The sequence below is a fragment of the Aphelocoma coerulescens genome, chromosome 10 (genome assembly GCF_041296385.1).
Source record: "Aphelocoma coerulescens isolate FSJ_1873_10779 chromosome 10, UR_Acoe_1.0, whole genome shotgun sequence".
In the NCBI taxonomy this organism is placed as follows: Eukaryota; Metazoa; Chordata; class Aves; order Passeriformes; family Corvidae; genus Aphelocoma; species Aphelocoma coerulescens.
Window position 1 is genome coordinate 845,231 of NC_091024.1, and position 121,896 is coordinate 967,126.

Genomic DNA, 121,896 nt, shown 5'->3' on the forward strand with positions numbered 1-121,896 from the left:
CATTGACTTGGTGGAGCTGCATCAGTTTACATCAGATAACTCTGGTCTTAAAAGCCTTACCAGAATATCTGGAAAGGACTTGGATGATATTTACACGATGTAGTTTCACAGGGTGGTGCAGCCAGATATGCAGTGAGCAGAGCAGGCCCCTGGCACCTGACAGAGAGGGTGACATTGAGCATCAGCCAGTGAGCAGCACTCCCCACAGGCAAACACCTGCCCCCACTCAGCCCCCTGCAGCCCTGTCCACTGGCACCCAGGTGTGCAGGAATATCAGTGATCCTGTCTGGCGAGAGCCCTGGGAGGCATAGAGGAAGCTCTGAGGCCCCACAGGCAGGGGCTGCATGCACAGGGAGGATCCTGGTCCTCTGGAAACAGCTCTCCCAGCTGCTTTGGGAGCACTGCCACCAGCACATCCCACTGCCACCAGAGCCCAGCTACGAGCTGCATCCCTCGGTGCAGAGTGAGTAAGATCAGGGATGTGGCAATGGAGGGCTGGGGAGGACTGTGCAGAGAGAAATGAGTAAATATTTTCTGTCATCCCTCCATAACTTTATCCCTGTTAACAATATTGATTGTGGAAAGTGAAGGTGAAGTATATGGTTTTAAATACAGATGTTACAAGTCATAATTCAAATAAGGACATTTCAAACATGTCTGAAGCATGGCAGTAGCAATCAGCAGCACAGGGCCACTTGAAAATACGGTCACCAACAGTCCTCTGAAAAGCACGAGGCAAATTGCCAGCTAAATAAGAACTAGAGGAGCACCACAGCCCGCTGTGTTTTCCAGAGTGGTCAGTTATGAGTTAGTTCATTGCGTCCTTTGGGGAAGGAAAAGCATTTCCCACTGGCAGGTTTCTCCCATGCCCCTGCTCCGCAGGCTCGGCTGCTCTGCCACTGCCTGCCAGGGCTGCGGGGACGGGGACGCGGTGCCGGCAGCGCTGCCTGCCCCGGAGGTGCCCTGCCCTGCGCCTCTAATGACACTGCTCTGCTCCTGGGCAGCAGCAGCAGCTGATGCTGCTATTGTTTCTTTGACAATAATACAGATTTTAGACTTACTAGTCACGGAGACATTTTTCTTCCTCTCTTCCTAGTGCAGCATAAGCTACTTTGACACCCCAGGGACAGGCTTAGGCACAGCTCTGCAGTGGGTTTGGTGCCGCAGCGGTGAACCTGTGACCCCCAGCACTGCTGTGGGCATGCAAGTGAATTCAGAGGGACCAGAGGTAACTCTGGGGCTCTGCATCTTCTGCTCATCAGCTCTGCCTCAGCATCACAGCTACACCTTGCGCCTTTAGGCTTAGCTCAGTTTCCACTTGCCAGGAGGGGAATTAATTAAAACGTTAAGATCTGCAAATGTAACCAGACCTTAAGGTGTAGCTTCCCCCACCAGACTGAAGAGTGGGCTGCTCTGGGATTGCTCACAGCAATTATAAAATGAACTATGCAAAAAACTGTGAAGCAATCCATCAGCTCTCAGTCGGCTTTGGAAATGCTAGAAATTGTCCTCAGGTGTTTCAGAGGGGCCTCCAGTCAGCCCCAAAGTTAGGGCTCATTGCCATAAGGGACATATGTTTGGCTTTTAGGTAAACCACTGGCTCTTATCAGATTTTAAGGTACTGGGAACATCAGACTGTCACCTTTAAGCATAATAATGTTTTCTCTTTAAAGTTCAAACATGGTTTTTGTAACCATCAAAGTCAATGGGAGCTTCGTCAATGAGACCCTGCTTATGTAAAAACACTACTGAAGAGGCAATCATTTCAAGGTTTTGTATTTTAAAAGTGTAAAACAAAGAGACCTTCCTTTCTACAAAGCAATAACATGTCAGAGAAGTGCAGACTTATAACCCAAGGATCTATACCAAAAACCTGTAAAGGGAAAAGCTAACAAGAGGTTGTAAGAAAAGGTCGATGAAGCTATACAAAAGGGTAAATATTCTGATGGTCTCCTCTCAAATACATTGATATTAGGTTCAGAAAGAATTCTCCAGGTATGTCTGGTGCTCAGTTTCCCAAGTAAATACTGCTTACTTCTGCTTTTAATCCAATGTAAGACCATTGGTAAAGGTCTGAACAGTTTGTGAAAATTCACCTGAAATTTTCAATCTTTTCAGTGTGCATTCTTGCAGGTTGCAGAGCTGGAACAATTGCTATTTCATTATATAAAATGCTAACATTAAACTTGACAGCAATTCCAGGGCATAAAATTTCAGCAGAGCTGTGGAAGTGGTAGAGCAGCTATCTTCGACCTTTGGACCATCATAAATGGGGAAAGAGATGTTTGTCTGAAAGGGAGAAAGTATTACACTTTTGGAGGCTGTTGCTGCTGTTATTAAGGCAGCAGCCTCCTGTCAGCTGTGCTCCTCCAGCACTGGCTTGTGGGGCTCACACACCTGACAGGGAAGTACACCAAGTGATGTAAGGGTGCAGGGGAAAATGTGAGGCAGAAACACCAAAAGATGACTACACCAAACCCTATTGAAGGAGACAGTTGAGAAAAGCACCCCGATTAGACCTTTTGGGTGTATAAGCTGTACTGAGTTACCACCAAGAGGTGCCAAAAAACAGCCACCAAAATGGCTGAGGAGTGATTTGGGCTGAGTGAACATCAGTACAGAGCCAAAGGGCTGAGTAAGTACTACCTCTGAGTCCTGCTTCAAAGAGAGGTCTTCTAAGAGCCTTGATGAGCTGGGCACAGAAAATATTAAGGAAACACAAAGTACCAGAGACTTCTGATTTAGCTTAGGGTTGAAGGAGGTCCAAGTCTGAGGGTATCAATAACAAAGGAAGATATAAATCTGTAATATCCTCTGTAATCTTATTTTTATCTCATAGCTGAAGAAGCTACTGATAATGTTTTACGTGTGCTGAACCAAACCTCATCATATCCATCCCAGTCCTCTCCTCTTTTGCTCTCTAAGAGGCACTCATTTTCCTGTCTGACTGCTGAGCATCTAAGCAGTTTTTCCCACTAACTCTGTGCTCAGGAGAGTGATGAAGCTGTGTTTTCATTCACAGCTTCAGAGCATCCCCCTGGTAGGAATACCCTTGTCTTGGGTGCTGCATGTGTGTCCCCTCGGTGCGCTCACTGCGATCTCCTCTTGCTGTCAGTGGTGCTGCTATCACACCAGCGGCTGTGCTGGTGGCTCCTGCTCTTCCTCCGCTAAGCCTGCAAAGCAAAGATAATCCCCTTTCCCACTTACACAGTGTTTGACCTGCCCAGTGCCCCGAGGGAATGAAGTGAAGGATGCGGGGTGGGGCAGGGCAGGGGAGGATGGCTTTGTCACCTGAAGGGAAAAAGCAAAGGAAACTAGTTAAAGTGGGTGTAAGGCTGAATTTTGCCACCAGACCTGCTTCAGAGAAGCCCTGGCCTGGTAGCTTGTATTCCTGTAAATTCTGTGAGTTTTGAAACTGGTGAATTTGAGACTTTCCTAATAATACAGAAAATATTTCCTGCAGTTCTAATGACAGATGTAATATCACAGTTAAAATAAATAATTGGCACTTTTAAAAGCACTATGGTATTTCAACTGCGTTCTTATGATTCAGGTATTTCTATGTCTATTCTATGGAATAGACATATTTTCTTTTGACACCTTTACAAGTTGGGTTCAAAATGTATCATTACAACATATGGTCAGATGCATTAAAATTATAATTAGAAAAATTACTTTTTACCCTGACATGAAAAATTTAAAGCTGATACCATGAAACAAAGTACTTTAACCTATTGGGTAAAAGGAAAGCAATGTTTTATTTTAAAAGTGAATTATTTTTCAAGAGTTTATTTTATAATGGTATAATGACATTTGTGGACCCCTTAACCAGAAATATTAGTCCTCACAGTAAATTAGCTCTTAGAGGGAATTTTGCATGCCCATATTATGAATTATAATTGCTTGTTTCTGGGTTCACAGTGAGGACATCAGAGAGGAAGCAGTACCCTCCAAAACCTGTGTGAAGGCCTCCAACTGCCTTAGCAGCAGCACTGGGGGGGTGGGGGCCCTCCCCACTCTGCTGCTCCCCAGGGCCACCGAGCCACCGCCAGCTGTGGCAGCCCCTGCCCCTCACAGAGCATCCCTCCCTCCCTTTCATGGGTAACCCTCTCCATAGTAGTACGGTCAGAACTACACAAAATGTGCTAAGTCAGGGTTTTTCCATCATCACCAACTGGAAAACAAAAAGAAAAGAGATTCTGTTTAAAGAGGTTGCACAAAAAGGTTAATTGTGAAGGGACTCAGTGTGGGAAGCACGTGTTTGAGGAGTCATTCTCCTAGAAAGCCACGAGGTTATAGAAACTGGGAGAGGATTGGGATGGATGCAACTTCAAAACCGTGACCAGGAAACCCAAGTGAGCCAAAAGGTCTCAAAGGGAAGAGACAGCCACAGCCCAGGGAATGCAGAAAGCCAGAAGAGGGTGCTACAATATCTAATTAACCAGAGAACTCATTTAAATTAGTTTAAATATTTCTCTGACCCAGCTGTGAAACCCTCCATCTGTCATGCACACGACCCAGTGGGTCCTGACAGGGCACCACTCTAAATCCAGTTACCTCCAGGGTTGGTGTGGGACAGGTTACTGGGCTGCTGCAGTTTGTGTTGGAGCCTGCACCCAAGGGGAAGAAAATGCAGGATAAAGTTACCACACTGAGAGCTGAAGTCTGAGTGGGGAACACGTCTTTGGGCCTCATCGCTTCCCTGGCCACCACTGCCACCAGTTGTAGCCTTTACTGCACCAGTGGTTTCAGCATGTGGAGGTGAGGTTTAAGGGGAGGCAGGGGACTGTTGCTCAGTTGCTGTATTTTTTGCTTGTTGTGTGGTGTTATCTCCAGGTAGTTATTGCTCATACAGGCAGTGCAGTTGCAGGAAGGCTGTGGTGTATTGTACTGTACCTAGTCCAGGTAATGTCACAGATGGCTGTTTTGCATCTCATGACCCATTTTAACTCACCTGGTTTAAGCCTTTACCTGACCAAGAGTGCCACAAAACGTACTCATAAGACTTATATCGTTCATTACTTCAGAAAGTGCCAAATACAGGAGGTGAGACAAGTCCCTTTGCACACAGGGAATCATATTTCCCTGCTACCAACCAGGAAGGTGCAGGAAAGGACAAAGAGCCCTGGTCCCAGTGATGACATGACACAAAAGCTGAAGTCAGGTGCATTTATAAATAGTTTCTGTAGGTACAGGTTTAAGGTTTCTCTTCTCTGGGACATTGCAGGGAGAGTTGTTGTCTGCTGAGCACCTTGTACTGGGCATCTGGACTCCACAGTCGATTAACAGGAAATCTGGCAACTGAAATAAAAATTGAATCAGTCCAATTGCCACTGCTGTTAGTAAGTATCTGTAAGCTGCTGAGAGCACAACCAGTGCTTTGAGAACGTGAGGAGAAGCGATGATTTCCTGTCCTCGGGAGCTTTGCCACAGAGATAAAACAAGTCAGGCACAAGATGTAGCCTAATATTGTTTGCATGCCAGAAGCCTCTGTGCAGTAATTACAGGGATGCCTCGATGTCATAATTATTAAGAGCTGTCAGCATTTCCATTACAATCCCCCTGTGCATGGAGCAAGCCCCAGATGCCCCAAGGCTTGTGCAGGTTGAGGCTGCATCTCTCAGCTGCATCAGTTTGGCCAGTCTGGGTCCTTCCTGGCCACCACATGATCCTGAGGCACCCAGGGAGTGGGAGCCACTCTACACCAAGGAGAGAAAGAAAGGATGTTCCAAATCGTGTTTTAATGATGCACTCAGTTCTTGCAGACCTTGGAACAAATCCTAACAAGGGGACATTTCCAGGGGACAGGAGTATGATGTTCAGGGTGTCAAATTACACCCGAGGTGCTCGGTCTGAGATCTCAAGCTGCTTCCATCACACAAGCCAAGTGGACTCCACAGCAGTTTCCAAATGGAGCAGGTCAAAAAGTAGCAGTGGAAGTTGGTGGGAAATATTTTTAAAGCTTATACTTTTTCCCCTATCTTTTTACAAAGTTACAGAGTTTAGAGTTTTTACGAGCAAATGTAGTCTTCTATCACCATTTTTGGAAATAATTCTAGCAGTGCAAAGGGTTGTTGGAACATGAGACACTATGCAATGTTTTTATGCCAGTTATTATACAAGCAGGAGGTTTGGAGACACAGGGTGAAAATAGAGTGTTTTTTCTTGTAGGGCATCATGTTTCTATTCCCATTCTGTAATAGCTCACACTTGAATAAGTATGATTTAATGCATGCTGCCTTACAAAGGCAGAATTTTAAACTATATGTTAAAATGGACTTATAAAAAAAAGAATCTGGGGAGGGCAACAAGGTTGGTGAGGGGCTTGGAATACAAGCCCTATGAGGAACAATTGAGGGAACTAGGGTTGTTTAGCCTAGAAAAAAGGAGACTTAGAGGTGACCTTATTGCTCTCTACAACTCCCTGAAAGGAGGCTGTAGCCAGGTGGGGGTTGGTCTCTTCCACCAGGCAGCAACTGGCAGAACGAGAGGACACTGTCTCAAGCTGCGTCAAGCAAGGTATAGGTTGGATATTAGTAAAAAAGTTTTTCACAGAAAGAATAATAAAGTACTGGAATGGTCTGCCCAGGGAGGTGGTAGAATCACCATCTCTGGATGTGTTTAAAAAAAGACTGGACATGGCACTTGGTGCCATAGTCTAGTTGAGGTATTGGGGCATGGGTTGGACTCGATGATCTTGGAAGTCTCTTCCAACCTTGTTATTCTGTGATTTATTGTTCTTTGTCTGTTTGTTCCTCCTGTAAGCCTAAATACAGCTTTCTATCCATGGTAATTTACACTGATAGCAAAGCCAGTCAGTAGAACAAAATGTTACACATACTAGGGCAATATGTGATGAAAAAAAGATGCTATTGAAGCTAGAAAATATGTTAAATACCATGGAGACATAAACAGAAACTGCAGACCCACATGTCCCAGGCTGAAACACTGGCCACTGGATCTGAGAGCTGTTGGGTGATGCAAGCAGATGTGAGGACTATCAGCACTTTTCGAGTGCCTGCTCTCTGCAGGCACCACGCAGGGAATTGAGAGGCAAAGACATCCTGCAAGTGTCCATTTCAGCTCAACCTAATTGGCTGTGGCCTTTCAATCAGGCACTTCATGAAGACACTCAGGAGTGCGCCTGCTGCTCTTCTGCATGGGCAAACTGGAGATGATTTGAGCCACAAGTTAAGAAGGGATGGGCCACCCCACTGCCATAATCAGTCCTCATCAATCACCATGTTCAGCGTGGATGCAGAAAGGCTGAAGTGCAGCTAACAAGACTTTGTCAGTTAAAAGCTGGAGCTGAGGGTATCACAAGTGTTAAAACACTCTATTTACTGTACGTGAAGGTAAAGCAATCTATATCCCAATCGCTGGAGTCATTTGAGGCTCACAGTTTGCTGACAAATGTGGATGGACAGATATGTAAAGATGATGCGTCATGAGCTCTGCTGATGAGTTTACGGCAGCCCCTGAATTCACATCAAATGTGTCAAAGGGTGACAGAACTACATCACACAAACCCTGGCAGTTTAATTTGGTGTCAGCTATTAGTGTTGACTTTCAGCACTATTGCCGCTCAGTGTTTCTGCCAGCAAGGTGACACAGCCTCCAGATTGCTAAATTTCTTTGTTGTAAGAAATAGGCTTTGCTCACTGCACAGTAGTCCTCTAATAGAGGAAATCCAGAAGGTCAGAAAACTATTTTTCCAGGCTGCAGCACTCCATTTTGTGACCTAGACTTTTCATTACATTATTTTTGGTTAAGTATTCAATTGTGTCACTACACAAGGAAAATATCTGTGTCTTCGGTTTTTAAATTATTCTCTGTTGTTTGGAAAGGTCTTATTCATGTTATGGGCTCTGCTCAGGGATGCTGGAATTTACCAGGTGTACTGAAGGACTGTGGAAGTGTGGAAGGCTTTGAGAACTGAGTTTTCCAATCAAAACGTTTTTCAAGGCAAAATGTTGTTTTAATGTGTTTTGTTCATCAAACAGTTCCTTGGAAGATGGTTTGGGAGTCTGTCAGTAGACCCAGAATGGAAACACCACTGCTTCCCCTTCTTCTATCTCTTCTTAGCTATTGTTGCTAACCTTGCAAAGAATTAAAAAAAAAAAAAAAGAAAAGGAATAAAGTGGAATAAAAGGCAGACAAGTAGGAAAACAAAAGCTACACTACTTGAGAACAGGAAAGGTTTTATGGGAAATGCACCCAAACCCAAAACATTTCAAAATGTGTCATGTAGAACAGTTTCCTTTATCAACAGAATTGGTGGGCAAAAGAACAGTTGTGTCTTCCAGAAAGACTTGAAATGGTTGGTATCTGACTGCACTCCCATGCAGATGTGCAGTGGGAGTACAGCCCTACCCAGACGCTGCTCCAGGAGCGCCCGCTGGGCTCCCGGCGGGGATCGGCTTTGGTGCTCCCAAAGATGGAGATGAGAAAATACAGCTCCCATTGCAGGGAGAGTGTTTAATACACACTCGCTATCATTCACCAGCACAAGTTTAAGCAGCACATAAGCCACTTTGACACAGCAATATATCATTCAAAAACAAAACCTGTGCACTCTGCACCAGGCAGGGGTGGATAGATAGCTCATCAGAGGGAGAGAGAGTCTTTCATCAGCTGCCTTTCACCGGGTGATGACAATAATCATTTCAACACAGAGTACACAACCTAGAGTGATGAAGGCAGCAGAACACATCTGGCCTGATCTCTTTAATACCGAATATTTTAAAAACCTGAGAACATTTGTCGGCATGGTTCAACACAATGCCTGAGCCATAGGAGAAGAAGTTACATTTATTAAAAGAAGAGCCAAGAAAAAGGAAGACAAACTGTTTGTGACAAAAAAGCACAGTTTGTGCTGCATCCAGTTTTAACCGTGCTAGGAACTTCACACTGGGGATGTTATAAGGTCAAAAAAATTTTACGGCTTTGAGCATCTGATCCAAAACTGACCAAAGTCAGTTCATTGCAGTCCCATGTACATCGATAAGCTCTGGCTTGGGACCAGTAGTTACACCAGCCATGTGCTGTTCTACATTCAAAATTCAGTCCTGAGATTGTGCTTGTCCTCAGGGTACAGCCAAATGCTGGATAAAAGTGGCCGGCATCGCCCCCATAGGTTCCCCAAGTGGGAAATGGATGCAGAGCAGTGAACTGGGTTAACTGAGGCCACCCAGCAGGTTCAGGGCCAAGCCACATCTGGAAACAGGAAAACTCCAAGCCCTTAGGTAGCATTCAAGTACATTTGGGTTGGTTTCAGCCCCAAAGCAAGCTGCCAGGTCTGGGGGGGCTTTGCCAAGTGTTGTGTTATTTGCTGGCAGCTCACAAGTCACATACATGTACAATCCCATGTGAGAACTTCACACGAATACCTCCCAGACACAGTGCTGAGGGACATTTTTGGTCTAGAGCTCAAGGACAGTTTCCTGCTTGTCCACTCTGTTCAAACAGCACATGATAAAGGAAATAAAGACGTCATCCATCTTCTGTGCTAGCCCACAAAGGACTAGGAGTATGGGAGAATTGGCTGTGTGATGGGACATAGGGGTGTTTGCTTTCTCTGCCATTCAGGGCCGCTGATATTCAGGAGAAAACAGCCTGTCAAGGCCAGGAGATCATTTCTTAGCATCTGAAGGAACCTGAGTGGTTGCCACACACAGCTACCATGACATATTTTTTCTTTCAAGTGAAGTACAAACAATGTCCCAAAAAAAACCTGTTTGCATTCAAGTTAAACATAATGGGTGTCATTCAGATTCTTGATGATCTGTTCAGCAAGTCTAGAGATAAAGCCTTAAAATAGAGCAAAATTATGTCTTTGAGTTTTTCCAAGGTTTTTTTACAGTATTGTCTATATACAAACCTGTTCTCTGCTCAGCAGCAGGAGTTTTTCATTTTCTGTATTTGACACAGAGACTTTATTAAAACTCCTCTCCACAGTTAAAGATGGATTAAACATGGATTAAAAATGAATTTGTATATTAACATGTTGGTCAGAAAAAAAAAGCCCAGATGGAGAAGGGCGTAATAAACAAGACAATATGAAGAAAAAAAGCTAATTGCCAGCCTGGGAGGGCCATGCAGCACATTTCTAGTAAGCTGTCTGTCTTAAACCCTCTGGATCAAAAAGTGATTAATCCTACAGACAAATGTAGCCTTGATGGTAGAGATACTCAAAATCCCCTAAACAGAGCGATGCAGTGTTATACTTACCATTCTGAAGGCCTCAATTAAAGGGTCTTTAACTTCAGCCTTTCCCATTATGTTCCCTGATGTACCAGGAAACCCCCTCCTCGTGGCAGCCTACTCTGAGCCTCCAAAAATGCCTGATGCCAAGGTTTCCTGGAAAATAGCTTTTTTAAAAAATAAAAGCTGCTTCCCAGTTCAAAAAAATACAGATTGTTTTTGGACTGTCTCTGCTGGATTATTTTATTCAGCACATCTCCTGTCTGGCTTATTACACCTTGTGTTAAGTGAGTCCTTTTAGGCTCATCACTGTATCACTGGTGCAATGCACTAAAAGGCTTTAGAAAACACATCACACTAAAAGTATGGGTGCTAGAAAGTGCTCTTGGTGCTATTTGGCAAATCACGGGAGGGAAAGTCTTTATCAAAGCCAGGCAGCAGTTAAACAGTTTGCTGCCTTGCCAAATCCCAGTCTCCTGGCTCCGGCCCTGCCCTTCAGCACCGGGCACGGCGCGCCCGGGCAAACTGCAGCCAGGCTGTGTGTGAGGGGAGGGCGACCTGCCAGCACTGGTGCTTCTCCCCACTGCAGTCCTGCGCTGGCAGCTGCCAAGGAAGGGGTTTGCTGGTGACCCCAGGCTCCCTTGGATGCCTCTCAGTTATTCTCAGTGTTAAAGAAATGCTCAAAAGAAACTTGCTGATACAGCGAGTGAAAACAGAAATTTGAGGGAAGACTAAGCAAGGACCTTTATTGATTGAAAATTTAGGGTGTGAATTACGCCGCCGTGCTGGGGCCACTCAGAAATATGAGCCTCATATGTCCAAGTTCAGGGGACTTGAGTAAACAGCCACAAAAATGGGGAGACTCAACCCCATGTGTTTGATGCCAGAGTGAGAGGTAATCAGTGTGAAACAAATGTATCGTTCAAACGTTTTGCTCCATTTGCCAACCCAAGCCAGAATTCTGATGCTTACAGATAAGATCCTTGCTATGCACAGTGCAAGACCTGAACTTCCCTGCAGCACTGTGCTATTTCACGTCCCAAACACTGCTCATCTATTGAACCAACCGGAAAAGACAGTGGTTCCCAGGGGAGGAGGGCAGGGAGTGAATACCTTCCTGACCCCTACAGTTGCTCATTTTATGCCGTGAAACATGAAATTTGATTACTCTTATCATTAGCTTGGCTCACATAGCTACAAATGTTATTAGTAGCCATAAAATTATTGAGGCCCTTTTAAAATCCATTTTTAAAGAGTGTGTGACATGTATTAGCAGATCTGAAACCCTGATTTCAAATACCCTCACTCGAACATCAGAAACAAAATGTCGAGCTAAGCAACAGTGACAGGGCTTGAGATGTGCTAATGAAGAGTGGTGCCATTGCCTAAGAGAAACATTACACATTATTAACACATTAGCCCACTAAGGCACTGTGCCAGCTGTAATAAGCAACCAATTTGGCATGCTAACTTAGATACACAGGACCATTCAGAAAATCTTCATTCTTTTTTTCCTCCCCAGTGACAAACACCTGGTGCAACTCGTTCCCACCTCACTAATGCCCCAAAAATCTCTGCTTAGCTGGGCCCGGATTCCTGTGCATGGTTGGTCACTACACTATTAATACTTTGACACCGATCTTTCTGATGTGAGGTCCAGTTCACAAATTGGCTACATATATTATCTGTGCGTGGGAGTGTGGGAGGGATAAATCATATTCATTATTCACATTCATGAAATTCCAAACACATGGGAAGTACTGATGGTGTCCTTGGGGAACAAGAAACAGCTTGTCAGAGATATCCAAGTAAAAGGGGTGCAAAATCAATTATGAAAGGAGGTGTTTCCTGCTCTAACAAGCTAATTACTGTACATCAAGTCACAAAGGGAAAACTGATGCTTTTTATTTTTTTAATGGAGGTGCTGTCAGATTAAATCAGCTTGGAAGGACGACTGGGTTTAATGTATTCCCTCAGCTGATGCTCTCTTTAACACATTTACATATGCAAACATGTTAATATTCTGTCAGAATCCATGAAGTAGGGCTGGCAGGGCAGAACCTAACAAAACAGTTACGTGACCCTGCTCCTGCAGCTTATTTGCGTCATTTACATACGCTGGCAACTCCAGCTCATGCTGAGAGTGATTGGCTTGGCAGTCACCACTGTGAAAGCAGGAGCATCTCAACAGGGAAGTGGCACATCCCTGCTGCTGGAAAGATCCATTTTAGGAGACAAACCAAACGTATAAATTGCTAATGAACTATCCCTTCCTGTCCGGCACAGCTAGCAGAACTGCAGATGGTTGATTCCTCCTGGGATAATAGGTGAAACTGGGGCATTTGTTAGATGGCTTCCAGGTTATCTGCCAGGAGCAAACAGCCATGTCATGCTTCCTTTTCCACAGCAGGAATGAGAGCAAGGGGTATTTGCTGCCCACCTCTCCCAGCCCGCACCCATCAGGGCTCACTGGCTTTTCTTGGGGCTCCTGCCCCAGTGCTTGTCCAGGAGAATGCAATGCTTCTCTGCATCCCTATATCCATTTCTCCATCTGTGTCTGCCTTTTCTTACAGACCCACAAGCATGCAAAAGCTTGCAGTCAGCAAAAGCTCCCTGTGCACACAAACCTCCACACTGGGCAGTGATGCTCACCTGTGTTAGGGGTCGAGGCACTAATGTTTCCATTCACTGCTCTCGAAAAGATTAATTGTTTTCATGCACCCATCTGCACTGGAGGCCAGGGGTTACACCCTGCCCACAATGATACCGTGTACGAGCAAATACCCAGAGAGCAGTGTACAGATGAAGGCTTGCACTGCTCGGCAGCCAGCATGACGCTTCCTGCAGCACCAGGGCCGGGTGGCAGGGATGGTTTGCGCTGCCTGAAGCGCCCAAGAGCCCTTGCCCCAGCCAGCTCCCTGCCTCTACCAGCAAGCACTGGCCTCAGCGCAGTGCCAGGGCTGCAGGGGCTGCTGGCTCAAGAAAAGGTTATGTCACTCCACGCACCTCCTGGACAGAGAACCAAACCCAGCCTCAGGTCTCAGTATCTCATCAGAATGGGTTTGGCAGAAAGCAGCTTTGGTGCTTTGGCCAGCCCAAAGCTGGCAGCCAAGCCCTGGCAGACAAAGAGCTTCCAAGGGAAGGATGCAGGCTGTGCTCTGTCCGGCTGCAGCTCTGCCGGCCTTGGCAGGCTCCAGCAGGATGGCTGCACCCATCTGTGTCAATCTGTTCCCACCTCTGAGCTGACTGGAGCTGAAAGACAGATGACCTGTTATATATTCTCTTACTTTTAACTATTCCCACATGATCGGAGTTTTTCTGGGATATAGATAATAGGTGCACTCTTGAAGTCTTTATCAGGGCCAGGTTGTCACTGGTCCCTGCAACACCAGGCATACAGAGGAAGGTTAGAAGGAGCAATCAGATTTCCATTTGTGCAAAGCAAAGGCAGGAAAAATTTCTATACTTAGACATGGTAACAAGCTGCTTTCCATCATAGTCAATGGGCAAAGCCTTGTCTTAGAAGAGCTGGAGCATCTCCCACTGCACACCACCCACCGGCAGAGCCAGCCAGGAGAGAAGGTTGTATTTTCCAGGAGGAGTTTCAGTTTGGGCACTGTCACACTGCTCCTTCAAAAGAGGAGCGTAATCAAACTCCTTACTCAAGCAAAACTGCCAGCATGGCTCCACCTAAATGCAAAGAGAGTAAGGATTCGAAGCCTGCTTCAAGACAGGCCAAACACCTGTTTGTTTGGCTGTTGTCTTCACTCCTACTGAGTAAGCATAGGCAATGCTAGGGAAACCATGTCATTCATAAAGTGTATTGATATCCTTGAAGCCATTCAGCTCCTTCTTGAGGAAAATGCACAACCTGTGTCTTACACTCAGATGGATTCACTCACTTGTGGAATGTATCCCTTGATACCATTGTCTGACACAGGCTTTCCTTCACACACACATCTGCAGACAGCAATTTCCTATTACAGATGCTGCCCATCACCTCCATGTTCCTTTCTTCCACCCACAAGGAATTCAGATGTAGGCACTTCAGAGCAAACAGGGACAGCCAAGGGAAGTCCGGCCCAAGTTGCCTGTGATTTAGCACAGACCCAGAAGCACCTCGTGGAGAGGGCAGAGTCCAGCCAGCAGACCTGGCCAGCACACTGTGCCCGAGGCCAAAGGCATGCTGTACAGGGGAGCCCTTTTCTCCAGACTCCATTTTCCTGTGCTCCCAGGCAGTGCTCTCTGCACAAACAGGAATGGTGATGCTGGTAATTATGAGGGGCGTTCCCCACGGGGAGGTGGGGTGGCTGAAACCTCAAAAAATTCACCCCAGAGCAGCATGCATGCTTGCAGGCAGATGGGAGCTGCTGCTCTCAGATGCACTATGCAAGGACAAGGGGAAAGTGAAGAATGAAGAAGTGTGAGCTGCAGGGTGTGTCAAGCCCTGCCTTGCCACACAAGGTCCCCCTGCTCTTTCACTGCTGGAGTAGATGACTTGGGCCTCTGGGAGCTCTCTGAAGAGCCTGCATTGGCCCCACTTGCTAAGATGCATTCTCCAGTGAAGTCGTGTCTCCTCAATAAAGGAGAAAATTGAGAAGATGGAGACATCTGCGGGGAAGCTGTCAGGTTTATTAGATACATGCGGGTTTGGGGACGGAGCACCTAGAGGATCTCAAGGAATCTGAGCTCAAAGAAATAAAGGCAACTTCAAAAGGCACGACCAGACCAGCAGAATCACTTAACAACAGTAATTTTTTGCTGGAAATACAATTGAAAACACCTGAGAATAAAATCAGGATTCAGCCTATCCCCGGGCCTGGAATTGCAGCTGCTATTGATTCTGGGCACTAGATCTTAGGAAAGCTCCTCTGTAAACTCCTGACACTGGCCATTACAAGCGATCCCAGATGTGGAAGGATTTATGGGATCCCCACACCTTAAAATATGCCCAGGTTAAAGACTGTGCCAGTTCTAAAGCTAGAGGGAGATAGTGCTCGCTCCCCCTCCTCCTCAGTGCTGGGTGTCACAGAGGTGCCACTGGCTGGCAGGGGCAGAGTGGGCTTAGTCTGGGGACCATGGAGCCACGGCAGCTCATGGAGATGGAACAACACATCTGTAAACACTCTATAGCAATCCATGTGAGATGACTTACTGTCTCTACCAGGAAATCTGGTACGAATCACAAGTCAGTGATTTGCCGTTAATAATCCTTACCCAGGAGAGCCTGAACTGCCTTGCCAGGGTGCAGAGGAGGGATGGGCCCACCTTTCCCACCAGCTGGAGGAGAACAGGTTCTGACAGGGTGCTGCAACCCGCTGAAGCTCCTACATGCCCCACACCAGCATTGCAACTTTTCCTTTTAATTTCATCTCATGACTCTCATCCAGGGATCCCAAGGCAGAAACGGGGAGGCTGAAGGATGGAAACAGTACTTGTAGACTTTGCAAAGAATAAAGCAACCTGATCCACCTTCCACCCATTCCACTGCCCCTAATACAAGGGAAAAAAATTGTATTGACTCAAGTCAGGAAGAGATCAGCGCCTTTGTGCTGCCAGAATGGATGAGGCTGTTCACAGTGGTAAATATCAGGTCAGCTGCATCCAGAGAAGGCAGTTTTTCTTCTGTGGCAAAAGACAGGAGTGTGTCCTCACTGTGTATACCTGTCAGTAGCACGGCAAACAGCAGCATCACCAGAAGGCAGGTTGGTGCTCTATAATTTTCTTGTTATTTGTCTTTAACAAAACGGTAGTCTTTAAAGTAAAGAAATTAAAATCTTCCTGATTGGAAAGCTGAGTGTGTGGCAGTTGGTGGGGTTTGATTTTGGACAGTGAATAGAGCAAAGCAAGCTGCCAGCTTGTGTTCACACACATCTCTGTGTCTGTCAAAACTAATGATCGATACGTTGTCTGTTGTGGTAAACAGACATTTTTAAAAGATTCTTGCTTCGTAGTCCACAGAAGAATTTGATTTCCATGCCTATTAAATAATAAGAGATTTTATGACAGCAAATGTAAGATCTGTCATGTGACTAGGATCAACTTTTGCCGATAATCCAATATCTGACCCTACAGCAAAGTAAGTAGTGTTTCACATCTCCAGTGCAGCACCCACCCTGCTTTTACACCCTGATGGGCTGCACTCTCCCTTCTCCCAGGACCTTACCAGTCTGCCGCCAGCTTGTCCCAGGCAAGGGAGGACAAGAGAGCAAAAAAATACACCAACATTCCCTGCATTTCTAAATAATTGAGGGATGAGGGTGTGAGGGAAGCCACAGAGATTTGCAGGATCATTGCAGGCAGGATATCATCTCCTGTTCCTGTGTGTATTTTGATGTAGGGGTTGATGTCATGTTCCTGTGCGTACTAAAGTAATGACAGCCATGGTTGTTCTCACATTTTCTTCACACACCTAGCACAGTGTGAGCCTTCGTCTCATCATGCCATGCTCTGTGCTTGGTCAGGGGCTGCCTGGAGGGATGTGAGCTCACAGTGTGCAGTGGTGCACGGTGTCTGCCCCAGGGATGTACCAAAGCACCAGGACACTCTCCTTTAGGGGAGAACTTCACTTTTTGCTAGCAGGTGAGAGACCAAGCCAGCATAAGTAACAGATATCCCAAGATTCTCATTAACAGATTAACAGAGCTCAGAAACAGAAAGGCAACTTCCCAAGACCTGCTGCTTCATGTGAGTGGCATTGCTGCCAGACAAATGCTTTAAAAATGCCAGACCAAGCCCCAGCTGAGCTGTTTGGAGCCCCACAAACCTCTGCACTACTCTGAGTGACATTTTCTTTTGCTTCTACAGCCTCTAAGGTGAATAACTTGCAAGACTGTTACAGGCAAGAGTTTCAAAGAGCTGGTCAAGCCCTTCAGAAAAACAAAGCTCTGCAATCATTAAAAAATACTTGTGATGTGTTAGCATGTTGAAAGAGAGAATTACTGCCTTCAGCAGCAGACAGTAAGTATATCAAACATGAAAATCTACCAATTATACCAAATGCTGATGTAATGAGGGGTATGTAATCTGTCCTCAAAATGAAAGACATGGGGAGTTCACTTGCTAGGTATAATCCCACTGAAATTATAAATATTGTGGGTTTTCATGAGACAGAGGAATATTTTTCCATTCTTCATTGCCTTGATCCAAAGTCAGGAATGTCTCCATCTCTGAATACATGTGAAATCTGCTCCAGGCAGAGCAGCCCAATGTCGGGTGATGTGGCCAGAGACCTCTGATTTGGGGCACTGTGTCAGAATCCTCCTAGGCAGAAGCCACAGCTCAATCTCTGCCTCAGCTTATCTTCTAACACACCCAAAGCAAGGAAGAAGGCTATCAGAGAGACTCTGTGAAATTAGTCAAACGTGACAAGACTCCCTTTTGGACCCACAGGGCTCCCCTGAGGGAGGAAGGGGCAGGGGATGAGATGCTCGGATTGCCCTAGCCACTTCTGGGGCAAACATTTACTTTAGATTAAGTGGCGTGTAAAGAAGAGAGGAGCCCTCTCTGGCTGGCTGCTAGGGCTGATAGTTAAATATTTATAATGTCCAAATTAGCATAGTGGAAACTCAATTCATCAATTTGTTCTGGTCTGTTTGTGAGAAGGAGAGGGGGTGTCAGGCACCCTGCGGGAGATGCAGCCGTGGGTGGGCAGGGCGCGTGTGCAGCCTCCAGCACGGGTCCGCAGCGTGGCTCCCCGCTGGCGCTGACTTGTTGCCCTGCCTTACCCTTTTCACGGGGTCAGGGAAGAGGCCGGCTGTGGGCAGGGCTGCAAGGATCCCTCCTCTCCCCCAAACCCACCTGCCCGGGGGGCAGCTCCAGACTATCGGGAAGCTGCGGGGAGCAGCCCGATCAGGCAGCACCAGCCTGGGGCTACCCGAGTAGGGGCTGGAGAGGGGTGGGGGCTGCCCTGGAAAGGTTAAGGCTTTTCAGGCCAAAATCCCCCAACAGAAGGCAGGGTCAGCCTCGGAGCTGAAATCTAAGTGCTAATGACTGATGCCCTTCACCCCTCCGCTGCCTCCAAAGGCGAGTGCCCTGGATGAGCCGGGGCCGGAGAGCATTTAACATTTGAACTTCTTCTCGTCTGCGAGGCAGCAGGCCGTTGTGCGCGGGGTCGCTGACCCCCAGCCCCACTCCCCCCAGCCCCTCAGCTGCCTCCCAGCCCTAATTGAATGACAGATGGTCAGCGGCAGGGAGAGGGCAGGAGCGCCGGGGGCATGGGGCCCTGTTCCTGCCCACGCACCCCCCTCGCCGGCCGCCCTGGAGGCTGCCTGGCACCCCGACCCCACAGCCACACCCCTGGGGCACACGGGGCAGTGCGCAGGGCTGGCCTTGGATGCTGAGCTGGGGACACCCCGGGGCCGGGGGCAGCTCACGCCAGCCTGATTCCATCCTGCACCTCACCAGTCCTTCTCATCCCTCTGCCACACGACAAAACATCCCTAAATCCATGGAGACCCGACCTGTACAGAGTGCCCAAAGCCTCCCGCTGCTCGTGGCAGTGCCAGAACCGAGGAAGACAAGGAGCTGGAGTGAGCTGCCGAGGCTCCGTGGGGACATGGGGCAGCCACAGCAAGCCTGGGCAGGGGAGGCACACCTGTGGGCGGCCGCTTCCCCTGCCTGTGGCCCCGAGGGCTGCTCTCCCTCCCCTCCGTGCCTCTGGCCGGGGGTTCTGGACATGTCTTGCCCTGGGAGAAGGATGCCACAGGTGACGGGAAGGGCCTTACTGCAACCGCCAAGGGGTCTGAGGAAATGGTGCTTGGCGGGGCCAGTCTGCCCCAGCCTCCTGCCCGCAGCCCTGCCAGCTGCCTTCCGGGCAAAGCCGGGGAGTCCAGGGTGGGCCCTCGGGGAGCAGAGGCTGTGCAAGCGCAGCCCCCACGCCCCCCGCTGCAGCCCGCTGTCCCTTTAACGGAGAGCCGTGATTCCCACAATTACTGGGATTACAAGGAAAGGGTTATCGATTTGCAGCCTGCACTGTGTGATCAGCGCCCAGGCGGCCCCCCCACCCCCAGCCCACCTCTCCTACTGTAAGCACGAAACCATTTATAAATGTTTTATTTCACTGATCGCCTCACCCTTGCTGCATAATAATAACCCCGGCAGCACGGCGATATATTCTCTCCGCTCCCCCTCTCCCTGTGCCCGCAGCCTGCAAAAGGCACCAACGTGATATGCAGCAGCCCCTGATTTGTGTGTATGTTTTAATTACCGCCGGAGAAACCTGTACACAAGCATAAAAAAGGGTGAGGGAAAGGGAGAGCAGGCCCAGACGGCGGAGGCAATGGCAGCCTAATGCACCGCTGGCTGACAGCGACTTCCGCTCAGGCACCTTCTCCAGATCGAACCCTTCGATTGTAACTGAAACAATTTGCATACTGATTCCTCTCATAGCCTCCCGATCCATAACCAGCCAGGCAGCTATTCAAATGCAAGTAGCATCCCTAAATGCAAGGCTAGACTGACCAAAATGCGCTGTCCTACAAGCAGGAGGAGAAGAAAAAACCCTTGATTATTATTTCTATTTTTGTTCCTTTTAACCTTTAAAAGATTTAGCTGGAAGCTGTTGGTTTATGGCTGGGGATGTAAGGGAAAGAATTGATCCTGAACTGGACTTAAAGATGGAGCAAAATGGGGCGCTGAAGAGATTTTTCGTTGTGGTTTTTTTTTTTTCTTCTTCCTATTTTTATTTTTACCTGAGCCACAAACTGAGGCTCTTTGGGGGGGAAAGAGGGTCTATCCTCTCTCCCATCCCCTTTCTCCACCAAAACCGTATCAGCTCCTGCAGACCCAGGGAATACACAAATTGCTGCCTCTGCCTCTGGTGCCTGTTGGGCTGATGAAGATCGTGTAATTCTGGCTGTAAATTCTTGCGTTTAAGTTGGTCCAATAAAAGATCTCTCCTACACCTTGTGAGGGTTTGGTGCTTTATTTTTTAACGGGACTGGCGTGGCAGCCGCGGCGGTTGCCTTTTTTTTTTCTTCTTCTTCTTTTTCTTCCACTCGTTCTCATTTGAAATTATGCAGATAGATTTTTTTTTTTTACTTTGAGTGTTCTCCTCCTAGGGACAAATCTAGGAGGCGAGCCCGCAGCGGATGGCCGTCCCAGCGGCGTGCGGCGGACGGCGGGGTAAGCGTGCCCAGCGGGGCACGGCGCGGGCGGAGGGCCGGCGGGCGGGGCGGGGCGGGGCGCGCCGGGGCGGCCGCGGCCGCGCAGCGACAGAGGCGCGGAGCGGGGGCCGCGCGGCGCCCTCGGCCTCCTCCGCGCCCGCGGAGCGGGGTGCGAGCAGGCGGGGGAGGGAGCCTCGTCCGGCGCCTCCGCGCCCGCGGAGCGGCGGCCGGTCCCGCGCGGGGGCCGCGGGTAGGGACCTGCCAGCCCCGCGCCCGCTCCGCCGCCGCGCAGCCCAGCGCAGTCTGCGGCCGCTGCCCGCCGGCGCGTCCGAAAGCGGGAGCGGTCCCGGAGCTCTGGCAGCCTCCATGTTTGGGGCCGTTCCTTGCTAAATTCACCGTGAATGTCCCCGAAATCGATCCCGATCATTTTCTGCTAATAAGGGCCCCGCTTTCATTTCAGTTGGGCTAAGCAGCGGTACGACGGCCATTGCGGGTCGGGGGATCGATTGCGAGCAGGTTCTTCCGCAGGTTCTTGCGCTGCAGAGCCCAGTTGCACGGATTCCCGAGCGTGTGCCTGCCGGGTCGCTGTACGCGGGAATATACGATAGAGATGCGTAGATGTTTTATTATTTAGCGGCAGCCGAGGGAAAGCTCTTAGGATGCCGTGGAGCTGGCTGGCTCCTCGTCCCTCTAAAATTCCCATTTGCCTCGGGCTACGACCTGTTATTTGACCTTTAGACACCCCGGAAGATAGCTGAGTTTTTCTTTCGAAATAGAAATAAACCTACGTGGTGGGATGAGTTCGCCGAGGGGAGCCGGGCCCGGCCCTCGCGGGGGTGCGCGAACAGGGAGAGCTTTCGGGCGGGGGCCGGGGGTGAGCCCAGGGTGACACGCGTTCATTTTGATTTCATTTGAAGACATTTGATGGTTGTAGATCTTTCTCTGGTTTGTTGCATCACCACAGCTCACTCCTTAAAACAGTAATTCAAGATGTAAGTAAAAGTGTTTTCATTTTTATTGATCCTGCTAACATCTTTCATTACCCAACACGTAACCACAACAAATGATTGCTCATTTGATACGCAGAATTTTATCGACGCTCTCCCAGGCCGGGGCGCGGATCCTAAATCCCGGTGGCGTTGGGCGCGGTGCTGCGCGGCCGCGTAGCGGCCAGGACGGGAGGGCGGGCACTGCCCGAGCCCCCGGGCCCTGCCCGGCCCTGCGCCCGCCGGCGGGGCCCGGAGCGCTCCCCCCGCACTGGCCCTGCCGAGGACAGTGCAGTAAGCCTCGGGGGGAAGGCAGCGCACCCCCAGCTTGCGCAGGGCCCGGCGGAGCGCCCCGGGGCTGCGGGGGCTGCCCGCGGGTCGGGGGCTGCCCGCCGCCTTCGTTCCCTCGCAGCGGAACCCAACAAGTAGCGGGAGGAGAAGCGGCCGCGCCGCCGGCCCCGCACCGCCTCGGCCGCCACACGCCCGGCAGCGCAGGCAGCCAGGCGGCCCTTCGCTCTCCTCTCTCGCTCCCATATTTTAGAAATACACTAAATAAATATTTTTAAGGGGATTTTTTTTTGTTTTAAAAATACAAAAAGAAATCACCAATTCTTTGGGGCTAATAGACAACGCCGAATGAATTGAAACCTCAGATCCTGTTTTATTTACACGATCCCTTTCAGCTAACGGCGTGAAAGGTTTTTCAGCCACCAAACAAATGCTACTATTTTAACTCTCTTTGCGAATATTATTTTTGCCCTTAATACTAGAATAGAAGGCAGGTTTATGAGGGAGAGGCTCGAAGAATTGGTTTCGATGCAAGAGACCTACAGTGAAATTAAACTAGGTGGATTCTTTATTAAATGATTTTCGGTCGTCTGTGGTTTTATGAAAATAAAAGGGAACACTTTGTCATTTTTAACAATGTAAGTAGCCAATAAATCTAATTTTCACATTGATTTCTGTAGGAATTAAGTGATATCTACACTATCTGCCGTGAATTGTTTTTGGAAACAAGTGCGCCTTTCTCCTGGTGGAAGCTATTTTTTTAAATAATAATTACCAAAATGTTTTTTAAGTACTTCTTAAACCATCAGGTTTTTAAAGTAGGGAAAAAAATTCATCTATGAGATCGATCATGTATATCTGAGGTGGCATCTAGACAAAGAGTTTTATAAAATGCCCCAAGACGGGCACAGGAAGAGCATTGAACGGAAAAATGTCTAATACAAATAATTACAGAGGCGAAGAGTTTACAGAACCCTCGGTCTGGCACTCGGAAAAGGGGAAAAAAGGATTAGAAAAAAAAAAAAATAGCGAGCGACTATATTCGCTCATACATGTAACTAATAAAGATCTCAGTTGAGGAACCCTGGCGCTGCGAGTATCGCTGCCAGATTAAAACGTGTCCCTGACTTAATTGCTAACTCGGGGCCACGTGCTGCCTGCGCGGGCAGGTGCCCTTCCCGGGGCCCTGGCAGAGCATCACCTCTGTGCACCCGCCGGGGATTTAATGGCACCTTTCCCTAAATAATAACCCAGATGAATAGTGCTCACCAAAGCGCTATTGATCCCCATTGTGTTACCGGCCGTGGGTTTGGACAGCCCGAGCCGCTGTGACCTCGAGGATTACTTCTGTTTCGGGGTACCGAGGCGCGTCCGTGCGGGCGAGGGGCGGCGGAGAGGGCAGGAGCCCCCGTGCCCCTCCCGGCCCGATGAGGGGAGGGAGTGCCAGGGCAGCAGCGGCCCGGCGTGGGATGGGCCGCGGCCCCCGACGGTGGGTCCTGCCCGCAAACACCCGCTCCGCGAGCGGGAAGGCTCGGCCCGGCCCCGCGTGTCCGGGGCACGTCGTGGGCGGCGGCTCCCAGGGAGGAGGAGCGCGGCTCCTTCCCTTTCCCCTCCCTCCAGTTACCCCCGGGTCTGCCCGGCGGAGGAGCGGGGCCAGCGTGTCGCGGGAAGGTTTCCGCGGGCCATCGGCCGGGCAGAGCGGGCGGCGGTGTCCCCAGGAGCCCGTCCTTTGCGCGCCGGGAGTGTTTTCCTGCGCGTTTCCCAGGGCATCCTCGCAGGACCTAAAGCCCGGGGTTGCAGACCGCCGCGCCGTCACCGCGTGTATCACGCGTGGGTTGTGCGTGGACCACACATCCTCCTGAGGTCGGGGGGCCGCCCCGGCCAGGGACAGCACCCGGCCGGTCCCAGCCTGCCTCCGAGAAGGCGGCAGTGTGGAGTTCAAACGCATCTAACTATCAGAAGTCATTTATCTGGTTTCATAAATAATGTTCTTATTATCTCCAGCCCCCTTAATTCATGCTCCTGTCCGCTTGATTGCGGGGTTTCAGCAGATAAAAAGTTTATAAGTTGGTCGGGTTCTTGTTTTCCTTTTTCCATCATTAACATCATTAATACAAGCTATCAATAATCCTGTCGTTTGGAGCATAGCTTCACAGTATTGATCTGCGCAGCTATTCATCTCTGCCATAGAAGACACGGAATAATTTTCGCATTACAGTAGCTTGGATTTGCTTTTAATTCATATTTAAAGCTGCAACTGGCTCTGTGGAGCTCTCTGCGAAAGACTAGAGGCGCCTAATTAATAATAAGTTAGAAACGAAGGAAGGCACCAGCGGATAAATAATTAATACAGACATCTCTGTCTCTTTGAATATTGCTACTTTAAAAATTTAGACTTACCAGGGCCATACTGTAAGTCTGCAAGTTATATTGAGGAGATGATTTAAGAAAGCTATTTTTTTTCCTGAAATACAATACTAAATTATTTACGGTGTTTTGCAATCTTCCATAAGTTCCTTCATTAACAAGCGCTGCGGTTTGCTCCGGGGGGTGCGGGAGAGCGCGGCTGCAGAGGGACCGCGGCGGCTCGGCCGGGCAGCGCCCGGCAACCCTCGGGGCTCGCTCGGTGCCCTCTCCCAGCTCCGCGTCCTTCAGACCCCCAGCCTGGGGGCTCCAGAGGGGAGAAGGGAAGAGCACATTGCCCTTAGGTGGGTGGCAGCGACCGGCTTGGAGTAAGTTCAGTCACCGCGCTGCCCACCCTGGGTTCCACGAGGCTCCCCTCGGGCAGAAGTCCGGGGTGAGGGTCCGGCGGTGAGGGCTGCGGGAGGGGGAAAGCCAGGACCCCCCCCGGGCGGGCACCCGCAGCGAGCCCCCGCCGCGCCGCAGCTTCCCCTGAAAGCCAGGCCCTCCCCCACCTGCCCCGGCCGGCGCAGCCCTCTGTTCTCTCTCTGCCCCCGACAGATGTATATGTTTTTGTCGCCAAGCAAGTTTCCAAGAAGCTCGACAGGGGAAAGTCTGGAAAAGTTAATCCCCCCCGGCAGCTGTTGGCTTTGGGAGCCTTCGAGCGTCACCTTTGACACGCTCCCCGTGCGAGGGGACCCGGTGCCGCAAGCTGTCACCGCACAGGAGGCGCGGGAGGGCGCGGGCGGCGGCAGCCCCCTCACACGCCATTGAAAGGAAAGCAAAACGGAAAAATGTAATACAAATAAAAATATTTGTTTAAAAAAAAGAAAACAAAGGAAAAGGGAAAGAAAAGAAAGCCAGCACTGTCCGGTCGGCTGCAGGACACTGTGATCGGTGCCCCCGGCCGGGCCGCCCCGTCGGGCGGGCCGCGGTGCCCGCGCGGTGTTTGCTGGCGTCAGGCGGGAGATTACGGCCGTTTCATGGTGTCATTAGCTCGGATTTAAAAAGCACACACACGCCACGCAATTCAAACAAGCAAAGTTGCGTTTTAAGTCCGCTCCGAGTATCTGCTGATCAAATAAAGACTTAAGGGCGGTAACGATTATTCTGTTAAATATATGGTACTTGACTGCACAAGCAGTAATTGATTAGCGCTCCGAAATGAGCGCTCTCCGGCGCTCGCCCTTCGCCAGTGGGGCGGGAGGCTCCGCGGGGGACCCGTGCCGGGCTCCGCGACGAGGGGAGCCCACGGAAGGGCACCGCCGACGGTGGAGAACGGAGGCTGCGGGGAGGTGTGCCGGCCTCGTCTTCCCTGTCCCCGGCTCCTGCGAGCCCATCCCGGGGTCCCGGGGCACCCTGCAGCTGAGACGGGGCCGGGCGTCGTCGGGCCCGCGGTCCTGCGCTGTTCTCCGCGCCGGCGGCTTTTGCGCACCAGAGGCGCTTGGTCGCTGGGTCACCCCCAGAGTAACGGAAAAAATAAAAGATGCGTGTAGGGCTGGCGGGAGCTGGGTGCGCTTATACAGCCTCTCTTTCCTAAGGACAGAGACTGAACCTCGACGGAGGCCGGCGTGTCACAGCACACTCCAAATGGTTTGGGGTCGGGTTTACACCCCTTTCTTGAAGAAAAACTTGATGTTGCAATTTCCTTCAAACTCGCGGGAGTGACACATTCGCTATGACGTTTGCTTTGATAACTAATCGCTAAATACACGGAGATTAAATATTTTTAATTAAACTGTAAATTGTGTACAGATATTGATAATGGAGAAGCTGACAATGTTTTGATTAGATCTGTGACATCACCTTGCGTTGGCTTGGGAAACAATCACAGCTGTTCACTTCGGTCTTGAAATGTTCTCGATTGTTTTATTATTGTATTTTATTTTTGTATTTTACTGTATTTTATTTTATCCTATACATTTTCTGAGGTCATTGATTAAGTTTCAGGTTTGTTTTTTTCTTCTTTCGCAGATACACCTTTCCTTATCTATTCCTCGCTATCAGAAACGGAGACATTATTAGCCTGAACGTTACAAAAATTTAGAGAGCTGTGGAAGCGTTTAGGATTGGGGGCGGCTGGGGCGGTAGGAACAATGCGGGATCTGTATGTGGGAATTTTTTAGCACGAAATAAAATACGGGGAAGCTCCTTGAGCCCAGGGAAAATGAACTGCAGTGAGCAATTGATTTCTTTCGGAGACGGGGGTTCAGTAGCTCTGAATTCTTAAAAGTGTGTGTGTGTGTGTGTGTGTGTGTGTGTGTGTGTGTGTGTGTGTGTGTGTGTGTGTGTGTGTGTGTGTGTGTGTGTGTGTGTTTTAATTGCGGAAAATACATAAAAACGCTGTGGAAATTCTGAATTTATAGAGGAGAGAAAGTACACTCGCTTCCAGGGCCGTACACGCAACACACACGCAGCCGATAGCTGTGATTCTAAAAGTTCCCTGCGAGCCTCCCGGCGCCTGGTGATTTTTGAGCTCTCCCACCGCAGGCACTCGCAGATTGTGCACACGCAGCCGCGCGCGTGGCCGGTGCCGGACAGCAGCCCCCACGCCGGGCTCCCGGGGCATGGTCCGGGAGTATCCCGGGGGTATCCCAGGAGTGCGGCCGTGCCTCGGGGAGAGGCAGCGGGAGCTCCCGCTCAGCTCCGAGTCTCGCTGCGGGGCGGGGGTGCGGGAGGACGGGCCAGACGTTTCTCTGCGAGGCACGGTCCCCACGCGCGCACCCCGCAGCGGGGCCACACCTTGTGCGGGGATGGCATCGTGGACGGGCAGCAGGGCAGGAGCGGGGCCAGGCCTGGCTCCGGCCGTGGGGCTCCTCGCCGAGGCCCCGCCGCTGCCGTGCTTCGGGCTCAAAGCGCGGGGAGAGGGGTCTCGCTGCCTCGATGAACCGAAGAGCAGGGAGACCCCACGGGCTCCCGAGCCGTGCCCTTCCCCTCGCACCGAGGCGAATCTCCGCAGGCCTTGCCCGTAAAGTTAGGGCAATAGCTCCGAGAAAAGTAACCCCAGGGGTTGGTTTCCGCTCGCTCCCAGCGGGACTCTACCCTAGGACCGGTCTGCTGCCTCTGTCCCTGAGGCCTGCGTTCCCCGGGGGGCCGCTGGCAGGGACTCCTGCCTCTTACCAGGGAAGGGGCCTTGGAGCTTTCAGCGGAACGCGGGGAGGGTGACAATCCCCCGGCACAGACCTCTGCACGGGTGCCGCGGGACGAAGCGGTTTGCCTTTTCTCTGCGTGCCGCCGGTGGGGGCTTTGCCGGGACAGGTGCTCAAGCCCTGTCCCCCCTCCACGGAAAAGACACCCAGGTCCCGGCCTGAGCCCCAGCGCGGCGGAGATCCGCTCGCTGTCTCCGGGCCTCGCCGGGGCGATGGGGACAGGCGGCTCCGCGGGGTGCCGAGAGCAACCGCGGTCCCCGACGGCGGAGCGAGGGGAAGCGGCGGCGGCGGCCTTTGTGTGCCGCCGGCCCGGTGCCGCCCGGCTGCGGCCCCGCGGCTCGGCTCGGCTCGGCTCGGCCCGTCCCTCCCGCCGCTCGGCGCCGCGCACACGCTGCACTCTGCCCGGCGTGGTTCGTTATTGTTAATGGGCGAACAATAGGCACATCTGCCCTTTCTTCCAGCATAAAGGCACCTTAGCTAACGAGGCGGGCCGGCGGGTGAGCTCGCTTGTTCTTTCTCCTCCGCCTCCTTTTCTTTCTTTTGGAAGAAAAAATAAAAGAAAACCAGCGGCATGTCCGGCTGCTGGGCGCCTCGGGACATATGCTCGCCTTGCACTGCCGGGCATGCCCGGGGTCCCCGGCGGGGGCTGCCGGGGGGCGTCCCTCCCCATCGCACTGCCCGGCCGGACCCCGCGGGACCTCCGGGAGGGGAGCGGGGCGGGGGTGGGGGGGGGTACGCGGGAGCTGAGTCGCAGGGTGGACGCCGGGACGCAACCGCCCATCCCCAGGCCGGGCAACGGGAAGCTTCCCGGTAGGGCACCTGAGAGGAGCGATACCCGGACGGGCGGCTGCGGGACAGCGTGGGGGGATACGGCGGGGAGTGCGGGGAACACGGCGGGCACGGCCCGCGGGCGCCCCGGGGCAGGGCGGCCCCATGTCACCTCCGGAAGCTCCCGGTGAGGAGGCTCGGCGCTCACGGAAAACGCGGAGTCACCGAAGGGGCGGGGCGGGGGTCCCTGCCGGCGGGGCCGGGGCGGGGCGGGGCGGGGGGCGGGGGTGCCCCTTTGTGCCCGGGGCGGGGCGGGGCGGGGCGGGCCCCACCCGCGCGGGGCAGCGGCACCGCCGCCTCTGGGCGCCGCCGCGCGGGGCTCGCCCCCTTAATAGGGGCGGTGACGTCACGGGGCGGGGCGGGGCGCGGGGCGCGCAGGCGCGGTGCGGCGGCGGCGGCGCTGCAGCACGGAGCGGAGCCGGGGCGCGCGGCGCAGAGAGAGAGAGCCATGGCTGGGGATGGCGAGCGACGCGGCCACACACCCGCCGCGGCCGCGGCTGCGGGGCCCGGCCTGAGGGAGCGGCGGCCCTAGGACCGGCCCGGCGGCGCCAGCCAGCAGCGGGAAAAAACAAATAAATACATTGCCACAAAATAAAAATTTAAAAAAAAAAAAAAAAAAAACCAACAAAAAACAACCAACCAACCAAAACCGGGAAAGCCAGCAGCCCGGCAACAGCAGCAGCAGCACCGCCACCACCAGCCCGCAGCGCCCGCCCGCCGCCGCCGGCCCGCGGGAGCAACCGGCCGCCGCCAAGAGCTCCGGGACGCCCCGCCGCCCACCAGATAGATGTGCGGTCCCGCCGCCCGCACGGCCGACGATGAACGCGCAGCTGGCGATGGAGAACATCGGCGATCTGCACGGGGTGAGCCATGAGCCGGTGCCCGCCGCCGCCGACCTGATGAGCGGCAGCCCCCACCACCGGAGCGCGGTGGCCCACCGCGGCAGCCACCTGCCGGCCCACCCGCGCTCCATGGGCATGGCGTCCATCCTCGACGGCGGCGACTACCACCACCACCACCGGCCGCCCGAGCACGCGCTGACGGGCCCCCTGCACCCCACCATGACCATGGCCTGCGAGACACCCCCCGGCATGAGCATGAGCAGCACCTACACCACGTTAACCCCTCTGCAGCCTCTACCTCCCATCTCGACGGTCTCGGACAAGTTCCCTCACCACCACCACCACCATCACCACCACCATCATCCCCACCAGCGGATACCGGGCAATGTGAGCGGCAGCTTCACGCTCATGCGGGACGAGAGGGGTCTGGCGTCTATGAACAATCTCTACACCCCGTACCACAAGGATGTTACCGGCATGGGGCAGAGCCTCTCTCCGTTGTCTGGATCGGGCCTGGGGAGCATCCACAACTCCCAGCAAGGGCTGCCCCACTATGCTCACCCCAGTGCCACCATGCCCACCGAGAAAATGCTCACCCCAAACGGATTTGAAGCCCACCACCCTGCCATGTTAGCCAGGCATGGCGACCAACACCTCACCCCCACCTCCGCTGGCATGGTGCCTATCAACGGGATCCCACACCACCCCCATGCCCACCTGAATGCCCAGAGCCACGGGCAGATCCTGGGCTCTGCCAGGGAGCAAAACCCTTCTGTAACTGGTTCGCAGGTCAACAGTGGAAGTAATTCAGGGCAAATGGAAGAAATCAATACCAAAGAAGTAGCTCAGAGGATCACCACCGAGCTCAAGCGGTACAGCATCCCCCAGGCTATCTTCGCCCAGAGGGTGCTATGCCGCTCTCAAGGGACGCTCTCAGACCTGCTGAGGAACCCCAAGCCCTGGAGCAAGCTCAAATCCGGCCGGGAGACCTTCCGCAGAATGTGGAAGTGGCTCCAGGAGCCGGAGTTTCAGCGGATGTCTGCTCTGCGGCTTGCAGGTGAGCCCGCTGCGGAGTGGTCGGGGCACGGCAGCGGCAGAGCGGGGCCTCGGGCCTTGGCAGGCCGCCCCAGTCCCTGCCTGTCCTTGAAGAGCAGCACCGATCCCCCGCTCCGCCACCCCATTTCTCTCCCTTCCCCTCTCCCTCTCCGGGCTCGGCGCACCGGCACCGTCCGGTTCCTCTGCGCCGCACTCAGACAAAGCCGAGCCGAGGCTCGGGCTGCGCAGTGCGGCGTCCCGGCTCTCCCCGTTCCCCGGCCGGGGCGCACCCGCCAGGCTCGCCTGCCCCCGGCAGAACGATGCCCAGCGCTCCCGGTAACGGGACGCCGCAGAAAGCCGCACCGGCCGGCGGCAACGCTGCCCGGAGCGCGGAGGGCGAGGCGGAAATTGTTGAATTGGCGGCTGAACCGGGCCCGACCGGGCCCGCGGACGGGGTGCGAGGGAGCCCCGGTAACGCGCCGCCGAGAGGAGTCGGTGCGTCTGCTTTGTGTCGGGGGCGGTGGGCTCGGGTCGCAGGGGGACTCGGGGCCGCTCGGGTTGGGTGAGCTGGGAGAGGCGTTTGGCTCGAATGAGCCGAGCCCTGCGGGCGAGCGGTGGCTGAGAAATGCTGTTGGCTGAAATCGTTGGATTTCTTAATTTTTTTTCTTAAACTGGTTGTAGCTATCATTAGGCCGCGGAGTTTTGAGTTTTGCGTGGATATCTCTGCGTGAGACAAATGTCCGCGTGTCGGCTCCAGAGCCTCATCCCGCTCTCGGCGCTTGCTGCCCGGTGTGCTCCCGAGCGGTTCCCGTATTGTGTGCTCAGAGATGGCCGTCCCGGTCCGTACCTGTGCTCCGCCGCAGCCTCCCCAAACCCTCCCGTCTGCGCTCCCGGTGCAGAGCCCGGGTTTAATATACCGTGAGTGAGGGTTTGTTAATTAAGTGATAGGTCTCCATTAATTTGTCCCTGGAGAACGCAAGACAGTCAATCCGAGTTGGAGCCGGGGTCACTGATCCGTTTCACAGACAAAAATAAGGGAAGGGACAAATCTTTCTCCTTTCAAAAGCACAAACTGGTCTTGCGCTTTCGACTACCGCGACGGTGGGAACTTGCGACCCTTTCCCGAGTGTGCGGGGACGCAGCTGGGCCACCATCGTGCTCCGTGCCTATTTTCAGTCAACCACCTCGTTCCAGAAACCTAAAGCAGAGCTAGGAAGGGTCTGGGACAGGGCCTCCCTCCCCGCTGTAGCTGGCCCTTAGGTGCCTGCCGGTGGGAGGACGTTGCTCTCTTTGGCTTCCACTCCTGCGGAGTCAGTTTCAAAGGTCTGAGCTCTCAGAAACTGCCCTTTCCGCCTTCCCTTTCTCAGCAGCCACCCCACCAGGGAAAAACCCTCGTCTTGCTGGTGCTACCCAGGAGAGGAGGATGGAGTTTGTTTTTCCAATATCGCCGTAACGATTACTGAGGCGAACTTTCTTCGATTTGGAGCGTATTTTTACGACAATTTGGTCGACCTGAATCTCCGCTCATTTGCATAGATCGATACTGGAAACAACCCCTCGATTCAGAGCCTGCTGGCATCCTTTCCCTGGCACTGCCGGCCGGGAAGCTCTGCCAGCCCCGGCTGCTGCAGGGCCGGGAGGGAGGGAGGGAGGCGGCCGTGCTCTGTCCAGCTGCCGGGTCCGGAGGGTCCCATTGTTCGCTTCTGCCCCCAAACCGCCCCTTCTTCCAGCCACCTCAGCGCCGCCCTCTCATAAACGGATCCCGGTAATCCCGTTAGAGGGACAAAGCCTCATTATTCCGCCTTCCCTTTCCGATGAAACCCGAAAGCTGGCACCTTACAGGAACAGCTTCCCCGGGGCGAAGAGGGGCTCGCAGCCCGGGGGTATCGGGGTGGGCCGCCCGCACCGGGACGTCCCCGCGTCCCTCGCAGCCGGGCCGGGCCCGGCAGGGCTCTCCCCGCCTACCGGGGGCTCCGGGCCTCGCCGGGCGCTGCCCACCCGGGCGCCGGCAGCACGTGGGTGTTTGCATAGAGCTGCGTCCCAGGCAATGGGGCGGTCCCGGGGCCCCCGCCCCGCCCCGCGCAGGCTGCGCGCCCTTCCGCGCCCCTCCACGCCGCGCTGCCGGCGACCGGCTGTAAATGCATAAAGTATCGATTTTATTTTGTGCAGGTTTTAAATGTGTGATGATCTTACTAAGTGGTAAAAATCTGCCCCGATTGATATTGATGTATGAACATCAATTCAAAATAACATAAATTACTGCAGCCGACACAAATTAAATTTCATGTCCAAATTATAACTCACTCCCGGGCGTTTAGAGAATTATCAGGTAGATAAATACCCAGAGCCGCCTTCATTTCTTCCCTTTCTGATTTCCTGCAGACAACAACTGGAAGGCAGTGAGGGGGATGGAACCTACTTATTTTAGGCCTCACGGTCTTGCCTTGCACTTTATCTTGAGTATTTGCCCCTTCCAGCCGTCCCTGGGGGATTCCTACCTCCCAGATTACAGAAGCTCCGACAAATAGAGGAAAAATTGGTAGTTACATGGAAGCAGGATTGAGGTCTTGACACTTCCTGGGCTATCTCTTGAAATGTAAGCAGAACTGCTAATTGCAAAGCTGACCTCTTCCAGCCTCCATCTTATTCATCCCATCTCCCTTCTCTTCTCTGTTCTCTTTTCCTTTGTCTGTCCCACTCTCTCTCTCCTCTCTATCACTGAATATTTATCTATTTGACTCTCTCTGTTAGTCTTCCCTCCCTCCCCCCGCCTTCACTGACATTTGGAAGGGCTGTGAAGGGACGCCGAAAAAAATAAATACAATTAAGAGAAAAAGTACATCCCTTCTGCAGCCTGCTGGGATTTAGGGCTGATTTTTTTTTCAGTTTTGTTTCGTGTGTGTGAGAGAGAGGAAACAGTAGGGGATAAAGAAGGAAAAAAACCCGACTTTGTCTTGTTCAGGAAAAAATAATCTGCTTCGAGCGATTCATTGTTGGAACTGCGACTGCCCGCCGGCCTCTCACGAGCCCGCCGATCGGGAGGAAGGGTAGCGGCCAGGGGAAAGGCGGCAGTGACACATTCTGAGAACGTGCCAGAGCAGTGTAAGGGAGCCCAAGGCCCTTAGGAACTACTGCAGGAGGGGGTCCTTTGCCGAGGTGCGCCCTCTGAGCGAGCTCGTCCCAAAGGGCCCCTCCGTGGGGGCTCCCCGAGCAGGTGTCAGCAGGGGGAGGCGCCGTGGGCAACCCGCGCTCGCCCGCGGCTCTCAGGAGCGGGGCAGGCCTGTCCCTCCAAAGCTGCTCGATGTTTGCCTGCGACCTGACAGGTATTTTTCATAGCTGTACCTCTTTTCCTCCACTCCTCTTATCCTTTCTCCCTCCTAATGTGAATCCAGGCTAAGCTGAAGCCTTGGGAAGCTGGCGAGAAAGTGTCGCCAAATTAACTGTAAAGAAATCGATGGAGTAATCAGAGCGTTTTCCACATTAAATATGAAATCTAATGACGCCGTTTGCACCTCTCGCCCGCCGCCGCCCCCGAGCGCACCGGGAAGGTCGGGGCCGCCCCGGCCCCGGTGGCCTCATTAGGGGCTGTTTAATATTTACCCTGCGGGCACTTTGCATAAAGGCATTTGCATCAGGAAGGCGGGGGCATCGACCGGGGCCTTCACTGGCGACACTCTGAGCGCGGACCGGGCCTGGGGGAGAGGCCCTGCCCCTCCTGGCCCTGCGGACCGCCTGGACGGGGGCGGCCCGGGCCTGGCTCGGCGCATCTTGGGCCGCGACAGCGGCCGCTCCGCCGCTGCCGGTGCGGTGCTTGGGCCGAGGCAAGGGGCCCCGTCCCGGTGGGATCGGAGGGTGGGAGAGCAGCACCCGTGCCGCCCCCGGAGCAGACGTGCCCGCCACTGCAGCGCCCGGTGCGCAGTCGTGGGAGCGCTGGGACGCACTTGTTTGCCGGCCGTGTCCTTCGGCGGGATTGATTTACAGCCGCGTTTGCCCTTCGTTAATGTTTGCCCAGCGGGAGGAGGAGGAGCGGGGCCGGGCGAGCCGCGTTCCTCCGCACTGGGCCGGGCCCGCTCCGCGCCCGTCCTGGCAGAGCCCCCGCCCCCGCAGCACGGCTCGGCCTTTGCTTGTTTGTCTTGTTTGTTCGTGTGTGCGTTCGCTCGGTTGGTTGTTTGTTTTAATTACCCGCCGCGTGGCGGGGCGGCACTCGGGGGCCGTGCCCCGATCCCACCCTCGCTGCCGTTTGAATCGAACAGCCTCAAAACAGGGCCGCTCCCGCCCGTTTGTGCTGTCGGGGCCGCCCCGGGGGTCACACAGCCGGGCTGTGAGCGCGATGCCCGCCCCGACCGGCCGGGGCCATCGCGCCGCCCGCAGCCCTCGCTCGTCGCCCCTCGGTTCCCGGGGGCTCTGCGCCATCTACTGACCGCCGGCGGGCGGGAGCGGCCCCGCCGGCCCGGGCACCACGCCCGCAGCGGGCAGCGGCCACCGCTCCCCGGGCCGGGAGGCGGCGGCTCCGGGAGCGCTGTGAGCGGAGGGCTCGGCGCCGCCCGCGCTGGCTCCGTCCGCTCGCTACCCGCGAGCGCGGAACGAGTGCGGCCCTGCCCGGCTTCAGCACCGCGGACAGCGACCGCCTGCAGGGCCCGACCCCTCTCCCGGCCCCGCTCCGCCTCCGCCCCGGCGGGCCCCGCTCCCGGGCAGGCCCCGCTCCCGGGCGAGCCCCGCGGCGGGCCGGGGCCGCGCCAGCCCCTCTCCCGCTTCACGGACGAGGCCGCCCGTAGCCCGGGCGCAGGTGCTTGTTGAGCTGCCCCACGGCTGCCGGCCCCGATGGGGAGCAGCATCGCATCGATTATACGTAGCGGCAGCCTGCAATTAGTGCCGCGGTGCTGCGGCGAGCGCCGGGCTGAGCGTACGGGCCGCCCGCGGCGGGAGCGGCTCGGCTCCCGGCAGGGCAGAGCCCTGAGGGCACCTGTTTCGGGGATGAGTGTCTTCGAACGGGTGCGTGACCAGAGGGGAAGCGAGCCTCCCCCAGCACAGTAACTCAGCCAGCCAGAGGGGTCGGGATACCCCAGGAGGAGAGGAGAGGTGCGCGGCGCCAGGACTGTGCCCGCTGCAGGTGCCACCGGTAGAGAGCCCAGGCTCCTGCCCGTGCTACAGCTGGGTTCTGGCGTGTGCGATCTGTCTTACACAGCCAGGAAGGAACGTGATGGTCAGATTGAGACAAAATCATCTGGAAATCCACAGGCCAAGTGTACTTCGATGCCTGGCTTTGCTTGTACAAGCATTAAACCACAGCTCCTGCTTTGCCTCAGGCAGCCTTCACCTGTCTGTGTAGCCGAAGGGTCCGCATAAGCTCCACACAAGGGACAAGTTAGTTTCCAGGGAGTTCTAAGGTGACTGAAGAGCAGGAGCTGTTGCTGAAGTGCTGGTGAATTTCACCTGAAGACTACCGGCATCAGGAGAGTTTTTCCTAAGACCGACCGGGACCCAGCATGGCCGCGTGTCGGGTGCTTCCATGATCAAATCGATAAATGTCGATTCGCCTTTCAGACATAAATCTATCTGGAATAATCGTACACGGACAGACAAGTGACCGATGCTGACAGACTCTCTTTGGAAACGCAGCTGACTTGAGCCGTTTTGCTTAAGAAGAAGTCAGTTTTATAATTCTGAAAGATTAGTTTATAGGAACAATTTATTAGCTCAACAGACGTTTTCATTTTCCCTCCATTTTAGGGCGATAGGAAGCCTCAGTGGTGACATTTTCCGTGCAGCCCGAACGGCAATTAAAGCGCGATGGATGCGCGCAGCAGGTGTGCGGGCAGCACCGCGGGCTGCTGCGGGGTGCGGAGCGCGGCGCCGGCGTGTGCGGGCGCTGGCTGGTGGAGCTAGAAATGCTGCTGCTTCAGATAGAGGAAAGTATTGAACCGGAGGGCGCGGGAGGCTCTTCCTCAATGCTTGGGTGCAGAAGCCACTGAAGTGAGCCCGGGCTCAGGTTTTGGATGTTTTTAGGGTGCAGAATTCTGCACTCGTTGTCACACGCATTACAAACACGTCGATAAGAAGTGAGCCACAGGCGGGAGGGTTTCTCGCAGCCCCTTTCCCCCCATTTCCCTCCACACAGACAGTCTGCCGTACAGCTTCCTTAACGTCCCCCCAACCGGAGGAACTTCCTTATGTCATCACTGACTCATTTCTCCTTTATTTGAAACATATCTCGTTATTTTGAATATATTGGAATTGACGGAGAACTTAAAAAATTGGAGCCAGGGAAGCGGGAGTCAGCAGGCAGGTCCTTAGGAGCAGAACCAGAGAAGCAACCCGGGTTTTTCAGTGAATCTGGCGACCCTCAATGTTGCAGTGAAGGTTTTGCAACGGATTGAGTCCACCGCTCAGAAACTCAATTTTCGGCTGCTGTAGCAGAGTGCCGGACTGAGGATGCGGGAGGGGGAGGAATGACCCAACCTGAGGCCGAATCCGCGCCCGAACGCCTCGGAGACCCGCGGGCGGATTCGCTCCCACGGCTCGGAGCCGGCGTCAGCGGGCCGGGGTCCCGGTGTGGCTCCGCACCCGGGTCTGTCCCGCGGAGCCACGCGGGCGGAACAGGGGAGGGGCGGAACAGGGGCGGGGCGGGCCGGGGGCGGGCCTGGGCGGGAGGCGCGGAGGGGCGCGAAGCCACACGGAGCGGGCTGAGAATCGGCGCGGCCAGGTGCGGAGCGGGCGGTGCTGCCCGGGCCGAGTGGGCCGAGCCGCGGAGGCGGGCACGGCGCATAAGCGGAGCAGAGCACAGCAAGAGCGGGTGGTGTTTTCCAGCTTGCGCTATGCGGAGTGTAGCGGTACGGAGCGGCTGGCATTCCCCGGCGGGGTGCCGTAGCTTGGTGCGGTACGGAGCGGCAGCGCGGGTGAGGAGCGCATGGCGCGGTGCGATGCTTTGGGGAACCACGGTGGGGTGTGATGTGGACCTCGCGGTGCGGTGCGGTGTGATGCGGTGCGGTGTGATGCGGTGCAGTGAGATGCGGTGCGGTGCGATACAGTGCGGTGCGGTGTGATGCAGTGCGGTGTGGTGAGATGCAGTCCAATACAGTACGATGCGATGCGGAGCCCGCGGTGCGGTGCGGTGTGACACAGTATGGTGCGGTGAGATGCGGTGAGGTGCGGTGCGGTACAATACGATGCGGTGCGATACAATAAGATGCGGTGCGGAGCCCTGGGCTGTGCGGAGCCCCGGGCGGTGCGGTATGATACAGTACGGTGCGGTGCGGTACAATACGATGCGGTGCGGTATAGTACGATGCGGTGCGGAGCCCCGGGCTGTGCGGTGTGATACAGTACGGTGAGGTGCGGTGCGATACAGTACGGTGCGGTGAGGTGCGGTGCGATACAGTACGGTGCGGTGCGGAGCCCCGAGCTGTGTGGAGCCCCGGGCTGTGCGGTGCGGTACAATACGATGCGGTGCGGAGCCCCGAGCTGTGCGGAGCCCCAGGCTGTGCGGTATGATACCGTACCGTGCGGTGTGATACAGTACGGTGCGGTATGATACAGTACGGTGCGATACAATACGATGCGGTGAGATGCAGCCCCGGGCTGTGCGGTGCGGTACAATACGATGCGGAGCCCCGGGCTGTGCGGAGCCCCGGGCTGTGCGGAGCCCCAGGCTGTGCGGTGCGGTACAGTACGATGCGGTGAGATGCAGTCCCAGGCTGTGCGGTGCGGTACAATACGATGCGGAGCCCCGGGCTGTGCGGAGCCCCGGGCTGTGCGGAGCCCCGGGCTGTGCGGTGCGGTACAACACGATGCGGTGCGGAGCCCCGGGCTGTGCGGAGCCCCAGGCTGTGCGGTGCGGTACAACACGATGCGGTGCGGAGCCCCGGGCTGTGCGGAGCCCCGGGCTGTGCGGTGCGGTACAGTACGATGCGGTGCGGAGCCCCGAGCTGTGCGGAGCCCCGGGCTGCGCGGAGCCCCGGGCTGTGCGGTGCGGTACAACACGATGCGGAGCCCCGGGCTGTGCGGAGCCCCGGGCTGTGCGGTGCGGTACAGTACGATGCGGTGCGGAGCCCCGGGCTGTGCGGAGCCCCGGGCTGTGCGGTGCGGTACAGTACGATGCGGTGCGGAGCCCCGGGCTGTGCGGAGCCCCGGGCTGTGCGGTGCGGAGCCCCGGGCTGTGCGGAGCCCCGGGCTGTGCGGTGCGGTACAGTACGATGCGGTGCGGAGCCCCGGGCTGTGCGGAGCCCCGGGCTGTGCGGTGCGGTACAGTACGATGCGGTGCGGAGCCCCGGGCTGTGCGGAGCCCCGGGCTGTGCGGTGCGGTACAACACGATGCGGTGCGGAGCCCCGGGCTGTGCGGAGCCCCGGGCTGTGCGGTGCGGTACAGTACGATGCGGTGCGGAGCCCCGGGCTGTGCGGAGCCCCGGGCTGTGCGGAGCCCCGGGCGCGCTGCGCGCTCCCTCCCGCGGGCAGCGGCGGGGAGCGGGCGCCACCCCGCGGCCGGGGACCGCCAGTGCCGCTGCGGCGCGGGGCGGGGGGGCCGGACGTGGCTGACGCGGTTAAAATATTGATGTAGTCGCAAAAATCGTTCATTAAGGCAATTTAATCTTTGCTATTAAATGTCCTTTCAATTCATTTGGGGTAATTAAGATGCAGTTTAAGTGATTAAATTCTAATTACTTATGCTAGGCAAAGAAATATTTGTCACAGTAATATGGTTAACTAAAGACCTAGCTAAAGAATTTTAACATTTGCTTTAAATGATATCACAGGGAAATCAGGTGCTTTCCCCTGATTGATCCACTTAGCAGCATATTCAGTAACGGCGATGTCAGTTCGCTGGAGTGGTTACAGATCCATCAACACTAAGTTTGTGTAAACCCCTGAATCCTGAACTGCTGAGCCAGCACTCCTCAGTCACATTCACTTCATTATTCCAGGGGCAGCAAATTAAGGTCACTCATTTTAATACAGTGCACAGGAGTGAGATGTTTACCGTTCTGGCTCAGCTGGGATCTGTATGTTGGCAGGCTGCTGTCATCCTGTGAGCTTCCCATATATGAACTTATTTTCATCTCTTTTGATGTTATGAAACAACGAAAGAGTATTCCCTGGATTTGATGGCAGAGAAATGAGACACAGATCAAAATATCTCTGGGTACATGGAAACACCTACACCCTGTATAAATGTAAATACAAAGCACTAGAGAAGCAAGTGCCAAATGCTGAATAATGCCAGAGTTAAAAAGAAATAATTTAGTGTGGGCTCAGACATTTCAGAATAGACCATACTCTTTTCAGTTGAAAGGGAAAAGGTTTGGGGAGCAACCAGTGACCTGTGTCACCCATGTAGGCTTTCATCACTACAAAGCTTAAAGGGCCTTATCTCACAGCGCTTTAGGGAGTGCTCTTTCAAGCATTGGTGCTGGCTGCTACCTGCTGCAGCGGGAGCTCATGGCCACGAGCTGCCTCCACGTGTGGAGGCTGTCTCACGCAGAACCTTTCCAGAGGGATTCCATTTCCCAAGCACCTTTGAAGACCCAGGGGCAGTGACAAGAAGGATGGGGCAGGGCAGGGGACCCGTAAATGGTGATGCATCAGAGTGAATGTCACCCAGCAGTTGTGGCTATTATTCAGGACAAACAGATTTGCTTGGGTTTAGTTCATGTGGTGACATCTACCCTCGGGTAGCCTGTCTCTTATATGCCCTTTTATTTTGTTTTTATATTCTCCCAAATATGAAGTTTTTGATAATTGAGAAAGATCTGTTGTTTTGTGTCTCTCTGCATGCCCCAGAGGTGTTATTCACATGATAAGGATGGAACTTATCACACTTGATGCGTTATTATGTGTTATTGCCACCGTGAATTTACCACAAGCTTTTGGCTACCTGTTCCCACTGAGCTGTTGTAGCCAGTGTGATTAGAGCTATTGCTGATGGCCAAAGTCCTTAAGCAGTCTCAGCCTCCTGCAGAGATCCTGCTGCTTTTTCCACCAGCAGGTAGAGCCTCTGACAGAAGAATATCCTCCAGGATATTCTCCAGTTTATACCAGTGAAGAGTTTTCACTCTCCAAACATATTGTTGGATATTGTGTGGTGTTTCAAAAGTAGAAGCAGATGATTTGGGAAGGGATTCCTAGGCGGACACAGTTCAGACTGTAGCTGAGGCAGGTCCCAGGCTTTACAGACCTGACACAACAGAGATTAGAAAACACACATAAAGGGAGACTTCTAAAAAGGCTTTTTATGTCTTTAAGACAGCCCTGTACACGTGAGGTTGGGATAAGTAAAAGACTAGGCTTTTGCAAGAGGAGGGATAAAAGACCACCACATCCTCTCATACAAGGCACTTGATGACCATCAAGTAATAATGGCTTGTGGTCAGCAGTGACCCAGGCCAGAGCTGGAAACATGACCCATCACCTCAGGGTGAAAGGTCTCGTATCCTGTCACTGATGACCCACACACAGCGTCCGCTCCACATCCACAGGCTCTGAATTCAGCATGGCTGGGGAGACACTGTGTGTGTGTGTCTCTCAATTGCTGGTCTGGACCCACTCTGGGTGCAAACAGAGGAGAAAAGTGCTCCCTGTTGTTACGATCAGGTTTAAACTCAGAAAAGCAAAGCAAGCTAAGTCTCTGTGCATAAACTGGAAAGAACTTAGAAGGTTTAAAATATTCCCAGAAATGAGATTAAAACCAAATGAGACTAGATGTTGTTGCCAAAAAATGGATGTATTTTATTTAATAGTAGAGAGGCAAAGAGAAGGGAAGAGAAAAGAAAGAAAGAAAGAAATGGAAAAAAGAAGTGTGTGTGGGGGGACAGGGAGAGGTGACAGGGGTTGGATGGAAGCACATCACCCATCTGAGGGTCCCAAGGACGTCTCGTTGCTCCCCTCCATCCACCCTGCTGGTGCTGAGGGTCCCCTGTCACCGCCGTGGCCATCCCACTCCATGCTGCCACCCGCCGAAGGGTGCAGAATTCCATGGGTTAATGCACACTTTGGGCCAGGTGGGAACACCCACGTGCCTCTCTTGCAGGGGCCAGCCTGACACACTATCCCTTGCAACACTGAGGGTCTGTGGCATCATCTCTGGTGCTCTGGTGCAGGGTCTGGGGACCCCTTTGAGGGGGGCCCTGTGATGGGCCATGTCCCTCCCTTTTGCTGTGGAGAAGCTTCCCCCCCGGTGAGGCCTCACTCAGTGCCCCATTCAGGGTTCAGTAGTCTTTTTTGCAGCTTTTGTAATACAGTTTTAAAAGTCCTTTAAGAAAATGTTTAAGTCATGAACTATAATATTTCCATCTCTGACACCTGTAAGCAGAGAACCACTGTGGGCACTGGCTTTCCCCTCCACAGGGTGAGGAGACTCCTGCCTGGGCACTGGTGGGCCATACCCTTCCTTTCCAAGAGCAGCTGTGCTGCTGGTGCTCCCCTCTGCTGCTCTGTGTCCCTGCTCCCCTTCCAGCCCCTTTGTACAGGCAGAAATCTGGTTGTGGCCATTGTGTGCATCTGTGCTGGAGCTACAGGAGCTGCTGCAGGCAGCCAGTGAGCAGTGTGACCCTCAGAGTGCACGGCTGCGTCCTCAGCCCATCTGTGCTTGTGCTCTCCCAGTGCCAGGCCTGAGACCTCCCAAATCCACCTTCTTCCCTGTCGGTGCTTTTCCATCCCCTGTCAGAGAGCTTGTTCTGTGATGGCACCACAGTGGGCCACCAGCTGAGCAATGCCTGTGTCAGGGACAGTTGCCCCCTGCCATCAGGGCTTGGGGCAGGGTTTGCCCAAGTAGAATTTTCCATTGTTGTTCCCCCTGCTTCAGTGACAGTTTTCCAGAGGAGCAGCCAGCAGAACTTGTGGTGATATTTTATTATGTACACAAACCAAACCAGAAACCATCAGAAAGTAGGTTGAGAGCTTTAATGGTTTCATTCTTTGCTTCTGTTTTTTAGAGTGGGGAACTGGAGTTTTCCAGAAACACATGTACACACCAAATGCTCCTGAAAATTGATATATGGTGATCAGGTTTTTTCCTTAGATTTTAAAAAGAAATACACCTCTAGGGATGAAACACTAGATCAAGCATCAGGGTTAACACCTGATCTTACTACAATCTTGACTTTTTGACTGGGTGAATAATGTAGTTCATATCACAGATAGGCCAAATATCCTCTTCACTGTCTCGACCTAAAGATGCAATTAGTGCATTTTCATAGGGGGCACGATCCTGTTCACACCCCTGGCAGAGCAGAATTAATCCAGCTGTGCTGCACCCAGCTGGGGGCTGCAGGAGAGCGTCAACAGACAGCGGAGCTGCAGAGCTGAGACCCCACTTCTGTAGCAGGCACAGGCAGCTGGGCCTCAGTGGGATGTACAGACCTTACAAGGTTTGGCAAGTTTACTTGACCAAATCCCTCGAGCGACTTAGAAGGAACAAAGGGAGACAAAAATAGATTGATGGGCTGTGTCAGGAGAATTGCAAGTGTGAAAAATATCTGTTGCTCAGGGCAGAGGAAGATGGAAGTGACTGAAAGGGGCCAGAGTTCAGGACTGGATTTATAAGGCTCCTTCTGGCACTGATAATATTACATTGTCATATCTGCACGTGTGTTGCCAGAGTCAGGGTGACTCTTTATCCTCTGCTTTTCTTTTTTCTTAACGAGATTTTCTTAAAAGTTTTTTCAAAAGGCATCACAAGGAGCGTTGCTCAGCCAGGGCAGCCTGGAGACAAAGAACAGGGCTGCCTGCAGCAGGGAGCGAGGGCAGGGTGCGAGCAGGCGTGTCCTGGGACAGGTGCAGGTCTCTAGGGAGCACAGCACCCTGCAAAGCACTAAATTCAATGTCTGTGCTGTGGGAGAGGGTCCACTCACAGTGCTCAAGGGCAGGGGCACAAGGACATCAGTGCAAATTACTGTTACCATCTTCTGCTGCGTAAGATAAAAGAGATGGAGTGTGTGATAAAAACACGGGACAGGCTGTGGTGTTTTTCCAAAAAAGCCTTTCAGTTGGCTTCTCCGGGGCCTGAGCTCAGCGGGCATTAGGGGAGGACGTGGCCAGGGCAGGCACAGCCGCTCTGCCTGGGCGTGACCAGCTCGGGGCTGTCAGAGGGCCCGGCAGCCGCGCTTTGCCAGCCCTCGCCGTGTGAGCTGGCTGCTCCCTGTGTCTGCTCTGGATCCACTCTTGTTGGAGCAGATTTTATCCCATGGTGTACATTTGTTCTCTGGCAAGCTGGAAGCTACAATTTATTATTAAAATTGATTGGCTCCAGTGCAGGGAAAACGATCACAAGGAAACCCTATTACAGTTTTTCATTATCCCCATTATTTATTTTTAAGTGCTATTAATATTCCTGAGCCTGGACAAGGAGGAAGATGAGAGGTGGTATCCACCCCTGCTGCTCACAACTTAAGGCCTGGCAGCACCAGGGGTCTTGGAACAATTGAGCATGTTGGGAAGGTTTTGCCCTCAATCTGCCTCTGGCAAATGCTAATGGAAGTACAGCTGAAAATATTTGGAAAATGGTAAAATAGGCTTATTAGTATCAAAGACTAGATAGGTTTTATTTTTTTCTCCCTAGTAACGAGCTCTTTTTTCTTACCTGTGTGATGTCACTAGCATTAATTAAGAGGTCTTTGATAGAACTGAAGTTGAGGAACAAGGTATGTTGTAACTCTTGGGACATTTTCTATGGAAATAATTGTTCGGGAATACTACATTTCAGGAAATGAGCACAAGTTCAGGAAGACAATGTGTTATGCAGGCTAGTTTCACAATAGATGGTTGCTTTTTTGTTTTTCCCTACTATTTCAGAGAACTCATGTAGTAGCTTGTGATGGAAGCCCCAAAGGCTCACCTCGCTAATTGAGCTGGCTTTGTACCTACTGCTGTGACTGTCATTTGTGATGGGAAGCACCGAAGCACCTCACAGCACTGATGTGGATCACACTGTCCGGGCCGTCAGGATTCTGTGACAAATTCTGATCCGGACGGAGTGTCTAGGTGGAAGATGGGATTGGCGTAGTCTTTGGAAAAGGAAGGTGTAGAGCAGCATGAGCAGAAATGGAGCACTAGGCACAGAAAATGTTGTTGGCACCTGGTTTATCTTCTTTTCTGCCTGAGCCTGTTAGCAGGGGCAGTCAGAGCTAGAGGCTGAGGCTGTTACAAAGCTGAGCTCCTGCAGCTGCTTTCCCAGGAATTTCTGATTATCAAATGGTCAGACATATATAAAAGACTGAGATGCTGTTGGTATCCTCATTCTTAATATTTGTCAGTAAATGACAGACTATTCTCGCAAAAGCATTTTTAACCCTTGACTTGCCAATGTTAACCTCCAGTGGGGATGCAGATTACTTCAGCAGGCACCAATCCCCGCAGTGAATTCAGCAATTTGGCTGCAGTAGGGGCTGGCGTGCATAAGGAAATCTGGTTTTTAGCCCAGAAGCTCCACGGTGTTTTAGAGGTCAGTATGTAACTTCAAAACGTTCTTCAAAGGTTTTCAGGTAAAAATACCCGTAGGAGATATGAGTTTGGCATCCCAGTCTATTTGATTGATGTGTGATTTCTTATGGAAGAGAATGTGGCTGGAATATCTATTGTTAGGGAGCTTTTCAAAAGCCTCTCCTCAGAGGGGAGTGAGCCAACAGTGTCTTGGTCCCTGCCTGGGCCAGCAGAAGGAGCCTTCACAGCTCCTGGATCCTGATCTGTGCAGTTCCTATTTCTCAAGTACAAAAGGTGGATGATTGTTTTTATACCTCCTTCGAGCAATGAAATGCTCATGCCAGGGCTGGCTCTTGGTAGTAACAGAAGTTGTAGGAAGGACCTTTGCAAAGTAATTTGCTGTTGTCATTCCAATAGCCATGGCATAAGTGGAGATACTGCACAAAATTCTTCATATAATCAGTACTGATCTCCCCAAAAGCCAGGACGAGACAGACACAGAGAAAGAACCTTCATATTACCTTCAGAAGCACATCTCTCAATCAGAATTGAAGGACATTGTTAGAGAAAAAAGGGGAAGCAGGCAACTTCAGATGTATTTGAAAGTGAGACAGAGGAGTCTGTCTTCCCAAGGAAGCTTTCATCCTAGCAAAATGCTAACAAGATGAGCCAGCAGACAGCCAAAGGCTGACGGGGGGATCTGGGAGCCTCCCTCACATCCCATCGGATCCTGCCTGGAAGGTGATCTGTGAGGCAGATTTCAAATTGCAAGCATCCTTTAATAATGTAGAGCAAAATAACATTCTCAAAGGGAAGGAAGGGATGATAAATGAAATAAAGTGCAATTCTATAAAGAAGATTTACTATACCATTGTTTTCCATGACAAAACATGTTTTATTTTGTGCAGCACACATCTGGCCTGTATGACTGTAGTAGCACCCTGGTTTCTCACAATTCCTTATTTCTCAGTCAACAAAAAGCTACAGAAATGGATTGAAAGCAACTAATAATGGTAAAACGTGGTCGACTTTAGAGTTCACTGAATTTCCACTCTGCCTCCTAGAGATATTAAATTGTTAAATTCTCAGCAGTAATGGGTGGTATCAAAATGTAAGCTCTCCAAAATAGCATTTGCTGAGTTTTGACAGACAACAACACAGGTATTTTCTAACTTTTATTCCTTCTACTTGTAATAGTTCATAATGAGTTAAAAAATTAAATGTCCTGCATCCTCTCCAAATTTGGAAGCTGACACGAACAGTCCTTTTCCCTAGTTTGCCCTGTACTGTGTTCCCACATACTCCCCTGCCAGCCCTCTCTAACTGTCCTCCCCTTTCTTGCAGCGTGCAAGAGGAAAGAACAAGAACACGGGAAGGATAGAGGGAATACACCCAAAAAGCCTCGGTTGGTTTTCACTGATGTCCAGCGTCGAACTCTACATGCAATATTCAAGGAAAATAAGCGTCCGTCCAAAGAATTACAAATCACCATTTCCCAGCAGCTCGGGTTGGAGCTGAGCACCGTCAGCAACTTTTTCATGAATGCACGGAGGAGGAGTCTGGATAAGTGGCAAGACGAGGGCAGCTCCAATTCAGGCAACTCATCTTCTTCATCAAGCACTTGTACCAAAGCATGAAGGAATAACCACGAACTAAAACCTCGGTGGAAAAGCTTTAAAAATAAATAAATAAATAAATACAGACAGACCAGGACCTCAAAATAGCAGGTTTATACTTAGAACTATTTGAAAAAAAAATATTTATAAGTCCAAAGAAACCAAAGACTTATTTCACCTGCATTATGACTTTGTTCTAAGACACACACTTTAGTAGGATGACGACTTGCAAAAAACAGAGAGGAAGAAGAAAGCGAGGTGGAGGGAATGAAACGGAAAGCAAAGAGAAGAGGAGCAGACCACTGGTCTTACACCTTTGCCCATCATCATCTTCACCGTACTTGGCTGTTTAGTGGTTTGGAGCATAGTGATTTCCTGTCATTGAACAGACATCCCTTTGGATACAGCTCTTCATGTCCACAGCAATTGCCATGAAGGTGTTCCGTGTATCCGTACTGCGTACACGCCAGTGGGTAGGGACTTAGTCAGGGCTGGTCTCCAGAGAGGGCTGTGCCATGGCACAGCTGACAAAGCGTGGAGTCGTCTGAATTCCTTGGAACGGTAGTGTGATTTTTGCTGTTTCACAGTTTGAACTTAACTGGTGCAATGCCTGGAAACAAGTTCAAACTAGGCAAAGAAATTTTGAATGGTACCTAAACCAGTGCATTCTCTTTGTTTGTTAAGGAATGTTCAGATTTAAAAAAGGAAAACTATTCCATCCATAAAAAAATCGACTAGCTACCAAAGAACACATTTAATAATTATATTGCAGGTATTTTATTGCAATGATTTTAATATTCCAAAGCTATTTTTACACAAATACTATGTAGAGTTATAGGTATAAACTAATCTAACTGTATAACACATAAAACTTGTAATCAAGACTGTTATTTGCAATTAGTAAAACCACATTATCGTTTCTTTCCATGATTGGCAAGAAAGAATGTCACCCGAGGAGATCACAGCCCCTGGCAGAGCACAGGAACCGAGAATGGGATGCTGCTTCCATTGAACTCAGTGAGCCCTTTCCTCACTGCCTTCAACGGGAGCATGGGAAGGAGCCACGTGTTAGAGCCGAGTGTGGCACTGTGTGACACGTGTGACACGTGTGACATGTGTGACATGTGTGGCACTGTGTGACATGTGTGACATGTGTGACATGTGTGGCATATGTGACATGTGTGACATGTGTGACACGTGTGACATGCGTGGTATGTGTGACATGTGTGACATGTGTGGCACTGTGTGACATGTGTGACACGTGTGACACGTGTGACATATGTGACACGTGTGGCACTGTGTGACATGTGTGGCATATGTGACATGTGTGACATGTGTGACACTGTGTGACATGTGTGGCACTGTGTGGCACTGTGTGACGTGTGGCACTGTGTGACATGTGTGACATGTGTGACACATGTGGCACTGTGTGGCACTGTGTGACACGTGTGACACTGTGTGACACTGTGTGACACTGTGTGACACGTGTGACATGTGTGACATGTGTGGCACTGTGTGGCACTGTGTGACATGTGTGACATGTGTGGCACTGTGTGACATGTGTGACATGTGTGACATGTGTGGCACTGTGTGACACATGTGACACTGTGTGACACGTGTGACACGTGTGACATGTGTGACATGTGTGACATGTGTGACATGTGTGACACGTGTGACATGTGTGGCACTGTGCCCAGGCGCTGTCCCCGGCTGGAGCCCGGAGCAGCCCGGGCGCTGTTTCAGAGTGGCTCAGCTCTGCCATCTAGCCCGCGAACAGGAGACCTGAGGCACTCAGGGTGCAAAAATGAAGCGAACTGAGGGATGCAAAACCACAGGGCTCAGCGTCTGATCAATACTCATTGACATTAGTGAGCTTTTTTTTACCTATCGACTTTTCCAGGCAAAGGAATAGTAATAGCTTTGAAGGCTCGTGGTCTTTTCCTATTGAAAACAGTGGTACAACATCAGTTAACGTTGGTGGGAGGAGCTCCAAGAGGAGCTCCAGCAGTGCTTTTGGAAGGAGGAATTGTGATCCCTCTGAAGTCAAGAGCAAAATTCCCCTGACACCGAGTTACAGCCTGATGTTTTGTGGCTTTGTATCTATGTGTAGCAGGCTGAGCTTTTGTCCCACGCATTCTTTCTTGCTCATCTATTAGTCAAGATAATGCATGAAATAGTTTAAAGTTTGTAGCTGAAAAGCTTTAAATGCTCTGTTGCTAACAAACCCATAGGAGAGAAATCATCCCGTTCCTACTCTGATAAAATTAAAGAGAAAAGTGTGCAACATCTGCATATTAAATTTTAGTGTAAGGGGAAAATAGACTTTAAAAACCATACATGTGCCTGTTAGATTTCTAACTGGTATTTCAAATTACTGTAGTAATTATGCTAGGTATATTAAATTCCAAAATAGCCAAATATGCAGGTATAGGCCCAATGCGAGGACTAGAAATAGGTAATCTTACTTACAACCTTTTTGGTTTTTAGAGGAAAAAAAAAGAAAAGAAAAAGGAAAATTCAAGGTAAACTAGAATCCAAACACTATAAACAGTAGCAGATACTGGTTTGGGGGATGAAGCCCACTCAAAATACCAGTGACATCAAAGTAGAACAACTTTTGTAGCACCAGATATTTCCCAAGAGGACAGGGTCTAGTCAAGGTTCAGGGTATACAGTTTATTTCCACTCAGTGTTTAGAATACAGATGACATATCTCTTTATTAAAATAAAGTGAAATAAACCCAATATTTTTGGCACTGAATATTTCTCCGTATTTCAGTATGTTAAGCCCACTTTAAGGCTGACAAAGCAATTGTCTATGAAAATAGAATCTAATCTGGAAGTTTTTTGAGTTTCTAGCTTACCTTAAATTTTAGCAAGCTTTCTTTTGAAGTGTTCCATCCCCACAGAGATATAATTGACATGGGAACATTAATAAGATCACATATAAAGTACCTTATGAACGCCGTCTCATTAGTGTAAGGTTAATAAAGGACAGTGATAACTAATGGTTTAGTTTTTTCCAGCCAAACACTGCTTTGTAACGTACCTATAGTTTAGAGAATAAAGCCTTATTTATTTAAAACTTGAGAATTTAAAAATGCAGGGAAATTCAAAGTACATTGCCACATTTTTAGTATTTCCATTGTATTGTCTTTATAGACTACTTGCTGAAACCAAAGAGAACTTTCATACCAGCATTAAATTTGCACCCAATATGCAATTTCAGGATCTGTGATACTCACACATGCAAGCCCCTAAATAGGACAGTGTATATGTACATGCACACACGTCCACACACACTCAAACTGATGCACAAGTTATAGATTTTAAGTGTTTTGGGTTTTTTACACGTCTGTTTAAGTATATATAAACCTTTTGGTTTTCTCTAAGCCATTAGGAACAAACCACTCTTCCCATAAGCAATACACGCCTCATACTCTGAACAGGCAAACAACACAATTTTCTTTAATTGCTTACAAAACATGAAGCAAATAACTCTGGAACTGCTCAGTCTACCTGGAAAGCTGTGGTACCTCTGAGCAGACTGCCCAGCCACACCGACTGAAGCATGGACAGGTTACCTGGTGCTCCCTTGCTCTGACTGGTGCCATTACTCAACAGGGCACCCTCGAAGGGGAGTTTCTTCTAATGCTGCATTTAACATTACCCAGGAAACCTGTCTCTGTTAGTGTTAGTCTTTCAGTTGATTTCATTCCTGACAAAATGGAAATTAGTTTCAAATTCAACAAGAGGATCTAAAACTCTGCCAGGAAGAATTAGGAGAGGGAGAAGAACCTGAAACAGTTTGGGAGCATCAGGAGATGGGGCTTCAGTCAAAGGTGACTCCATGGGCAAGAGGGCATTAGGAACATGCATTCAGCTAACAGGCTGCATCCAAACCTGACCGCAGTGACCCACAGGGGGAGGCTGGCCAAGAGGTGAACTGTCCACATCCATCCCCATTGTAAATGGCATCATTAGATTTCTAGGGAAAAAAGAACAAAACAAAAAAAATCCCCCTTCAGACCACCCCACACCGCTCCGTTAGCCCTGCGTGGCTTTCCAGGGCCGCAGCCTCCTCTCCTTACTCAGGTAAAGCAAACCCCGCCAGAGCGAGCCAGCCAGCAACGGGGCTTTGGCTTGAGAAGTTGCTCCTGCGCCCCCCACGCCAGGAACAAATTCCCAAGGAGCCGAGTGGCCGGGGTGGCCTGGCGTGAGAGCAGCCCCAGGGCTGCCCGTGGGCACCGCTCTTCTCCTGGGGTTTCAGGATAAGGCCGTGGTGGTGGTGGGCACTGGCCCAGGGGCTGCTGCTGCCCGGACGGCTCGGAAACACTGCTGAGCTTATACCAAAGAGTCTTAGGACACCTCTCCTCACCTGAGTTGTAAACAAGACATTTTTACCCCCAAAAAACGTTCCTTCTTTCTACTACTCTTCCTCCTATCCTCCTCCTCTTCCTCCTCCTTTGTACATAGGGATGAAAACTATGCATTTAGCAAACAAAGAGAAAGCACTTACCCTTTTCTATCTCACTGCGTTTGGGTGCATTCAAAGGCCCAGGGGCTAATTTTGAGACTTTGCTTAGCCTCCTGGTTTATTATTGTGGTGTGGTTAGCTTTACAATACATTTGGTAACTATTTGCTAAAGACAAAGAAGCAAAAGGTAAGGAATAGCTACTTCCACGTGTTAAAAAAAAAAAAAAGAAAAAAAAAGAAAAAAAAAGTGTGTAAAGATCTACTATTTATAGTGTGAACCAAAGACGCTACCTCACTCGATTTCCATTGGTGATTTTAATCACATTGATGATACCAAAGAATACCAAAGATTTTTCATGCACGGCCTTGGTCTGGAAAGGGAACTCATCCTCCTTCTTACTCCCATCCCCCCGACCCCTTCCTCACCTTCACTCAGTGTGTAACCTTGTCTTCATTCTTAGTGGTAATGCTGATAACCTTACGATAACTTCTCTTGCTACAACTGCTACTACTGACGATAAGGATAATAATAATAATAATAATAAAAAATAATAATAATAAATAATAAAGCTCTAGGCAAACATGTTGCAAACTTTGTAAACTCATAGGACGAGTGCCTTGCTTGAACCAAAGTGTTAAACCGCTGTTGACCTCTTTATCTCTCACCTTATACTCTTTGAATACCTCAGCCTGTTAGAAAGGCCACTAATGAAAAAAAGGAATAATTCTTCACCGTGGTGCTTTTTGCCGTGCAACCATGCAATGAAACTTTCTTTGATACCAAAGGAAAATGTTTTTTTTCCACTTTCTTGCTGACAAACCAAAGGTTCCCTCTTCTTTCCCCCAAAGCAGCTTGAGTCCCTCAGCCCAGACAGGCCGTGCATCGCTTTTACCAATTCCTCCAAATACCTCATAGTAATAAATCTTTAGGGTTATGTTGTATAGAGAGTCTATGTGATAAGGCAGAACTTACTAGTTTGATAATTGTTAAGGTTACTTAAAAAAAGCTTTATAATTCTTATTTATTTTGTAGGGGTTGTTTTGTTTGTATATTCCTTTTATATTGTTTGGTTTGGGTTTGGGTTTCTTCTTTTTTCCTCTTTTTTGGCAGAATTTCTCTGTTATACTCAAGGAAGATCATATTCCTGGGAATGTTTCGAAGTGGGTAAAGATCGCTGTTTGCAATGAGTGCAAGAAAGGGAAACATGGCTTCAATTACTTTTCTTCCAGCTAGGATGCTTTGTGTTTGCTAGTCGATGTTCTTTTCACAGGGTAAAAAAAAATATTCTCTGCTGTGATAAATGGTTCCTATTTTTTCTCTATAATGTGCTGTGACTTTTAATTTAATTCCATTTTGTATACGCTTATTTAATCACTGCTTTAATTTATGACTATGTAGTTTTTAAAAAAAAATTGTATATAGTAGATTCAAAAATGGCCAAAGCTTTATGTTACAATCTTTTCATTCTTGATGCTGAGATGAACTGAAGGAGAGTGCTTCTCTTGACTGCAGGGTGTATCTTCAGCCTTGTCTTGGCATGCACTTCCACCTGTGTTACAAACACTGCCAGGTTACCCCCCCAGGCCTCCCTTCCCCCCAACTTGTACATGCCAAAATGAGTGTTTCAAGGTAGTACTTTTGTCACTTAGAAAGCAGAAAGGCATTATTGGTGTGTTTTTTCTTTAATTTATTTGTCTTTTTCTAGAAAGATTGCTTTGTGGGTGAGACCCGCACATCCAAAGAATTTAAAAGTCGTTTAATGTTTAAAAGCACTGGCATTTGTGAGAGATTTTGCTGAGTTTTTCTTTTCCTTCGCCATTCGCACGGGTAGCGCAAGCAAGCAGCAGGCGCAGGCCTTGGGAGAAAAGCTGACTTGAATCTGGAAACCTTGCTCACGGAAAGGCCTTTGGGCGGGCCATGGGGCTCGGAGAGGCTCGGGTGGGGAACACCACCAGGTCACCTGCTCCCCAGCCAGGGCCCGCAGGCAGGGATGGGATGGGGTCCCTGGGGCACAGCCGGGTCCCCTGGGAAGCTGCAGCTTCTCCCCGGCTCGGGGGCCGCAGCAGCACCGCGGGGCCCCGGCTGCGGGTGGGTGCGGAGGGACCGGTGCTGGGTCCCTGCGAGCGGCACCGAGCCTGCCCGGGCTCCCCGCGGCTCCAGGGGGGACAGGGCAGTTTGGAGTTGAAAAGCAAAAAAAAAAAAAAGGAAAGAGTAAGGACAATGATACTTCCGCAAAGCTGATGATGGCATCATGGCACAGAGAATAGGATGCCACTCACTCGTGTTTTATTTTGCATAAAGACTAGATTCTGGTTCAGCTAAATGTTGTGTACTGACACGGTTTGTGATGGCTGTAAATATTTCCTTTCCCGTGCAGTAGCTGAGCCCCAGGTGTACCTTGTTTTCCTTTGAGGGGATAGTGAAGGGGTTGAGGGAGGGAAGGACAAGGGCAGGGCCTGAGCTTTTGGTCAGAAGTTACACTTCCTAGGTACATTTTTATACTTCAAGTATTGAAATGGGGCAATAAAGACGCTCTGAATGAGGGATCATTAAATGATCTGTTGGTGGGCATTGGCTCAGTGTCTGCTTTTAATCCAGGAGCTAATGCTGTGCAATGAGTTCTGCTTCACGTGAAGGGGGAGGCAATGTCAGCCTGTGAATCAGCATGAGCCATCGAGCACTGGACAAACTGTGCTCAGGGAGCCGCGGTTTCCTGTCCTGTTCCGGTAGTTTGGTTTTTCACGGAATGTTCTGCATTTACTGCACTTGCTGCATCCTCACCGTGGGGCCGCGTTGGTCGCGCAGCGCGGCCCGAGCAGCGGGGAATGCGCGGTACGGCCGCGCCGGTGCCCGGGCAGCGGGGAATGCGCGGTACGGCCCGAGCAGCGGAGAATGCGCGGTACGGCCGCACCGGAGCAGCGGGGAATGCGCGGTACGGCCGCAGCGGTGCCCGGGCAGCGGGGAGCGCACCCCACCCCGCCCGCAGTGCGGGACCCCCGCACCCCGCCCTGCCCCGGCCCCGCCGCAGAGACGGCGCCGGAGACAATCACAGGTCCCAGCTCCGCAGGGGTAGGAAACCTTCCCAGAGCAAGCGGGAGTTCTTCCAGAGCAACGGAACAAAACCAAAAAAAAAAAAAAAAAAAAAAAAAAAGAAAAGAAAAAGAAAAAAAAAAAAGAAAAATAACGAAAACGAAGCGAAGATTTTGCTAAAGCCCTTTGCTGCCATCTTTAGTTCGCCCATTAGGAAGCAGCAGTAGTTTATGCGTTGCATCTGCATTTCAGACTAAGTGATTATTGTACCTAATTACGGTTGATTGCTGATATTTCCTCACTCTCTCTCTTAGTCAAGCGCTTCTTCTGTATTTTTGTGTGTAGCGATGACAAGTGCAGTGCGCTAGGCATTGCCCTGGGTTGGGTATGAGTATCTCCTGTACTGCGTTAAGATTTCCTTAAGTTACTTTTTTTAAGCTTTGCTACTGTTCTCACTTTATGCCGTGCAATATCATCTGCTGTGTTTGCTAAGCAAAAAAAAAAGAAAAAAGAAAAAAAAAAGAGAAAAAGTAAAAAAAAAAAGAAAAAAGCAAGTGATGATGTCATCATGCTTTTCAGTGTTACAATGTTTCAGCGTTACAATGTTTCAGCGTTTATGTAGTCACAAAAATGTAGTAAATAAAAGGTTGGATTTTCCAGCACTTTAAATTTAGACATTTCTTGCCTTCTTTTGTTTCTCCGTGTGCAGCCAAGGCACTGGGCTGAGCCAAGGGGAGCAGGTGAGCCCCGTGGGCAGCCCCAGCTCTCCCATGGGAGGGGCAGTTCGGTGGAGCCCTGGGAGGGACATCCACGGGGTGGAAGGAGAGGGGGGACACACGAAAGGGCACCTCAGGCTTCCCAGCACTGTGTCTGCTTCCCTCCATCCACGCAGGTGAGCAGCCCCCACTCCCCATCTGCCTGCAGCCCCCCCTGGCTCCCCCATCCCATCCCATCCCATCCCATCCCATCCCATCCCATCCCATCCCATCCCATCCCATCCCATCCCATCCCATCCCATCCCATCATGGTGGGCTCCAGGAAGACGGGGGTCAAGTGTCTGAGAGGCGAGTGTGGCTCATACCAGATACATTTCTCTAATTGAGGGAAAAAAACATTAAGAAAATAAGTGAAGCAAATAATCTTAGTTTCCTTTATATCATCTAAGGGTATGGATGGCACCAGACTAATTCACAGAGGTGTTTCCTTTTGTGTGATGGAGTCCACCCCAGGCCTGCAGGATCAATATTTAATTGTTTAAAGGGATATTGTATTCCTTTCCTGTCACTGTTGTTAATGCCTTCGCTCTCTGTAATCCCACGGGGTCTTTTCCTGGGGATCTGATCAGAAAGATTACCCATCACTCGGGAGTGGTGGGAGGAGAGTCCCAGCCATAAAAGATTCAGGAATGCATTGAACCGTTTTCTCTCTATCTCCTAATGAAGTGATGAAGCGTGTGCCACAAAATTTAACAGGGTTTTGTGGCAAATCAGGTTGCACTGCTGAGAGGAGGATTAAACCTTCATCGTTGTCCCATAAATCATGGCATCAGCTACATTTATTCTGATGGATGGTCTGGACTCTGCTGACAATATTTTATCTCTGGAAGCGCCTGCAGCCTGTGCCCTGATGTGCAATTTCTTTTTACTGCTAAGCTGAGAGAAGCACCGAGCACATCCCTTCAGAGGCCTCCCCCCAGGCTTGGTATCCCAAGACCATGTCAGAAACCAAAGCATCACCAGGATCCCTGTCCAGGGCAAGCAGAAAGGCAAAGGAAGATAGGAAGGCAGAAGTGTCCTCCACCAGAAGGAGTGCCTCTGGGATTTGCTCATCTGCAGCCTCCTACCCGCCAGGCCTGGGAAAACCCAGCGCTGACTCAGGTCGGTATCTCCATGGGATGGTGCTGGCCAGGGCCGTGGTGCAAGGCGAGGGTCCAGCTGTGTTCAGCTGAAATATAATCCGGAAAATAATCCGGAGATGCCACAAGGGTTGAAGCACGTCAGGCAGACATGGTGAATGCTTCCCAGGTTCTCATCCCATGGGCCAGGGGACAATGGGTGGCATGTGGGCAGAGCCTGTCACAGCCACAGCAGGTCCCCTTGCTGTGACCTCTATCCACACCTCCTGCCCCTTATTTCCTTCTCAGGTGAGTAATTATGGTCACTAATGTCCGCACCAGAGCATGCCCCTGGGCTGCACCCATCCCACAGAGTGGCTCACTGCCCCACATCCTTGGGCACCCCTGGCCCACCCAGGCCATGCTGTAGGGACAGGCCAGTCACAGGCAGGGACAACTGGGGTGCCCAGGAGCCTGCACAGCTTCCCAGTTACTTCATCAAATCAGAACTTTATGTTTATACTGGAGCTATATTTAACTCTGGTGTGTGCACCGTTTATGTCAGCATGCTCAGGGGAGCGAGCTGGGCTCATCACAGCAACCCACAACCCAAACACCGAAACGAGCCTCACAAACTTTATCTTCTGAGCACTGGCAGAATGCAAGGTGAGCAGAGAAGTGCAAACCATCTCCCCAGGACAGGGAGAGGAGCTGCTCGTGTCTCAGCTGCACCCAGACCCTTTCAGGGACGAAGAGAGCAGCAGCAGCTGGACGCTGCCGTGACCCACGCTCGGCAGCAGGAGGGCAGCGATGCAGCAGCCGCAGCCTGCTCGCACGGGGCCAGCTCGGGGCAGTAGAGGCTGCCTGAGCTGGACACTGCTTCCCAGCCACAGGAGCTGTGCCTGGTTAGGGGGGGAGATCTGGTATGTTTTGGGGGGAAATACGGGCTGCTTTGTGTTCAGGTTTGAGCTCTTTAGGGTTTTGTGTTTATATGTGGGGGGGAGGAGGTGGGTCATGGCTCGGGTGCCCTGTGTGGGGTGCTGCTGTCAGCGTTATGAATTACCAATAAGTGCTAAAAGCCTCCAGCAGGGCTGTGATGGGGAGGTGGGTAATGAGGCAGGGGACAGAGCTGGAGGGATGTGCTGCTGCTGGGGCCTGTGGCAGGGACAGGGACAGGGAGGGCCCCAGCAGGTACAGAGGGGTGGCTGTGCTGGGGCTGCCTGAAGACTGGGAAAGCACCTGGACAAGTCCTGAGCAATTTTCTTCCTTTTAGGGCGCTGGTGGGGCAGAGGAGGCTGCACAGTGCCCAGCTCCTGTGCCAAGGCAGGGGGCCATTATTCTCCCTGGTGACAATCCCTGTTTGGATGGAGATGGCATTATCACACCCATGCATCTAGGAGCCAGCACAGTTATTTATGTACAGGAAAAAGCCCTTTGTAGAAAATGGTCTATTCATCAAGCAAAATAATTTCCTGCCCAAAGAAGGTGCCCAGAATTTCAGTCTCAGTTATGCTTTCAGTACTAATTATCACTTAAGGTTAAAGATGATTGGAAGGGAAAGTTAATCCCTGTTATTGGCTTCCTTAGGAAGAAGTACTGCAATGCAAAGTGTAAGCACCTGGTGTAGATGAATCCACACTGGCTGCTAATACATAAACCACATACTGCTCAGAATATCAGCTGAAAGTGGTTGGCAGTGGAGAGACTACCAAGGAGTGCCAACCCCACAGGCCCACCCAGTTCGTGTGCTCTGCCCTGGGCACCCAGTTGTCCCCTGTATCACAGAAATTAACCCTTGGCTTGATTGATGGTGGCCACGCTTTTGTTTTGGTAGCCTCATGAAGAAAATACAACCCCAGACTTAACAACTGTCTCCCCAGGGCAGCACTGCTCAGCCAAGGTCTGTCCCCACGGGTGGGAGGGGCTGCTTGAAAGAGCTGCTGTCGTGTGTAAGACAGGGTTTACAAGCCCTTTCCCTGGTAAGGGTGAGAAGGTTTTTTGCTGTGAGGAACAGGCTGATGGCCAGGCTACACCACCTTGTGCACCTGGTCCAAGGTTTTGTGCCTCTGGTGTCACCTGCAGCTCAGGCTTTTGGCACGCTGTTTGCTGCCCCAAGGAACAGGTGCTTGAGCTTTGTCCTGCTGGACGAGCACGGTGGTTTGAACAGGATGCTCAGCATGTGCCTGGCACAAAGCCCTGTGCTTCAGCATGGTGTGACTCTCGCCTGCTGTGCTCAGGTGAAAGGCACCAAAGCATCTTACTGCAGCTTTGCTTGGTGGAGAATGCTTCCAAAACCTGCCAGAGGTGTGAGGGTGCTGTGAGGCGAATGGAAGATGCGTGGCCATGGCAGGAGGAGGTGTGAGACCCCTGCCCTGCAGCCGTGAGGCTCCTGCAAGGGGCTGCCAGCAGGCAGGGAGCAGTGGCCTCTTCCCTGGCAGTGTGTGCTGCCCAGGGTGACTTAGCTACAGAAGCCACTGTGTTCATCACAAATATCCCTGGTGATGCAGGGACAAGGCGAGTGAATTACTCAAATTACTTGAATCTCCCCAGTGGTGCATGGAGATTCAATCTCGGCCTGGCATTAAATCAAGTCAGTGACATAGATCAAAGGATACTGCTTTAATCACCTCGTTAGGCCACAGACATCATTAGTTACTCATTATGATGTGTTGATGCCGGCATTCTCTGTAACACAGTTATGTACACTCGCTATCAGACATTTTTCTCATCAAACGGGATGTCAATACTTTAACATCTTAATGAGTTACAGTCAATATCCATTGCAATAAAGCTCGTGTTTTCTCATTATTTCATCTACCCTTAGGGTTTTGATTAAAATGGCCGCTTTTTCCAGGTAATTGATTGAGGAATTAAGGAAATTCCATGTAGGAACAAGCACATGCTGCTCTGAAAACCTTCAGTTGTCTCCAAGTGCTTCAGATACTACAAGGGAGGCTGCAATTTTAATATGGATTTTGGACACTGTTGCTTAATTCTTCTTTCCCAATCACTTGTAAAACAGGTTTAGTATCAAATAAAGTAATTAAAATATCTAAGACAGTATTGGAAAAATGTTCCAAGCAAGTCATTGGTTTGCAAAGGTCTAAGAATGAGAACAAGTGCTGCTGTCAGGTGAGCACCAGTTTGGACGAACACGCCCATAGGAAGGTTTTCTGATTTACTGCACTGGCAAAATATTAGATCATTTGCAGGAACACAAAAGCAGGCAGAACAGGCTGCAGTGTTTTTTCAGGCTCAGGTTGAGCAAGTGTAAGTTTGCAGAAGTCCCCAGTTGTTCAGATTAGGGGTGGGGCATCGTCTCTTTCAGCAAAGCAGATTTTTTGCCAAGTGAAGTAGGAGGGTGAAGTGTTGAAGCTGACCACCTTCTAGTTTCATCTGAGAAAAATGTTCATGCACCACCAACAAAAAGAAATTAAATATGAAAAGGAAGGTGATGTAGCAGCACCCAGCCTGCAGAACTGACTTAGTGTCCCCTGGCTGTCTCCTACCCAGATGGACATGACTGGACAGCACACAGGGCTGTGCTGCTGAGGCTGGTTATCCCTGCTCTGCCCACAGCCCACAGGGAGCCCTCCTGCTCACTGCAACCCTTTCACTTCCACCCATCCGGACAAATCCTGGCTCCATTTAGGCAGATTACTAAAATACAAATAACTTCAGTAATTCCCCTTTAAACAAAGCTCCATGAAATTTGACACTTCTAATGACAGACCTAGGGCTGCAGTTTGGGACTGTAAAGCCACATTCAAACTGTCTTTTATTTTAAAAACATCTTTTATACAGGAAAAGACAGCAGAGGTTTCCTGGATCTAATTTAAATCCTGAACTGGACATTTTTTTACTCTTTATGGTAGTGAAAGACTATGTGGTTGCTGGATTTGTAGGAATAAGAGAAAATTTGTCACTGAAAATAGCAAATGAGCCGTTGTGATTTGATCAGTCTTTCAACTAATTTTAGTGGGCTTTGCATCAACTGGGTGTTGGCAGCTTTTTTAGTGTCACTCACTTCTGAAGGAGGCCTACCCAGGGTAATTACCTCATTCACCTCTAACAGAAATTACATGTTCCTTATCTCTCTAATTAGAGTGTATATAATGTTAGTAATGATGTATTATTTATATATTAATTAAAAAGGGTTATTTTGATGTTAGGCTTGCTTATGTAGGGTCATCAGTATGAGGATATGCATTAAAACCAGATTTAAAATCCCTGAAGGATTATATAGCCCTGTTTTTCCAAGGCACTTGACCTTAGAAGTGCTTTAGACTGCTCCTTTCTCATGTTTCTCTAGTTTTTTTACATTGTGCCTCACTTGGCAAACACTAAATTGCAGGAAGTCACGTGCAATAAGGGACAGAAACAAGTTCACTTTATTTGGCTCTTAGTGTGGTCAGTGGCATGATGAGGAAGAGAGTGACAGCACCTGAAATGAATACACAGCTGTAAACTCTGCATCTCCACCATCCCACCAGGCTCCTGCAATTGGCCATTAGACCCTTTAGGGAAGTGAGAACAGACACAGCACATAGGGTACTGGGATGCAGATTTGCTGCCAGTTTTTGAAGGCTTTCAGCCCAGAAGCACATTGTAACTGGCTGCAGAGTGGGTCTGTTGCTCCCCAGGGAGATGCCACAGGCCCTACGTAGAACCTAAGGTCTTGTTTGTCCCCTCAACAGCCGAACTGGAGATGGAAAGGCACATCTGTCTGATCAGAGGTAAGGCAGACCTGGGAAAAGCAGGACTGAAGAGACATCTTCATGAAGATTAGGTTTGAGACACAATGGTCTCCTAGGATGTCATGTCCCAGGACTTATCCAGGCTCAGGCAACAACACACCATGTAGATGGGACTTGAAAGATGTGATCTTAATTTTAGAAAAAGCAGGAGATGAAAAAAAAGCTCTTGTTACAGAATGAGTGATGGGGAACCCATGGTGTTTTCCCAGCTGCAGTCTGAATTGGCAATGTGGTTGTAGCATTTTTCTTAGGCACTATTCCAGAAAAACACTTGAGTATGTGCTTAATTAAATCATGTGAGAAGTTTAAAGGGCTGGAAAGCATGCAGCTAAATCCTTTGCTAGGGACTTAATATTAATGCCTCAGTTTCCCATCTTCACCATAGAAAAGAAATATTTACTTCCCATACAGAGTGCTGACAAGCTTAATTCAATCTTCCTTGTAAAGTGCCTGGAGGGCTTTAAGGAAAAGGTGCTATAAAAATCGGAATATTATTCTACACTCCCTAGCAAGACAGCACTTTGCTTTATATGTTATCCTACTGGTGATGCATCTCCGTCTGGCTGACAGCAGGATCAATTAATGTACATAAACCAAAAGAACCTGTTTAGGAGACTTGTGGTCCATGTAATCTGCTAGCACCTTATGACAAATCCAAACCTGAAAAGATGGAAAAGTCAGAGGTTTTAAGGCATTTTAGTGCAAAAGCAGACAGTGGAAGACTCTGAAGACTGTGTGTGCCTTCAGAGCAGCGACAGGAAAAGGGCTGTTTCTCCAGAAAGCTGTTATTTATGGTCTTTGCTATTCCCTTTTCAGTTTTTCTGATCTTTGGTAAGTTAGCAAACTGTACTCTCACACTGCTCTCATTTCAAATTTTCTTCATTAGATTGAGAAGAATCCGGATCTGACCTCAGAGGCAGCTGGAGTTAAGTGAAGACAAGGGAACTGCTGCCAAGGAGAGGCCATCAAGTGCAGCCAGCATGGGAGAGGTTAGGGCAGGGTGGAGCTTTTTTTGAAACCCTCTAATCGTGCTTCTGCATTTAAAAATGTTGAAAGTACTGTTCAGGACAGAGTATTGCAAACAACACACATTTTCCTTAAGGTTCACTGATTTCAGCACAGCTAACACAGGTATTTTTGATATTTTTAACCTCTGTTTTTTCATGCACTGAAATACGAGTGTACTGTAATGTCTGCAAAGGCAGATACTCAGAGTGAGTGAGAAGGTGCTGCTTCAAACTATCTCCCAGATAAAATGCAAATGATTGAAAATATGAAGCTCTTCATAGGTAGTTGCTGTGAATGCTTATTTCCTGCCTATAGTTCTGAATGTTGTGTTCTGACTAAACTTAATGTTTTTTTCCTATTTTTGCTTTCTTTCAATGACAATAGTTAAACGACCATATAGTGAACATCAAGAATCATAGCTACTCCTCTGGCATTTTTGTGTTTACCGTTTATTTAATTAATATAAAATGATTACAGTGAAAATTACTTTTAACAAATCTCTAAAGTACATGAAAAAGTAAGAATAGCAATTCATGAATGAGTGATTTTGTTTTGTTTGATTTTTTTAAAATACGACCGTTGGCAACTCCTTTCTCTGTTGGTGTGTTTGTGCCCTGCCTTTCCAGGATACAGCCTCTTCGTGGAAATATTTCCTCGTCTATGTCTGCTGCACTTGGCACACAACAGAGGCTCATTACTCAACAGAGGTTCTATGTGCCATGAAAAATAAATAATTAAACTCCAGCTATTTCAGTAGGTAAACGCTGCCTTTCTCACCCCTGTGCATAAAGCAGCCAGTGTTCCACACCTGGCAGAGTTCTCTGGGAGTTCAACCTCCTTGAAGTCCTCTGGCATGAAACCCTAAAGTGCTGACAGAGCGTGTGTCACCGCCGGGGCTGCCCTGGGCAAAGGGGAGGGGGTGAGCCGGGATAGGAGTGCCCACCCCTGCTCCGGCTGGGGATGGAGACAAAGCTGGGGGAAGTTTACAACCAAGCCACGTTTGTACGTGTGTACATCCTCCAGCACCTTTTAGAGTTGTAGCTTCTACGTGTGCCAGGCAGATGCTCAGTCATGTTTGCTCTCTTTCAGCAGAGACAGGCGTTATGAGGGCTGGCAGGGTACATGGCCAGGGAGTTTCACACAAATACTCGAGAAGGACGAAATGCAGTTTAGCTTCCACTGAAAGAGAGAAGAAATGCACACCTGCCTCCCTGAGATTCTCCAGTTCCACAGCTCCGAGGGCAGTGCTGCAATGGCAATTCCTAGCAGCTATGGGTAAGAACAGAATTCGGGGGGCCAGTGGGAAGCAGCACTGTCTGAGCAGAGCTGATCAGTCTGATGCCTTCAAGTGGCTGCCTGAAGGAGGCTAGACAAGATTAAGAGAGTAAAAGCAGGTATTTATTTGAAGGGCCTTCAAAGGTACACCCTGGGCAGTCCAAAGCCTACGAGGGGCTCCACCCAAGATGGACACTGGGTCACGTGTTCTTCCCACTTTTATAAGTTTGCTCCATTTGCGTTAATTCTCCAATTACAATTTCAGGCAGTGATGTAATTACCCCAAGTTTTCTCCTCCTGTCAGAGGCTTTTAGTTTACGTATTTTGGGGCCTGGGACAACAAGGTGTCCTTGAGCTCAGGCCCAGAGCGGGTTTGTTATATCTAACCAGCATGAGAGAACAGCAGCTAACAGGCTGTATGACGTGTCAGAGTTACATACTAAACAGTACAAGGTTTAAAAGTTAAAACCTAAGGCATCAAGTCTTGCTCTTGTGTCTAGATTCTGCAGCTTCTTCTCATCTGTAATTAACTGTGTTTTCCCCTGAAAATACATCTTCCCTCACCCTGGGAAAGTGTGAGGAAACCTCTGGGTTTTCTCCTCAATATATGCTGTAGCTTCTTCTCATGCTGTGGCAGCTCAAGTGCCTTATTTTATAAACAAATTAGAAGCTACTGCTTTGCTAGGTAAGAATGTTAAGAACTGAACAGCACCCCGAGTACTTTTGGTGTTTGAGTAATGATGCAAAAAAAGGACTACCCCTCCATTTGGATGTCATTTCTAAATCACTCTGTCAGAAGTTTCAAATCAAAGCTGGTGGAGGGACAGGCCATGTCTCAGATCATGTGGCTCCAACCTGTGTAATAAATGCAGGCTTAATCCCTGCTAATGCCCTACAAGCATTGCTGAGACAGTGTTATACAACCACCTGGAGCTGCTGCCAGGTAAAGCCTTTGGGTGCCCTTCGTGCTGCTGGAGGAGTGTGTTACCAGCAGGGGAGATCCCGCAGTGCAGGCTCCTGCTCAGACTTGGGTTTGGCAGAGCTGGGTGGCAGTCGCTGCGTGCGTGGCAGGGTGGGGACAGTGCTGGTGGCAGCTCACAGGTGCCTTGGCAGCACCTTCTGTGCCCGAGCTGCAGCTTACCTCTGCCATGCCTGGCTGAATGTGCTCAATGTGCTTTGGCTGCCACCTGGTCCATTGCCCAGGTTTTTAAGCATAAGGGAGGTGAATCCAGAAGACTGATAGCAAAACAGTGGTGAAAATTCATTGCTACAGTGACCAGAAACATAGAGGATGCAGAGAAAAGCAACTTCACATCATTTATGGCAGAAAGGTACCTGCTGTTAGAACAGTCCTAAAGATGCTGTGATCTGTAGCAGCTTCCTGAGGCAAACCAGAATCCCCTTTTCATAAGCAATATATCTATTTATGTAAAGAGGGGAAAATACTACAAGTCTTATGATGTTCCTTCCAGACAAGGAAAAATCTGAAGCAGTAAATGTGCGGAGTGAGTTGGTGAATCAAAGCTGGGCAATGGCTTTAAATGCACCAGGTGTTCCTTGCTGGAGCTCTGTCGCTGACAGCTGGTGGCAGTTTGCTACGGGCTCTGGACAGTGCAAAAAGCAGTCTCAATAGTGAATGAAGAGGCACAAAACCCTCCCCTTCCTTAAAGCTGGATCATGGAAATGGACCCTTAGCATGGTGGGTTGTCACAAGGGCCCTGCTTTTGAAATGTGATCTGTGTGTGCAAATCCCACACAGATCAGATGCCAAAACTGCAGTGATTCTTTGACACCTCAGCTGAGGAAGAGAACAAATGTGCTCTGTACTCATCTTTCCTTTTCTTAAACAAAGCCAGTTAAATTAACTTTGAAACAAGGACTTTGATTACTCTCTCTGACGTCATCTTTACGTTGATGTGATTCTATGGACTGGTGGCATCACTGCTGGTTTGCACTGGTGTAAGAACAACTGGGCTCTGTGTTTCCCAGGCAGTGAAACTGCTTATGTTTTGTGTAAAGAAAGAAAGTCAGTCAAACAACTTAAAGGGGAAATAAGTTAACCAAGAAATTCAGAAGGAGCCAAAAGCAATATGAGCACAGATACAGCTATAATATTCCAACTGTATTGCTAGTTTGAAAAAAATACACAGCCTAAATAAGGAAGTATTGTCTTCACTATAAATGTGTACGCTGATCTCTCTCATTTTTGAGTTCTAATTGACATCCAAGGGTGAGCAAGTTAATAACTTTCTGAAATTTTATTTATTATTTTAGTATACATACTGTACTTTATTGCCTTTGAGATCCTTGATTGAATGTAAGCTTCCCTTCCCTTTCAAATAATGTTATGCAACATGAGAATAAATCAACCGTAAGGATTAAAATTATAATTGACCTGGAGTGAAAGTAGGAGAGAAAGTTCCACCCAGCATAGCCTGAGTTGAAATTCTAGTTGCTTCTGTATGAAGGGGAGTTGACCTTTGTGTATAGCCAAGGATTTTGCTATTGATGACATCTGGCAGGCACGGAGGTTTATATACATATATTTATTTATCTATTTTCACCCAATGAAATCAGGACTTTCAGTATTCAGCTTTAATGCTCTTTTTTTTTTTTGCTATAGTTGCTATTATGCTCTAACTTTGAGTACGTCAAACTCCTGAAAAGAGCAATTGTTTTGCTTTAGGTACAGTAAAGCCTACAAACATTATGCTTGGGGTGAGAGACAGAGGCTTTGTGTGTATCAAGGGAATCTGGTGTATGAAGGGAGTGGAGCTGGACCCAGGACTGATATAACTGGCCTTGTCCAACAACTGAGGTGAGCCAGAGTGTTCTTCACTACAGTCATAGGATTACAGGACAGCAGCTCATGAGTGGAGTTTTAGGGAATATTTTTATGTTAAAAAATGAAGCAAAATAAACCCACAAAAATTTGAAACCAGTTAAACCTGAACCTGGGAATATTTCACAGTTCTATATTGAAAAAAAATCAGCCCTGATGCCATGTGCAGCACATTCTGTTCAGTGCCATTTCCATTCAGTCTTTACTATTAACACGTAGTATAGGCCACTAATGGCCATGAATATATTAAATGGACTATGGCTAATAACTATGTGATTAAAATTTTTAGAACAAGGCCATGGCAGTTTTCCATAGCTCTGACATTTGCCTAATAAGCCCCAACTCACTGACTGCTTTAGTAAATGATACACGACTTCTCTTGTAAACCTGGCATGGGGTTACATTAAATATTGCCTTGTATTTAACAACGTGCTACTTTCCTGCCCTACTCTCATAAGTCTAGTAGGAGTTGTGGCCTTAATTTAGCTTGGGTGGAACTATAGGTTGGACTCGTTGTTCCAGCAAGGTAATTGCTTCTCTGCATAAATGAATTATCCTTTTCATTTACAGTGCCCATGGAAAGTTGTGTGTAATTTCAGCACACTCAGCAGTGCAGCTGTAGCAATCTTTCAATATGTTGTGCACGTGCTCACTGTGTCGGTTTTGTCCCTGGTGGCACAGCTTTGCTGCAGGGTGAGATGTATGACAAGCTGGCCCTTTGGAAGGATGCTGGCTCTGCCTCACTGCTGGCCTCCCCTACAAAATGGGTACTAATGTGACAGAGGATGAGCATCGCCTGAAAATGTCAACTCCAAAGGCCTTCCTGACAGGCTGACCAGGATGGCAACTCTGCTGGGAGCCGTGGAGAGACACTCAGTAAGCAATACCTGTGGTGCAAGCTCTGGTAGCCGGGGAAGCATATGAGGGCAAAGGCTGTGAGCCTGAGTCCTGGTGCAAAGGAGGAGCTGCCTGAAAGGCAGAAGCTGGCTGGGATGTGCCTCCAAATTGGTGCAGAGAAAAGCCATGACCCAGCTGCTGCAGTAGGAGAGGGAAAGTAAACAGGGCTGGCAGAGGCACCAGAAGCTGAACTTCATGAACTCCTACCAGATGGAGTTACACCAGCAATTAACTTGGTGCAACTACTTCCACACAACTGCACTGGAAATTATTGCAAGATAGATCAACCCATTAACAATAGGAAAACAGCATTGCAAAACTCCAATCACCTTCCAAGTGTTATGCACTCACTTTCCACTGAAATTAATGAAAATAATGCAAATAGGGTGCTTGGATTCCTGACAGATCAGTGCATTGAGTAATTGGGCCACAGCTCCTGGATGTACCTGCTCAAAAGTAAACAGAGTGATGAAAGGAGAGAGATGACCTAGACTGAAAACAGTTCTTGTCCTTCCATTTTCCCCAAACCTATTGCTGGCCATATCTTGCTATTTCTCTTGGCAAACATACATCTCCAGCTTCTGGTTAGGGCCTGCTACAAAAACTTCAACTTTAATATGGAAACCTATATATTTTCTGATTAATATTTCCATCAAGCTTAGTCCTGGGTAAACATTGTGTAACATTAGCATTCATCAGTGAACTTGCACAGTCTGCTTGAAAAAACATCGAAAAAATATTTCAAAAACCTTCTTTCAGTCTAGAATGAATATTACAGCCACAGAAAAGATCTGTGTAAAAGAGAATAATTTTCTCCTCTTTCAGAGATTGATGAACTATTCACAAGTCAATCATTTACTTTTCAGTGCATTATTGCCTGATTAGTCAAGTGCTGATGCAATTAAACTTAATGATCTTACTGAGTAGGTGTCTGCTGAGACTGACATTTGAAAAGAATGGGTCATTAGTATTTTTGTAAAGCAGACCTTTCTTTGTTTTTACCATCATATTTCTATATTTCCACTGCTACTAGTCACCACTTCAGATGAGACTGTACTGTTCTCATCTGGAGCTGGTATCTAATTACACACCACAGATCAGCTACTAAAGAAGCATGCTAAGTTTATGAAATATCAGTTTAGGAGTTGCTCCAAATAGAGAAGAGATTATGCAAGTTACTTTTCCCAAGGTGAATTACAGACATGCAAGAAGGGCTCAGTTTCTGTTGGCAAGAAGGCCTGACTGACTGCTAGACCTCAGCCTCTGGAAGACTGGCAGAAGAGATTCCATCCTGAGAGGTGCTAAGCTGCTGCTGCCAGAAGAATAAAGAAGGCACAGGGTATATCCCATGTGACATGGGAAACTTGAGGAGCAGCACAGGACATGGACTGGGTTGTTTCCAAGGAAAGGAATCTTCTGTATGTAAACAAGGTTTAGTAGCAAAGTGTTGAGTCCAGGAAATAATTTCTGGCAAGGAGAATAAGCTTTCCTTTTGAGAGGAGTGCAATTATTTCTCTATTGTTCTCCTAGTTCCTCCACAATTTAGTCTTGGCTGTGTCTCCAGTGAGAAAGTACTACTTGGAAAATAAAGGAATTTGAGAGAACACACAGAGGAAAACAAAAAACCCCAAGATGTCATTTTCCCGATTTCAAAAAGTGAATTTAGCAGGTAAGAACGTGATAGTAGCTATATGTTTTTGCTTTGAAAGGGATAATTAGTAGTGAAATTAAGCAATGGAGGACTTTGGTAGGAACTGCAGGGAAAGAAAAATCCCTGTAAGCTAGAAAACAACAGGGTCTAACAGTAAAGCACCTGTTGGTTTACACTTTCTGTGTTTGTTACTATCTCCAAAATATTTAACACTATGACCACAATTTGTGTATTTCTAAGAAAGAAAACTAAAATGTTGCTGTTCCTACTCTGCCACAGATCCTGATTTTCAAGACATGGGACAGGCTTCCTGTAGAAGTAACTCCATTGTCTTAATTGATGCATTTGCACCAGGGAGAGCAGATGTAACAAGATGAGAATCAAGTCCACGGGGTCAACAGTTTCAAAAATAACTATCTAAAATTAGGTGCCTAGTGCTATAAATAGGAACCTGAGTAGAGGTGGACTGGTTTTTAAAAACACTGCAGGAGTGACAAATTCTGCTGAAGTTAATTTGAGCTGGAGGCAAGTTTTCCTTTGAAAATCAGGCTGTTTTATTTAAATGTCTGGTATTGCTACAGGCCTATTGGACATCCTGGGTTGAAGGTTTGAATTTCCCATCCCAAAGTATAGCTGTATCAGCCCATACCCAGTGCACAGAGCACTCATCACACAGAACATGAGCATATTCCATCTTGACACACATTATTGGATGAGTGTGTGTGGGGACTCAAAACAAAAAGATTAGAAACATTCACTTTCTTCTCTTTGATCCTGAGGCAAGCCACAAATGTAACAGAGGCCTAAGGGCTGTTCAAAAGGATGCTGGGGAGTAGCTTTGTGGAGGAACTTCTGCATGGGCTGGGGATGAATACAGAACAAAACCTCCTCTGCAGCATCCACCAGCAAGGCCTTCCTGCCTCCCAAACCAGTGTGGAACAAAGCAAGATGAGGAGCTCTGAAAGCACTGCCTAGACACTCATGTATGTCTGCATGACATAACGAGCCAGGCTACCTGAAAGTTGTAAGGATGGGAATTGCAGTTTGGGTGCTTCAAATGTATTTTTAAATCTTATCGGGTTCAAAAACTTAAACCAAGCTGTTAAATCAAGACCAATGGGGCTAAAATATTTACTCATAAGTGCTGGAGGCTGAAACTAACAGCATAACACAAAGGTAGGCAGACACAGAGAGGACAATTGCCTCAGGCTGTCTTGCTATGGGGCCTATAGGTATCTTCAGAAAGAATAATGACAAACTCTTTTCCATTCAACTAGATCCACTTATCTGTATAAGATAAGGGTTTATAATTCAGTTTCAGTAACAGCTTGTAGGAATCTATAAGTTGTTGTGAACTAATAAATTCCTATTAAGTGCATAACTAATTTCTTTGCAAAGTGGTTACTACTGGTGACAATTAAATGAGTTGACTCTACACAGGTTTTTTTATAGCACACTTCAAATTTGTTCCATTGCATACTGTACCTTCCAGTCCATTTCTGATTGTCTTCATCCTTTTGCAATAATACTTTCCCAAGTGTGGTGGCATTATACCACAGAGGTGGCAGCCATGTCAAGAGCAGTTGTGCCACATCACTTAACAGGCAGTAATTGTCTCCAGGAGTCACTGGAATCCTGATCTGCTGCATCAGACATCACTTCTTTGACAGCTAAAGCTGAAAAGACGCTTGGGATGGAACCTTAAGTACACACCGTTTCAGGTTGCAGGGGCCGTGCCAAAAGCCTACAGTGCTGAAGAAAACACAGCCATACACTTATCTTGGGTTTTTGGTTCCTTTTTAAACCTAATTTCTATATGAACAAGACTTATGAGACACCACTGTGTCCTGCTGCCCCAGGGGAGGACATTTTAAAATCCAATGGCCAGTTTGAGACAAGTTTCACACGTGGCTACTGTTCACAAGAGAAATAAAGGTCTGGCACATTTCAGGAAAAGGAGCTGGGGTGGCCCCGTCAAGGTTTCCACCAAGAAACAGGCAGCCACCAAAACTGCTGTGCTGCATGTGCAGGAGCCACTTTGTCCACACGGATGCTGCAGCCTGAGCCCTCACCTGTTTAGATAGTGAGGTTAATCAACCATGAGACAGGACTGGATAAGAACCTGTTTTGTCCCTGCTTGTGCTCCCAGAAGTATGTGTTGGTCTAGACTTGGCAGTGGGAGGGCAGGTAAAGTTCTGTTTGTGTTTCTAAGCTAATCCTGCTTTTGTGTGGCGTGTAACGCACCCGTGTGCTTTTCGGATGTTTTAAGTTGATGGTAAGCTTCTGAGGTCAGAAATGCATTTCAGTACTGTCATTGCTCTCATAAGATTTCCAAGTGTGTGTAAGTGAATTCCCGTGGTTGAAACCCCTTATCCCATATTTTCTCTGTGTATTCATGCAGTGCTTATAATTTTTTTTGTGACTCGGAGGAAAATTATGAGTTCCAGGACATTTTTAGATGTTTTACCTGAACTAAGTCCACAAATTTGTTTGGGATGTTTATTGTTTTTCTGCTTTCATTATTATACATGGAAGATGGTATGATTAGATCTCTCTGATAATTTTAAATTTTGTGTTCTGCTTTTTTTTTCAGATCAATTATGTGTTTATGTGGTCAAAAGGGAAGCAGTCCTTCTTCATCTGAAGAGAAGCAGGACCCAAAGGGTGTATCTCAGACATACCCAGGACTCTCAGGGTCCAGGAATGCGCTAACTCAAGAGGGGAAGCTGAACCTTAAGCCTCCTGCATGGTCACACAGAGTAGGCCTGCCCACCAGACGTGGTTTTCTCTCGTCATATACCTTAAAACTTTTTAAATGATAAGTGGTTTTCAGGCTGGCACCTAATTTCCCATTGGCTTGAACTCCTAAGAACTACAAGGTAATGGGAAGCTAGTTGGCTCATTAATTAAGAAAATGGAAAAAGTACTTTGAGAGAGCATTTTCCTGGAAATTGGGTCTATTTGTGTCTGACGAGCTGTTTTATAAAAAAAGTGCCAAAGTGAGATTAAAACCTTTAAAACTATTAAAAAATACTATGTGCAGCTTAATGGTTAAATAGCTACAATTATTATTAAATAGTAGAAAGGCAGATTTGGTTTTGGCTGTAAAACCAATATGAGAACAAGGTACAAACTAATTTGCAGTGTCCTACAGCAACAATTAGTGTCCTAAAGGATGTGACTTTTCATTAGGATGACTAGGAGGATCTGACAGGTGGCTGAATCATGCCCACTGTAGTCACGCTGAACTTCGTATACATGCACCCACAGTATTTATTGCTCAGTCAAATTCTTCCTTTTATAATTCTGGATTGCCACATTTGCAATTACATTGCATCCGGCAGAGAGCTCTGAGATCTGTAATTACCGAACACGTCCAGAGCAGTCACACAGCAACACAAGTGACACTCATGTACTTACGAGTGTAAAATCAAAGCACTGCACCTCCCACCTGTCCATGACTGAACTGAGAGGTGTTTACTGCACGGTTTATTCTGTGAAGCACCCTCCCAGTGTAATGACACACAACTGATAAATGAGAGAGGGAAATAGGTGCAGTTCATACGAGCCAAACAGTGCAGAACTGAGTTGTTCTGGAATTTTACATTCTTTGCAATACCTTCAGTGGCTGCTCAGCTAGCCGTGATGAAAGAGTGGCTATGCAGAACCCAGAGGTACACACATCTGCAGGGATCCTGGCACGCTAGAAAGAATGGGGAATTGGCTAGGCCATGCATAGGGGTCAGAAGACTTGTGTAAGTCGCCTTGTTGTAGGGAGTGAGTGCCTCCCACAGGGCTCAGGCTATGAGATGGGGATGTTTGTAAACAGTCACAGTGCAGGGAGTTACCAGTGTAAGGACTGGAGATGTGGCGTGTACATCCCAACTATGGCAGCATATTAAAGCGCAAGAAGCACTGTATTGTCTGATGTGTCTTTCTGATCGAGCCCAAACCCGAGTAACAGAGCTGTCCATGGGGCTTTTCCTGGCCGCGGTGCAGTCTCTAGGTGAGCTGCACGTTGACACTCCAGCTCTTCTGCAGTACAGCTTCCGCTTTCAGGCAGTTCTTTCTGCTGTCTAGAGGCCACTTTAGCCGGCCTAGATCTGTGCCCCTGGTGAAAGTGCGATCCCTATCACCAGGGCAGTTTGTTCCCCGTTTTCCGTGGTGCATTAGCAGCGCGTCTACAGCGATGGGGGGGCTCGGGCTGCGGGCGGGGGACGGGGTCCGCACTCGGCAGCCCCGGTTCTGACCTGCTCTGCCAGGCGGGCCTGACGCGAGGGATGGCGCCGGCCCGTCCCTTTCAGGGAAACCTGAATTTCTGCCGGATTAAGGCGGTTGTGTAACCGCAGCCCAGCTGACTCCATTGTTCCTCCGCACAATGTAGTTATCAGCGTGAAGTGAGCGCCGAGCACGGCGCTGCCGGGCAGGGCGGACGCGGGGCAGCGCTGCCCCGAGCGCCTCTCCCGCCGCGCAGCCCGGTGTGAGCGGGCGGGGCTCAGCATCCCGCCCCGCGGCACTTCACACCTGAGCCGCCGCTCCGCGGCCGCCGATGCACGCGTGCATTTAAGCGCCGGCGGTCAGGGGCTCGGGACCCTGTGGGCACACGGAGGGCCGGCGTGGGAGGACACGCGTGCGGGGCGGAGAGGGAAGGCCGGCCAGCGGCTGACGGCAGTGCGGGAGACGCGCGGGTGAGGGGCCGCGGCAGCCGCCGTCGGAGCCGGGTGAGTGAGCGAGGGGCCGCTCCCCTCCCCGGGGCGGGAGCCTGGCTGCCAAAGCACTCGGCGGGGAGGGGTGAAGGGCGAAGGGACGATGCCGTTTGCGCGAACCCATAAACCCGGCGGAGCCGTCTGCAGCGCAGGGCACGGGCTGTCCCCGGGCTGCGGAGACCGCACTCCCGGGCGGGACCGGACCGCGCCGAGCCGAGCCGCGCTCCGTTGCCGTGACAACCGAGCTGCTCGACGGCGGGCGGGCGGGAGGCGGCGCGGGGCATTGGCCGCCGTGCGGCACGTGGGGCGGGCGGGGGCCGGGCCGGGGGCGGGATGAGCGCGGCGCGGGCGCGCAGCGGGCCTGGCGGGCAGTGGCCGCGTTCCCCGCCGCTGGCGGCCGAGCGTGGCGGGTACCCCCGGCCGAGCTGCCCTGCCCTAGCTCGCTCTGCCCCGCTCTGCCCGCCGCCGGGCTGTGATGTGTGTGCCCCGCTCGGCGGGAGGCGGGGAGTGCCCGGCGGAGAGGAGGGGAGTTAGTCAGCGGCGAGGAGGAGGAGGCAGGGCCGGAGGCAGAGCCATGGAGAGCAGCGCTCGGCGGGCGGGGCGGGCCGTGTGACCGGGGCGCATCGCGGGGGCACGGCCCGGCAGCCCGGGCGGCAGCGGCGGGGCCGGGGATGGAGGTGCGGCGCAGCCCCCCGCCGCCAGCCGCCGGCCCGTGACGGGGCGGGGGCCGCGGCCCCGACGGGGCGGGCGGGGGGCCGCTCGCTGCCTTCCTCGGGGCAGGCGGGCGGGAGGGAGGGGACTCCGGCAGGGGCTGCCGTCGCCCGGGGCCCGCGGTGACTCAGAGCCGGCGCGGCCGGGGGTGAGCCGAGGTCTGTTGTTGTGGGATTTTTTCCCCGGCAGGTTATAAATAGCCCCGCGCGGCGCCGTGTCACGGAAGGACACCCTGGCCGGGCGCGGGCAGAGGCCGCCGGCGCGCAGCCTCCCCCGGCCGGCCGCCGCCAGCCCGCCCGCCCGCGGGCCCGGCCGCTGTATTGGCGGGGCCGCCTCCCGCCGGCCGTGCCCGCTCCCGCAGCGCCGCCGACACCGCTGGCTGGGGCAGCGACGGCCCGGCTCCGCGGGGACAGCGGCACAGCACCTCGGCCCTGCCAGACCTCGCTGAGGCAGCGGGGAAGATGAAGCCGGAACGAGGTAAACGGCTTATCAGTACATTTCTTTTTGTTTGTTTTGTCTCTAGGGTTAGAAGTAGCCCGGTGTTTTGTTCCGATGTTATCGCTCTATTTCCTTATCCCCTCCCCTGCCATTTTGGGGCTGGGAAAGAATCCAGGTACTCGGGCTCAACTCGGGAAATGCCAAGTGGCAGTGGGGTGCGGAAGGTGCCCCGCGAAGGGGGTTACCGCCCCGTGTCCTGCCTGCCCTTCGGCTTTCCATTGTCTTGGCTGGATGGAAGGGAGACAAACGCCGTAGCGAAGTGCTTCTGCTGTGGGAATGCTGCAGTCCGTGTGTCAGACACGGCCGGCTCCTTAGCACAGACCTGCAGTGCTGAGGCGAGAGTCGGTCAAAGGCAAATCGGGCATCGACAGACAAAGCCAGCAGCTGTACAGAAATGTCCAAATATAGCTGAAAAGCACCCTGAAAATAACCAAAACTTACATCTGTGGTGTTTTATAAACTGACAGTGCTTTTTTCCCCACTTATAATGGAGATATTTCATAACAAGCATGCTGAAATATAAATTTTTCACGATTATTTGGTTACATCTTATCGGATTACTGACATCTGGTTTTACAGAAAAATCAAGACGGCAGTCTACGTATATGTTTATAACACTTGAGCTCTTCTGCCGTATAGCAACAGCTGCTGATGCCCCTAGAGTTGGAAATATGTCATGACTTCTATTTTGATCCACTGGAGCAGTGATTATTGATTCGTGCTAGTTAAACCAAGACTATTTTTTGAAGAAAATCTTATGCGTGCTCATCGTAGTATTCCGAATGTTAATTAAAAACAATAATCCGTGTTTCTTAAAGTTTTGATGATTCTATTGATTACCTGGTTGCTTTCAGTTTATAAACATGTTCTATTTCTGTTATAATCACTTCGGTGTTTTGAGAAACACTTTTATGTAGCTCAGATATTCATGTATTTAATGCTAACACTTACATGACATACACCTCTTAATTAGGTTTGTTAATTGCATGTTTGCTAATAGCGACACTGCATAAATGACCATTCTTAGGTGGATTTCTTGTCTGTATATGCTGCAAGGATTATATGGTGTGATGATAGCACAGATAGTACAGAAGCAATCATAAGTTAATGGGGTTTAAGTACTATGGTTTTGAAATGGGCCTTTCTCGTTGCTTTCCTCCTTGTTTCTTAACTGCTTAAACCTTCACACCATCTACTGCAGCAAGGCTGGTTGTTTTTAGAATCTCTTTAGATTTTAATACCAGACCCTGAAGTTTGAAAACTATTTACTGTCAGGGTGAAATTATATTTCAAAACAGCCAGGTTAAACCCAAGTCAATATTTGCAGCTTTAAAATGTTCTGCTCTAGCAGTTCAACATCTACATGACATTTGTCTATTCCTTTCTTTAATTTTTAGGCAGACGGAATTAGAACATTGGAAACATTATCAGCTGCTGTGTGATAAGTGATCAGATGCCTTTTTTTAACCAATCTGGTGTAGAGGGAACCAAATTTGTACAGAAAGCAAGTTATTAGGTTGCTCGGGTGTTTTTTTTTTCTTTTTTTCCCCTAAGCTAGGAATTAATAAATTGAGATTCTTATCCACTGTAAAGTGTTTTCCACAAACTGGGCAAAATCCTTCAGAAGTTATGTCTTGGAATTCTTTTAAGATAGTTAACAAAAGTCTTGAAATAAACCATGGATCTTGCCAGACGTGGGAGAGTATCTCCAGCCATTTTAGTGGATCCCTCTAGCTTAACTGTGTGCTGATATAATAGAGCAATACCATGCACAAAGGGGGTTGTGAAAGTGCTGCCTAAATGCCACATGCGGCCCACAGAGGCTCTTAGGAGGCACGAATCATGCAAATGTTTTCATGTGCTGCTTTCTGCATAGCAGCTGTACCACAGGACACAAGCAGTCAAGTGTGCAGTCACCTGCTTCCAATCGTCGCAAATTAATCGCAAAGGGCGCAGGAGAAGCAGACCACTCAGCTTGCCACAGGCTTCACTTCTCTACAGAGCCTCAAAATCCTGAGAGGACTGTAAGTTCACACCCCGAGTAAAGCATAAAGAAGCAGACTTTAAACAGGCTTGCAATGCGTTGGCTTTTTTTTGGTCATTCTTACAAGTAATTCTATCAGAATCAATTTGGAGCAGAGGGATGCAGTTCTTGTTGTTAGAATTGAGCTCAGCACTTCACTGAAGATTGTAATGCCCAGGCACATTGGGAGAGGTATGGTTTAGACGTTGTAGTACTGCCAGTAAGGTTCTTGTTATCCCCAGCAAAGATGGGTGGTGCAGGAGAAGAAGGAAGAGATCTAAATGTGCAACTATTTTTGTCAGTGGAAAGTGTTATAGGATGTTTAAATTTAAGGAGGTGAGAGAGACAGGCAGAAATGAAGGAAGTAGGGGAATTTGGCCCTAAGGTACTTATCTCCCTCTGCAGGAAGGAAAGTTGGAAAATTGCAGATATGAACATGTAATATGTGAGAGCAGTATGGAGGAGACAGAATATGGAACTCTGCGTAGCAAACCTGCAGAGCAGTTTTATGAGTGAGGGAGAGCAGGAAGAGAGCTTTGAAAGTGCAGGTAAAAATGTGAATTTATTCCTTTGCCATGCAAAGGCACAGGGCATTCCCAGGATGTATCTCATGAGCATCACTCAGGATGCAGCCATCAGGTGGGGGTGAGTGTGGAGGGATGGTGTTTGCCCTAAGCACATTCCCAGAGCTATCTGTACTGGGTCTAGGGAATGCAGTAACACAAATACTGATGGCTGCTGCTCAGCTTTGCCTTCCCTGTGCTGCCATTCTGAAAGTGAAGTGTTGAAGCATCTTAAAATACAGCGGTCATGTTTCTCCAGCTGAGGCTTTGCTGGTGCCAGGGAGAAGAATGATTTATCTCCCTTTCTTCCATATGATGTTTTTGGAGTGATGTTTGAGTTTGGGGTTGGTTTTGGTTGGCTTGTTGTTTTTTTTTTTTTTTTTTTTTGTCTTTCTGCAGTAACAACATATCAGGTTACCTGGCTTTGATCCATGATACCATCACGATTTGGTTTCTGCAGTACAGCTGCCTAGTCAGCTGCTTCGTGCTGCATGTTTGGACTGCTGTTTCCTTTCTCAAGTACAGAGCTTTACTCTTGCTTCTATTGAACTTCGTTCTAATGACTTCTGGTCACTTCAGCAGTTTATTGAGTTTGGAAGACAGAACAAGACTTCGTAACAGAGTGCTTGCAAAGTCTTCCAGCTCAGCTTTGTTCATGAACTGTATAAACACACTGTTTCACCATCAGCGTTAATGAAAACATTGCATAATGTCAGGGTGATAGCTTGCTGCCAACCTCAGAAGGCTTGTTATGTACTCTTAGAGTACACTTGGTGCACAACTGGAAAAAATCTTGTGGTTTAGATGAATCTGCAGTATAGTCATATTTTACTGTGGAAATGTTACAAGACATCAAAAGTCTTACTATAGTCTAAATAGCTGAGAGTTATTGCTCCTTCCTCCTCCCTCCCCCTCATTGCATGAATGATCAGTTAAAGGAGGAAGACAGGCTTGTTTGTCTCTAAATGCATACTGGCTGGTTTTTATCACCTTATTCAAGTCTTTTCTTACTTTTTTATTGCCTTGCTTTGTTTATTCCTCTATGTGTGCTCTCTGTGTAGAGACTATTTTGTTTTCACTTACAAATTAAACAAAAAGCAGTCTTCTCCTACTTTCTGAAGCATTAATTCCCTCCTTGAGATTATCCTAATTTACAGAAATGACTTTCTGTCTACAAGAGAGGAACAAGCAGTCTGAAGATGGCTTTTTCTCTTCTCCTTCCTTCTTTGCAAGTCAAACTCGGATATGTGCCTCTGGGTCTGTTTATAGTAACTGGGTTATGGGACTTCTGCCACATTACTTGGTGTGTTGGTATGGAAAGGGCTAACTCTTGGTTCAGCAAAAGTCTGGTTACTGCCTCCTGTGGGAAACACAGCTGAGGCATTTCGGGATGTATCTGTGGGGAAAGCTGGAGGAGAGGTTAATGAACAGTTGGTGGAATTTAGATTCTTAGGAGGAAGGATGAGGAGGCATGGGACTGGGGGGAAGTGAGCTGAACCAGTGTGTTCAGTTTTGGAGTTGGTTGTTAAGTTAGGAGATGTGGGTAAGGCCCTTGTTTTTATAAGCATAAAATATGCCCTATATTACCTGGGGAAGATGTTTTGGAAAGCTTTTTAGCAAAGATGATGTGCTGCAGAGTATGCAGATTAGGAAGTGAAAATATATATTGTAACAGGATGAGTGTTGTTTTAGTGTCCTATATTGCACTGTGATACAGACACTTTAATTTTATACTATCTTCTCAGTGAAATGTCACAAAGCACTTAAACTTTTCCATGGCGGAATGATGTAGCCGGTAAACAAAGTAATAAACTGGAAATGAGCTGCTTCCTGCTCAGTGGAGTTGTCACTCCAGAAGCGTCTGGGCAATGCTTGGGGCTGGGTTGCCACAGGTAAGTGCAGGTTGGTGCTGATGAGCTGGAGGTGACGCTGTGCCTGCCCCAGGAAGCCGTGCGGGCCGACAGGCTCTGCCACGGGCACGTGCAGCGAGGTGCGTGTGCCTGGGGAGGCTGCTCCTCCTGCCTGGACTGCTTTCAAATAAAACCAGCTTATCCTCAAAAAAAACCCCCGAAAACTAAAACTGTTCAGGGTAAAAAACCCCACCAACCCAACCAAAGTGACAGGTACTGCACTCAGATTCCCTTTATAAAGCATGAAGCTGTCTAGCTCTAATCTTTGGGGAGAGCAGATCTGTCCTGATAACAGATAATATATAGATGCAGGGTATGAGTGAACAGGAACATAAGCCTTTTCTTTTTAATGGAGGGTGGAGTCTAGATGTTTTCAATACAGCTCTGTCCTGGCACGAGAAAAATGGCACTATAAACTCTTTTTGTTAAATTTCTACCTCAAAAATTTAACTTGGAAGAATTCTTGGCTTTTAGGTGCTTAACCTTTAAAAATGTTAGGCACCAAAAAAAAGTTAAGTGTATTAATTTGTAGAATGGAAAATCTCAGGTTTTAATTTGAAATGCCAGCTTATGTTACAGTTTTTTTACCTGTTCTGCAATTTGTATTTAGCTATTGACAGCAAGGCAAGTCTTCCCGTTGTAAAAGTATTTCTTGTGTTGGAAGGGTGCTTTTATCATTGTTCAGCAGTGAGAGTTCTTCATTGCATACCTTTATCTCAGAGAAAACCATCCTGGTAACAACTTTGCCATTTTCTTGTTGTTTGCTTGGTGTTGTCCATACTAGCTGCCTTTAGCTGCTGCTAAAACAGATGCTGCTGGAGTGGTATTTAGGTGGATATTTTAGGGATTGTGGATATGCCAAGCCCATAGTCTTGGAATATATAAACTGACCCTTCTGACCATATTCTTCACTTTCTGAAGTGAGAAACTTTGGCATGCCAGATCAGATCCCTGGGGTGAAACATATTAGGTTGGACTTCGTTGTTAAGGGCAGTGTTGAAACTATTATTGGATCTGAGGTCTGTCAGCTTCTAAATGTTTTTAAAAATAAGCTAACATTTATAAATACAGAATCTCATGAGAGACAAGAGTTCGCTGCCAACTGAAATTTTGCTTATTAAAATTAGAAGTCTTCTGTGAAAACAGAGTAACCGATGAGAACAAACCAGCTATATGACATTTGTTAAAAGAACTTGCTGTGTCTGCTTCACTGTTTATAAAATGTTTCTTTGTTATTTTGGCAAACTTCTACTAATAGCAACTGTTTACTGGTGAAGAAATAGCCATAGCCTTTTATCTTCTCAGCAACGAGTTTAGGGTAACAGTCCAGCTATTCTTTTAGTCCATAAGGTCTTACAGTTTGACTGTAAATACAGCTGTAATTACTCTCTCCGTTCCGATGTGATACTTGATAAACTATGTTTTTTAGATTTTTGAAAGTGTCTCACATCATTGTCTTTCATGGAGCTGATAAATTATTCAGCCTTTACAGGTAATTTAAATTTAACATTTAGACAGAAGCCAGTTTTTAAGTTAAAATTGTTTTAGAAGTGCAGGTACAGTTGCATGGTTATCTTTGTACTACCTAGTACTGAAACTCCATGTATAAGTAGGCAATTCAGGATAAATGCAAATACGGAAGAGTGCCTCTTGGACCTGGGTAGGCAGCTGGACTTTGGAAAACTTCCCTTTCAGTACCTATTCCTTTTTCTGCTGGTCTCATGCAGGGTGGCCTGACTACAGCTCCAAGCACGTGGCTGAAGCCATGTGAGTTACTCTTGCTCTTCAGTCAGAACTGTACTCAGATTGGAAGAGATATTTTTTTATAAAGGCTACTTGTAAATAGTATAATTGAGTTGTAAGTCATGAAAATTCTCCATCTTTGCTTAACAATCTAGAGTAACCTGACCAAGTCAAAACCAACTCACTTGCATTAATACATTTCCTTCCATGTCAAATGGGCCTGACTAGTTCTTTGGCTAGTGATTTTTCATGCTAGCTTTGAGGCCAAAGCTGGTTCAAGTTGCTGTCTGGGATGGTATTACATTACATTGACTCAAAATGCGAAGATGTAATAGGGTGGCATGAAGATGTTCTTGGGGATAATTTGGAGAGGAAGCTGTGGGTGAGGCAGCTGAACACACGGGGAGGGAAGCGCTCTGCAGACGTGAAATGCTAAGGACACTTTCATGTCTGCTGATTGTAAGAGTCCTTCTAATGAATAAAGGCAAACAAAATAGTCTCACTGAGAAATCTTCTGAACTACTTTGTTTCTCTAAGAGCAGTAAGGGGAGCTCTTCCCCCCCATACACATTTATTTTGGTTTGACCACTTTTCTTTACTTGGGCAGGCATGCAACCTCTCTCTGTCCAGGTATGTAGAACCCAGTAACCAGGGGGCAGTTAGGCTTCCCTCTTAGCAATGATCAATGCATTTCCCAAACCTGTTTGCTTTTACTACAGAAAAAACCAAGTTGGATTTTCTCCTGAGGCATAAAAATGGGAAAATATATCTGAAATAAGGACTCTCTGGTTGCACGTGAGCGATGTCATCTGCTTTACATTACACAAGTTAGTGATCTTTTTTCCATCAAGATCCATGGGAACCAGGTTGGTAAGTAAGCCCATTTTGGATAGTGAAGTACTTTAGGGAGTCTGTGAGCAGGTGACTGCTTGTGCTAGTTTAACCTCTTAATGGTGCTTGCTGTGGATGCAGGGCTTCCTTTTGCCCAGTGATGAGCCTTCAGGATTTCTAGGACATATTTCACACTTCTCTGTGCTGCAACAAATTAAGCTTCTTTCTCAGGATGCTGTGCAAGTATCATCTTGTTGTTTGGTGTAATGGGAGAGGGAAGAGCAAAAAGAGAGAGGACTTCAGTAGAATTGACGATGGCAGGTATTATCCCATACCCTCAGTGCAGTCAGCACCATGATGGGAGGTGGTAGAGTCATAGCTGGTTTCTTCTGAGGGACAAGGGAAGGAGAAGGAGAGGCGCAGGAAGAGCTGCTGCGGTCAGCAAGCTTTTTTTTCAGAGCAATGGGAAGCCCTTCTCCCCTGCCAGGTATTGTTCTCCTTGATTCCCTGCCAGGGCACCAGCCCAGCAACACAAGTGAAACAAACCATGGCTCAAACTCACACTTCCAGGCAGGTCAGCAAGTTTGGTGGAAGGCTTTGTTTGCATGGGGGGCAGAGAGGGGGTGTTAGAGCAGTATCTGAGTAAATGTCTGTGATGGCTACTTGACATAACTTCTGTGTTAGCAGAGAGTAAAGTTTTGGTGTGCTGAGCTGATGCTTTTTTTAATGTTCAGTTTTCTGTAAAGTCACAAGTACTGGTGCATTTCCTTTGTGTGTTAGATCTGAATCTTTAAAACTCCTGAATCTTCAAGACTTCTATTTGCTACTTTTTTATTTTTAAAATTTTGATTAAGTAGGTGAATTTGAGAGTAGGGGAGAAGGCAATAGTTGCATCAAGAAGGGAAGAACTTCAGTAAATATTACAGTGATGTGGAATAAAAGAGGAGGAGTATCCTATCAATAGGAACTGAATAGGGACAAAATAGTGAGGATCAGCATGGACTGGGAGCACACAGTTAGGTCAAAGGGATTGATACCAACGCTCATATGCTGCTCAAAGGTAAACCCTTTCTTCCCTGCCGTAAATTTCTTTAAAATTGAACTTCAAGTATATTTTCTGTGCAAGTTTACCCACTTCAGTTGCCTTTTAGTGAAAAGTATGACTTTGCTTTGTTTTAATTTGAGGGGGAAGCAGCTTCTTCCTTTTGAAGCACATGCTATTTGAATCGCCAGAGGAATTTCGTTTACCGCGGGGAAACCATGAGGAACAGAGTATCTGGAGAGCTGGACCTGGAGGAGGGCCGCAGTGCCGGCTGCTGCGATGGCTGTGCCAGCAGCAGTGCTCGCAGCGCGACTGCCTGCGCCGCGCTAACGCACGCAGGGCGTGGAGGAGCGCTCTGAGGAGTCTGCTGTTAGAAAGTGGAGGAGCAAAACCAAGCAGCTAGGTCACGGAGGTGAAACGGGGAGTAGTTGGTAATACTGGACATGTCTGAAGACAAAGATCAGTGTAAAGCTGCTGGGATGCACACCTGCCTCGTCTTGCATCAAGCGGTTGGGTTCGCTAAGCTGAGGCCAGCCGGGACTGGCTGTTGCTGTAGTGCCTTTGGATGTTTCCTGCTAGAGCCTCGCTGAATCAACGACTTTCTATGAGAAAGTATTTTGGATCCACTGGAGAAAAAACTGGTGGTGCTTGATGTGCATTGTATGTTCTTTCATCCCATCCTCACGTTGAGAAGATGTAATGGCCTTTTGTTAATGTTTTGGGACGCTTTTTGCAAGCTGGCGGAATTTGTTCTTGTTTAAGTTTCTAGTATGAAATTTTGAGCAGCTTTATGTTACACACTGATTTTTACTTTATTTGTTTTTAATTTCTGGTTTTTTGATTTAAAAATCATAGTGGGACTTAGCATCTGATCCTTGTGGGACTGTTAGCATCTGATGCTTTCAGCTTCTCTAGGTGTGCTGTGGACTGTATGTAGAGTTTCTCACTCAAGAAATTTGAGTTTGAACATCAGTAAAAGGAAAACTGTAGGAAGAGTGTGAGTGGTATATCTAACCATCTCTTTAACATGCATTGCAAGCATCAAGAACTGACCTCAGCTTTGTTTTGAGGAATTGAGCATCTGTACTGGGAGAAGGGGAATAAGGCTGTATACATGACAGTACTTGGTGGTTTTATGTTCTGCAAATTAATAACTCAATCAAAAATGTTTGTTTCAAGGCAGGGATGTGTTAGTAGAAGTGTATTTTTAGCTTGTCTCCACGACTAGGCTGTGTAAACATAAGGTGCTGTGGAGTCACTTAGGCTTTGTTCCTTAGGGGTCACATGCACACCTTGCTTTTGTTGCACAAGGCGGGGCTGGAATCTAAACTAGAGTGTTTTTCTGAACTGGCTCATTACTAGACATCCTGTGCTTTGGCATGGCCCTTCAAAGGTTGAAGTTGAGTGTTTTTTATAATGTATGGATGATGCCAATTATGTCTATTGGCAAGTGCCTCTGAATTGCTGTGTAATTCACTTGATATTGAGATGAACCACACTTGGCTCTGATTTCCTGCTTTATGAAATGTGTAGGACTGCTTACTCCCAAAGCGTTGGGATAAAATCCATTGTTATGAAGACCTCATCTTTTTTTATTTTTAGAAGTGTTATCCTATTTGTGGCAGAAGGTGGGTAAAATACAGTCTGGTTATCTTGATTATTGCTTGTCGTTTTGCACCAATGAATGAGTAGCATGCTTCAAAGGAGGTTCTGTTTTGGTAGAATTTCTAATATTGCAGTTTCTAAATTCTAAGTTCAGCATTTTATTAGGCCGAATGCATTCATTTCTGGGGTGTTTGTCCACAAACAGGCACAGAGCTCAGCTCTGTGTACCTACAGCTGGTTTAGGACTGTAAGCTTAAAAGCTGTCCAGCTCAACATGCTGTCCTACTTTACTGTTTGAAGAATACCTGGTGGGGAAAGGATCTTTGCAGTTGCACTGCAGTAGCCCAATGTGGGGAGACTGTTCAGGAGCAGGATGGTGGGTAGGAATGCCTGTCATCTAGAGACAGCTGCTCATCACTAAAGCACTGTTAGTTGCCCTGTACCAACAGCTGGTGGCTCCTGAACGCTGTCTCTGGTGGCCCCGGCGGGAATTGACTCGGGTGTTGTTGCTCCTGCCTCTTGTTCGCAAAACTTTTAAACATACTGTGCTTACTAGTGTGATAAATATTCCTCTTATCCCTCCCATTCCTCCTGCAGGTACTGAATAACTGCTTCATAGAAAATCATCTGAGTACTCTTCTCAAATGCCAGGTAGTTGCTTGATTAAGAAAACCTGAAATTGCTTTTTCAGACAACTGTGTAAACTATGGTGTTTTTGTAGAAGTAAATGTTCCGTGAAGGAAAAATACTTGGAAAGCAAATAGATGAAATAAAGAGGAACCTTGAATGTCAGTGACTAATGAAATGGTATGTTTTGCATCTAACTGTATGTAAGGTAATATCTCTATCTGACATCTTTAAATGAGCCAACTACTAAAAGGTATCTGACCTTCCTCGGATAAAATGTCTACTTAAAAATCTTGTATAGACTGTGTTTTCTTGCAACTACAGCTAAATGATACTGGTATATGAAATGTGAGTGGGGAAAAGTCATTCTGTGAAGTGGCCTGTTTTCCATGCTCTTGAATGGGTTAGTGAGTGGTACTGGATTTTGAATGTGGTTGTGTAGTCTAGTTTGATCCGGACTATTCATAGTTTCATGGCATCTAATTACAGAACAAGGGTTTTAGTCTTGTTTTGTGATGCGGTTAAGCTGAGGTAAGATAGGGTTTTTTGCACTGATTATGTTAATAGTGGCTGTCATCTGACTTTAATACTCGTAAATACGTCAGAACTGGATGAAATTGTTTAATGTAGCCAGTACATTGTTTAGACTACACCTAGAGTAGTACATGCTGTTTTGAGACTGCTCTCTTGAAACAACCTCATAAATTAGTCCTCAGGAGTGCCCATTAAAAATACTGAAGTAAGAACTACGGTAGTGCAAGGAGAGCTGGTGCTGGGATCCTCCTCCCGCCGTGTGCTCCAGGAGGCTCAGAGGGCTGAGACAGCCGAGCCACTCCCGAGTGGGCTGAGCAGTGGAAAAAGTGCAGTGGGAAGTTAGCTGGTGCTGGCTGGCAGGAGGACGGGCTGGCGGCTTTCCCCACTCCAGATGTAATTACTCGTCGCCTCATCCTCTGCAGCTCGGGCTGACCCTTGAGAGCGGCGCTGTGCGGGAACGTTCACAGACTCCCGGCAGCGGCTCTCAGCCGGAGCGCTCCGCTGGCGCGGGGAGCGCAGCGCCGGCGTGCGCGGAGCAGGGGGAGCGGCTCGGGCCGCCGCCGGGCCCCGCCGTCCCTTGCCATCCCCTCCGAGAGGGCCCCGCTCGGGGCAGGGCGCTCCCGGCACCGCCGCCCTCCCACGCGTGTCGGCGGTGCCGCCGCAGCCCGGCCCCGGTAACGCCGGTGCCGGTTCGGGAGCGTCGCCCCGGTGCCGGTGGTTCGTGCTGCCGCGGGCCGCCCGCGCCCCCGCCCCGCTCACCTGGGCCGGGCCGGGCCGTGCCGTGCCGAGGGGGCCGGCGCTCGCCCGGCGGGGCCAATCGGCGCCCGGCCCTGTTGCTATGCGCGCCCCTACTCTGCCTCCTTTGTGGAGGATGCCGTGGGCACCCGCCCGCCCGCGCCGGCGCTGCGGGGCTCGCTGCGGGGCTCGCTGCGGGAGCGCCGCGCCGCGCGGACAAGGTGTGTACGGCAGCGAGCCCCGGGCCGGGCCGGGCCGCTCGGGGAGGGGGCCGGGCGGAGCGGCGGGGGGAGGCGGCGGCGCCGGCCCGCGCTGGCTTCCCGGGCGTGAAGCAGGTTCAAGCCGTGTGGCTCAGAGCGATCGGCCGTTGTTGGTGGTGTTTGCCTGGGAAAGGTGATTTGAAGTCCACCTACAGTGAAGTGTGCCCAAGTTTGCCTCTCCGGTTGAGTCTGTAAACAGTTCCTTTAGAAACCCAAACCAGACATTCTTCCTTTCCTTCCGTATACTGAGCCTATGAAAGGCTGAATTTCTGTGAGTTGGGGGTTGGCTCTTTTTTTCTTCTTTTTCCTTTTTTAACCTTCCCTTAGAGGAAAGTAATGGACAGCCTAAAAATTAACTCGGTTAATTCATTAGGTTGTTAGGGCAAGAGTATTAAATGTCCTGGAACAGGAGGGGAGGATTTTTAAGCCTTAAAAGTGAGACGGGTAGTGAAGTGTCAGATGTGCTAACAGTTGTAGTTAGTGTAGCCATATGTAACTGTTTGACTCTTCATTGTTGTGAGAAAAAAAAACAACCTCTTCCTCCTCCCAAAAACACCCTGAAGCTTAACTGAGTTTCTTCTGTGCCTTGTTATGTAGGTCAAGTTTCTCTCTCCTCTTTTTTTTTTTTTTTTCTCCAGCAGGAGGAAACTATTACAGTATTTTGATTTCTGCTAGAAACAATGCATGAAACATTATCAGCCCTTTGCCACTACTTGTTTGTCTTGGGGCAAATGAAGCTGATGCAAATATGTCAGCTTTGGGGGCAATAAAAATAGGTATTTTTAGTTAGCATCTTACTGGTTGCTCAACTGTATGGTATAAAAAGCTAATTAAATAGCAGACTGAACTCAATGCAGAACTGAGGATTAGCCATTGCTTTTTGTGCAAACTTATCTAAAAATGTGACTGTTGCTCTGACCAAGTACTTGCATATATATATATTTATATATATATTTATCCTGTGTCTAGAGCTTGTTGATATTCCTCTGAAAAGTACAAGAGCTCTAGTTTAAGTGAGCTTGCTGACATTGGATGCCCACTTCCTGACACGGGAGCAGGAATGATTCCACTAGTGTACTCTTGTGTTTTGTGTGGCAATATCGGCTTTGAATCACTGAAGCATTGCTTTGTACAGTAGTAAGGAATTTTTGAGAGGACAAAGTGAAATCTCATAATTGCATATATTAAATTTTAAATATGTGAGTCTGCCATTTTGCTATGTGGAAAATTACCACATATTAGGGGAGAGGGAGGCAAACTAGATTCTTGGATGAAATTCTGTTAAGCCTTTCAGTTTTGACCCTATTTAATGTTTTATTCTTTGGAGTACCAGAAGACTATTACAGCTTAATAACATGACTTACAGTGTGGAAACTTGTAAATAGCTGAATTGTGCTGTGTGACACAGTTCAATTCTAAAACTATCAAAAATGTTCTTTTGTTTTATGCATTCAAAATTCCATAGTAGGCTCTGGTGTCCATTTTAAAGTGTGCAGTCTTTTACAGAGCTTGAGAGTTGTAATGTCCTCATTTATCCTCCCAAATAAAATTTTAAAACAATTTTATGGGCCTGGCCACTCTCCCAGGAATTTTTCAAATGGGAAGCATATATTGTCTCTTTTGTAACTTTTTTACTTTTGCAGGTTACTGTTTAACCACTTAGGGGCAGGCGTTGTAGGTGAAGGTTAATAGCATTGGAAAAATGACCTGAGGAGCTTCATGCTGCTCCACCATCATCAATTTCATCTCTCAGAGCTCCTTGCATTTCTGAGGAAGAAGTACAGTCTCTGCCTTTGGTCTGCTAGCCTTATGCCTCTCCTTCCACCCCACCCTCTCAATAATTTGGACTGCAAATACTGAAACAAACCTGCTGGAGGTAGCCTTACTAGCTAGGAGGAGGATTTTGGGTGGTCAAACATGTTCTGACAAAGTTCCACAAGATAAATTACCCACCACTTAGATGACAATGAATGGTTTGTAACATCAAAGTTTTGGGAGATCAAGTAGCACAAAGAGAAGATGAATACAAAAAGAAACTGCCGTAGAAGAGGTCAGATGTTATGAAAATAGTTTGCTCTGGGCTTTTTGTTTTGTCTTTTTCTGTATTTCAGATAAAATAATGGAATTCTTAATCTACATTCCTCACCTGAGGACACTTCCTAACAAGTCCTGTGCTTTTTTTCCCTGTGTGCTTTTTAAATTACCCTGATAGCTAGTTCTGTTCTAGCAGCAGGGCTGCAGAAGCTCTCAGCTTGTAGGTATGATTTCTAACTGACATGATGTTGTAATAAAGCTTTAGGAATATCAGCTCCTGCTTAACCTGCATACTATAATGTTTAATGTCTTGTCCATTAAAATAAAAGTATTGAATTCTTGAGTGTTGCTATCTCTTCTCCTTGTGAATGCTCTTTAAAAGCTTTATTATTATCCGTGCATTTGCACTCTTGGGTTTGTTTCTCATTTTCTTGTTTTTCAGTTATTTTGGGGGAAAAAAGAATTGCAGCTCAGTGGCATTAGTAGGTGCCTTGCATGTAGGCAGAAAATGTGCTTAACAGTTCTTCCCCATGACTGTATTTATCTTCAGCTTAGTTATGCCATCAGTGTTCATGTACTTGTTGGAGCTGAACCAAGCCTCTCGAGTTGATATGGTCTGATAGTCAGAAAGCTGCCCTGGATGTGTTTCTCCAAGCCTTCACCTGTGAAGTCAGGTATTTGTAATGGAGAATTTTCCTGAACATGCTGAAAAGAAAACCTTTTCAGGCACTTCTAGACTGTTCAGTTGCATCATTCTCTTTGGAACCAGAAGTAATGACACTGGGTTCTAGTTCTGGGTCTCTAAACCATAGCATTATGTCAGATCCATCCTATGCAGGTGTGGTTGTATCTACCAAGTCTCTGGTCTTTGTAGTCTGAGAAGGTGTCTTAGCCTGTGCTGAGCCATGTCCTGCTGCACTGAAATTGCTGGTGCAAGTAACAGGCTGCTGCTCTGCTTGTCATCATGAAAGAACGACCAGCCTGGAAAATACTGTCTTGTTCTTGGGATGTGTGAATATGAATTAGTCTTCTGATGCCCTGCAACTCTCTTTCCATATTCCACATAAGTATTTTTCAAATTTTTCTTCCACTTTATAATTTTGGAGGATCTGAGTTTTGCTGGCTGTACCTGTGAACAGAGTGCTCTTAGCATACGTTAGGGTGTTAAATGACCGAAACAAGGACTTCCTGCTTTCTGCTGAAGGCCTCTTCCTTGCTCCTAATAGTACAGGGTTTTGGTTTTTTGTTTTTTTTTCTTTGTGAAGTAGTTTTAGGAACAGTAAAAGAAACAGATACATTGTTCCCTTTTGTCACTGTACAGCCTCCCACTTCATTCTGAGGGTATGACGAGTGAGGAGCAACAAGACTGGCCTGCTTTCCTAGGATAAGATTCAGAAAGAGTCAGTATTTTTCTTTAGGTCATCCAGATTTAAATGAAGGTAGTGGAGTCAAGATAAGGTAAAATGCTTTTAACTCCAAATTTTAAGCTTGGAAGTGTGTAACTAAGTTTTTGTTTTCTTCATGTATGCAGCAAGTAGAGAAATACGTTTCAGATTCTCTCAGAGGATAAAAAGCAGTATTTACTTGTTAGCAACACATAGTTGAATCGATGCTATTCATCCTCTGAAATAAAATTACAAAACTTTTCTTTTGCAATATCAAGAAGGTGGGATAAAGAAGATCGAGGGATGCTGTGGAACTTGGGGAAGATAATGTATAGATAATGTATACTTAAATGGGAGGGATAGAGCGTGTCTTGGACTTCAGCCACATCATCTACTGTCTCATGAAATTCTTTTCAAATTGATGTCTAACAATAAAGCTGCTGCTTCTAGAGGTTGGTGTCTGCATAAGTGTTTGCTTTTTCCTTGGTGAGAAAGGAGAACTTTGGCCAAGTTGAAGTAATGGTGGTCATCCTACCTGAAAGATAACTGAGCCCTCAGATGAATTTCCACATTAATTAGGAGATTTTCAAAAGGGCTGAAGGTGGGGAGACTTAAATAGCAAGCACCAGTGCTAACAAGCAAGACTGTTGTTAAACAGTTAATAACAGATGGCTGAACTTCTGATGCAAATGATGAGACAGAACAAGAGAAGTTCTCTGCATCCTGACCCAGCGACTCCTCACTACTGCCATGGCAACTAACACTTTTTACTCTCCAGTTTTAGCAAAGTTTATGAAACTGAAGATAACTTGTTGGTTTTATGACTTTAAAATAAATTTTAAAAGGCAAAGCAAACCAGCTGGAGAAGGAGAAAAAGTAAACTAAGAGAAAGTGGATATGAATTCCTAGAGGCCTTGAATATTCTAGTTCCTATAACATCTTTCTAAAAGATGTCTGAAGTACTGTATACTTTAAAATGCCTGGCAGTTAAAACATTAGTTTAAATGCAAAAGTTTATAATGTGAGCAGATCTCTCTGAATCCTTTTCATTTAACTTCACATGAAAATTGCCTCATGCACCTTGAATAGCATTGCAAAGGGGAAAGGGAGCAGGAGGTTGGAAGCTCTGTGCCTTTGACCTGGGCATGGTACAGGTGAGGAGGAGCCTGTAGTCCGTGGGGTGGATGTGACTCCTCATCTGACTCGCACGTGCAGCTGAGGTGCTGGCCTTGGGCTGTGTGAGCAGAATGCTGGAAGCACCCCAAGTGCTCTCTTACTTTTATAGCAAGGTTACTCTATGGGTCCTGTACCTACTGTAGTTAAATTCAAACCAGAAGTGTCAATATCTCTTTTTAGGCCAGGACATCTGAAGGATTGTTGTAGACTATAAACTTCATGGCACTGAAAGTACTGGAGGCTGGGGTTTGATTTGGGAAGTCATGAACAAGACCTGTATATATAACTGAATCCAGGTCACTTCTCATAAAGTATAAACAACTTGTTATAAGTCTGTTTTGTCAGTGCTGTTTAGAACTTGCAGTTTCCTCAGCTCTTGCTGTGTTTGTGAGGTACATCCATGCTTGTAGGTCTTGCACTGCAGCAGTGGCTTCTTTAGAGTGAAGGGAATACTTCACCTAGTTGTGTGCCAAGCCTCTATATTCTCATGCTGTGTTTCCTGACTGTTTAGTATTGCTGTGTTAGATGGATCAAGGACTTCTTCATCCTCCAGGTGTGTAACTCAGTCATAAGAGGACTTAAAGAGAAGGCAAGCAAATTCATGGGGTTATTGCCTGAAGATTATTATTTGTTATCTGTGATACAAATTAAGTCACACTTGGGTATTGTGATTTTCTGGGTATTATACAAGCATGGAACAAAAGACTATCCTCACCTCAGACCTTATGCAAGTATCAAATGCTAAATCAATGGCTTCCAACAGAGGGCTGTGAGGAAACAAAGGGATAATACTGATGGAGGCAGATAAACTGTGCTCCCACAGGCTAACAAGCCTTTATCACCGTAATGGAGAAGCTGCAAAGCAGAGTCATTTTAATCAAGTGTAGGACAACACAGGGCAGGGGAAATAGGGACTAGTGATTAAAGTAATCAGAGGCCAGTTTACTGCAGTAGTGAGTGGGTGACAGCAGGAACGGTGGTAAGCCATGGAGGATCTTGACAGCAAAAGCAAAAAAAGAGTAATTTTCTTGTTATGAAAGATGATGATTTAAGAGACAAAAAACCCAGGAAAACATGGTTTCCTGTCAGGCACCAACCAGATGTACCTTACAAGGCTGGATGGTGGTGAGGCACAAGCTTGTCTGTGCCTTTCTCACACAAATTCCGTGAGAAATCCTGCAGGCACTGCTGACTCTTCCCTGGGCAGGCAGATAAGGCACTGCCATCTGGTAGCTGAGGCCGGGTGGCATTCACGTGGGCTGTGCCCGGACCAGAGGTCCCCGCTGGCAGGGCGTGCTTCCAGCTTCATCACAGCTTGCACTGTGAAGGATTTATCTCCGAGAAAAATCTTTGGATTTCAGACAAGCATTTTTCCATACTCAAGAGGAAAACCAGCTCATGCTAAAAGCAGTTCTCTAAATACTGTTTCCTAGGGATTCAGCCCAGCAAGAAGGGTGTAGTAAACCTAGTTTGCATGTTTTTCTGGGGATAAAGAGGGCAGGTTGCTTGTCTGGATTCCCATGCCAGATTCTGATCCTTTCAAGATCAGCCACTAATTCAGATGGTAAGAATAAAATGTTCTGTGCTAAAAAATCTCTCAGATGTGTTTTTTATTAGTTCGTGAAGATAAGTGATTGCAAAAAACCAGCTGTTTACAGTAATAGCCAATGCAATCAGATATTTCTAAATGGAAACTTAAAGTCTTTTTGACTGTACTCCTCTGTGCTATTTTGTTATCTCTTAGAAAAAATCCTCTTCCTCCAACAAAATTATGCATTGTTGTCTCTTGATAATAATAAAATTTATTTTCTTTATTGATTTCTAGTAGAAAATCTCTGTATAATGTTTTTGCTAATGGGAGGGTTGACAAAATAAGTTATGGGTATCAGGCACTTGGGTTCTGGAATCTTTGTGAACGGCTTTTGTTTTTTTTACCTGATGCTTAACTTGAGCATTCACAATAATTTATTAGATCTATTAAGCCTGACAAGTGGGCAAATCCTTAATGTTGCCTGAACTCTGTTAGAAGCTGAAGTGTAGCTTTTGGCATATCTGAGCTGAATTCATCTTGGAGCAATTTTCCCTGAAAGAGAGTAATTTTGATATTTTCTGATTGAAGTTGCATTGGATATTTACTCTGGGCATTAATACTTTTTCTGCTGGTCCAAAACTCAGCTTTTTGTTGGTTTGGTTTTTTTTTTTCCTGCTGTTTACTTTTAATATATATTTGCAAATTGTTAAGGAGGAACTAAAGTTAGGTTTTACCTGTCTGTCTTTGCTTATGTCAGTTGGTTTTGCCCAGATAAAAAGAGGCTGTGGAGGGCCTTGAGCTTTGACTGGATAAAAATTATTATTCTTCATGTGCTGTTCGTGTTCTCTATTTTTAGTGTAGTGTTTTGTTTTTCCTAATAATTTATTGCTCTGTCCCTTGACTCACAGGTCACCCGATTTCAGAGCACGCGAGCAGGGTTTGGACCCTTTTCCCTGAACCGATAGTTTATCTCGAGGAGCAGGATGCTGCTGCTGCTGGTGAGATTGGGCTGGAAGTGGAGGGGCGAGCCCTGTCCCTTCGGTTCTCTGGAAAGTGTGTTCCAAGAATACGCAGCACAGGGTGTTGCAAAACACACGTGCAGCCAATAAGCTCGGAGCCAAGGCAGGCCCGGAGGGTGAGTCGGGGTCAGCCCCAGCAGGGCGGCTGCGGCCGCTGTCCTCGCCCGCCTGCCCTCGCTCCGTGCCAGCAGCGCCAGCCGTGAGCTCGCTGCTCCCTGCAAGGGAGGAGCGTTTTGAGCAGATACACGATGAACACACCACTGTTGTTCTTGCTCCTGTAGTGTTGGTTTTGGCACTTGGTACGAGTGTCTGGCATCTCGGACTGTCGTAAGCTTGTTTTGTTCTGTGAGGTGCCCAGTGGCTGGATGTTCCTGGTAGCCTTCAAAGCTGCAATGCAAGCCTGGCAGGATGGTTGAATGAAGGGGAGAGGGAAAGCAGACACTTAAATTTTGTAAGCAAACAAGTATGCTGTTTGAAATTTCACTGTTCAAGTGGGGCCAGCTTTTAAAAAGGTACTTTCCAAGGTCCCGTGCTCCAGAGTTTCATTAGTCTGATTGTTTGGGTTTTTTTTAAATCTTAAAGTCAATCTGATATGTAACAAGATAAATGTCACTCAGCTAGACCCTGTCAATTCCTGAAATTGGGTGAAAGCAAAGAGAAAGAAAAAATGCCTGCATCAAGCTATTCAGTACTTGGGGAGATGAAATATGTCTAGACATGTAAAATGACTATTTTGATTATTTGGATTGAACTAAAAGTTCGTTACTGCCCAAGCAGTTGCAGATTTTTAATTCCTGGCCCAAGAGGTCTATTCAGCCCCGTGAAAAACTGCACAGACTGTCATCTTCTCCAGAATTTAAAAATAAAGCCAATTAACCTTCATTTATCTGGATCAGGGCCATTGGCTGACCTAGGTAACAGTGTTGGCATTCATTCATAACTTCATGGCTTTTACAGGTTCCTCTAAGACAACAGGATATTTAAAATTGAGTGTTATCCACCCTTGAGGGAGAGGGGCTGCCTTTTGGGTGGGTGCAGGGTTTATTGCTGCCCTGGCGAGGTGCTGATAGCACCTATTTTACACTCTTACCAAATTTGTAATGTAAATAACAAACCCAAAACTTTCTTAAAATGTGCTACTTGTAGATGATCAAAATTCTTGCCCCAGAATAAATGACATACTAACCATGCATGGGAGAGGTCTTAGTTGTTCATCTGGTTTTATTTTTTTTTAATAGTCTTTCAATAGAGTAGACTACTTTCACCAATAATTGGACTAGGTGGGTTTTTTTCAAGAACACGTAAACTTCTGCCCACCCCTGTCCCACAGTCTTCTCTGGTTTATTTTTGTTTGGGGTTTTTGTAACCACCGTAAAACTGAGAAATTGCAATATCTATTAAAAATGGATACTGATAGGTATCTTTTGAGGAGATTTTCAGCATACAAGAACTTCCTCAGTAGTATGGTTTTCAAAAACCATCGGTCGGGCCCGTTGGCACCCGACCCCAGTGTGAAGATGAGAGTGTTTGAGTATTGGCTGTTGAAAGTTTTCTGAGTGTGTGGAAGGCTGACTGGTTTGGTGCTTACAAAAAACCTCATTTGCCTTGACAACAGTATTGTGTTGAGGGCAGAATGCCCAGTGAAAGGTTTCCATAATGTGTGATCCTGTAAGTGACCATGGTACTTTCAGCAGGGGCTTTCCCTGACTCCAGCAGCTGTGGCATGCCTGCTGATTCCACCCAAAAGTGAGTCAGTGCTCTCACACAGCACTTTTCAAATTCTCTCTGGTTTATTTTCCTACAAGTCCAACTATGGTCTGAAGCAAAGGGCATGTGATGTAACAGTTCTTTTTCTTGCAATGGTCTTAGGGAAGAAGAACACCAGCTTGTGCCTGGTGGTTGTAAACCAGAGTGGAACCTGTGCACACACAGAGCAGTGCTGGCCTTTCCCAGCGAGACTTTTGTGTTCCCATTGCAGTTTTGTCAGGCACTAAATGACTCTTCCAAATAATTTGCTCAAAATACTTTTGAAAGCTGAATGCTACTTTATATTTCTCCTCAGAAAAGAAGTGTTATTATTATATGTATTAGTAGAAAAATAAGCATGAGAACACTTGAAAGTATATTGCCAAAGTTTCTGAGCACTGTAAGTATTTAAGGTGATGAGATAAAGCATGAAATACCCCAAACAGAATTTTTTTTGGTGTTAATGGGGAAATTTTAGAAACCAGTATTTTTTGGCAAGGATAACACTTCATCTCTATAAATGCTGAGCCCAAAGAGGCTTGTGTCTATTGTGAAGATACATTACAGAGGAATAAACTGAGTGACACTTTAGCAAAAATCTGGTCAGCAAAAGGTGCAAGCATGTAGTGTTTATGTAGAGGGCTAGGCTCTCTGGCAGCTCTCATGGGCACTGAAATACCTACTGCAGGACTTTTTAAAAGGTCTGTGTTGTTTTCAAGTAATATCTGAAAGTGATTTATTTTCACAAATTACTGCTTTCCATCTCTAAACCAATCTGTATGAAATAGTACAGAAGTCTGCAAGTAGTTGAATCTTTGTCAGGCTGGATTGTTAAACAAATTAAAACTGAAACTCGTGTATGTCATCCTGTATTGTGTTTAGGGCCTGAAATAAAATCTCTGGCATGCACTTTCATTTATGTACTATAAAAATGCTGTCACAGCTGGAATTTAATGCAGAGCTGCCATCAACCTGTTTAATGGGAGTGATGTCTTGGCTTGGGAGTTAGACTTCCCAATACTCAATTGCAACTGTCACATGGATGATATGCCTTCAGGAAGAGACCAGGATTAGCTAAATAGATGTGCTGGGTTTCATGTGAAAAGAAAGCAGCAGCTATGGAGGCACTGCAGTATGATATTTACAGCTAACATGAAGTTGAGTAAGTTGATGAAAGCCTTCGGTCTGTGTGTCTTCAGCCATGTAGCTGCTGTTAAGCTCCTTCTTGAGTTAATGAGTAACCATAATGAAGATGGTCATCATTCTCATCTCCAAAGTTCCCTTGGCTTGGAAAGCCTTGATGAGAATCATCAGTATCAGTGAGGGAAGCATGGGAAAAAAAAATATAGAAATTTTGTATTGGAAAATTCTGTGTTTTAGTGTAAAAAATGCTCAGTTATTTGCCAAGGAAACACCTTAGGAAGACATTCTCACATACTCTGTAAGCTTAAGTGTGCTCTGCTTTCTGTTCTAGGGTGACACACGGCTCCTTCAGCTTCTCAAACTGCATTTGGATGAGTTTTGCATTGTGTGCCAGTGCCTGTGAAGTTAGTTTAGGTCTGGTCTCCACATTGCCCTTGCCTACCCCCTGGGAACTAGGATGGGATTTAAAACAGGAGCATCTCAGTAATTTGTTTTGAATATAATTCTGCAAAGTTTCTATCAGCATATTTACAAGGGTAATAAATCCTTGTACTGGTGGTGAGTGAAGGTGGGATAGAAACCTGTTCCTTTCCAATTACAGCCAAGTGTCTGTTCTATACTAAGCACCACACACTAATTTTAAAAGAGCTTTTTTTCTCCTAATTATTTTCTTTTTGAAATGAACAGAAATACCTGACAGAAATCCTTTTGCTTTTCTGGGAATTAGTTGTTTTTTTTTTTTTCAGATAGGTGTATTGTGTCATGCAGTTTGTTCTAACACAATCTAGCTTAGGCAGAGCATCAGCTAAACAAGGGGAAAATGTAAAAAGCTAGAGGTGAATTAATGGAAATTACTTGGTGTGCTCCTTATAGGCATTTTTGTTTCATTAAAGTATAACTTCAGGGTTTTTGTGTAGTCACATTTAATGTAATCACAACGTAGGAAGCTAATATAAAGGAAAACAGAAATTGATGTGCTCTTGAGGGCTTTAGCTGAGCCAAGTCCTCTTTGCTTTCAGGACCTGTCCAGTTGTAGCATGTTGGTATAAGTAGCACCTTTAGTTTAGGGGTCAGCAAAAAGGAAAATGTTCTCTTCCCACAAGTGGCTTCTATTTAAACTGCTAACCATTGCAGCACTGATAATCTTACAGCCTTGCACTGACATTTCAGCACTTATGTACCCATGTCAGGATAGAGTGGGACAGGTGTGTTTTACAATATACACGTTCTCTTGCAACTTTTGGTGAATTGATGTTTAAAATAAGCCTCAAAGTTCATGTTTTCAGGTATTGCTTTCCTTCTACTAAATACAGATGTTGAAATTGTAATGATTGACCTACTTTACAATTTGTGATTTCACTGTGTGCAAGAAACAATTCAGCTTGTACCATTTGTTCTTATTCCTTTTCTTTGTCCAGTTAAGGGAAAACAAGACCAGTTTCCCTTGCAAATATTGGATCTAGAATCTGGTTTAATGCCAAAAAATCAAAAGAAGCACATTAAACTGTTGTTGCTTAGATAAAAATAGAAGCTACAGTTGGACGAAGAGAAGTGACTCAGTAAGCAGTATGGTGATGGCAAAATAGGATGTCAGCCAAAACTCAGGAAGCAAGATGGGAACACCCAGATCAGTTTAACAGTCTGCATTTTACACTCCCAGACAGCAGTAGTTTCAGAGATGACTGCAGGAAACTTAAGCTTTAAATGGATTTTATGTCTGTACTTTTTAAGCTGTTTGAATCTGAGTGAGTTTTAGTAAAATGTGAGCTGTACTTTGTTTTTTTCCCCCGGCCTAGTTTTAAAACCAGTCTCTCTATTTACAGTAAAGCTGCCTCGAGATTAGCTCTGGGTGCTGTGAGGCATCCACAGGAACGTGCAGGAGATGAGCAGTGATACACACGTAGCCAGGGAATTACTGCAGCACTGCACTCTGCAGTGGAGCTCATGGCACTGATTGATTCTTATTGCTCTGCAGCTCTGGAATAACTTCATCAACTCCACATAGCTCTGTCTTGGGCTTTTAAAATCCTCCCTTACTTACAAGATAGTGTGCTTTGGTTTGTTTTTCTGGTTATGAACTGGCATAACAACACAGAAGCAGGTGAACTTCTTCCTGTTTTATGTGAAACTAAGTAGGATCAGAGGTTTTTTTATAGCTTATACTGTTATTTCATTTGACAAGCAGGTATGCATCAGTTCCAGTATAAATTCCTATGCTGCCATTTTCTCCCTACAGCTGAACTGCTTTGATACCCAGGTAGTGGTTCAGTTTGGTACCCTGGAAAAAGTAAGCAGATAGTAACAATAAAATGAATTACTGTGCTGCTGTCCTCATGTTTTCACAATGACTGTCCCTGAGCTCAAAGATCTTGAACCATAAGAACGTAAGACAGTTGTCAGTGTGTGTCAATCTGTATAGGATTATTCCTAAATCAAGGTGAGTAACCAATTCATTGCATTTGCTTGAGTTTAAGTAACTAATTGCTTGTTTCTTGAAACAAGTAGTCCATCTAATGACTTTACCTCTTGATAGCTTAAATTATACCTAAACTCTTATTATTGCAAAGCTTTTGAAGCGTGTGACTTCAGATATAATGATGGATTTGTAATATGCAGACACAACATGACCGCTCATTTAGAGAATCTTGAATTTGGGGGATTCAAGGGCAACTTTCTTTTGAAGTGAAGCACAATGTGGAATTAGTTAACCAAAGCATCCGTAGGTGTTTCTAATTCCAGAAGAGAAGCTGTTAGTCAAACGTTTACATTGTGTTTCATTTCCTTTACAGTAGTTTCTTGAATCCCTGCCTTACTCTTAAAATGTGGAAGTACCTTTAACCTATTTCTTGGAATAGCGAGATAATAAAACTTACCAGAGTGGATTGTTTTGGGAGAAGAGCTTTTGCTGTAATTTTTTCAATGCAGAGCAATGCCCTTGCTGGGAGGTGATGGGTTCTGAGTGCTGACAGTGCAGCCACTTTATCTCCAGTGTACCTGACTCTCCTGCCACGGGACCCTTGGACCGAAGTGTCTCCTGAGGGACTGCCTGTACTGAAAGTACAAAAAGTAAGATCCAAGTACTTAAGCTATACTTTTAGTCTTTGAAAAAGGAAGGAGAGAGCAGGTGTGGGCAACCATGCCACGGTGCCCATTGGACAGCCTGTGTAGGGCAGGAGCAGAGTTTGCATCAGCTGGGAATCCCAACAGCCTACACCATGCATTCCGTATTTTGTTGAGTGTTTTGCTTACTGGGTTTCACCTTTCTAAGAAGTGAAATAGGAATGTGATTACTTTAAATCAGTGGCCTTCAAAATCCATTGTGGGTGCCTAAAGATTTTCCAGGAACAGTCTGCACTGTTACAGAGCATATTCAAAGGCAGTTATTAGTTGTTTCATGGACTCTTGAAGGAAGTAGCTCTCAATCAGTGAAGGTCAGGATTAAAGGATACTCCAGTTGAACTAAATTATCTTTCTTTGAAGAAAGTTTCTTTGCAAAAATGAGCTCTTTTTCTGAGAAGAGGACAAGCTTGGTAGGCAGTTGTGGTGAGCAGTGCAGCATGAGAGGTTCTAGGACAATAAAATAAGCATGGACTAAGAGAGATTGTGGTCATATCACAGCTTGGTCATGATGGGAGGGGGTAGCACAGGGCAGGAGAGGCTCTGCTGGGGCCATTTATTGCCTTGCTGTGCCCAGGCAGGACAGGGCAGCAGCTTCCAGATGTGCTGCCCTTCTGGTGCCACCTGGAACACAGTGGGTTACATGATACCCAGTGTCTTTGTTTCCTGGCCTAAGCCTAGAAAACAGATTAAATGCTCTTCTAAAATATGTCTTTCAGGGAAACACTTTCTGTAATTACTACAGAAAATGCTGTGATAGGAAAAGGAAGGGAGTTGGTCTGCACCGGCGTGACCTAGTTGGGAAAAGAGTCAGCTGGGCATAACTCGATTAACTGAAGTTTTGGGAGAGTCCTTGGGTTCCAGTTAAGTGGATTTCTGAATCACTACTACCACATGACTAACCTTAATTGATGTTTCAGGATGTGAACTAATTTCATTTTTTGGGGAAGATTGTGAGTTCTTATTCTGTATTCCAGTGCTTGTGCACCTGTGTGTAGTGGAGGTAGGAGGACAAGGATGTGAAGACTCCGTGACATTTCTGGTTAAATGGGCTTTTCTGTTTGTCCAGAAGGTGTAGAAAATCAGTCTTTGTTGAGGTTGGTATGTGCAGGAGGCAAAGGAAAACAAAATGATGTGCCTTCAGGTGTCAGTTCTGCAGTACTGTCTGCTTTGCTCTATGCACAGTAGCTTCAGTCTAAATTTAAATTTCTCTTTTTTTCCTCCTAGAGTGGTCTGACACCTGCTGCTGTCTCTTGTGACCACCTGGTCAATAACCTTTTGTTTCAATGTATTGGTTAGAGGGCTGTAGTGCCTTATTACTTTAATTCCTACTTACTTGTGTCAGCTAACTTGATTTTTTGCTCTTTTAAGGGGAATAAACCCCAGACACTGCAGGGATGCATAGTTTATGATATATACTTGCATGTTGCATTGCTAGAGATGAAGCAGAACAATAATCATATTTGTATAGTCAGGTTATAGGATTGAGGTTATTCTGTACACAATATATGATGTGTCCTAGGGCTGATTCATACACAAAACCAAACAGTTGCAGCACACACAGAGTAGGACTTTTTTTAACTAAACACTGAGTTTGCTGTTTCTATAAATGTCATTCCACCCTTGTCCTCAATTGCATCAACTTGCATCATCTGTGTCTGTTGTATGGGAACAATTACCAGGCTTCTCAATGGTTATAGGGTTTTTTCTTTATGAAAACTCTTAGAAGTTGCTAAATGATATATAAATCTAGTGGAGCTATAAAAAGATATTATGCCACATGAACTTTGTAGGAAAAAATAAATTTCTCGGTATCTATTGCTGTTTGTGCTTTACATTTTTTTTTAAAGTCTAGATCAAATAACTGGTTTGTTACATTGCTGACATAATTTTAAAGTGCTGGCCCTGTCTTTATAATGCTGTAGCATTTCCTAGTTCAGCACAGGCTTTTTAATGATGCCATTTTTATTTTGAAACAACATGGTATTTTTGTAACTGCAGCCAATACAAGTATATAAATACATCTCTTAAGCTAGTTGGGTCTTCCATTCTTAAGGCAAGAAACTGGTTGCTTCTGAAATAATAGGTCTGATACAGGAACAGGAGCAGTATTTGTAAATTGAACTTGGAAATGAGCTTTATCTGTTTATGTAAAATAACATCATGTATGTAATCTGAATCTTGAGTGATGATTACTTCAGAATATGCACCTGGATTTATTGCTTATTTATCTTGCTTATTTACTATTCACTGGATCTTGCATTTGAACATTTTAAACTGTCTATGTCTTGTTGTAGTGACCTGTGATATGTCTCTGAAGGCACTGAGCACTATAAGTACGCAATACAAGCTTTGGTATCAGAGGCTTTTTAACACAAGAAAAGGGGTGGGATTTTCCCTAAATCTAGCTCAGCAGAAGCACTCAGACCACAGGATTTGTCCATTAATTTGTGTCAAGTCCAAAAGATTTTGAGAACATATGGATTATCTTTTTAAAAAGAGAGCTAAATAGTAGAAAGTCTACTGCTTCATATGGTAAGCTGCTAATGATAATTGAAGGGCATGTCTCTTTTACTGTTACTTGCCACTTAAAATTCTCTAGTGTAAATTTTCAGGTATCACATTCTACTGTGCACATGCTGATCTTGATGACACTCTTTATAGTTTTTCTTAAAAATCATACATGTTTTTATGTATTTTAACTAAAAAGAGTTCTTCTTGCGCATGTTCGTAGGGATGAAATAACTTTGTTTAGTCTGATAAGCATGAGACAATCCTCATTTAAATTAATTTCACTCCTGTTGAACACTTTCGAGATTTTTTAACTTCTCTGTTAGAGTAGGCAAAATACTCCACTAGTGATCCTTCCTGCTGGGGCTTTCTTGAAATTACCATGGCCTTTGGACATACAAAGATGAGCTTAGCAACAAGATAATGCTGCAATTTTTTTTTGTCTGTTGTATATCCAAATCCTTTTCAGAGTCTTCCCAAATTCCATTTTCCTGTTCCCAAGTATGACTTGCCTTTTGTTCACCAGACTTCCAGCTGAAAAAAAAATTGCAGGTGCCTAATTTTGTAGGTGACTCATATCACTACCTGAGAGTCTTGTCCTCTCTGTTATTTACCATTCCTTTAATCTTTAATTTGCCCTTTATTAGATATTTTTTGCCATCCGTCAGGTGAATGACCATTTTAACATATGCCAGATGAATTAATGTGTTGTTCACATGCCATATGGGGTCCTCCAGGGTAATTCATCTGTCCTCTGGCTCTTCTTCAGCAGTGGGCTGACTTCTGTTATTTACCTTGTGTAGATCCCTTCAAATAGGCCGTAAGCCCTGGGGTCGGTGGTGTACAAGCCTGGGCTAGGCAAATATGTACATGCAAAAGCTAGTTTTACACACTTGATGATTTGCATATGCAGATAATTGCACATTTAATTGGAGCTTTTGTTTCATGCATCCATTCTTGTATGCATCTCTCAAGTCTGCCTTGAAATGTTTGCCAAATGCTCTGCTATTAGGGGACCAAGACAAAAAAGACTTCTGAAGGGTATTTTATGCATGATAATTGAAACATGCATAGAAATTAACTCTGTCCCTGTGGCAGTTTTGTTTTGATGGATGACATAGGACATTTAAGCTAAAATTGTGAGGATGTCATGTGCTTTTCTTCCCCTAAAGCTTGAAAATAAAGGTAAAGAACTGCTGGCGGCCCTGCCTCCACCCGCTTTTTTTTTTGCTGCTCTTAAAATAGACTTTGAAGTGAATGTATTTTCTCTTTCATGGAAAAGAGAGTTTTCTGTAACCTCTTCAGTAATTAAATAATTTTGAAACTTGAAGTGTTTTGAAGCAGAGAGGAGAACGACATGATCTGGTTGTACTTAAATCTGTTTGAATGATGGGTGACATCCTCGTGATGAGGGAGGAGGAGGAGAAGGGTGCTCTGTAAAACACCATAAAATGGTGCATCTTAACTCTGCAGGAACTGAGTGTGCCAGGGCTCTTCATGAAGAGCAATGCCAGCTGCTGCTTTGTCTACAGAGACTTGTTGAGTTTTCATTCTTTGCACAAGTTTAGACTGACCGTGGTACAAAACAATGAATACTCTGTATGTTTCTTCAGGACATTTCCTATGTGTTAATGGTAACTAAAAATGGACCTCTGAAGTAAGCCTTGCTCTCAGCAGGAGGGACTTGCAATAAAAATCTTAAAGAACATTGTGTCCCACTTTTTCTGTAATGGAAGTAAATATTTCTTTTTTTCCCTTCTTCTTCAATTTTTAAACTATTTTATGATACATTGTGGCTTCTTATTCCATCTGTCAGATGATAATAACAGTGCCAAGTCATACTGTCATCAGACTTCTCCCACAAGAGCCCAGGAAACCTTTTGTCTTCTAGAAAAGCTGTAGAAAAACAAAGTTCTTTGTCTGTTTGTAGTGACAACATTATGAGATGAGGAAAGTTGTTTTGTGGTGCTACAGTGGGGAGTGGTGGGCTTTATGGGGAGTGCAGCCAGTCTGACACGAAGATCCATTTCCCATAGCCCACTCATTTCAAATGGAATTGAAACAAACTGCAGGGTCAGCCAACAGTTGTTATACAGCAAATGTCATTAGTTGTTGTCTTTTTGAAATGACAGATACTTTGGATGAATACTTTGAGTATGAAGCTGAGGAGTTCCTGGTTTCCTTGGCCTTGCTGATCACTGAGGGCCGGACACCAGAGTACTCGATCAAGGGCAGGACAGAGGGCTTCCACTGCCCACCAGCACAGTCAAGTCAGCCACCAACAACTAAGCATGAATGCAGCGACAAACTGGCTCAGGTATGGCAGTGGTTCCCATTTCATGTCCCAAATCCTTGCTACCGTGGTTAAAGTCAGCCAAGAACCCACAGTGGATTCACAGTTAAGCATGAGTAACAATGGCTCTCTGTCAGTCTTTCATTTAAATGAGTATGTAATTCAGTATCCTACTAATAATAGATCTGTCCTTAAAATGAGAGATCATTAAGCCTTTTATCCTTGAACATGAAGTTCTGCACGACTACCTGAATGCAGTGCCTATTTGAATCTTTATTATGTAAATGACGAGCACTATACTTAGCATTCTTGGTCTGGGGTTTCTTTTGAGAAAATGCAGGCTGACTTGCCTAACTTTTTGCTTTTCCAGGTGTTCTTGAAAAGTTAGTGACCCAAAAAACACAAGCACATCAAATCTAGCCAGTCTGTTTGGGAGTAAAGTTGAAGTTCCTAAGTACTGTGGGAATTTATGTTATATTCATGCAGAAAGTTAGCCTGCTTCAAGACACAGAATTTATAAAGATACTGCTGAGTTGGTCTATCCAAGAGGGTGCCTTGTGGAGAGATAACTGCAAGGTAGCAAAGTGCAGTGGTTGGGGATATGTATTTTTATAAGCTTTGTTTAATTTTCTAAAGAAATTTGCTCAAATGGCAACTGTAAAGGATTTGTTAATTATTTTTTCATTGAATAGCTTTGGAATCTTATTTCTGATTTGGTGAAACCAAACAGAATTTGACCCTTATCCTTCTCTAGTACTTTGGAATGTGCTTTTAAATTAGATTTAAATCTGGCTAGTATTTTTATGGCTTGTGTATGTTGACATTTTCCTTTCCCTCAGTGTCGTCAGGCCAGGCGAACCAGATCTGAGGTTATGCTTCTGTGGAAGAACAATATTCCAATCATGGTAGAAGTGATGCTACTTCCAGACTGTTGCTATAGTGATGAAGGGCCCACCACTGAGGGGAATGATTTAAATGATCCTGCAATCAAACAAGATGCATTGCTGTTAGAAAGGTGGATTTTGGAGCCAGTTCCTCGACAGTAAGTTAGATATGAAGATTAGCTGGTAATTGCAAGAATCTTGTCATATTAAAGTCCTTAAAGTAATCAGTTAGTGGTTTTGAACTGGCTCTTTGCCATGAGCACTGATCTAAGCAAACCACTGTTTGCTAGTGAAATCGAAGCATCTCAATTTTAGTCTTCTTATACTCAAAATTTCTGCAGTACACATTGTGCAGTGCAGAATATGAAAATGATCCTGGCTGCAAATGGTCCTTTAAATACGTTTAACATTTGTTACATCAAGTTTTGTCAATTTTAATGTGTATAAAAACAAATGAGGCTCTGGGATCTTCAAAAATGTTTGAGGAGTTTTTGTTTTGCTTGATTAAGCTATATTTTATTATTCTGACCAAAGATCTGACAATATTGTAGTTCTAATAAGTCTCTGAATATTCTTACCAACACTTATGTGTTTGTCTTTAAATGTCTTAGGAGTGGAGATCGATTTATTGAAGAGAAGACCCTTTTATTGGCTGTCCGGTCCTTTGTCTTCTTCTCTCAGCTGAGCGCGTGGCTGAGTGTTTCACACGGTGCTGTTCCCCGAAACATCCTGTACAGGTACGCCTGGAATGGAAAAAACTCGTTTGCTGTTTGCAGATTGCTGCAGCTTGTCTTAAAATCGTTCCTCTTTCCTGTTCTCCTGCTTGATTTTAGAATTGTTGGCCTGGTACTTTGGCAGTTCTATAGGATTTGTGTACTATGCAAAGTACAGCAGTTGCTGATGTTTTTAGTGCTTTTTCTTAGACATTTGTTATGAAGTAGATAATTAAAAACTGTTCATTTAGCTATTGTTGTAAATGCCCTTCGGTATTGTTTCAGGGTGAGCGCTGCAGATGTGGACTTGCCATGGACGTTCTCCCAGACACCCACTGAGCATGTCTTTCCTGTTCCTAATGTTTCTCACAATGTGGCCTTGAGAGTCAGCGTCCAGTCCTTGCCCAGGCAATCCAACTACCCAGTTTTGACCTGTAGTATTCACACCAACCTTAGCTTTTACGAAAGGCGAATGCAAGAGCGTAAGTTCCATCAGCACGGCGATCCCAGTGCTGCTCAGCAATGCAGTACTCCCAGTCCACAGCGTTTTCGTGGCAAACAGACATGGACAATGACACCTGAAGGCCTACCTAATGGAAAAAAGTTGCCTGAATTTACTACATCTTTCAGAAATTTAAAACTTTATCCATCTACCGGACTTGGATCTGACTTTGGGGCATCGCAGTCTAAAGTTCAGTGCTATAATGCTACAGCAGACAATAAGACACAACCTCATGAAACACCGGTCAGGACTTTTAAATCCTGTTCTCTAGTTGATTCCCGTGTTTCAAATAGTCATTGCTCTCATCAGCCCACAGAAACCAATCCTTTGATAGGCTCTTTACTTCAAGAGCGACAAGAAGTCATTGCTAGGATTGCTCAGCACTTGATTCACTGTGATCCAGCTACTTCACCAGTTGTTGCTGGGCGTCCGTTCAACACACATGAAAACATCTCGGCTACACCAAAAGCTTTCCGGAGTACTTTCGAAGACGAGAACTTGCCAAGGAAAAGCAAGGAAAGCACCCCTGTTTCTGTTGCCAGCTCAGACAATGCAATACAGGAGGATGGTGGGGAAGGCAAAACCAGAGCAGTGCCAGAGGTCACCCTGCTCGACGCCCGTGTTCCAGGGAGCCACTGTGGCCGTCAGTCGGCAGGAGAGAGTAACCCCCTGATCGATTCCCTGCTCCAGGAGCGGCAGGAGGTGATAGCAAGGATTGCCCAACACTTGATTCATTGTGATCCAGCCACTTCCCATGTTGCTGGACGTCCATTCAAAGTGCATGAGGCTAGTCCAGTCACTTCAAAAATTTTCCGAAGTACATATGAAGATGAAAATTTGCTGAAGAAAGGCAAGGAACCGTCTTCTGTTTCTTTTGCCAAATCCAGTTTTTCTCTGTTAGAAGACAGCAGTAAATCAGGGACAAAGACACCTGATACTCCTATCAGTCCTTCTAGGTTTGATGGAGAATTGAAGACATCTCTGAAAGTCCAAGCAAGAAGAAGATTGGTTTTAGCAAAACCCAGTGAAGCTGTCCAAAATGCATTTCATCAGACTTCAAATAAAACTTCTCATGCATTTAATAACATTCACACATCATCATCATGTATTAAAGGAAATAAATCTGAAGTTCCAGATAAATTTGAAGTACATTCTGGTTGTGCACAGAAAGACCAGATAACCAACAGAATTAAACAGGGTTTAAATTCCAGCAGCATTGATGAACAGATTTGCACAAATAAACTTAAAGAAAGAACAGTTGTTAGTGAGAACAACGGCACAGACAGTTTTAATAATTTACAGATAGAAAAATGCAGAATACTTGAAGGTACAAAAAAAGCAACTGTGATGCCAGTATCTGACTCTTTGCACAAAAACGAGCTCAAGTGTTTAGATAAAGACTCCAAAAAACCAAATATTTATGAGCAAAATACTCAGCTTATTAGTATTGAAAATTATTTAAATAAAGACCATGACAGTTTCAAAAACAAAACCAAACAAGATAAAACAAAAACTGCACATGATGAGAATGAAGACCCAACAAGCCTGGATTTTCAAAGCACTTCTCAGAAGAAACCTGCTGAAGACAATGTAGTTAAGTGTGACAGGCAGAAGAACCCAGATGTACAGGTAAATACATATGGGAACAGATTATAATTCCTACAGCTGCCCTTTGTCAGATAGCTTGTACCCTCTATCTGCTAAGGACCAGCATGAAGAGGAGTTTAAGCCTGACCTTGTAGGAAGCAGCGTGTTACCATTGTAATCTTGGCCTGAAGTAACTCAGGAAGGATTTCTTCGTGGAGAGGGTTAAGCATGGGAATGGACTGCCCAGGTGCTGGTGTCACCAACCCTGGAGGTGTTCAAGAAACAACTTAGTGCCATGGTCTAGCTGACAAGGTGACATGTCAAATGATTCTGTGTGATTGGGTAACTTGGCTGGTGGTGCCTCCCCTAAACTTGATCAGTTTACCACGGAGAAGAGCGCTGTCCTGTTCCACTGACGGGGACAGAGCTGTGAGTGACTGTTCCCATAGGCAGCGGGGCAGCCTGGTTTGCAGGAGGACACCTGTCTGAGTATGGTCTGTGGTCTTTTGGGAGCAGTCTGTGTAATGGTAGATCGAGTCAAGGGGAATTTATACTGAGTGTTTCATGCCACGCTAGTGTGATGGAGATCCACCTGGGTCAGGAGTCTTGTCCCTTACAGCGAGTGTTATCATGATAGGTCACTGAAATATCCCATTGATAACCTGAGTACATTTGTTCTGCTGGCAGAAAGCACCATCTCTAAAACACACAAACACATGGCGGAAACACAATTTTCGATCCCTGGATGGAACTTCAACCAAGGCTTTTCATCCCAGAACTGGACTGCCTCTGCTTTCAAGTCCTGTAAGTTATTTTTGAAATTCTTTTAACTGAGAAAGGGAGTATTTGTTCTTCTAAAGTCTGTGCATGGTATAAAATTTGACAAAATACCTAGGTGAAGTGTGTGTATTTACTTTGTGTCACAGTGAATACTCTTGTGAGTGGAAATTAATGCTTAAATGAGAGTTAACCTGTAAATGAAGCCAAACAATAGTTTTGGAAAAGAAAATATTAAAGACATAGTTGTTGAGATAATATCAAGATTAACAAAAGGTGGCATTAGAAAAATCAATGGAAACAATGCTTTGGTGCCATTTTAGAGCACAAAAGAAAGCATTTTGAAGATCAGTGCTTTAAGTGTAAATTAACATTTTGTCATTTAAGAGGTTTTGTGTTAGTTTTTAATACCTGATTGCCTATTATTCCAAAGCTTTTGTTTCTGTGACCAGTTTGTACAGTACATTCGAGATGTCATGGAATGACTTAGTGAAACAAAATTGCTGTGATAAGGCAGACATTGGGGAAGTGTTACAATTCTTGGTGGGTTGTTAGGAGTTTTAAAAAAGCAGGCAGTCCCTATTAAAACTACTGAAGTAGTGATGTCCTGTAATCAACATGTGATATGCTTTATTCTTCATTGCTGGTAAAGGCTGTCATATTTTCAGGGAAATTTGATGGAAATTGTTACAGCCTGTTTATTCTGTACTGTTCCAAAGAGACATCAGCTTCCTGAATGTCTTCACTGAAATACTTCCTGCTAATCAGAATTTACAGTCTTGTAATTAATAGTCCTAGAACTTTCTTCACTATGTTTAAAATGTATAGGAATTACTCTCTCGGCTCTGTTTTTATAATTTTGTAATGTCATGAAAATTCTTGGCAAAATGTGCTTACTTGGCAAAATTGTCTGTGGTAGCAGTTCAGTTTTCAAATTAGCATCTTCTTTCCTTGTTGAGGTTCCTCAAAGGAAAACACAGTCTGGATGCTTTGATCTGGATTCATCATTGCTGCAGCTGAAATGTCTGTCTGCAAGAAGGTATGTTTTATTTACCAGAAACATTGACAATTTTGAGGGAGGCATAATGTATATATATATATATTTATATGCAAAAACAAAGCTTGTTAGCAAAGACAAAAAATGCTTTCAAAAAAATCCTTATTTTAAAACAAGGCTCAACAGCTGAGGTGCCCTGGGAGTTTCCAGGTTAGCACAGCTCTGGGACATAGCCATGGAATGAGAGCTGCTGGCAGAATGACTTCTGTCCCCGGCAGGGGTAGATATGCTGTCAGATACACTTGAGTTTTCAGACAGAAAACCTAGTAATCATTGATTCTTCTTCAAATCAATGTTAATTTTGTGCTGTATTTTGTCCTTAGTGTTGAACAAGTTAAGCATTTTGTCTTAACTTGTTCAGAGAACCAGACTTCTAAAAAGGGCCAATCCTGACCTTTTGTACATTAATACATGTAACATAAACAGCTTTTGGTATGGTAGTTTGATGTCGGGAATATGAGATATGCTTCAGAATATGAGACAAAAGTACCTGCATACAAGAGAAAATAATCTGATCTTTTGATTAAAATTTCTATTGTCTTTATCCCTTGTAATGTAAAACTGGTGAAAATATTTTTCAGTTAACTAGAAAACGCTTTGCTGCTATTATTATTACTAAATTTGCTACTTTGCTAAAGTATTAATAGGCAATGTTCAACTGTTACTTCTTTAGGACAGCATTTTGTAGTACAGTAAATAAATTATTCTCTCTAGAACTGTTTATACCCAGAAGACAAAAGCAAATGTGTTTATTCTTTGTATTTATTCTGTCTTTTTTTAATAGCCCACAACAATGTATAAACAGAGACAGTGATCCAGACAGCCATGGGAAACCATTTCTAAGTTCCAGTGCTCCACCAGTAACAAGTCTTAGCCTTCTGGGAAACTTTGAGGTATTGCATATTCTCTAGAATTCTTGTGGTATTTTTAATACTCTTCTGTACTGCTTTTAGAAGTATATTACTGTGAACAATTCCAGCCTTATTAAAATGCAAAAGTTCCTAACTAAATTGAATAAAATTTGTTTTCATTTCCAGCTGTAAAGGCACTTATTTCATGCCCCAGACATCTTCTGTCTCAGAGAATCAAATACAATGAGTTGCTTAAGCTTTTGTTTCCCACTATGGTCAAGTTAGAAGATGTTCTGTTGCCTTAAGTGAGATTTAATAACCTGTAATTGTTCATGTTTATAATGTCCTTACCTAGAAAAAAGGATTTACATTTTCACTCTTAAAGTCTACTTAATATGTCACAAAAGTGGAATTAAATCAGTATTAAACAGAACATGTTTGAAGTGTAGGCTCCAGCTCTTCACTTCATGTAGCATATCCAGTAACAGGAACTAACAGCCAGTGCATTAATGGGTTGTATTGTACTGTCTTGTGAAATATGCAGCTGAATTTGTTGGGGAAGGTTACAGATTCTAGGTTATTATGTTTTTCAGATAGTATATGCTGAAAATCGTGCATAGATCCTGCTGCAGTAAAGTTCTCCATGGGCTTTTGCACAGTTTCAGCAGGATGAAGACAGGATTTGGACGCTTTCTCTTAAACCACTATCATCTTACTGAACATTCATCATTTTTGCCTCAGTGATTTTTGATTTTTGGCAGATCACCTTATGAAAGACACAAATTTTTATATGGACTTGTTTCCTGATTAGTTATACTCTGTTTTATTTGAGGTGTTCCCAACCTGAGCTGTATGTGCTTTGTTTTCCAGGAATCTGTCCTGAATTTCCGCTTGGACCCGCTCGGTGTTGTGGAGGGTTTCACAGCAGAGGTGGGAGCGAGTGGAGTCTTTTGTCCCACGCACATGACTCTGCCAGTTGAAGTGTCATTCTACAGCGTTTCAGATGACAATGCGCCCTCTCCTTACATGGTAAGTGTGTGGTTGGATTTATTTTAAATAAATTCTGGTACATGGAGGTGAAGAGCAAGAGCTTGGTGAGTAGAGGGTTCAGAAGGTGAAGATTTGCAGGGATCTGGCTTATTTTCAACTGCCTATGACAGAGTTGTCCTCTCCCCCTTCCTTTCCCTAACTAGTGCTTTTCCTTCCACTTCTCTGCCCCACCATTCAGCTGTTCTCATCTTGGGATATTGAATGTATTTGTCTCCCCCCACACTGCAGTGATCAACCCCCAACATCTCTTTTTATCCATCTAACTTAAAATAGCAGTGAGGCAATAGCTGGGCTTAACAGGATATGTTTTGTTGTCCCAACAAGCAGCTGCTCTGGGCAACTAACCACTCTGCAGAGTGGCTTAGGTGCAGGCCAAGGGGCAATTGCTGATGGAGACCTTAGACTTGGAAGTTATTCAGCCCTTTCTTTTAAAGCAGATATTGTTGGGGCTGTCGTGGCACACGGCACTCTCACAGGCTGCATGCTTTGCTGATGTTTGCAGCCACACAGTGTTTGTGTTCTCGGTCTCTGGGAGCTAATTCCGTTTCACCTTTCTACAGTGACAGCACGGGGTTTGCACGTCTAAAAGTGCTCCTCTGTAAAAAGCAAATGGTGTCTTGTATGCTGGCAGTGAATCAGAGGCTGGATTTGTTCTGAATGCCTGTTAAAGAACCTCAGTTTTACACAGGTGGCAGCTCCAATTTTTAGAGGTTTTTGTATGTCTACATCTGTCTAATATACGGTAAAGAGGTTGTTTAAACATATAAGTCAAGCAATGAACATCTGAGTATCCCAACATTTAGATTTTAAATTCATAGCAGTTACCATATTTCTGACCTTCTGTTTTGGAAAGTATTCAGAAAAGGAAATTGCTTAGAGTTTAAGTAATGGCTTTGAGTTTAAACTTGTATATGTCTTAACTGCTGCAAAAAGTATCTCTTATTTTGCTTTCATCTTTCTAGATTATATGACTTAATTTTCTAGGAGGTGAAGGGATTCTCATGCTCCTCAAACGGTTAAAGTAGCATTGCTTATTTTCCTAGCTGGGTTTCATTGTTTCAGGCTTTTCCACATGCTCTAAATATGCTATTATGGCTGAGTCTCCCAGGATTAATACAGCATTTGTGTAGTGCCTCCATCATCAGAAACATTGTTTCTGTTTGTATAGCTAGTTTCTCTGCTTTGGGGTCTTTTTTTGGTTGTTTGGTTTGGGTTTTTTGAGTCCAGTGCAGTGGGGTGCAGCAGTGGTGCCCTGCAGGGTGCCCAGAGGTGTGGCAGTGCCCCAGGCGTGGCCTCGGCAGCGTCACAGCGCCCTGTGGGGCACTCAGGGGTGCTCTGTAGATCACAGCTGGTACCAAAGCAGATGTCATCCTTCCCAAAGGTTGGATTAGAGTGGAAGATTAAGTGCATCTGCTGCCTTTGAAAAGCAAAAGTGAGTTCTGTGAGATTTGGAGTATTATTGGTGTAACTGTAGATGATACAGAAATGGAAAGGAGGAGACAAATGTTTCATTTTAACCTTCCAGCTGCTTTCAAAGAAAGCTCTGTTTTGTCCTAGCTCCCTGATGTGGAGATGTGGAAACTTGAATCTTGTTTCAAGAGGAGAATGTACCTCTTATTGCACAGCTTTTAATGGTCTGCCAAACTATCTGTAAGGCCCCTACTGCAGATTTTTTACCTGCATCTTAAATGCATTGCCTTCTATTTTTAGTTTTTGTAAATTACTGATTATGTTTCAAATCAATGCAATTACATGATTAGAACATTTTGATTTGTTTATCTCTGTGACCTAAATATGTGTTTTGTTTTTGTAGGGTGTAATTACTTTAGAGTCCCTTGGTAAAAGGGGTTATCGGGTACCGCCTTCAGGAACAATACAAGTGGTACGTACTCAGCAGATAAGGGTGCCTTGAAACCACTAATATCAAGAAAGTCATGCAGAGATGAGGTTATTGGAGATGAGCATGAAGCTAGCAGTGGAAATGTGCATCTCTGTAGGTATACTGTAGTAATTCAGAGTAGAAGTCTGTGCATGGGACAAAGAAGATTCCCAATCTTTGAACACTTCTGTGCTCTGAGAAGTCTTAAAATCAGTTACAGGAGAATCAGAATACTTGGGGACACTGTGGCTTTGAAAAAGTGATGGGGAAGTAATTACGCCACAGTTTAAATTCTGAAATTCTTCCAAAGTGATTAAGATTGAATAATGAATGGTATCTACCTTTTGTAATATTTTAACACCTTTACTTTTGTAATAAAACCACGAAGTAAATCACAGTCATTGCTTAGAACCAATGAACTGACTCCTTCTTTTAAGAGCCCAGTCCAAGATAACACATTCGTAATTTCAGGTTTAAAAGCGGAGCCCACCACTGTGCTTCCTGCGAGTGTTTTGTGTCTGGAAAACAGTGTAGACAAAAAGCTGACTGGAAAAATAAACAAAAAATGGGGATGCTGATTAGCAAAGTAAGAGTAGTCCTATACTAGTGTTTCATTCAGATTAGATTGTGTTTAGCATTATATTTAAAAATGGGAATTGCTGGTAGTTGAAGTGTTGAAACAGAAAAGCTTCCCAATGTTTTTACATAAACGTTTCTCTATGGCACAGAAATGTGCATAGAGGACTATTCTGATGGATTGAGTTTGGGTTAGGTTTGTTGGGGTTTTTTTTTAAATTTGTCATCTCTAAAGAGTATTGGATTGAACTTTTTGTGTTTTCAGACCTTATTTAACCCTAACAAAACTGTGGTGAAGATGTTTGTGGTGATCTACGACTTGAGAGAAATGCCAGCTAATCATCAAACATTCCTACGGCAAAGAACATTTTCTGTTCCTGTGAGACGAGAAATCAAGCGAACTGTCAATAAAGAAAACAGTCACCAGACTGAAGAAAGGCTACTACGCTACCTCATACATCTGAGGTAAGCTCCTTGAAGTTAAAAAACCAAAATAAAACAAAAAACCCCCAACAAACCCAAGCCAAAACCACAAAAAAGTATCTGCCAAAATTTAACTCATAATTTCTTTCCCAGCCAGCCTTTCTGTATACAGAAATAAGAAAGCATGAAAAGAAAAAATAATAAAAAAGGAATGTTAACTTGATCTTTAAGCTAGACAGTAGAGGAGGAAGAGCTAATAAATAATTTGGATTCTCCTTGGGAGAAACAAAGTTAAAATACAACATAAAGCTCTCTCTTGGCACTAAAGTATTTCGTATACCATTGCAAAGCTTAAATCTTTTCTTAGTGAGAGGGATATTGTTCCAGCTGAATCTATGCACTTTTTTGAGGTTACGGGAAATAGTGAAAGTGGATGTTATATGGGCAAAAGCCAAAACTAAGGATCAAGGAAGAGAAGGTGCCCGGTGTGCTTCTCATGTCCCTCTTCACCAGAACAGCTTGTAACATGAAAAACGGTCTGAGCTACTTCTAAAAATACAGTGTTTAGTGGCAAAAATGTAAATACCTGTTTCATGATGCAATACTGGTGATAATGTCTTTCACTTTATAAAATATTCACTGAATCTTCCTTAAATGATTTACAAAGCACTGCCTGAAACCAGACACTGTACTGCTGCTCTTGGGGTGTTCTGGAGACTGCAGTTGGAAACAAAGGGGAATGATGGATATACTCCGTCCTCCTGCAGTTTGCAGACTTTTTTGCCTGTGTTTTTGTAGTAAGAAATGCCTGTACACACAGAGCCAGTGCTTTCACTGCAGCACTTGGAAACCCACCAGCAGCTGACATTCTGAAGTGAGCAAGCAGAACAAAATCAAACATCTTACACTTCTCTATTGTTGTACAATCATTTCTGGTACATATTATTTTTCCTATTTAGTGGCATTGATTTCTATCCAACAGACTTTTGAAACACAACCTTGTCTAGAACAGTGATTCTAAGCCAGACTCTCCCATTAAATGAAAGTTGACAGTCAAAAAAAGCGTGTTGGTTTACTGGAGTGTGAAAATGGTGTCATAAGGCTGTTGAACAGTGTTTTCATTCTGAAATTTAGCCTGAATTGAAATTCATCCTTTCAGGCCACACTAACTTGCAGTGTCTAACCTAACCATGTTCCAACATTTTTCTTTTGGAGCAAATCCTGAAAAAGTGTGTAGCCCCAATAGAAGGCTCTACTCAGTTGTAATGTTGATCTGACTCTGCAGAGGAACTGGGGACAGGCCTCAGCTGCAGTGGTGGGTAAAAGTCTGTGGCCAGCTGGGTCTAGCATACCTGCATGAAAAGTAGTGGTCTTGTGTCCCCTTTCAGTTTCTACTTTAATGTAGTTTGTAAATTTCTTGTTGACAGACCCAAGAATTCTATCTGAAGGCAAATCTGCTTTTGGCTCTCTCATCTGTTACAGCTACAAGTCTTTTTTAAGAGCTTCCTATTTCTAATACCTGCTGAGAGACAGAAATGTTGCAGTTCTGATGCTTCTCATTTTGAAATATCTGTACAATTTAGCTCAGCTTTCAGACCTCTCGTAGGGATGAGTTCATGGGTTTATGATGAGTAATTGGAAATGCATCCATTTCTGATGGGAAAAACCAAAATCATAATTACGATGCTTAGCTTCTTTCTTTGGAAAGTGAATAACTACAGAGTATGCCACAAGTTTTTTCTTCAGTGATAAACCCAAGCTTTGGATCCCTTCTCATAATGTAAGAATGGCAGAACTCATTGAAATATTAAAGTAGCTTATGTTGATCTGTCTTGTGGTTTATTATACTGAGCACTTACGATTTTACAAAAGACTCAGTTGTCCATTTAGCAGCCTTCTTTACTAAAGATGGATTTTAATTAGGAAGGCTTAAAAAAATCTTAGTAGTATATTAATTCACATGTAAGTTGGTTTTAAAACTTCATTTTTAAAAGCACCAAAGTTTCTTAAAGTCTGCTTTACTGAAAAGTTATACAAACCTAGAAAGTTTTAACTATTCAGATTTATTTTTGTTTGTTACTCCGGTTGACTTAGAACAGCCTTTCAATTTTAGTTTCTGTAGTTATTGAGCACAAGCATCTTAAGCTTACGTATTGAAATTTTGTTCAAAAAACAAATGAAGTCACCACCAGTGAGCTGCATTGTGGTCGCATCTGCTTGCGAGGCCTTAATCACACTTGTCAGCACTCGCATTATGAAAGCTCCTTTTCAAGTGGTAATTCAGCAAAAATGCTTGCATAGGTCTGGAGCTTAACAGTGGCGGCCAGATTTTCTACAACAGTCTTTAAAGTGTCAGATTTATTGTGTGTGCAGCTTCTGCATGCAGTTCTGTATGTTTGAGGGACTGTTCAATATGCCATTAGACTGTACTTGTACCCACAGCTACAGGATTGAGATACCAAATACAGCTTGCACAGACAGCAGAGCTTTATTCATTATTAAAAACCCCCAAGAGTTGCACCTGCAGTTTAAGTTGTTTTCTGAATATGCTTTGGGGATAATTTTTTTGTTGCAAGTGAAGCAATGACTTTCTGTCTTGTAATTAAATCGACTTGAGCATAAGAGCTCAGCTCTGCCTGTGCCTCGTTTCTGCCCGGTGTTGTGAGGATGACGACCATCTGTGGGTTTCTAGGTCATGTTCTGGCACCCTTGTGAAAAGCAATTAAACAGCTAACCTGCCCACAGCTCAGCATTTTTCAAGTTTTTAAAGCTTGGTCAACAGCCTTAGTTACTGACACATTGCCAGGAATGGCATGGAGCGGAGTTGTTGCTTAACAGCCAGAACCGGGGTTGTTGCTGAGGGCTTGGTGGAGGGTAAGCTTGAAACTGGCTGTTAAAAGTAGTGATTCCTCAAGGTGTTGAGAAACTTTTTAGAAAATACTTTCCTAGTATGACATACACCTTTATTGGTGGAAGCTGAAGATACCTGCTATTACTGATTTACTAGCTGCTTTTGATCTTTATGGTCTCTCAGCATTTTTTCTTATCTAGAAATTTTTATCCTTGTCCCAATGATTTTACTTACTGATTTTATAGATTGTGTTGTATAGTCTTTTTCACTTATAAAACACGTTTTGCTACATAGTTTTCAAGATTATCCTGCTTCTGTGAATTACTCTGTTCTTTGAAAATTTTGATGGCCTATAAAATACATGTAGGGACTTTGTGCTTGTATTTGTCATTTGTTCAGTAAAGTTCCTCTGCCAGACTTTCTAGCATCTGATATTTGTGTGTTTAAGCATTCCTGTATTTGTCTGTTGTTACTGTTCCTGGAACATCGTCTGTCAGAGACCTTGATTGTGCTGGGTTTTTAAAATTTCTTTACACAAAACTACTGGAGCTGCCACAGCTCTGCAGTCAGTCCTGTGCTGGCCGCTCCATCACCACCCTGGAAGGGTGTAGGGAATTCTTGTCTTGATTATTCCAATGTATTTGTGTGTATGAAAAGCAACACTTCTAAATACCAATTACTAGGGTAGACCTGTCTAAAAGAAAAAAAATAGGTAATGGATGCAGAGATAAGAAGAATCCCTTGAACTTTGCTGCTGTCTCCCACTTATCCTTCTTCAATCTTTTTGAAATGTCACGTTCAGAAAAGTCATGTTGCAGGGAACCATTATTTACTGAGCAAAGGGAGCCTTGCAGGATTATCACTCATAGAAAAGAGCAAGCTTGAGAAGTTTAAAAATAGATTGTGCTAATAATTCTTTTGAAAGATCCATGTGTAAAATGGAAGTTGAGTTCTACTTTATTATGGTGCTTTGATAACAAGATCTATAGGAATTAATGCAAATCCATTTCCACAACTTGCCTTCCTCAGATGATGAAGCCTTGATGGATCTTCTGTACTTGTCCTTCTCCTGCCTCTCAGAATTTCAGTCAAATTATGCATAGGTTTATTCTAGAGATACTGCTTTTGCTTTACTGGGGTCAATAAGTAAAAGGCTATTAAAAATCTGTGCAAATTGTAATACATGCCAGTACAGCATGCACTGCTCTCTCAGCATTTGCAGTGGCATCATCCTGTTGGGACAACAGCAGTGGTTTTCTGTTTCTATTGCAGCAGCAAAAGCATTTCTCCCTCACTGTGGCGTAGTGGTAGTGATGTTCAGTTGCCATCAGAAATGCTCCTTAGGCTCTTGTGCCTTTCCTGGTGGAGAGAAGGAAATTAGGGCGTTCATATGAAAACTATAGAATACAGTTCTCTGAAATGCAGATCTTGCCTCTCTATATACAGTTGTTAAAGCCCAGAGAAAGTGGAACTGGCACATTCCTGCAGGTTTGGAGGACCTGAATTAGGCTGTTTAGCTGCAGCATAAAAGATGAACGAGCCCAGGAATTGACCAGTGTTTGCTTTGGTGATTGGGCCAGTGAACTGCAGTCTCTTTGAAATGCTCCCTAGTCTGTGCAAAAAAAATTCTCTGCCTGCCTGCAGAGATCCAGGTATCTACTGCTTCTCAAGACAACTTCTTTCTATGTTTGGAGTGTGGTATAAAGCAGTAGTGAACCTCCTGGTGCTACATTCACAAGGAGAGCAGTGCAATCTGTCTACATGACTGCTGGAACCGAAATGCATATTTGATATGTATATTGTTGGAAATGCCCTTTTGTATGTGCTTAGGCCACCCTTTGGACATTTTCAGTGCTCACTGAAGAGCATTTTTTGCCATTCCAGATTACTGAGGACTTTAATCTTTGATGTACATAATGGCAGTGTGAACTTCAAATATTCCATGCCACTTTCATGCATTGGTGATTAGGAACAGAACCTTTAAATGTCAAAAGAAACAAAGCAGAATGAAAGTGTTAGGATCTTCTTTCTCCTTTCATTTTAACTGACTAATTTTGTTTGTTCAAATGTGTTTTGGCCTTAATGTTTTAGAAGTGCATTTTATTTAATAATTTTTAAAGATTAATCTTTTGTTTTAGATAACACAGGTATTTGTATCTTTTCAGGTTCCAGAGTTCTAAATCTGGAAAGATCTACCTCCACAGAGATGTAAGGCTCCTATTCTCTCGGAAATCCATGGAAGTTGATAGCGGCGCTGCATATGAACTCAAATCTTACACTGAATCTCCAACAAATCCTCAGTTTTCACCAAGATGCTAGCAAACAATGGCAAATGAAACTATTCATTTTACTGTTGAGTACTCCTTGCAAGCGAAGATTGGTAGAGACGACAGTATAAAGTTAAGTCTGTAAAGGAATAAAAATAGCGCTCAAGAGAAAGAAGGTTCTGTGTGATCCCGGACCAGTTTTTAAAAGGTTTCTGGAATGAGCTTTGTGTATTCCAAGTAGACTGGAAACATACTTAAATCTAATCTTTTTGTACTGTTTAAAACCACTTCATTGGATGTGTTGCAATAGCAAATTCCCAAGTTAGTTTAGTGTTTACACTTTTTATTTTATTTTTCAGTTATTTAATATTTAATGTTTCATTTAATACTCAAGTGATGTTTGTCTTTAGTGTTCTAATGTAGCATAAATCCTATGTAAAATCATACTATGTATTTTTGGCATTAATATTGAAATCTGAAATATATACAGATGTCTTTAATCTGTGTGCTGTTTTAAGTGATATTCATTTAAGTTATTGAAAATGGGGACAACAGGTGAATTTCCATAACATTTCATACTATGCAAGCATTTAGCTGTTTTTTCTCTTTAATAGTACCCTTTTCCATTTTTTCTCGCATCCAGATTTAATAACACTTGCAACCACTGTGCAGATTGTTTATTTACTTACTCATGCATTCAGATCATTAATTCAATTCACATTTTTCTCCCTCAATTTATTTTCTTTCCTTAAGGGCCATTTTAATTTTGCTTTCTGTTATTAGTTTTCCTGACATAAAATGTGCACCCTCCCCCATTTTATTTCTCAAATTGTGTTAAAGGATGTACTGTGCAAACAAATTAGTATTTATATCTTAAATATATGCAAAAGCTATGAAACTTGTACTTTTTGTTTTATTTTTAGATGAGAGGATCTTCATGTAATCCTAAATATTTTTCATAGGTCAATTCCATGTAGGCCACTAGGTGGCCATAGGAAGTTTTACTAGCAATGCTACCCTGGGCATATGACTATTTTCCGATACGTGTGTGTATTCCTAAAACAAAACAGTCAGATGAACAGTTTATGCTAAGTGTTAAACTGTGTAACTGAGAGAAATAAAGTTAGAAGCATTTGATTATATTTGAACTATATATTTAATAATGAAAATGAAGCTTTATGATGTTTGATGAAGATCTGAGTTTCTCAACTGTCTTACCTTGATTAATGTGTTTTTCTTTACTTTGCTGTAGGTTTTAGAGTGTCAGTAATATGCAAGGTGCCCTTTAATGCTTATCTGATGAAGACTGGAGAAAGGATGAATGTGCATCTTGTATATTCAGCACTGCCCTTAGATGAGAGAAGTCAGTGTATCATGAAATCTCCAGGAAGTCTGCCAGGGAGCGTAAGGGAGACTGGACTTTCCAGATGATACTTATCAACTATCTTGTACATGCAAATGACTGCTGCTCCAAAAGGGCAAAGCTCAGATATTGCTGAGTCCTTTCCCCACTTCAGCAGTGTTTTCCACTCTTACACCAGGTTTTCAAAGGTTACCTAGTGTTCTCTTTAGAGAGAATTGGGAAAAACTGTACAGGAAGCGATTGTTTGCAATTTCTAATCATTTGTGTGCCCTCTAAAACTGAGAAAAGGTTTCTTTTGGTAGCAGAAGAGTCAAACACAACTGCAGTTGTGCTGTGTACAGAACTATGGTCTGGACTAGGATATCAAGAGTGTGTCCTAGTTTCTGTATAGCTGCTATTGAGTCATAAGCAAACAGCATGTATCCTCAAACTACTTTTTTGTGTCATGGTGCACAGCTGCTTGCATACTCAATGAAAAAAAAGCATGAGGAAAGGACACATTTTTAATGAAAAGTCACCATTCCCCTGTAGTAGATTAACCTTTTATTTTGCACTGACGTTATGCAATGTTTGTATCTTGATAACTTTATTTAAATAGACTTCTCCAAGTCATCTCCCTTCAACTATTTGCTTTGAACAGCAAAGAAGTGTGGATTTTGAATATGTGTTACTACAAGTCATGTCTAGGAAATAAATTTGTATTCACTTTAGTAGTCAAACTACACTTAGTCCATATATGGATTTGGAATGAAAGTGACCTTGGATTATCTGTGCACAACTTTGATTTTACTGAGTCATTCTCCATTTGCAGCTTGATCTGAGTAAACACTTTCCATTAGGGACACACCTGGAGAAATGCTGGATGCTCATAAACTATGAACTAAATTCCACATGGCCTTCTATGCATAGGTTAAAGACTAAACTAATTTTTGAGAGGTCACTGGTTTCTTCTCTTTAGTCCTCAATAGGCTCAACCATATAGCATTATTTTTAATACATGTTTGAGTGGTTTATAAGGGCCTCCAGTGTTGGCTGCTACAACAACTAATCTCTTCCAGTGATAAATTATACTTACCATGAGAAAGTTATTTATAACATCCAACTAAATCTTGCTGAAGTTGAGTTAAATACTACTTAGGCCTTTTTCACTATAAGCAAAGAAAACAATTTAGTTCTTGTATCTCCCTTCTCAGTCTTTTTTTCATAACTAAGACAACCCCAGACTGTTCAGTCAGCCTTTATTTTTTGCACCTCTCATCATTCTGGCTCTTTGCTTTCTTCTTTAGGACTGAATCGGTCTTGAAGTATCTGAGGCTGGACACAGCATCCCAGTCAGGGCCTCTCTGCCAATGAGACTGGAAGAATGGGTTGATAAATCACATGGATTAAAGTCCTCTTCATACATCCTGTTGTAATACACTGTTTTTCAGTATCAGGAGGTGTCAACTTGCATTCATCTTGTTACCCAGTATAAGAGATGTCCTACCTGCTTGTTCCCAGAATGGTAGCTCTCCCTATTGAACTATTCTCTCACTACCCAAGATTTTACATGCTCAACACAGCATTGCTGTTTGAAGAACTGATAGCTGTTTCCAACAAACTTGCATCCACCACATTAAAGTTTCATCTAATTAAGTTTCCCTAGTTTGCATGGGGAAGTGTCAGAAGCCTTATTAATGCCAGAAGGCATCTGGAACTTCAGCCACCTTCACCCACTTCTCCACATGGTCTGTTTCCTT

At 46.5% G+C, this 121,896-nt stretch overlaps 2 protein-coding genes and 1 long non-coding RNA gene across 8 annotated transcripts; all 3 read left to right on the forward strand.

The window, feature by feature from the left end:
* The first annotated feature begins 28,357 nt into the window (after positions 1-28,357).
* Positions 28,358-53,198, forward strand: ONECUT1 (one cut homeobox 1). Its single transcript, XM_069025247.1, has 2 exons — positions 28,358-29,859; positions 45,591-53,198. The coding sequence occupies exons 1-2, from the start codon at positions 28,779-28,781 to the stop codon at positions 45,881-45,883; spliced, it is 1,374 nt and encodes a 457-aa protein (XP_068881348.1). The 5' UTR covers positions 28,358-28,778; the 3' UTR covers positions 45,884-53,198.
* Positions 53,199-59,740: 6,542 nt separating this feature from the next.
* LOC138116635 (uncharacterized) lies at positions 59,741-71,669 on the forward strand. 6 transcript variants are annotated; one of them, XR_011154254.1, is made up of 8 exons: positions 59,741-59,940; positions 60,848-61,092; positions 61,596-61,726; positions 62,059-62,244; positions 64,931-65,062; positions 65,657-67,652; positions 67,914-69,821; positions 70,228-71,669. It is a non-coding gene; the product is annotated as an uncharacterized lncRNA (long non-coding RNA). The 6 variants fall into 6 exon arrangements; XR_011154253.1 differs by lacking the exon at positions 67,914-69,821 and having other exon boundaries at positions 65,657-67,401; positions 67,514-67,652; positions 70,228-71,666; XR_011154257.1 differs by lacking the exon at positions 67,914-69,821 and having other exon boundaries at positions 62,062-62,244; positions 70,228-71,667.
* A 1,483-nt stretch (positions 71,670-73,152) lies between these two features.
* ATOSA (atos homolog A) lies at positions 73,153-119,983 on the forward strand. Its single transcript, XM_069025830.1, has 12 exons — positions 73,153-73,528; positions 103,217-103,401; positions 104,217-104,419; positions 104,873-104,998; positions 105,260-107,105; positions 107,751-107,867; positions 108,800-108,879; positions 109,682-109,790; positions 110,619-110,777; positions 112,612-112,680; positions 113,519-113,718; positions 118,693-119,983. Exons 1-12 carry the CDS (start codon positions 73,513-73,515, stop codon positions 118,844-118,846), a joined length of 3,264 nt encoding a protein of 1,087 aa, XP_068881931.1. The 5' UTR covers positions 73,153-73,512; the 3' UTR covers positions 118,847-119,983.
* The last annotated feature ends 1,913 nt before the right edge of the window (positions 119,984-121,896 follow it).

Coding starts and splice junctions, on each gene's coding strand:
- ONECUT1 (XM_069025247.1), top strand. CDS start 28,779: ATGAACGCGCAGCTGGCGATGGAGAACATCGGCGATCTGCACGGGGTG. Junction 29,860..45,590: donor GTCTGCTCTGCGGCTTGCAG/GTGAGCCCGCTG, acceptor CCTTTCTTGCAG/CGTGCAAGAGGAAAGAACAA.
- ATOSA (XM_069025830.1), top strand. Junction 107,106..107,750: donor AGAAGAACCCAGATGTACAG/GTAAATACATAT, acceptor TTCTGCTGGCAG/AAAGCACCATCTCTAAAACA. Junction 110,778..112,611: donor ATGCGCCCTCTCCTTACATG/GTAAGTGTGTGG, acceptor TTGTTTTTGTAG/GGTGTAATTACTTTAGAGTC.